The 144,179-nt window shown below is 38.8% G+C and overlaps 3 protein-coding genes across 7 annotated transcripts; 1 reads left to right on the plus strand and 2 right to left on the minus strand.

Annotated features, from left to right (window-relative positions):
• The first annotated feature begins 5,190 nt into the window (after positions 1–5,190).
• Positions 5,191–113,665, plus strand: LOC149843112 (protein PHR1-LIKE 2-like). 3 transcript variants are annotated; one of them, XM_090001694.1, is made up of 7 exons: positions 5,191–5,319; positions 5,430–5,626; positions 110,596–110,672; positions 111,889–111,943; positions 112,629–112,692; positions 112,776–112,845; positions 112,940–113,665. In XM_090001694.1, the coding sequence occupies exons 2-7, from the start codon at positions 5,434–5,436 to the stop codon at positions 113,372–113,374; spliced, it is 894 nt and encodes a 297-aa protein (XP_089857820.1). In that variant the 5' UTR covers positions 5,191–5,319; positions 5,430–5,433; the 3' UTR covers positions 113,375–113,665. The 3 variants fall into 3 exon arrangements, with proteins under 3 accessions (XP_089857820.1, XP_089857819.1, XP_089857821.1); XM_090001695.1 differs by lacking the exon at positions 5,191–5,319 and having other exon boundaries at positions 5,346–5,626; positions 112,940–113,089; positions 113,221–113,369; XM_090001693.1 differs by having other exon boundaries at positions 5,319–5,626.
• A 4,267-nt stretch (positions 113,666–117,932) lies between these two features.
• Positions 117,933–126,628, minus strand: LOC149843113 (receptor like protein kinase S.2-like). Of its 3 annotated transcripts, none has more exons than XM_090001697.1 (3): positions 124,092–126,628; positions 119,690–119,780; positions 117,933–118,013 (listed from the first exon to the last, which is right to left on the minus strand). In XM_090001697.1, exons 1-2 carry the CDS (start codon positions 126,589–126,591, stop codon positions 119,710–119,712), a joined length of 2,571 nt encoding a protein of 856 aa, XP_089857823.1. In that variant the 5' UTR covers positions 126,592–126,628; the 3' UTR covers positions 117,933–118,013; positions 119,690–119,709. The 3 variants fall into 3 exon arrangements, with proteins under 3 accessions (XP_089857823.1, XP_089857824.1, XP_089857822.1); XM_090001698.1 differs by having other exon boundaries at positions 117,935–117,983; XM_090001696.1 differs by lacking the exon at positions 117,933–118,013 and having other exon boundaries at positions 119,600–119,780.
• An 8,210-nt stretch (positions 126,629–134,838) lies between these two features.
• On the minus strand, positions 134,839–143,583 carry LOC149843114 (ubiquitin-conjugating enzyme E2 8-like). The gene is made up of 5 exons (XM_090001699.1): positions 143,537–143,583; positions 141,226–141,248; positions 135,245–135,372; positions 135,062–135,166; positions 134,839–134,997 (listed from the first exon to the last, which is right to left on the minus strand). Exons 1-5 carry the CDS (start codon positions 143,581–143,583, stop codon positions 134,839–134,841), a joined length of 462 nt encoding a protein of 153 aa, XP_089857825.1.
• Between the last annotated feature and the right edge of the window lie 596 nt (positions 143,584–144,179).

Consider the following 144,179-nt stretch of genomic DNA (forward strand, 5'->3'; position numbering starts at 1 on the left):
ATTAAAGACGTGAATGTGACTGGAGCATTTGTCAACCTGAATGTCATTACTAAGAATTTGTAAGCACCATAGTGAGTGACACAAGTTGTCTTCGACTCATCACCTTCAGTAATTTTCACTTGTCAGTAACCCGATCATAAATCTAACTTGGAAAAGATACGGGCACTGCCTAGTTGATCAAACAAGTCCGCTATCAATGACAATGAGTACTTGTTTTTCACCGTGACTTTGTTCAAAGCGCGATAATCCACACATAACCGATTGGAGTTGTTATGTTTTATCTGAAAAAGGATCAGGGTACCAAATAGAGCTTTCGATGGACGAACAATGCATGCATCCAATATCTCATCTAGCTGCCTGCGCAGCTCCTTCAGCTCAGCTGGCCTCATACGGTATGAAACCATTGGAGGAGGCTTCGTTCCTGGGGTCAACTCAATCTTGTGGTCGACCTCACGTCTTAACAGAAGACGTTTTGGCAATTCCTGAGGCATCACCCCCGAAATTCCTCTAATAGTAGGGCTAGGGTCAGCGACACTACTGCTTCTACCTTCTCTTCTTCTGCGCGCACTGCAACTAAGAATGTCCGCTCCTCATGTTTGACACCCTTCTTCAGTTGCATTATCGATAGCACTAAAGACTTGCCTTCCTGCGCAAGGCACTACACTGTGTGGGACAGGTCTGGCCCCATGATCGTCAATGTGTTAAACTTTGGCAACATCATAACATTCTGGCTTCACAGAAACTCCATACCCAAAATCACCTTGAAATCGTCCAGGGGCACCACAGAGAAGTTGGCTTTACCGACCCAACTCTCCACTTGAATAGCCACGTCTCTTGCTTCACCAAGGATGAGCTTGGCCTCAAAGTTTACTGTTTTGATGATCCTCTGCTTTGGCCCAGGCTTCAAGCCCAACCGCTCTGCCTCTTCCCGCGAGACAAAGTTGTGTATGGCCCCTGAGTCTATCATTGCTGAAGTAGACTTTCTATTCATAATGACTTCCAAGTACATAAGTTTCGTACTGACCTGCATGTTCTTAGCCGCGCAACTTCTAGCTGTGTTAATCGATCGCATGACCTCCATCCTTGGTTGCATCGTCTCAGTGTTACTACATGCAGTATCACTGCATTCTTTCTGTGCAGTGTTGGCTTGCATCGTCCTTCACGAGGCGCTTTGGGCACTGTCTGGCAATGTGCCTATCGCCATAGAACCAGCATGTCACAATCGTACCATTGTTGCTATTGTTATGCTTTGTATAGTTTTGTTTCTTTTTGGATTGATGGCGTGTCGACGCCTCAACTTTATCATCGTGCCACTCATCCTTCTTGCCTCTGTGGTCAGGCTTCTTCCTGACTTTGGTGGATGGAGTGAAAGGCTTGCACTGAGTGTCAACTAAGCACTCGGTCGCCACATATGCATCTTCCAAAATACGAGGGTTGCCCATTTCACTTCATACTGTGCCCATGGCTGAAGTCTCATAATGAACCAGTTGAGCATGTCGTCTTCTAGCATGTTAGGTATCTTCAACATAAGCTTTTGAAACGTTCTGATATAGTCTTGCAACGAACCAAAGTGTTTGAGCTCACGAACCATCCGGTACGCCTGTCTCTGCGCATTTCTTGGTATGAAATAGTTACACAACTCCATTTTGAAGTCATCAAAGGTGTTTATCACGCATTGACCCCTCGCCATGTCGCTGCGCTTCCACCTCCACCAAGCGATGACATCTCCATCAAGTAAGGCTGCTGCAATCTTAATCCTCAGATCCTCAATAATCACATTATGGATATCCAAGTATTCTTCTACTTGGAACAAACAGTTCTCAATGGCCTTGCTATCATGAGAACCATTGAATTTTGTGGGTCTTGGTACATCAATCCTTGATGGCCTCTTACAATTTCCGCCATTTAGGGTCACAGTCTGCTGCAACGTACGGTTCTTCAACTGAAGCTCCCATACTTCAGTCTGCAAGTTGGCCACTGTAGTCTTCAATGAAGTGACCTGCCCCATTAGTAAGTTTACCTGCTCTTACAAGCTTGCCACCACATCATTCAGTCCACTGAATGATTCACATGCGCGTGAAATTGCTTCCTCGTGTAAAGTCACATCTTCCACCAGTTTGTTAACAGTTGCAACCAACACTTCTTGGCCTCGAGGTGAACCCATCTCCTCAGCTTCGGCAACTGCATTGCCTTTGGTGTTGCGCAAGTTTTGATAAGGCGCCATGATGTTTTGCTCACAAATTGCAGCCTGTCAGCGTATCTGTCGACATCGACTCCGAAGTCCCTTCTCCAGCACGAGAACGAGATCTGATACCACTTATCATGGGCCTATTTTCTTCAATGGGCCAATGCAGCACAACGGTCCCTCCTTACCGTCGCAAGCCTACTTGTCAGCTCGCTTCCCGATCGTGGAAGCTTGTAATTAGAGTGCAAGAGAGCAAGAGAGAATAGAGGAAGAAAAATTGCAATCACAAGAAGCAATCAGAACAAGGGTGAACAAAAGAAAGCTCAACGCATTTACTTCATTCACAATTTTGCCTGCAGGCTATTACAGTTCAAGTATACAGGCTGCCCCTTCGGGGTATTGATTCACCTGAATTGGGTAGCTTACATCAGACTCAACAAAAGCAAAACAGACTTTAAGCGCAACTGTACAATGTAAGTCGCAAGGGAACAATGAGAATTATGTAGTTGATAAATCCCCTTACCATTACCCTTTTCATTTCTTCCCAAACACTACCACCCAATCAAACCCTTAGATATAATCATCCAACCCTATAAGAGAGAGAAGGGTGTAGCTGCTTATACCGATCAATGATTATAACAATAATAATGGGCTTTTGGAGTGTTTTTTTTTGTTTTTTTATTTTTTAAATTTGATCATCCCGGTGTTTTATATGCTTGATTTTATAGGAATTGACTCTTGGAACATCTGATTTTGATAAGTGAGTAGGTTTTTATAAGATTTAAAAATCTACAAACCAAATTTTTCACAAAAAAAACAATGCAAGTATCGTTTCCTAGCAAATAGAATATGCCGAACACATTTGCAAGGTCAGATTAGCAAAAATTACCTCAAAAAAAAGTGTTGGATTGTTGTAGGCACTTAACTTTTGATTATATATATATATATATATACACACACAGTATCACCAAGGCCATGGTGGGCTCCACACTGAAGAGACCCTAAAACATGAAAGATTGAGAAAGAAGGCAACAAGCATCCAACGCCATGGTGCCAGGATCAGGTGACATTGAGTGTGCCTCTGCGCCTGGCTGCCTTCCATCTGCTTTTGGGCTCACGGACTGTTAAGTCAAAGATGGAGGGCAGTCAGGTTCAAAGGCACATTCAAAGTGTGCCATTATGGCAGTTGATCCTGGTTGAACGCCATGCGAGAAAGGAAGGAAGGGTAGCCTCCCACCACAGTCCGCATGACCCCCTAACCTTTGTTTTGTCTTCCTCCTTTTTTGTCCCTTATATCATTTTTTTGTTGATATTACCCCCCAACCATCTCTTGCCTTTAGGGGTATCCACGGACCAGGTTTACCTGGACCCGAACAAACCAAACCTTATAGGGTCTGGGTATGGTGATAAATAAGAAGATCCAATTAAGACACGGGCCTGGACTCAAAGGTCAGATTAATACATGAACCCAGATTTAGTTTGTGAAATTTTATACCAGACCCGAGTTTTGATTAAGACCCACTATTTTTCAATGTAAAAATGATAAAAAAATATGGTTTTACCCCGTATGGTCCGAGTTTGGTTCATGTAGTTCTCATTGGGTCCAAGTATGATTTTTCTTATAGTGTACCCAATTAATTCGGGTCCGAACCCGATACCATACCCTAAATCTGGTCCAAGTCAGATTCCACCTGGATCCAAATCAAACCCCACCAGTTGACACCCCTACTTGGCGTGTGGCCCTTCCTTCCACCCTACCCTAAAATTTTGCAGTGTGATGAATGAATTAAGGCCACCATCCTTTACTATAAGGAGGGAATTTTTAAAATGTTACTTGATTTTTTGGCATAGTTAAGTAATACATGTTAACGTTTGAAATTTTCAAAAATCACGGAAGTGTTGTTGATGAAGATAAAAAAATACACTAATTAGAATTAACTACAGTTTACTACTAACCAAATTTAGTTTTAGTACGAAGACCTTACTTTTTTAAGTTGCAACAAATAGAATATGGTTTTGGTCGTATATGCCAACCTAGTTTGTGAGGTTCATGAATTAGGTGGACATTAATTTGGTATCTCCCTCCCTGAATTATTGTTTTAGTTATGCCATTAAAAAAATTATTGAGCTATTTTTTGTTTATCCTTAAGATGCATTCAATCTTTATAATATCATTATCTCATGCTACAAAAAACTGGTTCTATAAAAAAGAGAGACCAAACTAGGAACAAGAGAAAAAAAATACTCTAATACAAATTTTAAAGTCATTTGATTTTTTCCCCTCCTACCATCATCAACCTTTGAGGCCCTCTACCTACTGGAGAGTAAACCCAGCTTTGACCGGCACATGACACCTTCTTGAGTTTCAATAAACATGACGTCCTGCCAACTTGGTGACACTCACAAGTTGCCCACACTAGATTAGAGGAGCCCTTGTGGGCAGTCAAATTTGAAAATTAACACAAGTATAGTGTCAATTTCTACTGGTTACCACCAGGTGTTTGGCTTGTCTGGCAGGAGTAGTTAGTGCACGTCACCTTGTGTTTAAATGTTGCAAGTTTGAATCCCAATGATACGGTTGTATAACTGGTAGGATCTGCCTAACCCCAGCTTTCTGGGTTGAAAAAAAAAACTTCTACTGGTTCTAAAAGGGGGGCTCCAGTTGTCTGGCAGTAGCAGTTAGTGCACTTATTGTGTTGAAACGTTGCAAGTTCGAACCAATGGTAGCGTTGTATAACTGGTAGGGGTCTGCCTAACCCCCCCCCAGCTTTCTCTGTCGAAAAACTTCTACTGGTTCTCGATTAACCATAACAAAATTTAGACGAATTTTTTTAATTTGTTTAAGACATTAATCAGTTTTTAGATTATTGTAAATATCAAGTGCCAAGTGCCAAGTGCCAAGTGCCAAGTGCCAAGTTGAAAATCACCCTGTAATAACAAAAAAAAAGAGAGCAGGGGAGGGGGCCTGGCTTGTCCGTACCCCTTCAAGGGGCCTCCCTTCTCAGAGCGCTCCCTCTGCATTCCCCAGAAGAAGCGCAAGATCCAAATGCGGCTCTTGCCATGGATTCAGAAGGCTTTGGTTGATTAGGGTTTCCAGAAGAGAGGTTTTCTAGAGAGAAAGAGGGATAGGGAAGGTGCGGGAGGGGTGGGTCATCGATTTTTTGATCTGGGTCTCTTGTTTTGCGATTTATTTTGTGGGTGTTCGGTTTTTCGCTGAGATTGTGATGCTCCGGGAGGTTTCCAGGAAAATGTACCAGGCGATTCATCACTCTTTGGAGAAGGGAGTTGGGTACGAGGACTTGCAGAGACCACTAGAGGGCACCAATCTTCCCGGCGACGCCTGCCTGGTGCTCACCACGGATCCGAAGCCGCGGCTGAGATGGACCGCTGAGCTCCACGAGCGGTTCGTAGATGCGGTGACGCAACTTGGCGGCCCCGATAGTGAGTATCTGATCCCACCATTGTTTTACCCTTCTATGGTTTTCGGAAGCATGCGCCTTTCTTCCCTTTTTATCTGGATTCGGCTGCATAGTTTCTTTCGGTAGTTGTATGGATTTGCAGCCTCGATGTCATTGGGATTTTGTATTGCTTTCCACATGAGTTTGTTTTGGGTGAGTGATCTTGTTTCTTGATATTGACTTCTCAGAAAGATGCCTGTGGGATGTTGTGCTATTTTTCTTCTCCCATGCTGTAGATTTTTATCTCTAATTTCCTGTTTCTGTAGATTGGGATTGCTTAAGTTTTGCGTGGTTGACATTTTCTCATAATCTTATAGCATTAAACACATAATTGAATATGGTTCTTACCTAAGAAGCTGTTTCTAATTTTCTTATTATTGCGTTTCACTATGCGTCGGGAACCATGCCCCTTATATGTAAAAGTACAGTTTAGGGAGTTTCATGAGTTTCTTGGGAGGCAAGTGAGCTGAAGTGATATTTTGGCCCATTAATTTTTTTCTTCTTCTCGCTAGTTGTGAAATGCTGTTCTACATCTCTAAGTGTCTGGGTGCATTGCTTGGTACAAAGGTCCTTGTATTATGTTATTCTTCTTGTTTGTGAAGCATCAACGTATCGTTCATGGTCTGAGTTAGAGCTTTTAGTGTCTCCTGACATTGAACATAAATTTTGCTTCATCAACTGGTACATCCTTGCTAACTTTTCTTCTTAATTTAGGCTCTGTTGGGAACTGGTAACTAGGATGTGAGTTTATGCATTTGGTAAAAAAATGGTCAAACTACCTCTGTGGTGGATGTTTGGGAACTGGTAACTGGGATGGGAGTTTATGCGTTTTAAAAAGGAAGTGAGACCATCTCCCCTTTGTAGTGACACTAGAGATTCAATTTGGTAACTATCACCTTCTAGAGGTGGTAGCTGCCAAATTCAGTATTTGGCAGATACTACCTTTTCAATTTCCTAAATTCCCTCCAGCTACTAGTTCCCAAACAGAGCCTTATTTTCTCTGGATGTGCAAATGGTCTAGCTCAAGGTTAATCACTGGTCTATGGCTGTTAACATGCTCCATGACATACAAGACAAGGCTTCCTTTCTGGCCTTTGTGTTCTAGTTGTATTATCTGGGTCTCATAAAATTTTTCCTCTTCTTAGTTTTGCTGCTTAAGGTTCCACTACCTGAATTAATTTTATCATTTTTCACCATGGTAATTATTAAATGTCTCATTTGGTATCTTTATCTTTCATCAGTCCTGTTGTTATCATTACCATAGTTATTGGTGAAGTTGCACATATAAACACATGTGCGGAGGTTTTAGAAATGCGCCGACACTTTAGTTCTTCACTAGTGTTGTCACTTTCTTTTCCTTATATTTGGTAACCAAGCTAGGGGATAACCTCCTTGTTGGGATCAAATATGAGACATCTGACCTGAATAGGGCTCTCTTAATCATACACCTAACACATCCTGGTGAAGATTGCTGCCACTTAAATATTCTCATAAATAAAATAATAAATTTGACATGTGAAGGTGGAAGGAGGCTCCTATGTAATAGGCGCAGCATGTCAAATAATTCTTATATTTGGTGCATACTTTTGTTGAATATGTTGCTTTGAAGAAGCAATTAATAGTAATTGGATAAGTGTTAAAATAATGATTATTTACAAAGAGTTTTTTCAAGGAAAGGCATATGGATGTGTCTAACTGATGAAAAGGAAAACACACACACAAAAGGAACACATATAAACAAACATATACAAAAGATGATAAGAAACTAGTGATAAAAAATTACAAGCAGTACCAATGGAAAATATAGTTAAAGCATTTGCCAAGTTGAAAAATTGTTTACATTTATATAAATAATGTCTGACATTTTTTTCTCTTTGAAATGAATGGATGTGTATTGAATTCTTGAAGCAATGATGACTAAAAAAGAGATGCATGGAAGATAAACGAGAGGGAAAGATGAGTGCATAAATTTACATAACATAGATAAATGATTAAAGAAAGGAAAAGGAAGAATCACAGTCTTGATTATGATGAAATAATTATACAACAGAGTTTTCACCAAAAAATGCACAACAATAAACAATAAAAAAAGAAATGCAAATAAATAAGCAAAGAAACATAATTGAAAAGATATTACCTAATATGTTAATATTTCTAAACTCTAGCTCTAAACTACTATTTCCAATATTTATATTCTAAAGACTACTTCCAATATTTATCTAAGTAAACATTTCATTCTTGGTTCTGTCCATTGCTTCTTCATATTCTCAAGAACTTTCCCCAATGTTTGAATCTGGTGGTGAATGTATATTTTCTGGTAATGATGGCTTATCTTCCTTAAACATTTCTTATTCAAGATTTTGTTATAATTTCTGGTAATGATTGTGCTTTTCCCAAGGTTGCCAGACTAGGAAGTGAAAGCGAAAAACGATACGGGATACATAAGCAAGAAACAAGACATTTTAAAATTTATAGGAAGCGAGATGTGAAGAATCAATTTAAAAGCGAAACATGAATAAACAAGGAAGCAACATGGGAATTGAATAGGAATCAAACGGGAAGCAAATAAAAACTAAAATAAAAATGAATGTTCTTATATTTCATGATTTTTTAGTGTAAAAATTAATTTTTTGTTAAAATCTAACAATGATGGTTACCAATTTAGAGAAAGCACATGGGAAGTGAGTGAAAGCACGAGAGGAAGGACATGAAAACCATGAAAAAAACATGAGAGAAGCTTGTAGGAAAGCATGGACGAAGTGTGTGAGAAGCATATGAGAAATGTGGAAGAATCGAGATTCTCATAAAGTTTCAGAAGCGAAGAGTATCACTTTTCTGAAGCGAGTTTCTAAGAAGCGCGCTTTCCACGTACCTAAGAAGCTTTCGTTAACTCTGGTTTTTCTTATATTCATTTCTTGTTGTCATATGGATACTCTATTTTAGTCTTAGTATCATTTCCTCTCATATACTAGTCATTTTGGAAACTTCATAAAAATTGTCGGATCCCTGTATCTGCAACCATATCCATGTGATATAAATTTCTTGCAAATAGCTATCATTCTTTTTATACTTTGGAAAATGCCTGTTCTCAGTGTGGATGACTTGGTTGTTTTTTTTCTCATGTCATGGTTTTGTTTGACACCCTTACTGGGACCTGGTTCAGTTGGTCTAAGGTTCATGTGTTTAACAAATGGAACTTGTGACTTTGCAAAAAGAAAAAGATTTCAAAAAACAAAAAAGCTAATGAGAATCAAAACTACTCGTCCATATTGCCTTTCAAATTTTGTTTTCATTTTAGCTTTGTCTCAACATGCATGGGATGGGTTTTCGCAAGTCATGAGCACACTTGTGGAAAGTGTTATTTTTCGTTGGCTGCTTTGAAGAGGAGCAGCCATTTGAAAAATAGGACTAAGTTTTTCCTTCTTGAAAAATATAAGTAGGATTAAGTTAGTGTGATATAAACTGTGTGATGCTAATATGCCATTTTCAGTAATATCTATGACCAAAGTTAAAGAGCTTTTGTTTCAACAGCTTTTGGATCTAATGTTGTCTTGTTAAATTAGAACTCTGCCAGGGATATGATTAGATTTTAAACACCTACTAGGAATCCTGGGGTCCCACGTTTTTTTACAAGATATGGGAATTTGTTTTACCATCTTTATGAAATTTGTCTCGAGAGTTGTGTGCTGCACAAAAAAAACAACTTTGGTAGAGCCTGTCAAAGTTGAAATTTGATCCTGTTGCAGTTGTCTGGTAGTTTTGAAAATGAATACCAATTTGCTGTGGAATATGTTTAAGTTGTTAAAGAAGCTGATAAATGTCATCTAAGAAAAGAGAGGTGTAACGACCCCAACTCATACCTATGAAAGAGTGACAAATATTTTTTTAAAAATAAATGCGAAAACAATCCCAGAGACCCGGGGCCTTTAGTTAAACACAACCACCACCACAAGAGATCTTATACTCATCTTTCATACCAAACCAAATCAAACCAAACTTTATTTATTCAAATGTCAAGAGTTTGAGACATAAGTAGATGAACGTAAAGAAAGCAAAAAGAAAGAGCCATGCCGTTCCAAGAATATGTTCTGTAGTCGTGTAGTCCTCTCGTGACTCTTCTCAAAAGCAAGTCCTCTCCCCTAGGCATCTGAGGCTGCGAAAAACACAAGTAGGTAGGGGTGGCAATCGGGTCGGGTTGGCGGGTTGGTGGGTCGGGTTGGCGTGTCAGCATACCTCAACTCGAACCCGACCCGTTTATTAAACGGGTCAGCTGTGGCAAACACGAACCCGACCCGTTTAATAAACGGGTAACCCGACACGACCCGCCAACCCATTTAATAAATGGGTTGGGTCGGGTAAACGGGTTTTCAGGTTCGCGGGTCAGGTTGGCGGGTCGGGTTGGCGGATCGGGTTGGCAGGTAGGCAGGTTGGCGGGTTGACGGGTCGGGTTGGCGGGTTGACGGGTCGGGCAGACAGGTTGGCGGGTCGGGTTGGCGGGTTGACGGGTTGGGCAGACGGGTTGACCCACCCGCCTAACCCGTTTATTAAACGGGTCAGTCGGGTTGGCATACCCCCAACCCGAACCCGACCAGTTTAATAAACGGGTTACACGGGTCGACCCGTTTATTAAACGGGTTGGCTTAAGCCCAACCCGAACCCGCCTAAGAGGCGGGTTGGCGGGTCGTGTCAGAAATTACCACCCCTACAAGTAGGGTGTCAGAATCCAAAGAATCTTGCGTACGAATCTCTCTAATGAATCAAACAAGTGAAAAGAACATAAATAAGATTCATGCAATATTTTAGAGGGACACAATTATAACAACTTTATAATTCAATTAATCATTCATACCATAGAGAATAATTATTAAGCATAAGAGAACATTTAATAAATAACAGACATCACAATTTAAGCATTCAAGACATTTAACATGCATTAAGGAACATCATGCATTCACCAATATATCACAATTAAGGAAACAAGTAAATATGCATGATCTAATGCATAGCAGAAATATGCATGATTCAGTGCAATGCATGAATAAATTATTATCTTTTATCAGAGTTTTCTTTTTTATATGCATGTTCCTATTAAATGCACACAATTTAAGTTCTTTTTTTTTTTAATTACCATTGCCCGCGGATACTCAAAACGGGTAAGAATTTTCGAGGTCAAGTAGGGTTCTTAGGGTAACTTAGCACACAAGTTGTATTTTATTACTGAGTTTCAAACTTAGCCCTCGACCGATATCAGGAATCAATACCATTCATCGGAACATTGAAAATCAACAACCAATGTCGGGACACTATAGAAATCAACAACTATAATGCCACTTTTCTTGGTCTACCAAAACAACAACCGTGTCTACACAACCCTCCCAAACAAAGTGACAGATTCTTCCTAAAACTGTAGCTAGGAGAAGAACCTCAATATTGGGTTCAGGGGCAACAACAATGCATACGGAGTTTTAGTATCCTCACGGTTCTCCAAAACCGCAATATCCAAGATTCCCACACTAAAGAAGGGACATCAAGAAAACGTAGATTACATTGTTTTTTAAATTCTTTTTATCTTGTTATTAATTCATTTTTTTTAATTTGCAATTCGACATGCAAAATTAATAACATAAGCTTGCAAATCAACATGCAAAGCTTTTCATGGGACCACAGCCCGTGGCAACATAAAACAATGAAATAAAACAATAATATGACATTGGATTTTTGCAATGCATAGAACAACTAAAACAAAGAGCAATACATGCTCATGGCTCACACAATCCATGATGATTCATTTGATCATCAATGCATTCATATGCAAAAATCATGAATAACATGTCCTTATGCATTCCTTTTCATGCTTCTCAATGCACATTCATTTACGATAATTTACAGATGTGTATGAATAACATACTTATACATGTGCATGACTTCACACTTCATTTTAATTTCACGTTATCATTCAATACACATGTTCATGTTACATACATGCTTTCATGCAATTACACATCTTAATCAGCATCAGAACATTCAAGTGAAGGTGCACTTGCCAAGACATCAAATTAGTGTACCCATATGCATAGGATGCAACGTTGCAGCTATTACTTTGATTTCAACTTAATGGGTTAAATGCAGCAAAACGAAACACATCATGCTCTTGCACACATAGGGCTGAATATGAAGTAAGTAAAGAAATCTGAAAATTACAAGAAGAGCTGAACCTTACACATGCTAATTAAATCTTTATTTATATGTACATTGAGTATTCAGTCATGTTTAAATTGTGTTCCCAACACATATTCAGAATACACCCTTACTAAAATAGTTAAGACACACCACACACAAATAAAACCTCTTTTTTTTTTTTTGAACACGTGACCCAGCCGACCCAGTCGACTGGGTCTAGCACACAACCAGACCCACCCAGCCGAAACAGTCGGCTGGGCCCAAACATTCCACAAATTTTTTTTTTTAAACTTCTTCCCCTTTTTTTTTCAAACATGCCCAGCCGATTACTCAGCTGGGCTCGGCTGCCCACAAGGCTCGGCCTGTCAGGCCAGCCGAACTGGGTTCGACTGGTTTGACAGCCAGCCCCAAAAAAATACATATATATATATATATATATATATATTTAAAATTGTCCCAGGCCGAGTGGCTGGTCTGGCAGTGACTGCTAGGACTGTCAGCCGACAGGCTGGCCTGGCAGGGTCGAGTCCTGCCCCAACCGAGCCCAGCTCGGTTGGGCTGCCAGGCCGCCGCTGCAACACATATACATAATTGTTTTTTGATGTTGTCGACGGCAAGCCCACGAAAACACATTAAAAAGAAACTTCCGAACATCGGGCATGCTTAATGCATGAAAAGAAAACCCAGGTATACCTGTACACAAAACTTTTTGCATAAGGTATACATGCATAAATCAAGTATACTCAAATTCATAAAGTACACCACCTGGTTCTGCAATAAATATCATTTATTATCATACACAAACATGCATCACGTTGTTGCTTGGTTATGTTCAGATTTCACATGCACTAACAGTCCATAACATGGGTCTTTTATAAAAATCGGCAATACTAGAGTGCACACACATAATCCACTATATTTTTCATGGATTAAAATTCTGTTTACCATAAAAATTACTTTCACAAGTATGTTATTCCATAATAACTTCCAAGAAGACGAAGATACATGGATTCCATCCATGGATCTTAGAGTAAACGTTTAGATTTACTCATTCACATGGTTTTACACTAAAATACCGCATGAAAATCGAATCCATATTCCTTTTCTTACTCAAATCAAAAGAGAAACCTGTACCATACGTTTAGATTGAAAAGAAACGTGGATTTGATGGCTGGATAAGATTGAATCTCCTTCTTCTTCCTCTCTTTTCCCTCTTTCTCTCTCTTCCTCTCTTTCCCCTTTTTCTTTTCTTCTCTCTCTCTCTCCTTTTTTTGGGGCTATTTATAGCCAATAGGGGGGGGGGGCGGGGGTGATGCCCCCCTCTTCAGTTCATCTAGAAGGGCTAGAGAGAGAGAACTCTCATAAAAATAAAACTCCTTTATATGAGTTTTCCAAAATTTTCAAAACTCTTCAAGTTTGACTTTTCAAAATTTTGTTTAAAAATGAACTCTAAATCTCTCAACCTTCCTAGATGTTTCTAGAGATGGTTAAGGGCCCTTTCAAGAGTCCTAGACAAACATAAAAATCCAAATTCGGAATTACATTAAATTAATTAATTACATTAAATTAATTATTTAATATTAAATTACAAATAAATTTCTGGAAGCTTCCAAAAACTACCAAATTTATGTGGGAGACTTCTTAACATAAATAAACTCCAATTTAAAGGTTTTTGATGAATTTAAAGTTAGAAAAATCATTGGGCATGGATTTGGATTTGGATTCGGATCCGGATTCAAGATCCAAATCCATCTCCGAAATCCAAAAGGGCTTTGATCTGGATCAAATCCAGATTAATATGGATCTTGGATAGAGTCCAAATCCATATTAATTTGGATCAAATCCATCAGATTCAGTTCGATCCAACTCTAGATCTGAACCGACCAACTGCTAAATTTTTGAAAAAATGTAATTTTCGGCCCAACCAGAGTTACCAGAAGCTTCTTAGATAGGTGGGAAGCTCGCTTCCCAAAAACTCGCTTCGAAAGCGCGATACTCCTTGCTTTCGAAACTTGATGAGAACCTCGATTCCCCCACGCTTCTCCTATGCTTTCCACACACTTCATTTACTCATCTTATATGTTCTCTTACTCAACTTTTTATGTTTTTTGTGTTTTCTCTCACTCTTCTCACTTACTTCCATGTGCTTTCTCTAAATTGGTAATCATCATTTTTAGATTTTGTTAAAAATTTAATTATTACACTAAAAAATCATGAAATTTAATATTAGTCACTTTTATTTTAGTTTTTATTTGTGTTTCATTATGATTCACATTCAATTATTATATTTCTTTTTTTATTCCTCGCTTCCCGCTTCCTATATAGGATTCATGTGGAAGACCCAGAATGATTTTCTTTTTTGGTTCATATCGCCGACCCCAATTGTTTTGGGATGAAGGCGTAGTTGTTGTTGTTGTTCCCGCTTCCTATATATTTTAAAATGCATCGCTTCTCGCTTCCGCTTCCTCTATCGTTTCCCACTTTCGCTTCCTAGTCTGACAACCTTGGGCCCAACAGTAGCCCGAATCCAGAAAAATAAAATATCGTTGCGCTCAGAATTCCGAGACGCATCCAACGACATATTACACGAATATCAAATTTCAAATTTTGCCCGACAATAACTTGAATTTCGCTCAAATTTTACTTGAATTTAAAGGTCAAAAATAAAACTTTTTCTCACGTTTTAAGTGGCTCGTTTAGACCTAGTTGATGAGACCTGGCCAAGCCCAGACTCAAAAGCATCAATAAAAAATTGAGGCTCAAATGATTTTTCTCCTAGACTTAGCCAATTTTTCGAGAATCTCAAATTTAACTAAGTGTGAACATACATGACATTACACCTCGATGGGTAATGAAAGTTTAACAAAATTTAGTTTGTTTTTTGGCACATGCTTGGAGTTGGCAAAGCGGGAAAAAGCCTTGGTGTGTTCGGCAATTATATCAGCTTTCTTGGTCTATACTCTCAGTTATAAATCTCAGGAGTCATAGTCTTCCCCTGCTCCAACCACACCCACTTGAATTGTTTATCTTGGCATCCCCCCCCCGACTCTCTGTGTATCATATATCCTTTTACTTCCTCTTTGGTTTGCAAATTGTAAGACAATGTTATAATGTTTGGAACACAAAAACTAGTACTAAAAAAGGCAAGGTGACAACTATAAGGAATGTTGTACATATCGTATCATTACCTATATCCGTCCGGTCAAAAATAAGATATGTATTGTTGTAATGAAGTATGCAAAAATACAAAAACAAGAGCCTCTAAGGGCTTACAAGGTCATAAACACAAGGTGCACATACACAAGTCCATTATGGGACAATACAAAAGTCAACAATGGCTATAACAAAATATAAAAAAATATAACTTTATTGATCAAATGTTTAAGCAAACACATTAAAGAATTGAAGCAGGTTATATGTTCCCCCCCAAAACACGCAGGTGCGTGTTCTCGGGTCTGAATGAGCACCACGTATGTAAGCACGAGTGGCTCGTTTCCCTGTGTGTGTCAGCATCACTTAGCATCGGAGTCCGGTGTGTTTGCAAAGACTTAAGTACCCTTTTCTGCCATTAGCGCCATAAAATGATGTTTTGAGTAAAGGACAAAAATGTCCTCCCGCCAAAAAGAGTTAAAATCATCATCGTTTTCTCCGTAAGGAGTAAACTCCTCTCCTTTAACAGGAGCTTCTCGCAATATGTCACCCTAAACGTTTCAGATCACCTTTTGACGACACACCATCTGTTGTAACAAGAGCTCCCTTTGACGATGCAGCCTTTGTCGTCGTCTGCTGCCGCGGGAGCACCCTTCGCCGTCGTCTATTGCCGCTCGAGCACCCCTTTGTCGTCGTCTGCTGTCGCCGGAGCACCTTTTTTTATCGTCTACTGCCGTCAGAGTGTAGTCGGAGCACCGTTGCCACCATCGGCTGCATCTACCTTCTAGGTGTTTCTGCTCCTCTGTCGGATTAGCAAAACTTGTGCCCTTTTAGTGAGTTTGTGTAAAACCCACATTTAAAAAAAAATGTATTGGACTCGGGCCAGGTCGGGTCCGGACCCGACCCGGGCCCCTCTTCTTTAGGGTTTTAATAACCCGACTCAGGAAGAGGATTTTAAATCCTCTTCCCGAGCGCCGCAACCCCCCACCCCACCCCCACCTGTGATTTCAGGGAGATAAGGGGAAACCCATCGGGGTTTCCCCATTCATCGCCCCCCCCTGGGCCTTTAAAAGCTCTGCAGGAGGGCAAGGGGAGGCACACAGTTTTCGCCCCCATCGCGCCGACCTTCCCCTTCCCTGCGCTCGCCACCAACACCGTTGCTGCGACCCACACCGACGCCGGGCACCACCTCCCAGGTACGTCGTTCTCCTACCTCTCCTCCTCCCTCTTCTCCTCCTCACCCCCCTCTCTGTCACCTCGCCAGGAGGCCGACAGGCGGCGCACGACCCCTGCTGCGCCCTCTCGCCTCTCATGTGCTCATCGGAGGCCCGACAGGTGGCCTACGAGGCCCCTGTCGCCCCTCTTCCCTCTGGGGGTGCGCCAGAGTGCCGACAGGGGACCAATGACCCCTGCGACACCCCCTCACCCCTGTGGGTGATTGGGAAACCGACGGGAGGTCGGTTGCCCCCTGTCACCCTCGTCCCGAGCTCTCTCTCTCTCTGGCAGGGGTTAGCCCCCCCTGCCGCCTCTCGATCTCTGGTAGGCAGGGGCAATGCCCCTGCCGTTTCCTGTTTCCCGACAGGCAGGGGCTCGCCCCCGCTGCCTCTAGGGTTTTGGCACGCAGGGGGTAATGCCCCTGCCGCCTTCCTATCTCGGCTGGCAGGGGCGATGCCCCTGTCGCCCTTTTGTTTTGCTGGGCTGGCAGGGGTTCGCCCCCTGCCGCCTCTTGGCTTCTGGGAGGGCAGGGGATATCCCCCTGCTGCCCCTTGATTCTCGGCATGCGGGGGGCTTGTCCCCCTATCACCCCCGTCCCGATCTCCCCCTCCCCATTGGGGTCGTTGGAGAGCCGGCAGGGGGGCCAGTCACCCCCTGCGGCTCCGTGAATTTGTCAGGCAGGGGTCGAGGCCCCTGCCATTTGTTGGTTCTTCAGGCAGGGGCCGAGGCCCCTGCCGTCCCTTGATTCGTCAGGCAGGGTCTGGGCCCCCTGCCATTCTCTATTTTTGTCAGGCAGGGGCCTGGCCCCTGCCATTCATTTTTATGCCAGGCAGGGGCCGAGGCCCCTGCCATTCCCTGTTCATCAGGCAAGGGGGCAGAGGCCCCTGCCGTTATCTGTTCTGCGAGGTAGGGGCCGATGCCCCTGCCCTTCATTATTCTGTATGGCAGGGGCCGAGACCCTTGCCATTCTGAGCTGGCACGCAGGGACCAGGGTCCCTGCCACTTGTTACCTTCGTGAGGCAGGGACCGAGGCCCCTGTCGGTTGTTTTGTCAGGTAGGGGCCGAGGCCCCTGCCATGAGTGACCTTGTTTGGCAAGGGCAGAGGCCCTGCCCTTCGCTTCCTTGTCAGGCAGGGGCCGAGGCCCCTGCCATTCGCTATTTTGGTAGGCAGGGGCCGAAGCCCCTGCTATTTATTGTTCAGTCGGAAGGGGCCGAGGTCCCCTGCGGCCTTGTTGTTTTCGGCAGTGGCTCGTCCCTGTCGCCTAATCCTACCCATGCCCTCGTCGCACCATTAATTAGATTAGCTTAATTAAATGTTTCACACTCTTGCAAATTTACGCAACGGGTCCCGTTCGCGCTCCGCGGCCCGACCCTCGTATCATCTACACTCGTAGACACACAACTGCACGACATCCCGAGGTAGGGGAAAGTCGCACGAGGATTTTGGATGAATAAAATAAAATAAGACTCCTGAGATAAAATAATTATTTTACATACTTGCTTATCTGAAGAAGTATTTAATTTATAAATTGCTAGTCAGTGTTTTACTTGTTATGATTCTTTTGAAACTACATGCTTAGAGTAAACTCTATGGGTAGACTTATTCTAGAGAGAATCGAGTAGTTTAATTGGTATACCTGCTTACCTGTAGGATTACTTAACTTGTGATTGTCTGTTCTGTATGCTTATTCTTTTGAAATTGCATACGTAATGTAAACTTTGTGAATAAACTCATTTCTGGAGAGAAACCCACTGCAATTGCTATTGTAACCGAACCTTAAGGCATGTATGGTATAAATTTGACGAGAGGTCATGGACTACCTTGAAGTGGGAAATCAACACTTTATTGATATAGATGAGATAATGTCGGTCTCCACAGGCCAATTGCTCAAAGAGCAATACATGTCATGTATGAACCAAAAGAATTATAAAACATTATATTGTTACCCTCTCATCGTAGTCATACTTCTAGGAAGGTACGATCGTACTTTTGGACAAGTACGTCCCATGTGTGTTACGATGGTTGGATGAGGAGGTTGTAGCAACCTCAATGCGTGCATTTAGCACAATGCTGAGATCGCATAAATGGTGACAACTTGCCTTCACAGGCAAGATGCTTGAGTGGGTCTAATATACCAGAGCATGTAGGATGGGGCGGCGGTTAAGAAACCCCCGTCGTACCCATTCGACCTTCACAGTTCATCAAGGGAGATGATGGATGGTACAAAAACTCCGATGGACAGGTTGTTAACAACCACCCCACGGGCAAAAGACCCGGCTTCCCCAATCATCAGAGTTCGGGGAATTGGGATTACCATAAATTATCTTAGGTGGAAACTCCCAGGTACTTCTGTAGAAGTTGGATGCATCCATGGGCCACGAATGCCTTTGGGGATTTACTCTCTTGGTCACTGACCGTCGTCCCCTTAGGAGCGGACTCAATCAACCATCCGGGTTAATGAAAACACCTGACATAATAAACCCCCGGATCGGTCTCGGCTGTTTCTATGTTTCGCGTCTGTGCGTACCCACAGGCCAGTTAATATCAGAACTTAAAGAATATCCTTTTGAATAGTTGTAGATGATTGAGATTTACACTGCTTGAAATGCTTCAAACAATAACTCTTTGCACATATTACACTTGTTAGAATAAATTACAATTGTATTGATTGTGTTAATATAATAACTGCTTATCTCATTAATGTCCTGCTTTATTTTCATTCTACTTATCTATTCGTGCACCTACTGGTTTGTTATGAAACTGGCCCATTTTATGGGCAGGTGATGAGTAGGACTTCTCAAGCGGTCGATGGCGTGGTGCAACATGGCTCAAGATTTTATCTTTTTTCTGCTGACGGCTTGGCTCTGAGTCTTTTTGAGTTTTTCTTTAGATTATTGAACTTTGGGAAAATACTCATTTTGTAATAAACTGCAGATTTTTAATCTATTGCCTTATTTCCTCAATTCCTTTATGTTGTTGTTCATGTGAATGATGGTTTTTCAGCTAACGTACCCAGGATTGTTGACTTGTGCTCCTTCTAAATGTCTTCCGCTGTCGTTTTTAGAAGTTAAAACTTTAAATCTTTGAAAGGTTTTTCGATAATGTTTTCGAAATCACAAGTCAAAATTTTGGGGAGTTACAACTTGGTATCAGAGCCAGATCAGAAAGAGGTGAATCTTGACTATTGAGCATTCCATCACACTGTAAGTAAGTCTTTGATATTTTATAGCATGTTTAGACTAAATTATATTCTTGCTTCTATTCGTAGTACCGTTCGATAGATGGATCCGTTTGTGGTTCTAGTGGTAGTCACGGTAGGGGCACGCGTAGGGTGCATGACCGTTCCGTAAGGGAGTGCGGCGGACATGGGATGTTCAGGGCTAGTTACGGGGCTAACCGCCCTCCTCTACCCATTTTTACGGATGAGCAAGGCTTCCCACTACCGATCGCCTACCAAATACCCTTGGCATCAACGTGGGCTGAGGTGTATGCTCGAGAAGGTGGTTTCGCGCCTTCACACGTTCGGGTGCACCATCAGACACCACAAGAGTCATCAGGAGATTTTGTTCCCCCTGAGTTAGCAGAGGAGTGTGTTTTTTGTGGAGAATTAGTGCACATCATGGATGCCTGCCTCCGTAAGGCCGAGCACGATGACTGGATCACAATTTCGACTGCAGGCGAGCAACCACCACCTCTAGCTGACTTAGTGGGCGGTGTATCACCCACATACACGCCTGCAACTGATTCGTCAAGTTATAGTCTTGGCTCACCGGAATATACTCCGGAGACGCCCCTCTACGAGCAAGAGACCTCCTACGGGGAGCCACTTCCCTTCACCCCTAAGCGCAGATTCAGGCGTACAGGCAATAGAAGGGAATATCTTAGGAAGTATTCTAGTCGACCCTAAGGGGAGGTAGCACCTACCAAGTTTTGTTGGAGTCTGTGAACTCATTTATCATTACAGAATATAACTTTTGTTTATGTACCAGCGCGGCTGGATTCAAAATAAATGACTTTCGTAATAAAATTCTATATTTTTGCCTTTGCTCCTATACTTATGTCTTCCCGTGCTTCTTTAGTATTTTTGACTCTTAACCTTGGTTGCTTTTTAAGGATGACGGAAAACTCAAGCAACAACATGACTGATGAGTTGCGTGAGCAGAGGGGATTCATGATGGATACCCTCAACTCCTTGGCAGAGGCGATTCGTAGCCAGGGTCGCCCCAAGCAGGATCAGGGTTCTCTTGTGGGGAACACACCAACCGCCACGTATGAATTTTTTTTGAAGATTGACCCTCCTACCTTCTCTGGCAAGGTTGACCTTGACTTGGCGGAGAGTTGGGTCAAAGAGGTGGAATGGGTGTTCCAAGTGTTGTCCGTTCCTGACGATAAGAAGACGATGTTCGGGTCCTTTCGATTGAAGGACGACGCTCGCGAGTGGTGGGACACTACCCGTGAGGTGCAGTTCCCAGGCGCAGAGGTGATTCCTTGGGAGGCCTTCCGGAGGACTTTTCACGGAAACTATTTCCCTCCTCATACGAGGGAAAAGAAGAAGGTGAAATTTCTGGAGCTATGCCAAGGCAACTTAAGTTTGAATGAGTATATCGCCAAATTTCAACGATTGGAGCGCTACTGTCCTCACCTATTCGAGGATGATCATGAGCGGACTGGGAAGTTCATTCACGGACTGAAGGAAGGACTCAAGCATAGGGTTCTCACCAGCATGCCCACGACTTTTTCTGCGGCGGTAGCAGCAGCCACCCTACTGAATGAGGATTGTGAGCGTTCAAAAAGTGTGTAAGCCAAAAAGTCACCCGCGTCAGGGGGTGATCAGAAGAAGACTTATTCCGGCGGCCCAGGGCAGCGACCACCATTACTAGTGAAGACTGAGGGAGGGAAGAAACAGTTCCCTCTGGCAAAGCGCCAACGACAGCAAGGCCATCCATCGCCCAGACAGCCGTCTGGAGATAACTGCCCCAAGTGCAAGAAGCCTCACGTAGGACAATCTTGTCCGCGGGACACTGGCGGATGCCTTTACTGTGGCAAGATGGGCCATTTCATATGCGTCTGCCGAAAGAAAGCAGCTGATGACCTCAAGCGAACCGACAACACATCTCAGCCTCCTCGACCACCTCATTAGTAGCAACAACGAGCACAACCAAACAGTGTCAGGGAGCCGGGTCAAGTTTATGCAGCCACAGTCGAACAATTGACAAAAGGGGATCTCGTTCAAGGTACCATTCTTGTTGCTGGTCAAGCAGCGTTTACACTCTTTGATTGTGGTGCTACACACTCGTTTGTTTCAGAAAAATTCGTAAAAAAATTGCATATAACTGTAAAACCACTTGACAATGCTTTAGACGTGTATAACCCCGTTGGAAAGAACACAGTTTGTACCACTTACCTGAATTGGACGTAGTTGTGGCAGAGCGACACTTGCCTGCTTGTGCTATCTTGCTTGAGATGACAGAATTTGACATCATCCTAGGCATGGATTGATTGCACAAGTATCATGCCAAAATATTTTGCCGTGATGGCAATATCGTTTTATCACCTCCAGGCTCTCCGAGAGTAGAATTCAGAATTCCCAGACCTGTACGAGCAAGCTGGATGATCTCGGCGCTTAAGGCGCAGAACTTCTTGCGGAAGGGATGCGCTGCCTTTTTGGTTAGTGTTATCCAATCATATCCAATGCCTATTCCCATCGGTGGGCTGGAAGTTGCTCGCGATTATCCCGACGTTTTTTCCTAAAGAGCTGTCGGGACTTCCACCATCTCGTGAGGTAGAATTCAATATTGAATTGCTACCAGGTACGACACCAATCTCTAAAGCACCTCACAGAATGACGCCAACTGAGCTTGAGGAGCTGAAGAAGCAGTTGCAGGAGTTGTTGGATCAGGGATTCATTCGCCCAAGCGTATCTCCTTGGGGAGCTCCTGTGCTTTTTGTGAAAAAGAAAGACGGGACCTTGCGTCTGTGCATCGACTATCGAATGCTCAACCAGGCCATGATGAAAAACAAGTACCCATTGCCGCGTATCGAAGACTTGTTCGATCAGTTATAGAAGGCTAAGGTTTTCTCGAAAATCGATCTTAGGTCTGGATACCATCAACTCAGATTTAGGAATGATATTTCTAAGACGGCTTTTCTGACGAGATACGGACATTACGAGTTCACAGTCATGCCGTTCGGACTGACAAATGCCCCAGCAGCTTTCATGGACTTAATGAATAGGGTGTTTAAGCCATTTTTGGACACCTTCGTGATCGTGTTCATTGACGACATCTTGGTGTACTCAGAAAGTCGAGAGCAACATCGGGAACACCTAACCATTGTGTTGGAGACCCTGCGAAAGAAACATTTGTATGCCAAGTTCTCTAAATGTGAATTGTGGCTCGAAGAAGTTATGTTTCTGGGACACATTATTTCTAAGGAAGGAGTGTCCGTGGACCCTGCAAAGGTTGAGGCTGTACTCGGTTGGCAGCAACCAAAGAACGCACGTGATATCAGGAGTTTTCTTGGACTAGCGGGTTACTACAGAAGATTCATTCAGGATTTTTCAAAAATTGCGTTACTGCTGAATAAAGAGGCTAAATTCTTATGGGACGAGAAGTGCGAGGCGAGTTTTCAGTTATTGAAGGAGCGACTTACCAGTGCTTCTATTTTGACCTTACCTTCTGGTAAAGGCGGATTCGTGATTTATACTGATGCCTCTGGGTCAGGCCTAGGGGCTGTGCTAATGCAGAATGAGAAAGTGATCGCTTACGCCTCTCGGCAACTTAAAATTCACGAGAAGAACTACCCAACTCATGATTTAGAGTTAGCTGCGGTGGTGTTCGCACTGAAGATATGGCAACACTACTTGTATGAGGAGCAGTTTGAAGCATTCACCGATCATAAAAGCCTTAAGTATCTATTCTCGCAAAAAGAATTCAACATGAGGCAGTGGCGTTGGCTAGAATTCCTCAAGGATTACGACTTCACCCTCTCCTACCACCCAGGAAAGGCGAACGTCGTGGCTGACGCCCTCAGCCGCAAAGCACCAGAAGTTTCAATTAATGCCTTATTTGCTGGATGGAGGTTGGTCGAAGACCTAGCCTCTTGGGAACCTTTCGCAATCACTCACGGTTCAATCGGTTTATCCCACTTTGTTGCTCAACCTGAGCTACTAGTGAGGATCATCAATGGGCAGAAAACGGATGCACGCTACGAGAAGTTGAAGGCTCAAGCGATACTAGCAGATACACCTTTTCGTCTGAAGGAGGATGAAAATATATGGTTAAAGGAGCGCCTTTGGGTTCCTGATGACCCGGTTTTACGAGATAAAATTCTTGCAGAAGCCCACAAGTCTAGATACACCATTCACCCTGGCGGCACAAAGATGTTCCAGGACCTACAACGCAGTTATTGGTGAAACGGTATGAAGCGAGACGTGACTGAGTATGTCTCAAAGTGTTTGACGTGTCAGCAGATCAAGATCGAGCACCAGAGACCCGGTGGGGTCATGCAGCAGATAGAGATCCCTCTATGGAAGTGGGAAGATGTTACTATGGACTTCATAGTCGGCCTACTGAGGACGCGGAGGAATCATGACGCGATTTGGGTGATCGTCGATAGACTTACCAAGTCTGCTTACTTCCTACCCATCCGTCTCAACCAATCGTTGGATAGTCTCGCAGATCTCTATGTTAGAGAGATTGTGAGACTGCACGGTGTTCCGGTCTCGATTATCTCCGATCGTGATCCTAGATTCACTTCAAGGTTTTGGGGACAACTTCAACTGGCTTTGGGCACAAAGTTGAAGTTCAGTACCGCATTTCACCCTCAGACTGACGAGCAGTCAGAACGTACGATTCAGACCTTGGAAGACATGCTTCAAGCTTGTATGATGGACTAGAAGGGAGAGTGGGATTCTCACATCAGTCTGGCGGAATTCGCGTATAACAATAGTTACCATGCGAGCATCGGGATGACCTCATACGAAGCTTTGTATGGGAGTCCGTGCCGATCCCCTGTCTACTTGGACGAGGTTGGCGAACGAAGATTGGAGGCACCTATAGTTTTACAACACTATACTCAACAAGTGCAAATGATTCGAGAACGACTCCATACCGCTCAGAGTCGGCAGAAAAGCTATGCAGTTAGACGCCGACGAGAGCTTACCTTCGATATTGGCGAGATGGTTTTTGTTAAGGTATCTCCGACGAAGAACGTATTTCGGTTCGGAAAGAAAGGAAAGCTAAGTCCTAGATACGTCAGACCGTTTGAAATCCTGGAGCGGATTGGAGAAGCAGCTTATCGCGTGGCGTTACCTCCTCACTACGCCCAGATCCATAAAGTTTTTCACGTATCCATGTTGAGGAAGTACGTTCACGATCCATCGCACATCATTCATTATGATGATGTGGACATTAAAGGGGACTTGACATTCGAAGAAAGACCAGTGGAGATCGTCGACCGTCGTGACCAAGTGCTAAAATCGAAGATCATTTCCTTTGTAAAGGTTCGGTGGCAACATCATGGAATTGACGAATGTACTTGAGAACCTGAGAACGATATCAGGGAAAAATATCCTGACCTGTATTTTGATTCTTGAAGGCAATAAATATTTCGCGGACGAAATTCTTTTAAGAGGGGTAGGATGTAAAAACCCACATTTAAAAAAAAAATGTATTGGACCCGGGCCGGGTCGGGTCCGGACCCGACCCGGGTCCCTCTTCTTTAGGGTTTTAATAACCCGACTCAGGAAGAGGATTTTAAATCCACTTCTCGAGCCGCCGCAACCCCCCCCCCCTCCACCTGCGATTTCGGGGAGATAAGGGGAAACCCATCAGGGTTTCCCCATTCATCGCCCCCCCCCCTTGGGGCCTTTAAAAGCTCTGCAGGAGGGTAAGGGGAGGCACACAACTTTTGCCCCATCGCGCCGACCTTCCCCTTCCCTGCGCTCGCCACCAGCACCGTCGCTGCGACCCACGCCGACGCCGGGCACCGCCTCCCAGGTACGTCGTTCTCCTACCTCTCCTCTTCCCTCTTCTCCTCCTCACCCCCCCTCTCTGTCACCTCGCCGGGAGGCCGACAGGCGGCGCACGACCCCTGCCGCGCCCTCCCGCCTCTCCTGTGCTCATCGGAGGCCCGACAGGTGGCCTACGAGGCCCCTGTCGTCCAATCTTCTCTCTGGGGGTGCGCCAGAGTGCCGGCAGGGGACCAATGGCCCCTGCGACACCCCCTCACCCCTGTGGGTGATAGGGAAATCGACGGGAGGTCGGTTGCCCCCTGTCACCCTCGTCCCGAGCTCTCTCTCTCTCTGGCAGGGGTTAGCCCCCCCTGCCGCCTCTCGATCTCTGGTAGGCAGGGGCAATGCCCCTACCGTTTCCTGTTTCCCGGCAGGAAAGGGCTCGCCCCCGCTGCCTCTAGGGTTTTGGCACGCAGGGGTAGTGCCCCTGCCGCCTTCCTATCTTGGCTGGTAGGGGCAATGCCCCTGTCGCCCTTTTGTTTTGCTGGGCTGGCAGGGGCTCGCCCCCTGCCGCCTCTAGGCTTCTGGGAGGGCAGGGGATATCCCCCTGCTGCCCCTTGATTCTCGGCACGCGGGGGGCTTGTCCCCTTGTCACCCCCGTCCCGATCTCCCCCTCCCCATTGGGGTCGTTGGAGATCCGGCAGGGGGGCCAGTCACCTTTGCGGCTCAGTGAATTTGTCAGGCACGGGTCGAGGCCCCTGCCATTTGTTGGTTCTTCAGGCAGGGACCGAGGCCCCTGCCGTCCCTTGATTCGTCAGGCAGGGGCTGGGGTCCCTGCCATTCTCTCTTTTTGTCAAGCAGGGGCCAAGGCCCCTACCATTCATTTTTGTGCCAGGCAGGGGCCGAGGCCCCTGCCATTCCCTGTTCATCAGGCAAGGGGGCAGAGGCCCCTGCCGTTCTCTGTTCTGCGAGGTAGGGGCCGATGCCCCTGCCCTTCATTATTTTGTCTGGTAGGGGCCGAGACCCCTGCCATTCTGAGCTGGCACGCAGGGACCAGGGTCCCTGCCACTTGTTACCTTCGTGATGCAGGGGCCGAGGCCCCTGTCGGCCGTTTTGTCAGGTAGGGGCCGAGGCCCCTGCCATGAGTGACCTTGTTTGGCAAGGGCAGAGGCACTGCCCTTCGCTTCCTTGTCAGGCAGGGGCCGAGGCCCTTGCCATTCGCTATTTTGGTAGGCAGGGGCCGAAGCCCCTGCTATTTATTGTTCAGTCGGAAGGGGCCGAGGTCCCCTGCGGCCTTGTTGTTTTCGGCAGTGGCTCGTCCCTGTCGCCTAATCCTACCCATGCCCTCGTCGCACCATTAATTAGATTAGCTGAATTAAATGTTTCACACTCTTGCAGATTTACGCAACGGGTCCTGTTCGCGCTCCGCGGCCCGACCCTCGTATCATCTACACTCGTAGACGCACACAACTGCACGACATCCCGAGGTAGGGGAAAGTCGCACGAGGATTTTGGATGAATAAAATAAAATAAGACTCCTGAGATAGAATAGTTATTTTACATACTTGCTTATCTAAAGAAGTATTTAATTTATGAATTGCTAGTCAGTGTTTTACTCGTTATGATTCTTTTGAAACTACATGCTTAGAGTAAACTCTGTGGGTAAACTCATTCTATAGAGAATTGAGTAGTTTAATTGGTATACCTGCTTACCTGTAGGATTACTTAACTTGTGATTGTCTGTTCTGTATGCTTATTCTTTTGAAATTGCATACGTAATGTAAACTTTGTGAATAAACTCATTTTTGGAGAGAAACCCACTGCAATTGCTATTGTAACCGAATCTTAAGGCAGGTATGGTATAAATTTGATGAGAGGTCATAGAGTACCTTGAAGTGGGAAATCAACACTTTATTGATATAGAGGAGATATTGTCGGTCTCCACAGGCCAATTGCTCAAAGAGCAGTACATGTCATGTATGAACCAAAAGAATTCTAAAACATTATATTGTTACCCTCTCATCGTAGTCGTACCTCTAGGAAGGTATGATCGTACTTTTGGACAAGCACGTCCCATGTGTGTTACGATGGTTGGATGAGGAGGTTGTAGCAACCTCAATGCGTGCATTTAGCACAATTCTGAGATCACATAAATGGTGACAACTTGCCTTCACAGGCAAGATGCTCGAGTGGGTCTAATAGACCAGAGCATGTAGGATGGGGCGACGGTTAAGAAACCCCCGTCGTACCCATTCGACCTTCACGGTTTATCAAGGGAGATGATGTATGGTACAAAAACTCCGATGGACAGGTTGTTAACTGAAAGAATGAAACCCTAATCTACGATGAGAGAAGAGAAGAGAGGGAGAGAGAAATTTCCAGCTGAAAGGAGGGTTCAGTCCATCGTGACTGCCCTCTCATTCTATTTAACATAAAGTGTAAACATTAGGGTACGAAAATACCCTTTTACAAAATAATAATTTACAATACATGAACTGGATCTGGACTTGATCCATTATACAAATGGATCGGGTCAGACATACAATGAAGATAATAATGTCTTCTTTTCAGCCTCCCTCAAGTTGTGCATGGTGTTGGACCATGAACAACTTGTTCTTCAAAAACCAAAATCTATCCTTTGTTAACCCTTTAGTGAGGATATCAGCAACTTGTTCTTTTGTTGACACATACATGGGCTCAATCTCTTTGTCTTCAACCTTTTTCCTGATAAAATGTTGATCTATTTCAATGTGCTTTGCTCGACTATGGTGAATGGGATTGAATGACATGTTGATGGCACTTTGATTGTCACATAGCAACAGTGATCGAACAATCGGCTCTCCCATTTCAGTCAGAAGATGTCTTATCCATGTACCCTCGGCCGTGGCAGTGGCCATTGATCTGTATTCGGCCTCAGTGCTCGATCTAGCAATCGCCTTTTGTTTTCTACTGCTCCAGGATACCAAGTTTGGCCCAATGAAGCTGCAATAACCATATACTGATCGTCGTTCGTCTGGATCCCCCGCCCAATCAGCATCAGCATAAGTAATAATCTCATGGCCCCCACCTGGATCTAATTCTTCCTTGCCTTTGTATACCAGCCCATCACCCACTGTACCCTTTAGGTAGCGAAGTATACGTTTGACTGCCTCCATATGTGACACACGAGGTTCATGCATAAACTGGGATACCTGATTAACCGAATATACTATGTCAGGTCTAGTAAAAGTCAGGTATTGCAACATGCCAACTAAACTGCGATACTTAGTGGGATCTCCATATATATCCCCTTCTTGCGAACTCAATTTCTGATGAATGACACTTGGAGTTGTTAACGGCTTACAATCTGTCATGCCTGCTCTGCCGAGAATGTCCAGCGTATATTTGTGTTGAGTAAGGGTAAGTGTATCATTCTTGTTATCAACTTCTACCCCAAGAAAATATCGCAGCTCTCCCAAATCTTTCATCTTAAATCTCTGATTTAATAACTTCTTCACCTGCTCAATGTGGCTTTTACAATTCCCTGTGATGATGATATCATCTACATATATCAACAGAAGAGTAGTAACTCCTTGTTCATTGTGAATGAATAATGAGTGATCCAGAAGAGACCTAGAAAAGCCATGCCGTTGTATTTCTAGAGAAAAACTGTCGAACCAGGAACGAGAAGCTTGTTTCAAACCATAGAGTGCTCTCTTTAATTTGCATACATATTTTTTGGCGTCTCGTTCTGCATATCCAGTGGGTTGTTCCATGTAGACCTCTTCTTTTAAATCTCCGTGCAGAAAATCATTTTTTACATCCAGCTGACTCAATGTCCATCCATGTTTAATGGCTAGACTCAACACAATACGAATAGTCCCCATCTTGACAACAGGACTAAAAGTTTCATCAAAGTCTTGGCCTTCCTCTTGTGTGAATCCCTTGGCTACCAGTCGAGCCTTGTACCTTTCGATGCTCCCATCTGGTTTATATTTTATCTTGTACACCCATTTTGACCCAACTACATTTCTGTTCAGTGGTCTAGGCACAATCTCCCATGTGCCACATTCATGTAAGGCCTCCATTTCTTCATTCATTGCTTCTACCCATCTTCTAGAGCTCGCAGCTTGATAGAACATAAGAGGCTCATCCTATTTACTTATGGATGTCAAGAATAACTGAAAATCCATTGAAAAATTTTTATAACTTACCCACCTGTCAAGTGGATGTCGAATCCGTGAAGATCTTCTGATATCCGTGTTCGAACAAGAAGTGAATGAGGGCTCTTTCTCTCGCCGAGTGTACACAATTCCCTTATACCTTGTTGGCTCCAAGTCATATGTGACAGTTTCCTCCGTTTGAGTCTCATTGGCTGAATCCTCATGTGGCTCATTCTGACTGCAATTTTCTGGACATTCTACTGTACCATTGGAGAAGAGTTCTGAATTTAACCATGGGTAGTATACCTCAATGCTGGAGCTTGAGTTATCAGTATCCACCATAGTTGAATTATTATCCTGATCAGCAAAGTGCATTTCATCGAAAATAACATTCCTTGATATTTTGACACGCTTACTCAGGGGATCATAACACCTGTGCCCTTTGTAATCTTCGGCATATCCTATAAACCTGCATTTCAAAGCTTTATCTTGGAACTTGTGCCTGAGTGAGCTATCAATGTGCACATAACAAACAGACCCAAACACACGTAATTCATGATAATTAGGTTGTATGCCAAAAAGAGAGAAGTATGGTGACTTATTTTCTAAGATATTCATGGGCAAGCGATTTATCACATGAACTGTGGAGTGGAAGGCCTCAGTCCATAATGATGTAGGGAGATTGCTCCCGTGCATCATGCTCATTGCAGTCTCAACAATATGTCGATGCTTCCTCTCAGCAATCCCATTTTGTTGAGGTGTATGAGGGCAAGACACTCTTCTCTTTATCCCATTATGTTGAAGAAAATTAACAAAGTCACTCGAGGAGAATTCACCTCCTCCATCACACTGGAAATTAAGAATGTTGGTAGAGAAATGATTTTGAACGAAAGAGTGGAATTTCTGGAACAATCCAAAAACTTCTGATTTGTGCTTCATAAAGAATATCCAAGTATAACGTGAATAACTATCAACGAAAATAAGATAGTATTTACTGCCAGAAAAAGAAGTAATTGGAGCAGGACCCCAGACATCTGAACAAATGACCTCAAATGGCCTTGAAGCTTTTTTATTAATGGAAGCAAATGGTAAGACATGACTCTTACATAGATGACAGCTAGAACATTTTGTATCAACGACTTCTGAACTCAGACTGGACTTAGGAATAAGATTATTCATGACAAGTTTTTCAATAAAATGGCGACCACAATGGCCAAGACGACTATGCCAAAGTCTTGGCTTATTACTTTCAGAAACATTAAATAAAAAATCAGAATCAAAGACTTGGTGAGGCTTCAAGGATGAATAGTTGGGATGAATGAAGGAAGGATCTTCTTGGAAGATGTACATGTTGCCCCATCGTTTTCCTTCAGCGAATGTCCTCCTCGTGCGAAGATCCTTGACATAAACAGAAGAGGGAGTAAATTCAACTGAAGCATTTGCATCATCAACAAGCTTTGAGACAGAAACAATGTTCTTTTGAATATTAGGAGCATGGATGACACTTGGAAGTTTAAGAGAGGACTTTGACATGTGTATAATGGCATTTCCAGTATGTGAGATGGCATGATGTGATCCATCTCCTGTGACAATGCTATTCTTTCCAACATAAGGTGTAAGAGTCAAGAGTTTACCTACATCACCTGTAACATGAGTAGCTGCTCCAGAGTCGACATACCAAGTTCCTTTGTCATTTTGTTTCATATTCAATCCTGCCAAGGCTGCCAACAACAACTCTTTTACTTCTCCATCCTTTCTAGCCTCTGCTTGTGGAGCTTTCCCTTTGTTTTGAGGATTAAACCAACAGTTCGCTTTAATGTGCCCTTGTTGCATAGGAAACAAGTGGGAATGGGTCTTTGTCCCTGAACATTGGGTGTTGGAAGTATGCCACGACCTCCATAGTTATTTCTCCCTTGTCCTCCTTTTCCTCGAAAAGAACTTCCTCTACCTCGACCATAACTCATTCCCATAGCCAGCACATCTTGTGTTCCGGAATTCCCATGAAAGGCTTCAGAGGAACCTTTCAGATTCATTTCATATTGCAACAGTTTTACACGAAGATCTTCAAACTTTGGAAGTTCTGGTAAGCATAGTAAGGTTGTCGTCATAACATGATAATCTGGCCCCAATCCACTCAAGGTTTGTTGTACTTTATCTTTTTCACTGACAAGACACCCAATAACCGCCAACTGATCTGTGATGCCTTTCATTTTATTCAGGTATTCCATAATAGATATGGAATCTTTCTTCAGCATTTGAAATTCTCGCTTAAGAAACATAATTCTTGCCTCAGAAATTTGTGAATATGTTTGAACTAACATATCCCACAATTCCTTTGCCGAACAATCATCAGGAAGAGCAATAAGGACCTCCTGTGAAAGAGTTGAAGTGATATATGCCACTAGCGATTGATCTCTCTTCATCCAAACAACATATTCTGGATTCCTGTGAAGAACAACAGATTGTTCGCCTTTATCGTCCACTTTTTCTTGCGAGAGAAATTCTGGAGGCGGTGGGACCGATCCATCCAGATGACCAGAAAGGTCCTGACTTTTTATAAACGGAATAATCTGTCTTTTCCAGGTCAAGAAATTACAGTTATTCAATTTTTCAGAGACTAGTTGACCAAGAAAGCTTGAGGACAGGCATGATTGCCCGTGAGTAAATTCCATTTGATGAATATGCTTGAACTGACACTTAGGTACGAAGAACAAAGAACTCGGCTAACAGAAAAAGACAGATAAGATATGACAGATGGCTAACAATGATTAGCAGTGATTAGCAGGAAAAACAGCAGAAAGGAAAAGGAAATCACAGATCAAGAGATTAACAATGGTTAGCAGGGATTAAACCACAGATCAAGAGATTAAATGTAGGAAAAACAGCAGGAAAACAGCAGGGATTAAACCTGATGAACCTGATTTCACAAAGAAGCAATCACGGCTGAAAAGAAAACACAGATTGATGCTGTAACACACGGCTGAAAGAAATCACAGATTTTCTTCACAAAGATTTTCTTCACACAGATTCACGCTAGGTATTTGAGGGCCACAATGCCACACAGATTCACAGAGATTTACCACACAGATTCAAATCACGGCACACAGATTCACGCTGGGATTCACAGCTGATAAGTTCACTCTGCTGACGCTGGTGGATTCACGCTGGGATTTGCTCACGCAAACTCAGCCTGGGTTTTCTTCACGCAAACGCAGATTCACGCAGATGGACTTTCTTCACGCAGGCTGGGCTTTCTTTCTTCACGCAGGCTGAAATCACGCTGATTCACGACCAGACATTCTTCACTGGGTATTTACGCTGGGTATTCACACCCAGATTCACGCAGATGGCTGATGCAGATCCACGTTGATGCAGATCCACGCTGATGCACACGCTGTGCTTTCTTCACGCAGATCCACGCCTTGCTTTCTTCATGTAGATTCACGCAGATCCACGCCCTGCTCTGATACCATGAAAGAATGAAACCCTAATCTACGATGAGAGAAGAGAAGAGAGGGAGAGAGAAATTTCCAGCTGAAAGGAGGGTTCAGTCCATCGTGACTGCCCTCTCATTCTATTTAACATAAAGTGTAAACATTAGGGTACGAAAATACCCTTTTACAAAATAATAATTTACAATACATGAACTGGATCTGGACCTGATCCATTATACAAATGGATTGGGTCAGACATTCAATGAAGATAATAATGTCTTCTTTTCATTAACAACCACCCCACGGGCAAAAGACTCGGCTTCCCCAGTCATCGGAGTTAGGGGAATTGGGATTACCATAAATTATCTTAGGTGGTAACTCCCAGGTACTTCTGCAGAAGTTGGATGCATCCATAGGCCACGAATGCCTTTGGGGATTTACTCTCTTGGTCACTGACCTAATAAACCCCCGGATCGGTCTCAGTCAGCCATCCGGGTTAATGAAAACACCTGACATAATAAACCCCCGGATCGGTCTCGGCTGTTTCTATGTTTCACGTCTATGCGTACCCCACAGGCTAGTTAATATCAGAACTTAAAGAATATCTTCATGAATAGTTGTAGATGATTGAGATTTACACTGCTTGAAATGCTTCAAACAATAACTCTTTGCACATATTACACTTGTTAGAATAAATTACAATTGTATTGATTGTGTTAATATAATAACTGCTTATCTCATTAATGTCCTGCTTTATTTTCATTCTAATTATTTATTCGTGCACCTACTGGTTTGTTATGAAACTGACCCATTTTATGGGCAGGTGATGAGTAGGACTTCTCAAGTGACCGATGGCGTGGTGCAATATGGCTCAAGATTTTATCTTCTTTCTGCTGGCGGCTTGGCTCTGAGTCTTTTTGAGTTTTTCTTTAGATTATTGAACTTTGGGAAAATAATAATTTTGTAATAAACTGCAGATTTTTAATCTATTGCCTTATTTTCTCAATTCCTTTAAGTTGTTGTTCATGTGAATGATGGTTTTTCAGCTAACGTACCCAGGATTGTTGACTTGTGCTCCTTCTAAATGTCTTTCGCTGTCGTTTTTAGAAGTTAAAACTTTAAATCTTTGAAAGGTTTTTCGATAATGTTTTCGAAATCACAAGTCGAAATTTTGGGGCATTACAGTTTGTCTAAGGATTCGTTATGTAAACAAATCGATTTGTAAATTTGAATGGTAAATCTTACAAGTGGCTGTACTATTCATGCTAAATAACACCTATTTTCATATTGAAACAAATCGATTTGTACCTATCCACATTCTGGGCGTCGAAAAACAGTTAGCACGATTGGTTCTTACGAAGTCCAAACATTACAACGATATGTACTTATGAAGGTTAAATTTCTATAACGATTTGTAAGTTTGAATTTTGATATTGATTTATACATTTAATGCAACAGTGATTTGTTCGATGCAACAACGATTTATACGTTTGAAGTAGTAGCGATTTACGATTTATTTTAACATTAACAACTTCTGGCGTGTCGACTTTCTTATCGTCAGTAATACCAGACCTGAAAACAATATCAAAAGCAAATTTAGTCTGAGATAATAAATATTTTCTAAGAGAATAAGCAACTTCAATGCCTAAAAAATATCTCAACAAGCCTAAATCAGTCATTTCAAAATGAGATTTAAGAAGTGTTTTGATCGTTTCAAGTCCCTGTTTATCGCTTCCGATGATGATCATATCATCCACGTAGAGAAGAAGCACAATGATCCCTGCATCAGAATTCTTAATAAACAAAGCAGTGTCAATTAAAAAGAATTGAAAACCAATATCAATCATAACACGACTAAACCTATCATACCAAGCTTTCGATGCTTGTTTAAGTCCATAAAGAGCTTTTTCTAAGCGAATGACTTTACCCTTAGGAATACTTTTAGACTAGGAGGGGGTTCCATGTATATTTCTTTAACTAGTTTTCCATTTAAAAAGGCATTTTTGACATCCATTTGAAAAATAGACCATTTTTTGATAGAAGCTAAGGCAATTAAGGTTCAGACAATTGTCATACAAGCCATCAGAGCAAAGGTTTCTTCATAATCAATGCCATATTCTTGGGCATAACCTTTGGCTACTAAACGGGCTTTATATCTTTCAAGAGAACCATCACTCTTGGTTTTAATTTTATAAACTCATCAACATCCTATAGTTTTCTTCCCTAGAGGAAGATCTTGAATAGTCCATGTAGAAGCCTTTTCAAGTGCATCTAATTGAGCTTTCATGGTTTCTATCCATTTGATATCATTTTTTGCTTGAAAATATGTGGATGGTTCTTCATATGAGTGAATTAATGCAATAACTGCCCTATATGTGGGTGGGAAGGACTCGTATGATACAAACTTTCTTGGAGGCCTCGAGACTCAGAATGATTGTCTAGTTGGAATGTTAGAATATTTTTCAAGTGCACATGGAGGATTAGACTCTTATCGCCTGGAATATTGAATACCAACATTATGATTAAGATCAATAATTCTTTGATCATCATCAAAGTTACAATCAAGGTCATATTCATCAGAAGTTGATGTTAGATCTAGCAAAAAGGAGTACTTAGTGACGTCTTTTAATTTTCTAAAATCAAAGAAGCTCTCCTTTTCAAGAAAGGAGACATTTCTAGACACATATAGTCTATTATTTTTGAAGTCAAAACATCTATAACCTTTCTGATTTTCAGCATATCCTAAAAAGGCATAGGGAATCGTACGAGCGGAAAGTTTATCATTTTTGTCAGTAAATATGAAACATTTGCACCCAAATATTCTTAGTCTACAGTAGTCTGGAGAAACGGTCATAAGTTTTTCAATGGGAGTGATATTTTGTAACGAAGAAGATGGCATCCTATTAATGAGATAGGTGACAGTTAAGGCAGCTTCTGCCCAAAAGTCTTTTGGGACTTGATTTGCTATTAATAAAGTCCTAGTGGTTTCTATAATATGGCGATGTTTTCGTTCCGTCAGTTCATTTTGTTGAGGTGTATAAGGACAAGATCTTTGATGTGTGATGCCATGCAATTTAAGATAATTTTGAAAATCTGTGGATAAAAACTCTCCCCCTGAATCTGTGCAAAAAATAGCAATATCATTTTGAAACTTTTTTTAACCATATTATGAAAAATTTGAAAGTATGAAAATACTTCAGACTTATGTTTGAGAAAGTAAATCCACGTATGTCGGGAGAAATCATCGACAAAAATAACATAGTAAGCAAATCCTCCTTTAGAAATTACTGGTGCAGGACCTCAAACATCCAGTGTATTAATTCAAGTGGTCTTGAAGAGAAAAAGGTTCTGTTCTGAAATGGTAATCTTTTCATTTTGCCGAGAATACAATCTTTACAATCAAATGATTCAAAGTTATAAAATTTCCCTAGATTTGGAAAATGTTGGATTTTGGCTACATGTGGATGACCAAGTCTCTTATGCCATAGTTTGAACTCTATTTTCTGAATATTATAACAAAAAACTTTCTTCAGCATTTCCAAAAAATCTATGTAATAGAGTCCTTCTCTATGGCCTTCCCCAATCAGCTTGCCTGACTGGCGATCCTGTACCTAACAACCATCAGAAGAAAATGAAATATTACACCCATAATCAGAAATTTGCAATACAGATAAAAGATTTAAATTTAATTTGGGAACATGTCTAATTTCTGGAATAAAAAATTTCTTTGTTTTATAATTTTTTTCAAAATTTCCTATTCCTTCTATTTCAAGAGAAGTCCCATCAGCAGTAAAGACCTTTGACACACTTTTTTTATTTTTAACACATTTGGATAGACTTTGATTATTTGGGGTCATATGAAAAGATGCACTAGAGTCAAGGAGCCAAGAATTTTTACCTGGATCAGAAAAATATGAGGTTGCTGCGCTGGTTGAAGCATCAAAGAGGAAGAGGCACCTTTGATGAGAGGCTGAAGAATCTCCATTAGTTGGGCCAGGGAAACTGGTGCATCCTGATCTTTAGGCTCTGATCCAGCAATTGCAACTCATTTTTCTCTCAGCTCCTTAAGTTTGGGACATTGTGGTCTGTAGTGTCCCCGTTCATGACAGTGATGACAAATAACTTTCTTCTTATCATAGTCACCATTTTGTCAGTTAGAGTGAGGAGGCCTATATGATCGAACATGATTCCCTGATCTAGACACGGCTAAAACATAATCATCTTTAATTTTTGAAGAACCTTTCCAGAGACGATTTTCTTCCATTGTTAACTCTTCAATAGTTTCAACAATAGAATGATTTTTTCCCCGGTGAAGGAGGGCGATTTAGTGGTTTCAAATTTCGGCCTTAATCCAGTGATAAACTGGTAAAAATGTTCAGCATCGAGTTGTTTCTGACGAAGCTTGATGTCTTCGGCACAATGCCACTTTGGTTCTAAAAGGGAAAGTTCTTCCCAAAGTTCGGACAACCCATTGTAATATTCACGAATAGTTTTGTCTCCTTGTGTCATCATTTGAACTTTTTCTTAGAGGTTGCACACGTGTGCAATATCTTTGAGGGAATACATATTCTTAAGGTATTCCCATGCCTTATCGACATGATCAAATTTGACAAGACTTGAGCATTTTTTAATGTCAACACTATTGATAAGCCATGACATTATCTTCGCATGAGATATTCTCCATTCTTTCCATTTTTTCTCGTATGCGGCAAAAGCCTTGATTTTCTCTTCTTCCGATAGAGGGACCTTTTTATCTCCCTCATTTTTTGTAAGAGATAGCTTATGTTTCGAATCAAAACCATCCACAATCCCCCATAAGCCTTTTCCTCATATTTGGTGCTTCATGATTGAAGCCCATGTTACATAGTTCGTATCGCTTAGTTTCATAGGCATGATGGTGACTTTATCATTGTCATCCATTGATTTCAAGGAGAGAAGGAATAGGGATAGAAGAGAAACAAGAAGAGAAATGAAAAAGAAAGAAGAAAATACAATACAACAAGATGTGAAATCTTCCCCAATGAAGTAATAAAATACTTCTCTTCAAGTGGCGAACATTTTTGCAACCGGGCATGGAAACCAAGGCAGCTTTTCCTCAAGATCTAGTACTTCTGCGGCTCTGATACCATGAAATGAAATAGGGATCTTCGAAACACGAGCTTAGAATCACAAAGGAAAGTGTCAAGAAAGACACTAAAGCATAACCCTTAAAAAGGGTATAACTGGAAATAAAATAAAAATAAAAATAAAAATAAAAATAAAAAGGTATTCTTTATTGATATGAAAAACCAATTAAGAAGTATTGGAATACAATACAAGAGGGGCTGCACCCCTTTATATACACAGCTGAAAGAGGAGGACTCAATAGAGCTATTGAGCCGTTGGACGATGTCCAACAACTCTATTGCTAGTCAAGTCTGGACAAGACTTGACTAACAATTGTCATTCTAGTTCAAACTGAACTAGATGACATAAAGACAAAAAATAAAAATAAAGGAAAAAAAGTTATAGAAAAGAAAAAAATGAAAATATATATATATATATATATATATATATATATATATATATATTTTACATTTTAACATGCCTTTCTCACCACGACACCCTGTGCATTTTTTGCCCAAGAATACCTACTAACACTGAAGCCAAGTTTTAAGGCATAATCATTGTAAAATTTGTATACAGCTTCCTCATTATTAAATTGCACTCTCTCTACGGGAACAGAGTCAAGTGTATTATCATGTAGACTTGAGGTGCCTTCACCTTTGTCAAGTTCACTGTCATGATCGTCTACCTCATTATCGAATTGCATTTTGTTGGATGAAATATTCAAGTCTAGAGTGAATTCAATGCCTGTACCATTCTTATCATGTGCATCATTAGTGCACATATTCATTTCTTCAGATGCGTCGATAGTATGGATGTCCGTTGCTCCATGACTTTCCAATGATTGAGATACATCATCTTCACTGCTACTAGTTGATATGCTCAATATTGTCACAAGCAAAATATCAATTTGTGTTAGCCAGCGCATACGTTTATGATTTATTCAAGATACATATAACAATGGCTAACGATTAGTTAAGCAAGTCAAAGAAACAATTGAATGAATCACAATATCAAAACAACAACATAATAGCTTACAAATTAATAATAACAAACAAAACTATATCTCACAAATCGACACTAGAAAACATATAATATCTTATAAATCGATATACGATAATTCAACATAATATATTACAAATCGGTATATGGCAATTCAACATAATATCTTACAGATCGATATACGACAATTCAGCATAATATATTACAAATCGATATTAACAAACAAAATAATATCTCACAAATCGACACTAGAAAACACATAATATCTTACAAATCGATATATGACAATTCAACATAATATATTACAAATCAATATTAACAAATAAAACAATATCTCACAAATCGACACCAGAAAATACATAATATCTTACAAATCGACACCAGAAAATACATAATATCTTACAAATCGATATACGACAATTCAGCATAATATATTACAAATCGATATTAACAAACAAAAAAATATCTCACAAATCGACACTATAAAACATATAATATCTTATAAATCGATATACGATAATTCAACATAATATATTACAAATCGATATTAACAAACAAAACAATATCTTACAAATCGACACTAGAAAACACATAATAGCTTACAAATCGATATACAACAATTCAGCATAATATATTACAAAACGATATTAACAAACAAAACAATATCTCACAAATTGATATACATGTTACTACAACCGCGATTTGCGTTACATTGCATATACTGAGTGAATGAACGATACCGGATGGGGTAGAGGCCCTTGCTCGCATCTGTAACCAAGCATTCTTGTCAACATATTCCACCGCCTTACAAATATCAAGTTTTTAACCGTCGAAACGATAAAATCTACCTGCAATAACAAAACGCCTTAATGACACTCACGACGACATACGTTCTTCAACAATAGCATGATGACACAGAAAGGTACTCACCACGCTTTAATGACACTTGTTGAAATGTTTATGCGTCATTGCTTTTTTCCATACTGCCCCAAAAAGAGATGACCGACAAATCCCCCTATGATGCCCACCAATGATCAAACCAGTCGTTCGATTTATAGTTATCTCCATGAAGTAGGAACGAACCTGAAAAAGTTTTCTATCTAACACAAGGCAAGAACGAGAAGGTGGCCTTGTGTTGTAACACAAGCTAAAAACAAAGGCGGAACGTGCAAATCTATTTACGAGGAGCGGGAGTACATTTTCGTCCAACGCATATCTATCTTAAGGAAGGACATTTTCGTCAAAAGCATATCTACCTTTTCTATATGTTATTTTATTATAAAGTCATCGTGGGCAACATTGGCATATGAATTATCGCGGGTCCCAAGATATTCCTCCGTACACACCAGAACACGCGAATTTGTGTTCCGAGGAGAACACACAACACCCTCTCTTAAAGAATGAAAGGGGATAAACTGAAAAGAGTCTCACAAATAATCAAGTTTGCAAATATCTTGATAAAACATTCACAACATGGGCTAGAACAAAATATTACTTCAAGTGCTCTACGGCACAAATGTAAACAAAATGCATCAAATGCACTTCTATTTTGTATTGACTTGAGGGTGAAAACCCTCTTTTTATATATATCTTACAATGGGCTGTATTACCCCTATTTATAGCCATCATACAAGGTTGAAGAGCCGTTGGGCTGTTCCCAACGACTCTAATTAGAGCCGTTGGAAACAGCCCAACTACTCTTACTGACTGTGTACAACAATCAACAAGTATCACAGTCAATTAATGACTGTTGTACAGAAAAAGTTGTATAGAAAAGACAAAAAAGACTAACAGTCAGCAGGTACAACAGTCATGTTGTACAGAAAAGACTGTACAAAAAAGAAAAAAGACAAAAAAGTCTAAAAACTATATAAATAAAAAAAATTTACAGAAATAAATAAGAGACATTACAAGAATATACATATATACTTTAAATATATATTTATATACATATGCTTATATGTATACATACTCTTGTATTAAGAAGAATATGTATATGTATACATATATATATTCAAGTATATACATATATATATTATTTTTCTAACAGCCTCCCTCAAACTTATGGTGAAATCACCGAAAGTTTGTCAAGTAAAAAGTTGAATCTTGGTGAGCACAGCGCCTTGGTGAAGAAATCTACAAGTTGGTATTCTGATGTCACATAGGGAAGATCAATAGTTTTCTTTAGATATTCTTTACGAACAAAATGACAATCCATCTCTATATGCTTAGTTCTTGTCACAACATAATCTTGTAGGATTCTGAAGCTGAACTCGCATATCTAAAATTAATTGTTTAAGCCACACGATTTTTATGGTAGTAGTCGTCATTGCTTTATATTCAGCTTCTGTAGATGATAGTGACACCTTTTGTTGTTTCTTGCACCTTCATGAAATCAGAGATTCACCTAAAAACACACAAAAACCAGTTATTGAGTGCCTATTATTTGGATCCCCTCTCCAATTAGCATCAAAGTATGCAATAAGATCTAGGAAGGAAGAAGAAGATAGAAAAACTCCCTTATTTATTGTGCCTATGATATATTTAATAATTCTCATGACTGCACTCATATGATCTGATGTTAGAGCATGTTGAAATTTGCTGGCTATATGTTATTCATGAGCTATGTCCAGTCTTGTAATACTTAGATACATAAGAGATCCCACGAGCTGTCTGAAGGGAGTTAGATTGTCCAAAGAGACTTCATCATCTGCTCGCATCTTTATTCCAACAATCTTTTGAGTGTCAACAATTTTGTCATCTGATAGTCCTGACCTTTCAATAATATCTGAAGCAAACTTTGTTTGTGACAATATGTACCCCCTTTTAGAGTGTGATACTTCTATATCAAGAAAGTATGTTAGGAATCCAAGATCTGTCATTTCAAAAGAATTTTTCAAAAACTGTTTTACTTTTTTGATTCCTTCTTTGTCACTACCTGTAATCAACATATTATCAACATATAAAAGTAAAATTATAATACCTGCAGAAGATTTCTTAATAAACAAGGCTGTATCAATATAGCATGGTTTAAAACCATATTTTGTAATGACATTGTTAAAAGTATCAAACCAAACCTTAGATGCTTTTTTAAGCCCATACAATGCCTTTTTTAATTTAAGCACTTTTCCTAAAGGAATTATTAATCTAGGTGAAATATCCATATATACTTCTTCATTGAGATTCTCATTTAAAAATGCATTTTTAACATCCATTTGAAATATATTTCAATTTTTAATAGCTGAAATAACTACAAGTATTCGAACCGTGGTCATCCTGGTAACAAAAGCAAAAGTTTCTTCGTAATCTACTATGTATTCTTGAGCATCCTTTGACAACTAGCTTGACTTTATGTCTTTCTAAGGATCCATCTATTTTAGTTTTTACTTTAAAAACCCATCTAGAACCTATTATCTTCTTTCCAATGGGTAAAGTTAGAAATTTTCAAGTATTAGCTTTTTTAAGAGCGTCTAATTCTATATGCATGGCTTTTATCCATTCGGGTAAATTTTTTGCTTCATTGTAACATAAGGGTTCAAAATATGAATGAATAACTATAAGACATGCTCTATGTTTTGGAGAAAATGAGTCATAAGACACAAACTTATTTGGAATTCTTGAGGTTCGTTCAGATCTACGAATAGTGTTTTGTTCTAAAAGAATTTCTAATGCTTCATGGTTACTTTGATTTATACCTTCATTGGGTGCATTCTGATTTCTTCTAGTGTATACTATTGGTTCAACTGTTGTTCTATTCTCAATAAGGGGTTCTACATAAATATTTTCATCATTAGACAACAATTTAAACAAAAAAGAATAATCAGAATTTATGTCTTGCGACGTGTTTTCTTCAAATCCACTTTCATTTTCAATAAAATTAACATTTCTTGAGACAAGAAGTTTATCATTTTTAATATCGTAACATTTAAATCCTTTTTGTGTTTCAGAATAACCAATGTACGCACAGGGGATAGCTTTATAAGATAGTTTATCTTCTTTATTATTTAAAATATAACATTTACAACCAAAGATTCTCAGTCTTTGATAGTCAGGTTGATATTTGAATAATTTTTCAAAGGGAATTTCATTTGACAAAGTTTTTGAAGGCATCCTATTTATGAGATATATTGAAGTCAATGCAACTTCAACCCAATGATTTTTAAGAATATTTTTAGCAATAAGAAGAGTTCTTGTAGTTTTCATAATATGTTTGTGTTTTCTTTCTGAAATTCCATTTTGTTGTGGGGTTCTAGGACAAGATCTTTGATGTAAAATTCTTTCATTTTCTAAAAATTGTTTAAATTCATTTGATAAATATTCTCCTCCAGAGTCAGTTTTGAGGATTTTGAGCTTACTTTCAAATTGATTTTTAATCATGTTGTGGAACGTTTTGAAGGTTGCAAATACATTTGATTTAAACTTAAGAAAGTAAATCCAACGATATCTAGTGAAGTCATCGATAACCACAACATAGTAGGAGAATCCTCTTTTAGAGGCAACAGGAGCATGACCCCACACATCTGAATGAACTAATTCAAAAGGCATTGAAGAGTAAAAAGTTCTTTGACCATAAGGCAAAGCTGTCATTTTACCAAGTAAACATTCTTTACATTCAAACTTATCTTTACAAAGATTCTTGGTAACAGGTACAAAATTTGATTTTGTTATATTTGAATGCTCAAGTCTATGATGCCAAGTTCATATATATTTTGTTTGGGCAGTGTTACAAAATGATTTATTTGGAATACAAAGGAAATCTATATAATAGAGGTCTCCTTGCCTAGAACCTTCTCCAATCAATTTTTCAGACTGACGATCCTGCACCCAACATTTACTTGATGAGAAAATGACATCCTATGTCACAGGGATTCGGCTAGCAGGGTGCCGCACCCGCGTCGACGCGACTCGACTCGGGTGCGGCACCGGGTGCGGTCAACCCGACCTTGGGTGCGGTCAACCCGACCTTGGGTGCGGTCAACCCGACCCTGGGTGCGTTGACCGCACCCATGGTCATTTTGGTCCATTTTTTGTTTCTTTAAAAAAAAAAATTTGCCCTATGAATAAATAGGAATAAGAATGGAGTAGGGATTGTTATGAGTCGTGAGTTTATAGATAATGTAGTTGAGGTCCGTAGGAAGGGTGATAGGATTTTACTTATTAAATTAGTATTAGGTATGAATATTATTAATATTATTAGTGTTTATGCACCTCAAGTAGGTTTAGATGATTTCATTAAGCGTCAATTTTGGGAAGATTTAGATGTAGTACAAGGGATATCTTATGGAGAAAGGCTTTTCATCGGCGGTGACCTTAATGGGCATGTAGGGATTAGTAGGGATGGATTTGAGAGTATCCATGGAGGTTATGGTATAGGAGAAAGAAACGAAAGTGGAGAAAGGATTTTAGATTTTGTTTTGTCCTATGATATGATCTTAGCAAACACTTGGTTTAGGAAGAGGGAGTCTCACCTAGTAACATTTAAAAGTGGGGTTAATACGAGTCCGATGGATTTTTTCCTACTTAGAAAGAGAGATAGGGGTTGTTGCATCGATTGTAAGGTTATACCGGGAGAAAGTGTAGCTACACAACATAGAGTCTTAATTTTAGATCTTAGAATTAGACAATACCGCAAAAGGGATAGACATATGATAGATCCTAGAATTAAGTGGTGGGCACTGAAAGAAGCTAAACAAGGAATGTTTGTAGAGCGGGTAGTTAAAGAAGTTGATTGGTGTCTCGAGGAGGATTCAAAATCTATGTGGAATAAAATAGCGGGTGGCATGAGAAAGGTGGCTAAGGAGGTATTGGGTGAGTCTAAAGGCGGTGCACCGCTAGGTAAGAATACATCGTGGTGGAACGAGGATGTCAAATTAGCTATTAAGGTTAAAAGAGAGTGTTATAGAAATCTAAGTAAAAATCGTGATAATGAGAATTTGGAGAAATCTATGATAGCAAAGAAGGAAGCTAAAAAAAGTAGTTCGGAACGCGAGGGATAAGGTATATAAGGAGGTTTATGACAAGTTGGATACCAAAGAGGGTGAGAAGGATATTTATAGGCTTGCAAAGATGAGAGATAGGAAATCGAGGGATCTGGGTATGGTTAGATGTATCAAAGATGAAACGCAAAGGGTTTTAGTCAAAGATGAGGAGATTAATGAGAGATAGAAAGATTATTTTGATAAGCTATTTAATGAAAGTCATGCTCAGGATCTTGGAGACTTTTCAATTCCTTTTCATGAGATGAATCGTGACTTCATGCACAAGATTCAAAAGAAAGAAATTGCATAGGCTTTGAAGAAAATGAAATCAAGAAGGGCAATTGGCCCAGATGGTATACCTATCGAGGCTTGGAAATGCTTGGGAGAGAAAGGTTTAGAATGGTTGACAAATCTTTTTAACAAGATTTGGCGGACAAATAAGATGCCTAATGAGTGGAGGAAGAGTACTTTGGTGCCTCTATATAAGAATAAGGGTGATATACAAGATTGCACAAACTATCGTGGTATAAAACTCATGAGTCATACTATGAAACTTTGGGAGAGGGTGATTGAGTCTAGGTTGAGGAAGATTGTCATGATATCGGAGAATCAATTTGGTTTTATGCCTGGAAGTTCAACTATGAAAGCTATACATCTTCTTAGACAACTTATTGAGAGAAATAGAGAAATGAACAAAGATTTGCATATGGTTTTTATTGATTTGGAGAAGGCTTACGATAGAGTACCTAGGGACGTTCTCTGGTGGACAATGATGAAGAAAGGTGTTTCTCTCAAGTACATTAGTATAATTAAGGATATGTATGAAGGAGTAGTAACCAATGTCCGCACTTGTGGAGGGGTGACAACCAATTTTCTTATAACGGTTGGGTTACATCAAGGATCTGCTTTAAGCCCTTTCCTATTTGCTATAGTGATGAATGAGCTTACGAGATCAATTCAAGAAAATGTGCCGTGGTGTATGTTGTTTGCTGATGATATTGTTTTGATTGATGAGTCTAGAGCTAGGGTTAATGCTAAGTTAGAATTATGGAGACAGACATTGGAAGCAAGAGGTTTTAAGTTGAGTAAGAGTAAGACAGAATACATGGAATGTCGATTTAGTAAGCAACGAAGTAGTGATGGGAGTGTAGTGAAGCTTGGTGAGCACGAAATACCGGTGGATGATTCTTTCAAATATTTGGGATCTATCATTCAAAAGTATGGAGAAATTGATGGAGATGTAAATCATAGGATAAAGGTTGGGTGGATGAAATGGAAGAGTGGAACTGGAGTGTTGTGCGATCGTAGAATGCCATTGCGGTTGAAGGGAAAGTTTTATAGGACGACTATTAGGCCCGCTTTACTATATAGTACGGAATGTTGGGTTGCCAAGAGACATCATATTCAAAAAATGAGTGTAGCTGAGATGCGTATGCTGAGATGGATGTGTGGAAATACAATAAAAGATAAGATTCGGAACGAGGAGATACGTAAGAAGGTAGGCGTTGCACCCATTTAAAATAAGATGAGAGAGAATCGTTTACAGTGGTTTGGACATATTCGACGAAGGCCTAATGATGCTCCAGTTAGAAGGATGGAGAAATGGAAAAATATATTAGTTAAAAGAGGTCGGGGTAGGCCTAGGAAGACATGTATGGAGGTGATAAGAAAGGATATGAATGCTTTGAACCTCACCGAGGACATGGCATTGGATAGAAATGAATGGAGGAGAATGATTCATGTGGAAGACCCATAATGATTTTCTTTGTTGGTTCATATCGCCGACCCCAATTATTTTGGGATGAAGGCGTAGTTGTTGTCGTTGCCCTATGAAATGGGCTGCAGAATTTTAAAAAAAATTCTTGGGGGTGACCATGAGATCAGGGGGCCGTCGGAGGAGGGCGAACTGAAGGTGGGAATCGATGAAGGAAGGGTCGCGGGTGAGGGCGTTCCATTGCTTACAGACGCTGCTCAAACTCATCAGTGATTTGGCGGGCAACCTCCTCAAGATGTCCACGATGATCTCGTGGGGAAGCTCTCTGGTTGGTCTTGCTTCCGATTCCTCGCTGCAGCCCATTGTTCTTAGCGCGCGCGCGCGCGCGAGAGAGAGAGAGAGAGAGAGAGAGAGAGAGAGAGAGAGAGAGAGAGAGAGAGAGAGAGAGAGAGAGAGAGAGAGATTTCCTGTTTTCGACCGTATTGACATGTTTAAAACGGGAAAATATCGAAAATATTTTTTTCGTGAGATTTTATAGAGTTTTATTATTCTTGCATTTTTTTCGGGAAAATTTTGGCTAACATTAATTAAGTCAAATTTTAAAATATAAAAGGAGAAATTGAAAAAAATAAGTAAATACCATTAAAGGTTTTAGTTCAAAACTCTAATTAAAATTAATTAAGTTCCACTTTCTAAAGCTTCATTTTCGGAACACTTTTTCCTAAAGCAGCAAACCAATCATCCTAAAGTAACAATTAATTCGCCTAGAAAGATGCGTGATATTTAATGGATCTTTACTAATTAATTTTTATTCCGAAAAACGGTTAGCTGCATGCATTTTTTGCAACGTTTCTCTTTAAAGGGAAATATCGCGATATAATGATATAGACGCTTTTATTACGATATTTCAAAAAATCGTGCCATATGGCCATTTTTAAGTTTCGAACATTTTGTCAAAAGATTCCCATCGATACATGTTTGGAACTTTGGAGTAATGTCCCAATTTTCAGGATTTTAAATTGTTTATTATTAGATAGTGTGAAAATTATCACGATATTGTCGTGAAAATTATCTCTCGTTTTTAGGAGTGTCAACCATTTGGAACCTGGTTCGGACCCAGGTCGGTCCAAACCCATACCTGACTTTGAGGTACTAATACTGGGTCCGAACAGGTTTGTTACAAGTTAAACCATGCATGTGTCTTATAAGAATTATGTGAACCAGACTCGGTCTATACTCGATAAAATAATATTTTTTAATCTTTTTTGCATTGAAAAAACCACGGGTTTTAATTGGAGCTCGAGTCAGACTTGCGTTTGGTAAGAAATGTTGCAAACCATACCTGGTGTCATATACTAATCGGACTCTTTGGTCTGGCCCAGATTTTAGTTGGACCTCTTTCTTTATTACCAAACCCAAACCCCATGGGGTCTTTTACGGGCTGGGTCCGGGTCAAACTCAATCCATTGACAGCCCTAACAGTTTTAGACGGACAAAATGACCTAATATTTTACATAATACTTTTCAATTATGATTTTACCATTAGGGGTGTCAACGGGTCGGGTTTGGTTCGAACCTTGGTTGTACTAGACTTGGAATTGTTTTTTGGGTATGGTATCGGGTCCAGACCCGAGTCTAATCAGATCCATTATAAGAAAAATCATACTTGGACCCGATAAGAACTACATGAATCAGAACCGGACTATATACCCAGTAAAACCATATTTTTTATAATTTTTAGATTGAAAAATTGTGGGTCCTAATTAGAACTCGGGTCTGGTATAAAATTTCACAAACTATACATGGGACAATGTATTAATCGGGCCTTCGGGTCCGAACCCGGGTCTTAATTTGATCTTATTATTTATCACCATACCTGGACCCGCGCCGGGGAGAACCTCGGACCCCCCTTATATATATATTTTACATTTTTGCCCCTGCCGCACCCCCGCACCCGGGTTTTTCGAAGTGCCGAATCCCCGCACTCGCACCCACACTCACACCCACACCCACACCCACACCCATGTGACATAGATGACATCACATCCATGATCCGATATTTGAAAAACTGAAATTAGGTTAAGATGAAGTTTTAGTACATGTCTTATTTTTGGGATATAAAATTTGTTATGTTTTGAAGTCATTTTTAAAAATTTCAACACCCTATATTTCCAAGGCAGTGCCATCGGCAGTGGAAACAAATGATGCATTTGAATTAGGTTGACATTCGGATAATATAGTCTTATGTGGGGTCATATGAAAAGAAACACCTTAATTAAGAAGCCAAGATCACATACTAGGAGTAGAAAATGATGCAATGACCGCTCCTGAGGTAGATCCTTTAAGCAGTGGTTGCAATGCCTCCGTCAGTTGAAATAATGATTTGGTGAGGTCTTTGAGATTCAGAGTATCCTCATCTTGTTTTGATGGTGCAACAACAACACGTTTTTCTTTAGCCTATATTTGTATCTAGGACATTGAGGCCTAATATGACCAGGTTTATTACAGTTATGACAAATGATTTTTGATTCTCCTCTATTCTTAACAAAATGAGGAGATTTATATGGCTGGATATAATGTTCTGGTTTTGATGTGGCAAGTGCGCAATCCTCTTCTTGACCATTGCTAGAAGTAGCGAGCACACTAACATTTTTACTCATGTTTAGCCTAGCTTCTTCTCCACTAAGTTTAGTGAGAATCTTATGAATAGGAGGAGGCAAGGATGATAGCAAAGATGCCTTTGTTTGTTCAAACTCGGGTCTCAAACCATAAAAAAAAAGCGAAGTGTCTATCTTCTTCAACTTGAACTCTTCACATTTCTATACAGTTTTCTTACCATTTGGGTTCAAATTGGGCAAGTTGGGTCCAAATGAAGATAACTCCATAAAGTAATCTCTTCATTTTTATCACCTTGTTTAATATTTCTAACTTTTTCTTAGAGATAATATTTATGAGCCATATCTTTTTCGGTAAACATACCTCTAAGATATTCCCATGCTTCATTTGCCTTTTTGTAATATAAAAAGTTTGAGGTAATTTTTGTCTCAACTCCACTTAGCATCCATGAAAGAATCTTGGCTTTTTTCATTTCCCATTCATCCAACTTTTTGTAGTATTCTTCCATGGCTTTGTTCCTTTCTTCAAGGCTAGTCTCAACACCATTTTCACCTAAAGTAATTTCGGGAGTAGATTCAAGAATAGTACCTCAAACCTTGTCCCTTTATAAAAGTCTCCAAATGTCCCGCCCAAATGTTGTAGTTGCTTCCTTCAAGTTTGAATGTCGGAATAAAGTTGGAGTTGCTTGTATTGTGTGAGAAGAATTCACCCATAATGAATAAAGTGAGAACAACGAACCATCACTACGAAAGAGAGCAAGCATGCTTTACGAGGCAACCCACCAAATACACGGTTGATCATACACCAAGCTCTGATACCATGAAAAGAGTCTCACAAATAATCAAGTTTACGAATAACTTGATAAAACAAACATTCACAACATGACAAAATATCACTTCAAGTGCTCTACTGCACAAATGTAAACAAAATGCATCAAATGCACTTCTATTTTGTATTGACTTGAGGGTGAAAACCCTCTTTTTATATATATCTTACAATGGGCTGTATTGCCCTTATTTATAGCCATCATACAAGGTTGAAGAGTCGTTGGGCTGTTTCCAACGACTCTAATTAGAGCCGTTGGAAATAGCCCAACGACTCTTACTGACTGTGTACAACAGTTTAATGACTGTTGTACAGAAATGACTGTACATAAAAGACAAAAAAGACTAACAGTCAGCAAGTCAGCAGGTACAACAGTCAATTAATGATTGTTGTACAAAAGAGACTGTACAGAAAAGACTAAAAACTATAAAAATAAAAAAATTACAGAAATAAATAAGACAGATTACAAGAATATACATATATACTTTAAATATATATTTATATACATATGCTTATACATATGCATACTCTTATATTAAGAAGAGTATGTATATATATATATATTCAAGTATATACGTATATGTATTATTTTTCTAACACAAACACCGCTATATATACACACATACAAGAGAGAGAGGCCTTTGGGGAGCTCTCAATAGAGTCATTGGGAGCTCCCAATGGTCGTATTTATAACCGTGGAGCCCCCCAACGACTTTATGGTCAAATGACCATAAATCATATGCTCTATTTAATAAAAACAAAAAGATTAAAAATATGAAAATAAAAATAAAAAAATTTGTTCCTAATGAACAATGCCTATTACAAGTGAAAAAAACCAAACTACCCCTGACTATCAAAAAAATACTATATATATATGCTATTTAACACACCCAAACTTATGGTATAAACACCAAAAGTTTGTTGAGAAGAAACAAAAAAAGATGAACAACAAGAGCCTTGATAAAAAATCTGCAAGCTAAAATTCTGATGTGACATACGACAACTCAATAGTTTCTATCAAGAATTCATCATAGACATAATGATAGTCCATCTCAATGTGTTTGATGCGCTCATGGAAGATGTGGTTGTTGGCAATGAAAATTGCACTTTTATTATCGCAACACATCGTTGAAGGTTTGAAGATGACAACCCCTATATCTCTGAGAAGATTTTTTAACCATACAAGCTCCATGGTTGTCGTGGTCATAGCTCTATACTCAACTTCAGTAGATGACAACAAAACCTTCTGTTGCTTATTGCATCTTCACGTAGTCAACAAATCTTCTAGAAATACAAAAAAAATAGTAGTTGAGATTCTATTATTGAGATTTCCTCTCCAATCTGCATCAATATAAGCAACTAAATCTAAAGATGAAGATGATAAAAAAAACTCTTTAGTTATGGTATTCTTAAGATATTTGACAATCCTTAATATAACACTCATGCGTACGGTGGTTGAAGCGTGCTAAAATTGACTAGCAGAATGAACTGCATGAACTCTATCTGGTCTGGTGATAGACAAGTAAGTGAGTGAAACAATCAACTGTGTATAAGGTGTAGGATCTTTAAGAAGTGTCTCATTTTCAAGTATTAATTTATCATTCACCACTTCAGGAGTCTCCACTTTTGTATCATCTGAATTACCAGATTTAACACAAATGTCTATAACAAGCTTCATTTAAGAAATAATGTACCCTATGGGAGAGTAAGCAACTTCAATACCTAAAAATATCTTAATAAACTAAATCTGACATATCAAAATTTTCTTTTAAAACATTTTTAATATCATTAACCCGATGTTTGTCATTCTATGTTATACTCATGTCATCTATGTATAGTAGAAGAATAACAATAACGGTGCCTGTACTTTTGACAAAAAGAGCAATGTGAGTATAACAAGAACAAAAACCCAAATGAGTCATAACATTACTAAATTTATCATACCTGGCCTTGGGAGCCTGTTTAAGACTATACAAGGTCTGTCTAAGTTTAAGAGTTTTTCCTTTTTCAATATTAAATCCCGGCAGAGGATCCATATAAACTTTTTCATTTAATTTTTCATTGAGAAATATATTTTTTAATCTAATTGATATATAGACCATTTTTTAGTAGAGACAACCGCTATAAAGGTCCTAACACTAGTCATCCTAGATACAAGTGCAAAGTTACTTAGTACTCCATATTCTTAGGAATAACCTTTGGCTACTAACCTCGCCTTCTATCTCTTTAGAGTTCCGCCACTCTTTGTTTTAACCTTGAATACCCATCTACAACCTATGATTTTTTCCCTAAAGACAAAGTAATTATTTTTCATATATTGGCTTTCTGAAGGGCATCTAATTCTACTTTCATAGCCTCAATCTAATGATTTTTTTTTTAGCTTCATTGTAATGAGATGCTTTATGATAAAAATATAGTGTTATTAAGCAAACTCTATAGTTTGAGGTTAAGGAGTCATAAGACACCAACCTATTTGGTGGAATGGAATCACGACTAGATCTTCTAAGACTGGATTCTTCTATAGGGGAATCATGATCAATTTTTAAGTTACTATCTAAGGTCTCTTCTTCGGGAGAAGAGTATTTTTCTAAGACAGTTTGAGGATTTCTTTGCTTACGCTGGGTATAAACACTTATTATCTTTAGTAAGTCTTATATCTTTTATATAACTATCTTTAGTAGAATTATCAAAAGGTTCTACACTTTCATCATTAGGATGATCATCACTAACAACTTCATTATTCAAAGATTCATCACAATTAGAATCATCATTTCTTGGAGAGAGATCAAATAAAAATGTATAGTTTACTTTCGCTTTTCTATTGCCTTTATCAAAACCATTTTCATTTTGTAAGAAAGTCACATCTTTAGGGACATAAAGTTTGTTATTTTTGAAATCATAATATCTATCTTTTTTGATTTTCTGTATATCCAATGAAAATACATTGAATGACTTTTGAAGATAATTTATCTCTTTTATGTAGGAGTACAAAACATTTACAACAAAAAATTTGTAATATTTTGAAGTTGTGTGTCATCCTAAACAATTTTTCACAAGGAGAAATATTTTGTAAAGATGATGATGGCATACAATTTATTAAATAAGTTGAAGTTAGAACGACTTTGGCCCAAAATGATTTTGGAATATCTTTAGAAATGAGAAGGGTCTTAGCGGTTTCTATAATATGCCTATGCTTCTTTCCGTTAGCCCATTTTGTTGACGTGTTTTAGGACAAGATCTTTGATGGAAAATTCCATTTTGTTTTAAATAATTTTGAAATTCATTGGATAAATATTCTTTAAACAAATATTGTTTTGAAATTAATTTTTGACTATCATGTAACATTCTTTAAAGAAAGAAAATACATCTGATTTTAAATTGAGAAGGTAGACCCAATATACATATCTAGTAAAATCATCAATAAATGTAACATAATATGAATAACCTCCTTTCGATATGATCAGAGAAGGACCCCAAACATCTAAATGCACTAATTTAAAGGGTCTTTTAGAAATGAAAGTTTTATTTAAAAATGAAATATATTTCATTTTGCAAAGTATACAATCTTTGCATGCATCTTTTTCATTACAAAATTTTTCCTTAAAGGGGAAAAGATGCAACTTAGAATAACTTGGATGTCCAAGTCTTTTATGCTAAGTTTCAATATCATTATCTTGGGCATAATTACAAAAAGGGTTTGAAGGAAGAGATAAAAAATCCATGAAACAGAGATCTGCCTCTCCTATGGCCTTGCCCATTCTGTTTCTCGGACCAGAAATCCTGCACAAAGCAACCTTTAGATGAAAAGGAGATTTCACATCCATGGTCGGAAATATTTAAATTTAACTTAGGAATAACTTTAATTTTTAGAACAAAAAATTTGAGAGTTTTTAGAATCTAAATTTGTAATACTTTTAATTTTTAAAGATGTTTCATTGTTTGTAGAAACATAAGATAAATTTGGGTTATTGCATATATCAGACAAAGCATTCTCATGTGGGGTGAGGTCATATGAAATGAAGCTCTCGAGTCAAGAATCCACGAGCACTCACTACGATTAGAAGATGAAGTAATGACAACACCCGATGCAAAAGATGAAGATTTGACTATTTTTTGTAGTGCCACGGTTAGTTGACAATGAATGTCTTTTAGTTCACCTCCACATTTGCCTTTTTCCTCTTTTGGTGTGGATTCTTCTATGGAAGCCACCTTGTTTCTAAGCTTTGGACAAACCGGTCTAATATGACCCGGCTCATAACAAAAATAACAAACAACTCTTTTTTATCCTCCATAGTTGTTCCATGAGTAATTTTGCCTCTCAAATTGTAGAGGTTTATATGCTCTTGCATTGTTGTCGGGCCTAGTAACACTTCATTTTCTTTTTTAGCCATGCCAAAATGAGTTTCTTCTTGGCATACTTTGGCAACTACATTTTCTAAAGGAAGTGAACATGTTCTATGAAGGAGAGAAGATCTTACTTGTTCAAACTCCGGACATAATCCATATAAAAATTAAAAAAATTGCTCTCTTTTCATTTGTTCCTGCCTAAGTTTTACATCTTCGGTGGCCTCACTTAGGCTCAAAAAGTGCCAATTCATCCCATAAGGGGTTTAGGCACTAAAAAAATCACTAACATTCATGTCCCCTTGCTTGGTTGTTCTAATATTTTCTTGCTAGCAGTGTTATAAAAAACGCGCCTTGAGGCGCAACCCTCTGTGCCTCAAGGCGCAAATTTTTTTTTTTTACAACAAGATTTCTGAGACAATCAGTAAGATTTTTGTAGGTTAATCTCATATATTTTTTCAGTTATTTCAGTTATGTAATCAGTTTCTTAGTATATTATTATATTTTAACTTTTGTTGGTTAATCTCGTATATTTTCAATTATTTCAGTCATGTAATTAGTTTCTTAATATATTTTAACTTGTGTTGGTTAATCTCATATATTTTCCAGTTATGTAATCAATTTTTTAGTTACTTTTATATGTTAATCTCATATTTTTTAGAATAATCTCATATATTTTAACTTTTGTAGGTTAATCTCATATATTTTTCAGTTATGTAATCAGTTTCTTAGTATATTTTAACTTTTATTGGTTAATCTCATATATTTTCTAGTTATGTAATCAGTTTTTAGTTATTTTTATATGTTAATCTCATATTTTTTAGAATAATCTCATATATTTTAACTTTTGTAGGTTAATCTCATATATTTTCCAGTTATTTCATTTATATAATCAGTTTCTTAGTATATTTTAACTTTTGTTGGTTAATCTCATATATTTTTCAGTTATGTAATCGGTTTCTTAGTATATTTTATCTTTTGTTGGTTAATCTCATATATTTTCCAGTTATGTAATCATTTTTTAGTTACTTTTATATGTTAATCTCATATTTTTTAGAATAATCTTATATATTTTAACTTTTGTAAGTTAATCTCATATATTTTCCAGTTATTTCAGTTATGTAATCAGTTTCTTAGTATATTTTAACTTTTTTTGGTTAATCTCATATATTTTCCAGTTATATAATCAGTTTTTAGTTACTTTTATATGTTAATCTCATATTTTTTAGTACTTATTTGAGATTTTCTATTTCTTATTAGTTGTTATTTCATCAATAAGGTATTTCTTTATTTATTTGTATTTTTAGATATTTTTTATAATTTTTTTAAAGTTTTCAAAAAAAAATTCTGAGACTTACGCTTTACGCCTTGAGGCTTACGCCTCGCCTCGGTTTTTGGTGGAGCGCCTCGCTACGCCTCAACGCTTTTCACAACACTGCTTGCAAGTAATATTGTTTTGCAAGATCTTTTTTATTGTATATGCCTTTCATGAACAACCAAGTTTCGTTTGCCTTTCTAAATTTGACAACATTAGCACAAATTTTTATTTCAACGTTATTCATCAACCATGCAAGAATCTTAGCATGGTTACTCTCCCAATCTTCTACTTTTGATTGATGATCTTCGATATCCTTAGATCGAGCATCTCCTTTCAGAGTCTTTTCTTGATCTCCTTCTAGTTTGCCAAGCTTGAGTTGAGGCTCGAGAATAATGCCCAACACATATCCCCAAAGCTTCTTTCCCTTGTGATTGTTCTCCATAGCAGAGACCCACATCATGTAGTTAGTGCCATTGAGTTTGAAAGAGATTAATTTTATGCTTTATTTTGAATAAGAGAGGGAGAAAGAGAGAATGAAAGAATATGTCTACTTACAAACACCACAAACACTTTTGGATGCTTTTTCACGAACACGAACACCTTATGGTTGAAATGAGATGATGATCTTCCAAACACGAGTTGAGATTCGAAATGATGTCTTAACAAGACATTTAAGCATAACCCTTAAGAAGGGTATAAAGGGAACAAACAAAAAAAATATTCTTTTATTGAACAAAGAGAATGCAATGCTTAAGAGGCATTTTACAATGTAATATAAGAGGGGCTAAACCCCTATATATACACAGTATGAGAGAGGGAGTATGAGAGAGGGAGAGTATGAGAGGCTCAATAGAGTCGTTGGACTCATTCCAACGGCTCTAAATAGAGTTGTTGGACTGGAGTCCAAAAACTCTATTGCTAGTCAAGTCTTAACTAAGACTTGACTAGTTATGTCATTCTAGTTCAAATTGAACTAGATGACAAAAAACAAAAAAAAACAAAAAAAAACAAAAAAATAAAAATACAGAAAAAGAAAAGAAAAAATATTATATATATATATATAATAATAATATTATATATATATATATATATATATATTTTTACAAATTTACATTTTAACACTTTCCTTCAAACTTTCGGTACAATAAGCGAAAGTTTGTCTAAGAGAAAGTGAAATCGGGGAGCAGCGAGAGGCTTTGTAAAGAAGTCTGCTAACTGATATTCTGAAGTAACATATGGCAGATGAATTGTCGCATATAGATATTCCTCTATGACGTAGTGACAAAATACATTTCGATGTGTTTGGTGCGTTCGTGGAATGTTCTGTTACTTGCAATGTAAATCGCACTTTTGTTGTCACAATACATCCGTGAGGCTTTTGTTGCTTCAGCTCCTATGTCAGCAAACAGTCGTCAGAGCCAAACTACTTACATGGTCGTGGTTGCCATGACTTTGTATTCAGCTTCGGTGGATGATAGAAATACCTTCTGTTGTTTTTTACACCTCCACGAGTGTCTGTTATTGAGATCACCTCCCCAATCAGCATCAGTATATGCAAGTAAATCAAGAGAGGAGGAAGAAGACAAAAAAGGTCATCGTGAAAGGGAGGACTTGATGTATTTGATAATACGCATTCTGCTCCCATATGAACAGAAGTAGGAGCATGTTGAAACTGGCTTGCTGTGTTAACAACATGTGCTATATCTAGTCTGGTAATGGATAAATAGGAAAGTGCCTCGACAAGCTGTCTGTAAGGAGTAGGATCAACAAGAAGTTCTCCATCATCAATCTTCATTTTAACATTAACAACTTCTGGAGTGTCTACTTTCTTACCATCAGTAATACCAGACCTGAAAACAATGTCAAAAGCAAATTTAGTCTGAGATAATAAATATCCTCTAGACGACTAAGCAATTTCAATGCCTAAAAAATATCTCAATAAGCCTAAATCAGTCATTTCAAAATGAGATTTAAGAAGTGTTTTAATCATTTTAACTCCCTGTTTATTGCTTCCAGTGATGATCATATCATCCACATAAAGAAGAAGCACAATGTTTCCTGCATCAAAATTCTTAACAAACAAAGCAATGTCAGTTAAAAAGAATTGAAAATCAATATCAATCATAACACGACTAAACCTATCATACCAAGCTTTCGGTGCTTGTTTTAGTCCATAAATAGCTTTTTCTAAGCGAAGGGCTTTACCCTTAGGAATACTTAGACCAGGAGGGGGTTCTATGTATACTTCTTCAACTAGCTTTCCATTTAAGAAAGCATTTTTGACATCCATTTGAAAAATGAACCATTTCTTGATAGAGGCTAAGGCAATTAAGGTTCTGACAGTTGTCATACGAGCCACAAGAGCAAAGGTTTCTTCATAATCAATGCCGCCATATTCTTGGGCATAACCTTTGGCTACTAATCGGGCTTTATATCTTTCAAGAGTGCCATCACTCTTGGTTTTAATTTTATAAACCCATCAACATCCTATAGTTTTCTTCCCTGGAGGAAGATCTTGAACAGTCCATGTAGAAGCCTTTTTTAGTGCATCTAATTCAGCTTTCATGGCTTCTATCCATTTGACATCATTTTTTGCTTGGAGATATGTAGATGGTTCTTTATATGAGTGAATTAATGCAATGACCGCCCTATATGTAGGAGAGAAGGACTCGTATGACACAAACTTTCCTGGAGGCCTCGAGACTCTGGATGACCGTCTAGTTAGAATGTCAAAATATTTTTCAGGTGCACATGGAGGATTAGACCCTTGTCTCCTGGAATATTGGATACTAGTGTCTCTATGAACTTCTTCATTGTCAACATTATGATCAAGATCAATAATTCCTTGATCCTTATCAAAGTTATAATCAAGATCATATTCATCAGATGTTGATGTTAGATCTAGCAAAAAGGAGTACTTAGTGACGTCTTTTAATTTTCTAAAATCAAAGAAGCTCTCCTTTTCAAGAAATGAGACATTTCTAGACACATATAGTCTATTATTTTTTAAGTCAAAACATCTATAACCTTTCTGATTTTCAGTATATCCTAAAAAGGCATAGGGAATCGCACGAGGGGAAAGTTTATCATTTTTGTCAGTAAATATGAAACATTTGCACCCAAATATTCTTAGTCTACAGTAGTCTCGAGAAACGGTCATAAGTTTTTCAATGGGAGTGATATTTTGTAACGAAGAAGATGGCGACAAGATCTTTGATGTGTGATGCCATGTGACCTAAGATAATTTTTAAAATTTGTGGATAAAAACTCTTCCCCTGAATCGGAGCGAAAAATGGTAATATCATTTTGAAACTTGTTTTTAACCATTTTATGAAATGTTTGAAAGTATGAAAATACTTCAGACTTATGTTTAAGAAAGTAAATCCATGTATGTCGAGAAAAATCATTAACAAAAATAACATAGTAAGCAAATCCTCCTTTAGAAATTACTGGTGCAGGACCCCAAACATCCGAGTGTTTCAAGTGGTCTTGAAGTAAAAAATGTTCTCTTCTGAAATGCTAATCTTTTTATTTTGCCAAGAATACAATCTTTACAGTCAAATGATTCAAAGTTACAAAATTTTCCTAGATTTGGAAAAAGTTGGATTTTAGCTATATGTGGATGACCAAGTCTCTTATGCCACAGTTCCAACTCATTTTTCTGAATATTATAGCAAAAAACATTCTTCGGCATTTCCAAAAAATCCATATAATAGAGTCCTCCTTCTCTATGGCCTTTCCCAATCAGCTTGCCTGACTAGCGATCCTGTATCCAACAACCATGAGAAGAAAAGAAAATATTACACCCTTAGTCAGAAATTTAAGATACAGATAAAAGATTTAAATTCAATTTGGGAACATATTTAATTTCTGAAATAGAAAATTTCTTTGTTTTATAGATTGTTTCAAAATTTCCTATTCCTTCTATTTCAAGAGAAGTCCCATCGGCTGTAAAGGCCTTTGACACACTTGTTTTGTTTTTAACACATTCGGATAGACTTTGATTATTTGAAGTCATACGAAAAGATGCACCAGAGTCAAGGAGCCAAGAAATTTTACTTGGATCGGAAAAACATGAGGCTGCTGCGCCGGTTGAAGCTTCAGATGAAGAAGAGGCACTTTTGATGAGAGGCTGAAGAATCTCCATTAGTTGGGCCATGGAAACTGGTGCATCTTGATCTTTGAGCTTCGATCCAGCAATTGCAACTCTTTTCTCTCTCATCTCCTTAAGTTTGGGACATTGTGGTCTGTAGTGTTCCGGTTCATGACAATGATGACAAATAACTTTCTTCTTGTCATAGTCACCATTTTGACGATTGAAGTGAGGAGGTCTATAAGATCGAACATGATTCCCTGGTCTAGACACAGCTAGAACATAATCATCTTCAGTTTTAGAAGAACCTCTCCAGAGATGATTTTCTTCCATTGCTAATTTTTCAATAGTTTTAACAATAGAAGGATTTTTTTCCCGTGAAGGAGGGCCAATTTAGTGGTTTCAAATTCTGCCCTCAAACCAGTTATAAACTAGTCAAAATGTTCAACATCGAGTTGTTTCTGACGAAGCTCGATGTCTTTGGCACAATGCCACTTAGGTTCTAAGAGGGAAAATTCTTCCCAAAGTTCGGACAAACCATTGTAATATTCACGAATAGTTTTGTCTCATTGGGTCATCATTCAAACCTTTTCTTGGAGATTGCACACGTGTGCAATATCTTTAAGGGAATACATATTCTCAAGGTATTCTCATACCTTATCGGCATGATCAAACTTGGCAAGACTTGAGCATTTTTTAATGTCAACGCTATTAATAAGCCATGACATTATCTTCGCATGAGATATTCTCCACTCTTTCCATTTTGCTCGTAAGAGGCTAGAGTCTTGATTTTCTCTTCTTCCGACAGAGGAACCTCTTTATCTCCCTCCTTTTTAGTAAGTGATAGCTTAGGTTCCGAATCAGAACCATCCACAATCCCCCATAGGCCTTTTCCCCATATATGGTGCTTCATGATTGAAGCCCATGTTACATAGTTTGTATCGCTCAATTTCATAGGCATGATGATGATTTTATCATTGTCATCCATCGATTACAAGGAGAGAGAAAAAATAGGGATAAAAGAGAAACAAGAAGAGAAGTGAGAAAAAGAAAGAGATACAATACAACAAGACGTGAAATCTTTCCCAACGAAGTGATAAAACACTTCTTCTTCAAGTGGCGAACACTTTTGCAAGCAGGCACAAAAATCGAGGCAGCAAGATGTAGAATCTTTCTCAACGAAGTGATAAAACACTTCTTCTTCAAGTGACAAACACTTTTGCAAGCGGGCACGAAAACTGAGGCAACAAGATGTAGAATCTTTCCCAACGAAGTGATAAAACACTTCTTCTTCAAGTGATGAACACTTTTGCAAGTGGGCACGAAAATCGAGACAACTTTTCTCCAAGGACTAATACTTCCGCGGCTCTGATACCATGAAATGAGATGATGATCTTCCAAACACGAGCTGAGATTCAAAATGATGTCTTAACAAGACATTTAAGCATAACCCTTAAGAAGGGTATAAAGGGAACAAAAGGAAAAAAAATTCTTTTATTGAACAAAGAGAATGCAATGCTTAAGAAGCATTTTACAATGTAATACAAGAGGGGCTGAACCCCGGATATATACACAGTATGAGAGAGGGAGAGTATGAGAGACTCAATAGAGTGGTTGGACTCATTCCAACGGCTCTAAATAGAGCTGTTGGACTGGAGTCCAACAACTCTATTGCTAGTCAAGTCTTAACTAAGACTTGACTAGTTATGTCATTCTAGTTCAAATTGAACTAGATGACGAAAAACAAAAAAAAAACAGAAAAATAAAAATACAGAAAAAGAAAAGAAAAAATATTATTTATATATATATAATATTATATATATATATAATATTATATATATATATATATATGTTTATAAATTTACATTTTAACAATGGTCACTCTTCATAAGACCAAGAACACGCAAGCTCTGATACCATGTAATGTGTGAAAAATCCTTGCAAACAATCAAGTTTTCAAATAACTTGATACTTCAAATACTCAAGACATAAAATAGCATTCAAATGCTTTACACCATAAAAGAAAAGAAGTGCAACAAATGCACGTGTTTATAAACTTAAGGAGATAAAACTCCTCACTGTGTTACTGTATTACAATGGGCTCATACAACCCTTATTTATAAAGCTTATCAACTCTAATTAGAGCCGTTGGGAATCAACCCAACGACTCTTATTTTTTACTGTGTACAACAGTCAGTGGCAATAGTACATAAAAAATAAAAATAAAAAATTACAAAAATAAGAAAAATTTTAAAAAGGAAGAATTACAATCATATTTAAAAACATGAATATGCATAAAATATAAAAATGACTAAAATACCCCTACAACTAATACAAGAAAGAAATATATATATATTATATATATAAGTAGATGGATACATGTATATATATATATATATATGAAATATATATGTATATGTATCTTCTTTTATACATATAAAACATAAATAGAAAATACATTGTCTTATGAATTACAATTTAACACCCCCTTCAAACTTAGGGCATACTGACCAAAAGTGTGCCAAGAAGGAAGTTGAATCGCGGAGAGCACAATGATTTGGTGAAGAAATCTCCCAGCTGATATTCTGAAGTTACATATGGAAGATCTATGACTCCTTTCAGATATGCTTCTCGGACATAGTGGCAGTCCATCTCGATGTGTTTGGTCCGCTCATGAAATGTGTGGTTTTTGACAATATAAATTGCACTCTTGTTATCAGAACATAGTTTGATGAACCCTTCTACATTAATTCCCATATCTTCTAGTAGCTGATGAATCCATACAATCTCCATGGTAGTAGTTGCTATGGCTCGGTATTCAACTTCGGTAGAGGATAACAATACCTTTTGTTGTTTCTTACATTTTCATGAGATTAGTGCGTCTCCTAAAAACACACAAAAGCCACTGGTGGAGTGACGATTATTTAGATCACCTACCGAATCAGAGTCAATATAAGCTATTAAATTTAATTCAGAGGAAGATGATAAAAATACTCCCTTATTCAACGATCCCTTTATGTATCTGATGATCCGCAAAATTGCACTCATATGAACGGATGTTGGTGCATGTTGAAATTGCTTAGCAGTATGAATTGTATGTGAAATATCTGGTCTAGTAATACTTAGATACATCAAGGAGCCTACAAGCTGTCTTTAGGGAGTGGGGTCTTTGAGAAGAATTCCATCATCAATTTTCATTTTGGTTCCTACTATAGCAGGAGTTTCACAAATTTTATCATCTATAATACCTGACCTATTAAGAATCTCAGAAGGAAGTTTAGTTTGAGATAAAAAATAACCTCTATGTGAATATGCAACTTCAATTCCTAGAAAGTAGGTCAGAAATCCTAAGTCAGACATTTCAAATTTATCTTTTAAAATAAATTTTATGCTCTTAATTCCTTTAGAATCGCTTCCAGTTATTAACGTATCATCGATATATAGAAGCAATATTACTATTCCTGCGTTGGATTTTCTGACAAATAAAGCGGTGTCAGTAAAACATGAAGAGCAACCATTTTTCAACATTACATAGTTAAATCTGTTATACCAAGTCTTGGGGGCTTGTTTTAGTCCATAAAGTGCTTTATGGAGACTAAGTATTTTTCCTTTAGGAGTCTCCATTCCTGGAGGAGCATCCATATACATTCTTACACAAAAAACTAAACTACTCTTTATTGCCTTGAAAAGTAAAAAGATTAATTAACTAAATAAACAAGAGAGTGCTGCCCCTGCAGAGGGCTTAAACAAATAAATAAATGGTTTTATTACAAACCCCAAATTGAATTGAATTAAATTAAATAAAACCTTAAGCTAAAAAGAAAAGAAAAGGTCTTTAGTGCTTGAGTCTTTTGTCCCTTTGATCTTCTTCTAGGCACTTTTGCATGGTTTGATTAAGGGCTCTGTGAGGGCTCGAAAAGGGGCTCACCATCCATCTAAACGCTTTACTGCAAAACAAAAATCACAAAACACTGCAGAACGAATAGAACTAAACAAAAATCTAATAACTCATGAACTAAAAATCCGCAAAACAAGATTTAAACTAACTAGAAACAAACTAAGAACATGTAACTAACTAATAACAACTAAAGTGCTAAAGACAAAATAGCAAAACAACCTAACTAACTGCAGATCAAGAACTAACTAATCTTGAAATAACAAAACAAACTGACTATATTACCCCAAGAAAATTGTGAACTTAATTAATTAACTAACTTATTGAAATATAATTGAATATGAAATAAATGAAACCAAATTTTACTTCTAAAATTTCAGCAACCGTGATATCGAAACTACTTTAAGTAACGATTAATTTAACTTTAACTAATTAAGAACTACTCTAAAATGAATGCTAAATAACTAAATCATGAAATCACATTGATTAAAAGAAAAAAAACTAAACAAAAGACATGGAATAAATAAATTTGATCTAATGTATTGGACTAACTTAACAAGCAACAGATGCAAGAAAGAAGAGAAAGACTCACTAAGAATTAAACGTGAGCTATACTATATCGAATTCCCAACTAACTAACTAATCATCAAGAGAATAAAACGCAAAACATGATCGGCTTCACAATGACCTAATAAATAAACAAACTATAATGCAAGAAATAGACAATGTGGAAAACACCTAGGTTGCAAGTTCTTAAAAGATTTATGCCTGGAAAATATTGACAGATATGATCAATGCACGATAAAAGTTTGCAAATCACGCTGGGCTCATGCGGCTGATCTATTCGGATTGGATGGTCGGGTCTGATCCAAAATTTGGATTGAGATACTCGGCTGGCACATGTTGTCAGTCAAGTTGGCTGACCGAACTGGATGGTTGATCAGGCCTGAGCAGTCACCATGACCAGCCGACGATCCGACTTGCGTTAGAGCTTGTCACGCGGGCTGGCTCGAGAGCAGCACTAGAATCCGACCAGATCTGTCACTCACGACAGATCTGGTCCAGATTCAGTGAGAAGGTGTTGCAGTCGAATAAAAAAAAAGTAACGTGATGATCAAATAATAAAAAAAATAAGCCGATCATGCAAGCCTAAACCACGATCTATGTTAGTTTGCATGCAACGACTCGACATAAACTAAACTATACTACATGATATACGTAAATATTTTTTTTCTTTTTTTATTTTTCAGATGCTAAATCTAAAACTAATCCAACTAAATATGCGTATAATGCAATGATCAAATTAAATACTATGCAATGCTATGCAAAACTAAACTATTTTGAAACGAAGGAGAAGAAGCAAACCGGACGATCCACTTTCGACGGATGGTTTGAGAAGAAAGTGTTTTTTTCCTATTTTGAAAACACCCCCCCCCTTGCTCCCTCTCTCTCCTTTGCTCTCTCTCTCTCTCTGCCGATTTCTTCCTCTCCCTCTTCTCCTCCTTCTTGCTTCTAACCCTTCTCATCGTCGGCAATATCCAGATTTTTACTTGTTACATGTTTAGATTTTTGACATGACAAATACGCAGATTTATGTGAAAGAATGAAACCCTAATCTACAGTGAGAGAAGAGAAGAGAGGGAGAGAAATTCCAGATGAAAGGAGGGTTCAGTTCATCGTGACTGCCCTCTCATTCTATTTAACATAAAGTGTAAACATTAGGGTACGAAAATAACCTTTTACAAAATGATAATTTACAATACATGAACTGGGTCTGGACCCAATCCATTATACAAATGGATCGGGTCAGACATACAATACAATGAAGATAATAATGTCTTCTTTTCAGCCTCCCTCAAGTTGTGCATGGTGTTGGACCATGAACAACTTGTTCTTCAAAAACCAAAATCTATCCTTTGTTAACCCTTTAGTGAGGATATTAGCAACTTGTTCTTTTGTTGACACATACATGGGCTCAATCTCTTTGTCTTCAACCTTTTTCCTAATAAAATGTTGAACTATTTCAATGTGCTTTGCTCGACTATGGTGAATGGGATTGAATGACATGTTGATGGCACTTTGATTGTCACACAGCAACAGTGATCGAGCAATCGGCTCTCCCATTTCAGTCAGAAGATGTCTTATCCATGTACCCTCGGCCGTGGCAGTGGCCATCGATCTGTATTCGGCCTCAGTGCTCGATCTAGCAACCGCCTTTTGTTTTCTACTGCTCCAGGATACCAAGTTTGGTCCAATGAAGCTGCAATAACCGGATACTGATCGTCGTTCGTCTGGATCCCCCGCCCAATCAACATCAACATAAGTAATAATCTCATGGCCCCCACCTGGATCTAATTCTTCCTTGCCTTTGTATACCAGCCCATCACCCACTGTACCCTTTAGGTAGCGAAGTATACGTTTGACTGCCTCCATATGTGACACACGAGGTTCATGCATAAACTGGGATACCTGATTAACCGAATATACTATGCCAGGTCTAGTAAAAGTCAGGTATTGCAACATGCCAACTAAACTGCGATACTTAGTGGGATCTCCATATATATCCCCTTCTTGCGAACTCAATTTCTGATGAATGACACTTGGAGTTGTTAACGGCTTACAATCTGTCATGCCTGCTCTGCCGAGAATGTCCAGCGTATATTTGTGTTGGGTAAGGGTAAGTGTATCATTCTTGTTATCAACTTCTACCCCAAGAAAATATCGCAGCTCTCCCAAATCTTTCATCTTAAATCTCTGATTTAATAACTTCTTCACCTGCTCAATGTGGCTTTTACAATTCCCTGTGATGATGATATCATCTACATATATCAACAGAAGAGTAGTAACTCCTTGTTCATTGTGAATGAATAATGAGTAATCCAGAAGAGACCTAGTAAAGCCATGCCGTTGTATTTCTAGAGAAAAACTGTCGAACCAGGAACGAGAAGCTTGTTTCAAACCATAGAGTGCTCTCTTTAATTTGCATACATATTTTTTTGCGTCTCGTTCTGCATACCCAGTGGGTTGTTCCATGTAGACCTCTTCTTTTAAATCCCCGTGCAGAAAAGCATTTTTTACATCCAGCTGACTCAATGTCCATCCATGTTTAATGGCTAGACTCAACACAATACGAATAGTCCCCATCTTAACAACAGGACTAAAAGTTTCATCAAAGTCTTGGCCTTCCTCTTGTGTGAATCCCTTGGCTACAAGTCGAGCCTTGTACCTTTCGATGCTCCCATCTGGTTTATATTTTATCTTGTACACCCATTTTGACCCAACGACATTTCTGTTCAGTGGTCTAGGCACAATCTCCCATGTACCACATTCATGTAAGACCTCCATTTCTTCATTCATTGCTTCTACCCATCTTCTAGAGCTCGCAACTTGATAGAACATAAGAGGCTCATCCTCTTTACTTATGGATGTCAAGAATAACTGAAAATCCATTGAAAATTTTTTATAACTTACCCACCTGTCAAGCGGATGTCGAATCCGTGAAGATCTTCTGATATCTCCAGATGGATCCGTGTTCGTACAAGGAATGAATGAGGGCTCTTTCTCTCGCCGAGTGTACACAATTCCCTTATACCTTGTTGGCTCCAAGTCATATGTGACAGTTTCCTTCGTTTGAGTCTCATTGGCTGAATCCTCATGTGGCTCATTTTGACTGCAATTTTCTGGACAGTCTATTGTACCGTTTGAGAAGAGTTCTGAATTTAACCATGGGTAGTATACCTCAATGCTGGAGCTTGAGTTATCAGTATCTACCATAGTTGAATTAGTATCCTGATCGGCAAAGTTCATTTCATCGAAAATAACATTCCTTGATATTTTGACACGCTTACTCAGGGGATCATAGCACCTGTACCCTTTGTAATCTTCTGCATATCCTATAAACCTGCATTTCAAAGCCTTATCTTGGAACTTGTGCCTTAGAGAGCTATCAATGTGCACATAACAAACAGACCCAAACACACGTAATTCATGATAATCAGGTTGTATGCCAAAAAGCGAGAAGTATGGTGACTTATTCTCTAAGATTTTCATGGGCAAGCGATTTATCACAAGAACTGTGGAGTGGAAAGCCTCAGTCCATAATGATAATGGGAGATTGCTCCCGTGCATCATGCTCATCGCAGTCTCAACAATATGTCGATGCTTCCTCTCAGCAATCCCATTTTGTTGAGGTGTATGAGGGCAAGACACTCTTCTCTTTATCCCATTATGTTGAAGAAAATTAACAAAATCACTCGAGGAGAATTTACCTCCTCCATCACACTGGAAATTAAGAATGTTGATAGAGAAATGATTTTGAACAAAAGAGTGAAATTTCTGGAACAATCCAAAAACTTCTGATTTGTGCTTCATAAAGAATATCCAAGTGTAACGTGAGTAACTATCAATGAAAATAAGATAGTATTTACTGCCAGAAAAAGAAGTAATTGGAGCAGGACCTCAGACATCTGAACAAATGACCTCAAATGGCCTTGAAGCTCTTTTATTAATGGAAGCAAAAGGTAAAACATGACTCTTACATAGATGACAACTAGAACATTTTGTATCAACGACTTCTGAACTCAGATTGGACTTAGGAATAAGATTATTCATGACAAGTTTTTCAATGAAATGACGACCACAATGGCCAAGACGACTATGTTAAATTATGTAATCAAACTTGTAATTTCGTATATATATTTTATATATATAAGGTAATACATATACATATATATAATATATGTATATGTATTTACCAATTATATATATAAAATATATATAGTCATAGTAAGGGTAGTTTAGGAATTTTACACATATTCTTTTTTCAAGAATATGTTTTTTGTATTTTCTTTTTTCTTTTTCTTTTTGTATCTTTGTTTTTTTGCATTTAATGCATTGTACATGCATTGGGAGGGGCCCAACCCACTAGTCGTTGGACCCCTCCAACGGTCACAAATGTGACCGTTGGAGGGGCTCCAACGACTATGTGGAGCCCCTCCCAAGGCCTCCTCCAAGCCCTATTTATATGGGCAGCTCCTCTTGTATTTTCTCAAGGGATTTGGGATTATAGCCCAACCTCTTTAGTGTTTATGAAACTTATGGGTGCAAGTGCACATTTGTGATTCGGTGTGTTGTGTTTGTTGTGCACAAGTGTTCTTGGGTGTGTATGTTCACACATTTATTCTTAAGGTTGTTGTGTTATCGACTAAAGTATCTTGTTGAAGATACTTTTACATGGTATCAGAGCCGTGTTGAAGAAGAAGAATTGCGACTCGCCTTCTTTTGCATTCCTCGGGAAGCGTGCCTTCAAGTTTTTTTGAAATCAAAGAGGATCATCTTCTTCGAGCAATATTTTAGGAGCTCCTTTTGTCAAGAAAGACGCAAAAAGTAATTAAGGTACATACTATCTCTTGCATTCTTTCCTCTCTAATGGGCGAAAAAGACTCCCATTTCTCTCTTGGGTTTAAGCTTAATGGCTCAAACTATCATGTTTGGGCCGGTAATATGGAAGCCCATATTAAAGGAAAGGGGCTTTGGGGTTACGTTTATGGATCCATACCGGAACCGGAACCCAAAATTACCATTGTTGAAGGAGGTGATATTAAGATTCTTGAAGGGGATGAAAGACAAAAGGCCCTTGAAGAGTATTCTAAGAAACATGATGATTGGGAAATGAAGAACTTCAAGATATTATCTTGGATTTTCTCATCCGTTGAGACCAAGATAAATGCCAACATCATCAAATTTAAAAGGGCTTCCGAAGCTTGGGTATATCTTGAGAAAATGTACACCTCAAGAGATCTATCCCACAAGTACTTTCTTCAAAAGAGGGCTTTGACTCTCCAACAAAATGACATGACCATTCGGGAGTACTTTGCCGAATTATCCTCTATTTGGGACGAGCTCGCAATTCTTGAACCTAAATGGAGTGGTGAGGCTATCGAATTAAGGCACAAACAACTTGAAGAAGACCGGTTCTTTAATTTTTTAAATGGCCTTAGACCCGAATTTGAACAAGTTCGGTCCTCTCTTCTCTCCGCCTTCACACCCCCCTCACTCGAAGATGTTATCACCAAGCTAAGTGGTGAAGAAACCCGTATGGGGATTGGCAAAAATAACCCTAGCATTCTTGTTACTTCTTTTACTCAAGAAGATGGTGAAATGGCTAATGCCGTGTCAAGACCGGGAAATAACATGAGGACCTATAGACCTCCTCATTTCAAGAATCAAGGTCAAGGAGGAAATGATCGGTATGGCAAAAGAGACTATAGCAAAGTAACTTGCTATCATTGTAAAGAACCCGGACATATCAAACCCTTGTGTCCTAAATGGAAGAAATTGATTGCAACGGCTATGGCATCTCAAGTTGAAGAACGACCCTCTTTATCAAGTGAGTCTCTTTCTCTTCAACAAATCGTGGAAGCCCTACAACCTCTTCTCAAGGGAGGAACTTCCGGAGCCGCTATGTCATCCTCTTCCCCCGGTAAGACATCTTGGCTTTTAGATTCCGGGGCATCCTTTCACATGACCCCTAGTTATTGCACTCTTTCAAATTTTTCTAAAAGTGCTTTTCCATCCTTTGTATCAACCGCGGACGGTACATCTCTTGAGATTAAAGGAATAGGTAATTTTGAAAAACAAGACTTCTTTGTTCCAAAAATTCGTTTTATCCCAAACCTTAACCTAAATCTTCTTTCCGTTTCCCAACTCTCGGACCATGGTTGCGATATAAAATTTTCTTCTAATAAATGTTGGATACAGGATCGCCAGTCCGGGAGATTGATTGGGGAAGGCTCTAGAAGAGGAGACCTCTACTACGTAGATTTTCTTCAAGTTCCCAAGAGTCAATTTTGCAACGTCGTCCAAAACAAAGACATTCATGTATGGCATAAGAGATTGGGTCATCCCAATATTGTTAAAATCTCGTACTTGCCTTTTGTTAAACATCTTTGTAAAAGTGACTTTTTGTGTAATGAATGCATTCTTGGGAAAATGAAATGTTTGCCCTTTCCTCAAAGATCCATGTTTACGACAAAACCATTTGAAATTGTCCATTCCGATGTATGGGGACCGGCTCCGGTAATGTCTAAAGGAGGTTTTTCATATTATGTAATCTTTGTGGATGACTATACTAGGTTTTGTTGGATCTATTTCCTTAAACATAAACATGAAGTTTTTTCAACCTTTAAAAATTTTCACATGATGATTTCAAATCAATTCAATGGATCTTTAAAAATTTTTAGGTCTGACTCTGGAGGAGAATACCTCTCAAATGAATTTAAGGGTTATCTTGAAAATTTTGGAATTCTTCACCAAAAATCCTGTCCAAAAACCCCTCAACAAAATGGGTTAGCCGAACGAAAACACAGACACATCATTGAAACAACTAGGACTTTGCTCATTTCTCAAAACATTCCAAAAAATCTTTGGGCTGAGGCATCTCTTACCTCTGTCTATCTCATAAACCGACTTCCATCGAAAATTTTAAACAAAATTTCTCCCTTTGAAAAACTGTATGATAAGGAACCTGATTATAGTAGGTTAAGGGTCTTTGGGTGTAAGTGTTTTGTTCTTACTGATAAGAATGACAAACTTTCTCCAAAGGCCATTCCTTGTGCCTTTCTTGGCTATTCTGAAACCCAAAAGGGGTTTCGTTGTTATGATATCAAAAGTGATAAGTTGTATGTTTCCAGGAACGTGAGTTTTTTGGAAAATGTTAGTGGATTTGAAAGTTGTGACCCCCATAATGAAAATATGGATTACTCCTTTTTATTTAATTTACTGAATAAGGATGATGATTCTAGTGATAATGAGTCAGATCAAGGTAACCCAAATGAACTGGAAACCGAGGAAAACATCTCCTTGTCTCCTTCGTCACATCAACCTATTGAATTACCTAGAGACCCTATCACCTACTCTCATAGAGATCAAAACAACTTTAGGAGTGCTCTTGACAGATATAATGATGCCAGTTCCAGTGCCTCTCAGAATGAAGTGATCCCTCGTAGAACTGAGAGAAGTAGAAGGCCTCCTTCTAGGTTCATTTCCTATGACTCTTTCTCACCAAGATATAGAGCCTGCCTTAGTGCCATCCACTCTTATATAGAACCTAGAAATTTTGAAGAAGCACGTAAATGCCCTGAATGGATTAATGCCATGGACAATGAACTTGAGGCTCTGAGAAGAGCCAAAACCTGGGAATTCCAAAATCTTCCTAAAGGCAAGAAAAAACAATAGGGTGCAGATGGGTTTTCAAAGTAAAAACTAAAAGTGATGGATCCCTTGAAAGGTATAAAGCTCGCTTGGTTGCAAAAGGATATAGTCAAGAATATGGTATTGACTATGAAGAAACTTTTGCTCCTGTAGCTCGTATGGTCACTGTTCGATGTCTTATAACTGTTGCCTCTATCAACAAATGGAACATCTATCAAATGGATGTGAAAAATGCCTTTTTAAATGGCGATTTAAGCGAAGAAGTCTACATGGATGCTCCTCCTGGAATGGAGACTCCTAAGGGAAAGGTGCTTCGTCTTCAGAAAGCACTCTATGGCCTAAAACAAGCTCCCAAGGCTTGGTATGATAGATTTAACTCTGTTATGATTGAGAATGGTTTTTCCTCTTGTTTTACTGACACTGCTCTATTTGTTAGAAAATCCAATGCAGGGATTGTTATTTTACTTCTGTATGTTGATGACATGCTCATCACTGGGAGTGATTCTAACGGGGTTAAAAGTATAAAATCTATCTTAAAAGATAAATTTGAAATGTCTGACTTGGGTTTTTTAACTTATTTTTTGGGAATTGAAGTGGCATACTCTCTTCGAGGATATTTCTTATCTCAAACTAAGTTTGCTTCTGAGATCATTGACAGGTCAGGTATTACAGATGAGAAGCTGTGTGAAACTCCTGCGGTAGTAGGAGCAAAGATGAAAATTGATGATGGAGTTCCCCTATTGGATCCTACACCTTATAGACAGCTTGTAGGGTCCCTGATGTATCTGAGTATTACCAGACCAGATATATCCCATGCAGTCCATACTGCAAGTCAATTTCAGCATGCGCCTACATCCGTTCACATGAGTGCCATCTTACGGGTCGTAAGATACATAAGGGGTACTCTAAATAAGGGAGTTTTTCTGTCCTCTTCCTCTGATTTAAAATTGATTGCTTATACTGACTCAGATTGGGGAGGTGACCCAAATAACCGTCACTCCACCACTGGTTTTTGTGTGTTCTTAGGAGACTCACTAATTTCGTGGAGATGCAAGAAGCAACAAAAGGTGTCGCTCTCCTCAACTGAAGCTGAATATCGTGCCATGGCCACTACTACCATGGAGATTGTTTGGATTCACCAACTGCTAGAAGACATGGGGATCAAAATTGAAGGACCCACCAAGCTATGCTGCGACAACAAAAGTGCAATTTACATTGCAAAGAACCACACCTTTCATGAGCGGACAAAACACATCGAAATGGACTGTCACTATGTTCGTGAAGCATATCTCCGAGGAGTTATCAACCTTCCTTATGTCACGTCCGAATATCAGTTGGCCGATTTCTTTACTAAAGCCCTGTGCGCTCCGCGGTTCAACTTCCTTCTTGGCAAACTATCGGTCATCTTGCCCTAAGTTTGAGGGGGGGTGTTAAATTATGTAATCAAACTTGTAATTTCGTATATATATTTTATATATATAAGGTAATACATATACATATATATAATATATGTATATGTATTTACCAATTATATATATAAAATATATATAGTCATAGTAAGGGTAGTTTAGGAATTTTACACATATTCTTTTTTCAAGAATATGTTTTTTGTATTTTCTTTTTTCGTTTTCTTTTTGTATCTTTGTTTTTTTGCATTTAATGCATTGTACATGCATTGGGAGGGGCCCAACCCACTAGTCGTTGGACCCCTCCAACGGTCACAAATGTGACCGTTGGAGGTTCTCCAACGACTATGTGGAGCCCCTCCCAAGGCCTCCTCCAAGCCCTATTTATATGGGCAGCTCCTCTTGTATTTTCTCAAGGGATTTGGGATTATAGCCCAACCTCTTTAGTGTTTATGAAACTTATGGGTGCAAGTGCACATTTGTGATTCGGTGTGTTGTGTTTGTTGTGCACAAGTGTTCTTGGGTGTGTATGTTCACACATTTATTCTTAAGGTTGTTGTGTTATCGACTAAAGTATCTTGTTGAAGATACTTTTACAGACTATGCCAAAGTCTTGGCTTATTACTTTCAGAAACATTAAATATAAAATCAGAATCAAAGACTTGACGTTGGTGAGGCTTCAAGGATGAATAGTTGGAATGAATGAAGGAAGGATCTTCTTGGAAGATGTACATGTTGCCCCATCGTTGTCCTTCAGCGAATATCCTCCTCGTGCGAAGATCCTTGACATAAACAGAAGAGGGAGTAAATTCGACTGAAGCATTAGCATCATCAACATGTTTTGAGACAGAAACAATGTTCTTTTGAATATTAGGAGCATGGATGACACTTGGAAGTTTAAGAGAGGATTTTGACATGTGTATAATGGCATTTCCAGTGTGTGAGATGGCATGATGAGATCCATCTCCTGTGACTATGCTATTCTTTCCAACATAAGGTGTAAGAGTCAAGAGTTTACCTACATCACCTGTAACATGAGTAGCTGCTCCAGAGTCGACATACCAAGTTCCTTTGTCATTTTGTTTCATATTCAATCCTGCCAAGGCTGCCAACAACAACTCTTTTACTTCTCCATCCTTTCTAGCCTCTGCTTGTGGAGCTTTCCCTTTGTTTTGAGGATTAAACCAACAGTTCGCTTTAATGTGCCCTTTCTTGTTGCATAGGAAACAGGTGAGAATGGGTCGTTGTCCCTGGACATTGGGTGTTGAAAGAATGCCACGACCTCCATAGTTATTTCTCCCTTGGCCTCCTTTTCCTCGAAAGGAACTTCCTCTACCTCGACCATAACTCATTCCCATAGCCAGCACATCTTGTGTCCCGGAATTCCCATGGGAGGTTTCAGAGGAACCTTTCAGATTCATCTCATATTGCAATAATTTTGCACGAAGATCTTCAAACTTTGGAAGTTCTGGTAGACATAGTAAGGTTGTCGTCATAACATGATAGTCTGGCCCCAATCCACTCAAGGTTTGTTGTACTTTATCTTTTTCACTGACAAGACACCCAACAACCGCCAACTGATCTGTGATGCCTTTCATTTTATTCAGGTATTCCATAATAGACATGGAATCTTTCTTCAGCATTTGAAATTCTTGCTTAAGAAACATGATTCTTGCCTCAGAAATTTGTGAATATGTTTGAACTAACATATCCCACAGTTCCTTTGCCGAACAATCATCAGGAAGAGCAATAAGGACCTCCTGTGAAAGAGTTGAAGTGATGTATGCCACTAGCGATTGATCTCTCTTCATCCAAGCAACATATTCTGGATTCTTGTGAAGAACAACAGATTGTTCTCCTTTATCGTCCGCCTTTTCTTGCGAAAGAAATTCTGGAGGCGATGGGACTGATCCATCCAAGTGACCAGAGAGGTCCTGACTCTTTATAAACGGAATAATCTGTCTTTTCCAGGTTAAGAAATTGCAGTTATTCAATTTTTCAGAAACTAGTTGACCAAGAAAACTTGAGGACAGACATGATTGCCCGTGAGTGAATTCCATTTGATGAATATAATTGAACTGACACTTAGGTAAAACAAAGAACTCGGCTAACTTCTTCAGATTAGGAAAGACAGATGGCTGCTAGCAGACAGTTCTCTTTAGATTCAACAAAAGATGCAAAGTAGAAGAAGGAAAATTACAGATTGACAGGGATTAGCAGGTAGCAGAAAAACATATATTCAATGCAGGGAAAATCAGTAAGAAAAACAGCAGGAGGAAATCACAGATCAAGAGAGGTAGATTGGCAATGATTAGCAGAAATTAACTCTAGGAAAAACAACAAGAGAACAGCAGAAATTAACCACAGATAGAGAGATGATCGAATTTTCACAAAGGAAAGGGATTAACCACGGATAGAGAGATGATCGAATTTTCACAAAGGAAAGGGGGAACCTGATTTTATTAGACACAGATTTTGTTGACAGAAACACACAGATGAAAGTTCCAGAATCACGCTGGGTATTCACGCTGATTCACGCTGATTGGTGACAAAAGCTGGTATTCACGCTGGGTATTCACACCCAGATTCACGCAGATAGCTATGCAGATCCACGCTGATGCAGATCCACGCTGAAATCACGCTGATTCACGACCAGACATTCTTCACTGGGTATTCACGCTGGGTATTCACACCCAGATTCACGCAGAGAGCTGATGCAGATCCACGCTGATGTAGAGGAGAGACAGATAGCTGATGCAACTTCCAGAATCACGCTGATTCACGACCAGACGTTCTCCACTGGGTATTCACGCTGGGTATTCACACCCAGATTCACGCAGATGCACGCTGTGCTTTCTTCACGCAGATTCACGCAGATCCACGCCTTGCTTTCTTCATGCAGATCCATGCCCTGCTCTGATACCATGAAAGAATGAAACCCTAATCTACAGTGAGAGAAGAGAAGAGAGGGAGAGAGAAATTCCAGATGAAAGGAGGGTTAAGTTCATCGTGACTGCCCTCTCATTCTATTTAACATAAAGTGTAAACATTAGGGTACGAAAATACCCTTTTACAAAATGATAATTTACAATACATGAACTGGATCTGGACCCGATCCATTATACAAATGGATCGGGTCAGACATACAATGAAGATAATAATGTCTTCTTTTCATTATGCACGTTGAATGTGCAACTTTTTGCATGTTGAAAATTCAGATTTGTGTGTCACCCATGTCCATATTATGTATGCTTACATGTGAGTGGACTCTCATGTATACTTTTATGTGACTAATATGCATGTCTTGATGTAAACCGTTAGGCATGCATCTATGTAACAATGAGACAAAAAATATTATGTATGTTGCCATGATTGGACTGAACATGTGTGCGTTTTTATTGCTATCACATGAGCTATTTTCCATGCTAAATATTTCTGATCATGACTATTCGTGGGCTGTTTTGAGTGGTACATCGCTGCATCCTCTTGTGCATCATTATTTGCTGCCCAACACTAGTTGGCCGCTTGTCTATACATGAGAAACATGTTGCCAATAGTGTCTTGGTGTTGGCCCGTGTGCGGGCAGCATGACTTTGAGCTCGGTGGGTATGTGTTATATCCCTAGCTTGCCTGAAATGACAAAAAGAGTTGTTGTTTTCACATTGCTCATGAAAATTAATATTTTGTTTACATAAATATGCATATGGTGAACACGTGAATTCTGAAATTTCATTGTTGTTGTACTAACATGATTACGTGCACGGTTGCATATTTTGCATAAGATGAATCATAAGAATAAAGATGTATATTGCAAGCATGTGTTCATATGCGTATGCAAATTGTTTATTCATGTACATTCGTATTGTGTGTGACTGAATGTGCGTTTGTGGACATGTTTGGATAATGGTGTAATCACATGTTCACTGTGGTTTTTACATTAGATGCATCAATGGTCAAAAGTGGATCACTGTAGGCCGTGTGGGCCTTGAGCAGGTGTTGCTCCATGTTTAGTTTTGTGATGCATCGCAAAAATAAACTTAATGGTTATTGAATTAATTACATTGTTTCTTGTGCCACGGGCTATGGTCCCATGATGAGTTTCACATATTGATTTCCGAAACGTATGCTGTTGGTTTTGCATGTTGATTTGCAAAATAAAGAAATTGAAATAATAAAAAGATAAAAGAATAGAACAGTGTAATTCACACTTTCTGGATGTCCCTTCTTTAGTATGAGAATCTTGGACTTGCGGTTTTGGGGAACCGTGAGGATACTAAAACTATGTGTGCGTTGTTGTGCCCTTGAACCTAACTAGGTGGTTCACCTTTCGACCACAGTTTTAAATAGATTTTGTCACTTTGCTTAGAGGTGGTGTGTAGACACCGTTGTTGTTTTTGGTATACCAAGAAAATGACATTAGTAGATGTTGATTTTCATAATGTCTCGACATTAGATGTTGATTTCTAATGTTTCGATGGATGATGTTGATTCTTGATATCGGTCGAGGGTTGCGTGTGAAACCCAGTAATAAAATACAAATTATGTGTTAAGCTACAACTGGGGACCTAACTTGACCTCGAAAATTTTTACCTGTTTTGAGTATCCGCTGACAACAATAATAAAAAGAGGAACTAAAGTTTGTATGCATTTACTTGTTCCCTTATGCTAAATTAATGATTGCATGATATTTGTTTCCTACTGCATGATAAATGTTCTTTATTGTTTAATAATTATTCCTTCTTGCTTAACAATTATTCTCTAATGCATGAATGGTTAATTGAATTATGAATTTGTTGTAGTTGCATGAATCTTATTTATGTTTTTTTTACTTATTTGATTTATTAGAGGGACTCGTACATAGGATCTTTGATTCTGACACCCTTTTGTGTTTTTCATAGTCCCTAAGGCCCAGTGAGGAGACCTGCGATTGTGAGGAGCTACGAGATCTACATGATGTCTTCTTTTAAATCGTTGTAATTTTGAAAAGATTTTTATATGTAAAACATGTGAAAACCAAACATCAAATAATAAAAACCGGTTCTCACTAGTGGATGAGACCGGGTCGAACTCAGGGAACAAGAATATTTCGTATTCAACTACACAAATCTAAACTAATCTTTATTGCCGTACTAATAAAATGTAAAATGTTCAAGAAAGGTAAAAACAACTAACTATTACAACAAATGAATACCTTTCGCAGAGGGCGTAAAGTGCAATATTTACAAACCCAATTAAATTCCTAATTCTAAACTGAGAAGTAAAAAGAAGCTCTACTCTTCGTACTTCGTGTCACGTATGCGCTTCAACTCCACTCATGTGCTTTCCTGCACAAGTCAAATGAACACGAGCAGTACCAGAGATAGACGTAAAACTATACTAAAAAAAATTACTAATTAAATGCTAGAAATATGAAAGAAATCAGAAAAGACATCTAAATGACTAATTACAATTGAAAACTAATTCTAATTAAATCTAATAACAACTAACTAATTAGAAAACAATTAGCTAACAATTACTTAACTAATAACTAATGCTTACTTAACAAAAGCAATAAAATGAACTGAATTTACACTCAATAGGAAATCAAAAGAAACTGAAATAGGAAAGACAGGAAAATTAAAATTTCAGAAATAGTAGTTAAAAGAATTAAAAGAAAACAGGAAAAATGAGTGAATTGTAAAACAGGAAATCGTGTAAAAACCAAACTTAAAAAGAACTAGAATGTAAGAAAGCAAAACATGAAATCAAGATATGATAAAAACAACTGGAAACTGGAAATTAAAACAAAAGTTACATTGAGTAAATACAAGAAAATAAAAAATGAAATCAGGTGCTCATCCTTGAAATGAAATCACAATCTGCTGTAAAATAAACTTCAGGTGCCGTGAGTAACTCGGGTGAGACTGCCAGATAAGGCGAATCACATTCTTCCAGTAGATTGATTCACGACAACAAGATGCCGATGAAGATGAATTTCCATTTGCTGATTAATCCAGATATTTAAGATGCCTTCCAGTGGATGCATACTCAAATCCGACAGAAACAAATATAGATGATTCCAGAACAGTAGATCGAGTATGTTATGCCGATGAACAAAGAATGCCGGTAAACAGTAAAATTCTGGCAGCTATAATGCAAATCCGGCAGCTCAGGAAATGCAGATTCACAATCCGATGAGTTCAATCATGCACAAATATTCAGATGTAATGAAATTCATGAATGAAGCTAGATCAAGATAGAATTTCACACATGGATGAAAACCGAATCTGGACTAATCTTACTTTGAAACTAAAAAAAAAACAGAAATTGAAATTAACAATGAACCAAAAATCCTTATGGTAAATCGAACAAATCTGAAAAAAAAAAAACTATAGGTAGAAATCAGGAAAAAGTTGCAGAGATTACACATTTTTTTTTTCGTTTTTCTGAAATAAGCACATCACTGATTGAAGAGACAACGAAGAAAAAGAATGAAGAAGTTGAAAAAGAAGAAGAAGAAGAAGAAGAAGAAGAAGAAGAAGAAGAAGATGATGATGAAGATCAGAAGACTTACCGTGAACAGAGGGGTTAGAAAAGAGTGGCGGCCTCCACCACCACGTTGTCGCCGGATTGAGGGTCCACCACCACCGCCGGATGGATATTGAACAGAGAAAGAGGGAGAAGGGGAAGAAGGAGGTAAGAAACCACCGACGATGGTGGAGGATGGTGAGAAGAGAGCGAAGAGAGGGAAAGAGGGGAAAGGAGCAAGGCTTCAGCGTAAATGGAGAGAGACCCCTTGATTTTTTCGTTTTTGGGTTTTTAAGAACCCCAAACCGGCTTGAACCGGTTTGTAACAGATTTTTTTTCAGTTTTCAAAATCACAAACCATGTAAACCGGTTTTTTTAGAAAATTTTCAAAAGTTAAAAACTTTGAAAACAAAACTTATTTATTTACAAAGAAACTCATTTAAAAAAAATAAAACTATTCTAACTATTTATATTTAATTTTTTCTTCTTTTCTAAAAAAATAAACAATTAAAATGATTTTATTAACAATATAAAACTATTTTTCTCCATTTTTTATTTTTATTTTTATTGAAAACTAAAACTAAACTACTATGTTAATATCAAACATTAAAATATGTACTAAAATATACAAATAAAGCTACTTTTCATACATTTTCTGTTTTGAAATCATTTTAGCTCATTTAACGAAAACTAGCATAAACTTGGGTTTTTAAAACATTTTTTTCATAAAATCATGCATATTTTAATGTTAATTCACCTTGAAATATATGCATGATCACTACACGATTGCTTGACAGATTTTTTTAGGGACAACGTGACTCCACATTTTGACTTATTTATATTCTTTTGCATATGTCTTCAGACTATATGATTTTAGTTAATGAAGTTGGATTGCTTTCGTTGATGGTAATGTAAGATCCCTTGTGGTTGTGGATGTGTTATAACTATAAAGGTCCGAGTTTCTAAGAATGTTTTCGTATATGTTTTTTTAAATTTTTTTTTTTCACTTTTTAATGGGTATGAGTTGGGGTCGTTACATACAATCATACAAAACATCATAACTAAATAACAATATGAAATTAAAATTGAAATAAACAATAAATTATTTGGACGCATCGTGGCACGATTTCACAATGTTACAGGTCTTCGCATATCATACAATGCATTATCATAAATTTTTATTTCCTTATGAATTTATATTGAACGCCATAATAAGAGTTCAACCTTTCAATGCAATCCAAAAGTCCCTAGTTGACTTTCCTATCCATTTTAAATGTAGGGAAGTATCTAAATGCATGATTTAAATAATATGCTACAACATAAAAATGTTGATGAGATGTTCCATATAGGGATATATAATTTTTTCTTTTCTTTCAAATTATCTCTAATGGCCTCTTTTGCCTTATCCATGACCTCATAAATATATCCCATAGCCGGTCTATATTCACTGTCAACCAATCAAAACACCTTCACCAAAGGTGTAATGATTCTCAACAACTTTACGCATGAATCTCAGAGTTCACTTCTAAATACAATATCTACAATTTCTCTAGACTTTTTTTTTCACGAGAGTATGCATTTCACTCATTTGATGAAAACATTCTTTTCAGTGCAATTCTATTCTTTTCTAGACTTTGCACTGTCAAAAAAATCGTAGTAAATCTAGTAATTGCACTATGAAACAACTCAACACCGCTAGTGTACTTTCTCATCAAGTTTTTAATCCATACATGATTGTAAATAAATTTAGTAACTTCACCACATTCAACTGTCAACTATGTGCTTTATCTCATCCATGTTGTCGATATCCTCAAGCATGAGGTCTATGCAATTCAGTACACAGATTCCAAAAGAATGACCCATAATTTTTTGTGAATTCTTTACTTGCTGCTTTATAATTTGCTGCATTATCAGTAATAAATTAAATAATATTTTGAAGTTGAACCGCTTCTATTACCTGATCAAATACCCTAAGCGATACATTTGCTGTCTTGACGTATCAGACATATCAGTTGTCTTTAAAAACATAGTTCTTTTGGGGCAATAGGCAAGAAATTTTCATCTCATCACAATTTGCGTTCACTTCATTCATATTAGTATTTAAAATTTTTTCTCTCAACGCATGATACAAAGACATTTTATATCCAGGCCCGATATTGGTTGTGACATTTGATGTGGCCTGAAAATGAAAAGAATTTACTGCATTGAATGAAATGCATACATTATAGAATCATCTCTCAACTGCGAAATTCGCCTGCTCGACTAAATGTTGAGTCATGGTAGTATAAATGTCAGGATGTGCCCCAAGGGCAGTCCTAGGATGGAAAAACTCCTAATAGAGCCTCTACCTCTTCATGAAGAACTCCTTCCTACTCCTCTTTATCCTCCTTTTTTTTGTGCCAGCGGCATTACTACTAGCACCAGCCACACCTTTCTCCTTCACTACAGAACTTCCTATTTTTGATGCTACGCTAGGGGCTGTAGGATCAGAAGGAGGGAGCTCATCTTTGTCCTCCTAGGGTTGCACATACCTCATTTTTGCCTCACTCATCTTTTTTTCTTGTTTTTTGTCTCTCAAACTAATAAGTAATTGTTGGCATTGTCATTTTACAACATTCGACAAATTCCTTGACGTGCAGGCCGCAACATTTAAATGTTTTCCGACTAAACGATGCTTCAACCGAGAGATACCACCTGAAATAACAATATGACAATAGTTGCACTCAATTTTCAATCGATTTTTACTAATTACTCGGGTGCCCCATTGCCATGCCGGATCATTTCCCCCAAAAAAAGCTCAATAAAGAGCAAAGAATAAGGTTTTTTCACTCTTAACAAACCACAAAAGCCCTTTTCCTTGCGTACTCGGCCCCCAAATCGCTCTCACGATTCTTAAGGTGTGTGGATACCTCTCTAATGACTTCTATACAAATGAGGGAGTCGGTCCTCAAGAGGTCTTTAAAACCCAAAACTAAAAAATTACGATTCAACCCTTTTTAAAGTGCGCCAAGTATGTATTGTATGATACACTCGTATTATACGATACAATACACTCGCATCATACAATACAACATAGTACATTCGTATCATGTGATATAGAACGATAGGACATGTATCATATATTGATTTTCTGTATAATAACTATACATACAACCTTGGCTGTAAGTGTTATCAGCATTTTAGTTGCTTGTTCCTAAGCTAATTTTCATGTGTATGTTGTGCTTTATACTTGAAGCTTTTAAGGATATGAAGAATTAGGAACAGGGATTGGCTTCAGTGTGGATAAACTGCTCATGAAGCAAGCTAAATTGTACAAAAATATAGAAATGTCAGGACAACTTCCCACAATTGTAGAAAGTGTGTTATAGTAGTTAAGCTATTTGGGGAAGCAAGCTTTGTAGTATTCCTGACCTGTCATTGCTCAAATGGTTTTGTGTCCTAATTGAGTTTGATGGCATCTAGTTGCAATTTAGGCTGATCTTGAACTGATCTTTTTTGCATGTTTTATCTGAAAAAGAAAAAATATAAATGTTATCCTGGTTGGCAGCAAACTTTTAGGACTTTGGTCCAATTGGGCGTCAGTTGAGTACAGGGTTTCCTAAAACCTTGACTGGTGTTCATCAAGCTTGAACCAGCTTAACAGACTGCAGCTTGGCTTCATCAACTTTCCACTAAACTACACTTGGGAGCCATTTGTTCTCCATCTGATAGGCATGTCGTACCTTAACTATTCTAGGAATTTTTGTAGGTACCCATTACCAATATGCTAGTTCCTTTTGAGCACCTTACTATTCCTTTGTTGTTATGTATCAACATATTGTGCCCCATATCCATGGTGAAGTTCATCATGTTTATTTTGAAAGAATTTCACTACAAGAAAATCGGTGATTAGCGACGGAATTATTCCGTCGCTAGTTAGCGACAGATTAACGAGAGAAACACATCCGTTGCTATAATAAATGAAATTTACGAAAATAGCGACAAAATATATCTCGTCGCAAAATCCGTCGCTAATTGGCGACGGATGTTGCGTCGAAACATTTTGTCGTAATGGACACACCATTTAGCGACGTTTTTGTGACGGAAAATTTTCCGTCGCTATTTAGCGACAGAATATATTCCGTTGCTATGTTCGTAAATTTGATTTACGGCGGCTTAGCGACAGAATTAGTCCGTCGCTAAGCCGTCGCTAATTGTCGATAAACCTAATCCCAGACCAAATTTTCCTTTTCTTCTTTCGCTCCCGCCGTTCGCCAGCTCTCGCCGCTCCCGCCGTTCGCCCGCTCCCGCCGCTTCCATCGTTCGTCGTTCGCCGTTTGCCCGAAGACAAGTATTACGGGGATCGCGTTTTCCGGCAGGGGGTTAACCCCCTGCCTTTTCCGGCAAGGGGGTTAACCCCCTGCCTTTCCGACAGAGGGTTAACCCCCTGCCTTTCCTGCAAGGGGTTAACCCCCTGCCGGAACAGGCAGGGGGTTAACCCCCTATGTTTCGGAAGGGGGTCGACCCCCTGCCTGAACGGTAGGGAGTCGACTCCCCTTCCGAAACGCAGGGGGTCAACCCCTTGCGGTTTTCGGCAGGGGGTCGACCCCTTGTGTTCCTGCAGGGGGTCGAACCCCTGTGTTTCGGTAGGTCATTGGGTACTGGGCTTCTTAAGGCCTATGCAAAATGTTTTCATTTGCCTCGTTTTTTTTTGTGGTGACTTCATTTTAAAATATTGTTTTTTGCAAATTTCTCAACGGAACCCGCTTGTGCTCAGCCACCCGTGGTAAGTAAGTGACAAAAACAATGCAAATCGGGTAAATACCCGTGGTGAGTAAGTGATGCAAGCGTATCACATGTTATTTAATTTATTAGATGTAATACTTTATTTTTCACACTCACTTAGTTGTTGATATTTAGGGTTGCTTTGTTGGAGTTCGGAGATCATGCTGAGCATGATTTTAATATATGAATATGAAAGTATTCTTATTTTTGGAGTACGGAGTCCATGTTAGGCATGGTAGTAGTTAGTGGAATATTGAAGTGTGTTTGCTGCAGGTACATGTTTGCCATTTGTTTGATATGAATGATTACGATGTATTGCAATGTTTGATGTAATTGTATTCATGCTTGCATGTAGTTACTTTCAATTTAATTATGGCTTCCATGTGAAATTGTATAATAAAAGCATGCTTCAAATGATTGTATCGTGTCATTAATAGTTTGCACATGAAAATATTAAGTTATCAATGCATGCATCATAATTCTTGTTACTGTATGACATCATATATTGCATGATAAATTTGATATTTTCTTCATCATAACATTCTGATGGTTCTCTTTTAATTGGTTAGGTTATTATTCGTAACATCATAAGAAAATGACTGCAAATCGTGAGTGGATGTACCGTAAGATAGTGGACAATGAGTTATCGCATGAATATATGGATGGTGTTGAAAGTTTTATTGAATTTGCAACGGCAAGTGTCAGTATAGTGGATCCCACAGGTCGGATTAGGTGTTCCTATAAGATTTATAAGAATAATCGATTTGTAGAACCTCATGGCGTTAGACATCACTTATACATGAAGGGTTTTGTGAGTGATTATCAGAACTGAACGTTTTATGGAGAAAAATTTAGAAACAATTTTGATGCACGGGTGAATGTGGTGCACGATAATCCATATATGGATTTGATATTTGATGCTGCAGGAACAAAACTAGGTTCTGCTATGAGTTCTAGTGATGTAAGAACTGTCGTAGATGAAGAATCACCAAACGATGCAGCTAGTAAATTTTATGATTTACTTAGAGATGTTGATGAGCCACTTTGGAAGGGCTGCGAGAGTCACACTATCTTGTCTGCAGTTCTTTAATTAATGAATTTGAAGTCCGAGTATAATTTGAGTCAATCATGTTTTGACCGTTTGTGCATGATTGTGAAGAGTATGTTGTCCAGAGATGAGAAATTGCCACAAAATTTCTATTGTACGAAAGTTATGGTCAACGCTTTAGGTATGAGGTACAAAAAGATTGATGCTTGTCCAAATCATTGCATGTATTTCAAGGAGAAGGAAAACAACCTATCATGCCCGTCATGTGGGCATCTTCGGTTCAAGCCAAAGACAAGAGACAATGGTAGCACGAGATCAAAGGAAGTTTCATACAAGTCACTCTGCTACTTTTCAATCACTCCTAGATTGCAACGATTGTATATGTCTTCAAGGACAACTAAACACATGAGATGACATGCAAATAAAGTTCAACATAATGAAAAAAAGATTACGCATCCTGTTGACGCTGAAGCTTGGAAGCACTTTGATCGTACTCATCAGAACTTCACAATGGAAGTGCGAAATGTTAGACTCGGTTTATGTACAGATGAATTTAATCCATTTGGGGGTAGATCAACTTCATACTCATGCTGGCCAGTATTTGTAACTCCATACAACCTTACACCAAGCTTGTGTATGAAATGTCCAAATCTTTTCTTGTCTTTGTTGATCCCTGGTCTGACCTCACTTGGCCAAAATGTTGATGTATATTTAAGGCCATTGATTGATGAACTAAAAGTACTGTGGGATGACGGTGTTACCACGTATGATGCCCACAAAAAACAAAATTTCAACATGAAGGTCGATGTTCTATGGACAATCAGTGACTTCCCTGCATATGGTATGCTATCTGGTTAGAGCACACACGGGAAGTTGGCATGTCCGTACTGCATGGAGGATTCTAAAGCTTTTAGATTGACGCGTAGAAGGAAGCCTTACTGGTTTGAGTGCCATCATCGATTTCTACCCAGCGACCATTCGTTCCGACGACAAAAGAATGCGTTTAAAGCAAGCACAACTGAAATGGAAAGTCCATCTACAAGATTGTCTGGCATAGAGATTCTAAGAAGATTGCGATACTTTCCAGATGTATTAACAGATGCCCGCAGTCCTACACCCTTCCGTGGATTTGGGAATGATCACAATTGGACGAAGAAATCTATTTTTGGGAGCTACCGTATTGGCCGACCCTATTGATACGACATAATTTGGATGTGATGCATGTGGAGAAAAATGTGTTTGATAATGTGTTCAATACAGTAATGAATGTTAAAGGGAAAACGAAGGATAATCCGAAGGCCCGTATGAATTTAAAAGCAATATGTAAAAGACCAGAATTGGAACTCAAAGAGTATAATGGCAAAGTACTGAAACCAAAGGCAAAGTACGTGCTTGGACCTGATCAAATAAAACATGTATGTCGATGGTTGAGACAATTGATATTTCCGGATGGATATGTCTCTAACATTGCACGGGCTGTGAAGATTCACGATGGACAGTTATATGGGTTGAAGAGCCATGATTGTCATATTTTTATGTAACGATTGATACCCCTAGCATTCCATGATATGTTAGACAAACCTATATGGGGGGTATTGTCTTAGTTGAGTGGATTTTTTAGAACATTGTGCGCATCGGAAGTCATAGTATCTGATGTAAAGAATCTCGACGACTCTGTCATCACCACTGTTTGTCTGCTAGAAAAGATATTTTCGCATTTTTTGATGTTATGGAACATTTGATCATACATTTGCCATATGAACTAAGGGTTGGTGGCCCTGTGCAATATCGATGAATGTACCCATTTGAAAGGTATATGTTTTTTTATATTTGTCTCTTTAATGACAGATATTTAAAATTTGAAATTTATATTTTTGCCATATGCATGTTCGACCTCAAAAAAAAGGTTCGTAATAAAGCAAGAGTAGAAGGCTCTATTTGTGAGGCGTACACTTTAGAAGAGATTTCAAATTTTTCATCTATGTACTTTGAACCTCACATTCCAACACGTTACACATGCCCGCCCCGTAACGATGATGGAGAACAAGTAACTGTAGCTGACAAACTGTCGATATTTCAACCACTTGGGCATGCATTTGGTAGTTGCCGATCAAGGCTCTTGACAGATTGAGAGCAAAACACAGCACACATCTATATTCTTTTTAATTGCTCAACGATCGACCCATACATCAAGTAAGTATATGTAGACGCAACATAATTATAAATCCTTTTATGTTCTATACGTGCATACATGGTTCAGTAATATAAGTATTTGTGGTTTGCAGACGATTTGATCTGGAGTTGCAAAGAGAAGTTTCACATCTCACTGATGCAGAAGTACAAAAAGAACATGAAACTAAGTTTGTGGAGTGGTTCAAACAATTGGTAAAGACGCTAACATAAATTTTGTACTTGTAAACAACACTAAGTTACTTAATTGGTCGTTATCACAATCATTGTTTATGTCTGTGCGTAGGTCCGCCATGGTGATGTTAACGATCAAGGAATATGTGATTTAGAAAATGGTCCGACCAAAGTTGTGCAATGCTACAACGGGTACATCGTAAATGGTTATCGATTCCATACAAAAGATTACAGTATAAACAAATCAACGATGAATAGTGGCGTGTGTGTCAAGGGTAGCAACTACGGTGAAAATAAACATGATTACTACGGTGTTATAAAGGAAATAATGAAATTGACTTACTTAGCCATAAATAACAGGGTAACTTTATTCAAGTGTCATTGGTTTGATCCAACTACAACAAGACTCGACAAAGCTTCAGGCATTGTGGAGGTGAATCATAAATCCAGGTTTGGAACATATGAACCATTCATATTAGCCTCGCAAGCTCAACAAGTTTATTATACTTCATATCCGAGTATAAAAAAGTCAGATAGAAGTGAATGATGGGCAGTTTGCAAGGTGAAGTCCAAACTATACCATGAGTATGATCAGTAACAGGAAGACAAGTTAGCTGAAGACAGTGATTACTATCAATCAGATGATATCTATGACTTCGCTTATGGTCACGATGTTGCGCATGATATGTATGTTATAACCAAGGTTTTAAAACCCGTGACTCAGAACTCGACTCGTTCTTTATTGACTCGTGACTCAGCGGGTCAACTCGGTGACTCGGACCGAGTTTTGTTAACTTTTGATTTTAAAAGAAAAACAATATGTAATTTGTCTGAAAACATGTTTTTGAGTAAACATAGTCTCCAAATGTCTCTAAGAATATAAAAACAACTGCAAAGAGCTATAGAGGTTTGCTTGAATAATTGAATTTGATATCTATACAAGCACTTTGACTAATTCATGACTTGAATTAGAGGATTTGGTCACCATGAGTTCAGTCTGCTACTATCTAAGGTTCCTAAAATGGCCAATCATATATGCTAGCTTGTTTTAAAAGTTTTAATTCCCTCTCTAACAAATCTATAAATGTAAAACAGGGATATATGTGTATATTGAAAGTTTATAGAATGCCCAATATCAACATAAATAAGCAATTTTCTCATGTATAAAACTATGCAGGAAATATATTAATGGCACAACTATAAAAAGACTACTAATATTTGAATATGTACAATGCTTGTTCACATAACAAATGGATGATGAAACCTAAATATGACTTCCCATAGGCATAGTTGACCCGCCATATATAGTGAGAATCATTTCTTTAAAATATTTTGCTAGAATAAGTTGATAACAGTAACACAGGGTGAACAGTAGTTCGAACAACATGGCGATTTTATTCTATGGATTTAAATGTTTTTTTATCTTTAAATGATTTTTATTTTCTTTTTTATACAAAATCTGGGGGTAACCCTTGTTAAAATATATGTACTTATATATTTCGAAACTGTAATTTGAAACTCAAAAAACAAATTTCAAACATCCCAAAACTCGCCTGAGTCAGGCCGAGTCAAGCCGAGTCAGGCCGAGTCAAGCCCGAGTTTTGGCAAACCGAGTTTGCCTTGCCGGGTTGACTCGCTGTAGGGGCGAGCCGAGCCGAGTCAACGAGTTTTAAAACACTGGTTATAACTCCATTGACCGATGAAACATTCATAGAAGAATGTGATCCAAATGATATACCAAGTGGATGGGTAAACAATGAAGAAGAAGAAGAAGAAGAAGAAGAAGAAGAAGAAGAAGAATATGAAAGTCAAATAAGTGACGAGGAAGAATTCTCAAGCTAGTGAGCAAAATCTTGTAATACAAACCTCTATTTGATTGCATTGCAATACTTGATGTGAATGATTTGAATTATTTGAATGTATTGTAATACTTGATGCGAATGAATGAGTTCTATTGCAATACTTGATGTGAATGATTTGAATTATTTGAATATATTGTAATACTTGATACGAATGATTTGAATGCATTGCAATGAATGATGTTAATGATTTGAATTATTTAAATGTATTATAATACTTGATGCGAATGAATGAGTTGTATTGCAATACTTGATGTGAATGATTTGAATGCATTGCAGTACCTGATATGAATGATTTAAATGCATTGCAATACTTGATGTGAATGACTTGAATTATTTGAATGTATTGTAATACTTGATGTGAATGATTTGAATTATTTGAATGTATTGTAATACTTGATGCGAATGATTTGAATGCATTGCAATGCTTGATGTGAATGATTTGAATGCATTGCAGTAGCTGATATGAATGATTTGAATGCATTGCAATACTTGATGTGAATGACTTGAATTATTTGAATGTATTGTAATACTTGATGTGAATGATTTGAATTATTTGAATGTATTGTAATACTTGATGCGAATGATTTGAATGCATTGCAATGCTTGATGTGAATGATTTGAATGCATTGCAGTACCTGATATGAATGATTTGAATGCATTGTAATACTTGATGTGAATGACTTGAATGTATTATAATACTTGATGTAAATGACTTGAATTATTGTAATACTTGATGTGAATGACTTGAATGTATTGTAATACTTGATGCGAATGAATGAGTTGTATTGTACTTGATGTGAATGATTTGAATTATTTGAATGTATTGTAATACTTGTTGCGAATCATTTGAATGTATTGCAATACTTGATGCGAATGATTTGAATGTATTGTAATACTTGATGCGAATTATTTGAATGCATTGTATGACATATGTTATTTGTTAGAATATAGTTCATGGAGGTTATAGTGGTTGCTCATCCAATACTAGTCAGACCCAGCCTTCATCTTCACGGGCTCCTGTGATAGGTATATCATTTAACTAATTGGATGCTTGATTAGTTGAAATGCGCATTCTGAGAATTTCTAACGTATTTTTTTACAAATGATGTTTCGCCTGTACACGACCCACCTACACCAGTTGATCACACAAGTCAGGAGCCAACACAAGAAGCAGGGTCTTCTCAGTCTGACACAAGAAAACTCATTCAGATAGTGTATATCGATAATCGACCGTAAGTATTTCATTTTCAATTATTGCATATCTTATAAATATTTTATATTGATATTTACTGTGTACAAATTCATGTGCAACACAAGGTTTGAGCCATAAGAAGTAGTACGCGAGATTAGGCATTCACTTCTTCAACATCTACCAGGACCAGTCGCTCAATGAAAAGATTATCCAAAAGAGGTGTTAGATAGATTGTGGTCCTCATTCACGGTATACAGTTGTTTCTCATAGTTAATGTGTTTCTTATTTATATTTTTTTAGTCATGTCTACTAACTTTCTGAAAATATTTGTAGGCTTCGAATCGCTTCGCAATTACGGTGGAGGAAAATGATACAAGGAAGGTGTGATAGAAGGTGACTGCCAATCGATTTGCAGACATGCTGCACAATATGAAGACTGCAGCAAAAAAAGCATCTGGCGGAATAGATGATCCACTACAGTGGAAGGGCCATGACCTTATTACTATCAGGAGAGATTATTGGGATGGAATGTGTGATAAGTGGGCGGGAGATGTATTTCGAAATCGCTCTGCGAATGCTGCACAAAATCGAGCGAAAATGCTCGAAGCCCATCTACACACAGGTGAATCTAAGACATTTGGGAGCCAACTGAAGAAAATGGTAACTCATCAATATATAATATTAATTTTATAAGTATTGTTGCAAACTTGTTAACTAAATTTTTTATCATTTAACTTCGCAGGAAGCAGAAAAAGGAGGCATTGTACTATATAAGGATGTGTTTGTTGAAACACATAAACGGAAGAGCACGGGAGACTTTGTATAAGAGAAGGTGAGAACGACAACAGTATGTATTTATTCTATTAATAATCATTGCAATATGCAAGTTATCATAATGTTATCATTAATTATTAATGCATACTTTAAACATTATTTTGTAGGAGGCATATGAGCAACATATGGTAGAGCGATATGGCGATGACGCTACTCAGCATTCATCATTTGATCCTGCAGCATGGGTGACTGCAGCAGGTGAACCCAAAAAGGGTCGTGTGTTCGGGTTTGGGAGTAATATGAACATTTCACCTATTATTGTTTCTTCCAGTTACGGCTCACAGACTTCTTCCGTCGACATAAGCTCCAAGCAGCAACTTATTCTTTCCGGTGAAGATGTACGTCAGATCGTTAAGGACACATTGCGTGACTACTTCCATGAAACCGTCGCCGACGTTCTCCGAGCTGAGTTCAACAGTTTTTTGCTGAACAAGGGAACTTCGATTGCAGGTCCCTCTCAGGTATAATCACATATAGAGTTTTTTTACTGCCTTAGAACACATATCATTAATGATAGAATCACATATAGAGTTTTTTGCCTACCTTAGAGCACATATGAGCATGATAGAATCACATATAAAGTTTTTTTACTGCCTTAGAACACATATGAGCACATATAATGTATAATTTATTTCAATATATTTTGTTTATCAATACTGACTTCTTTTTTTGTGTAGGTTGCTAGCGATAATCAGCGTAGCGGAGCTGAAGGGACAGATCAAGGCAATGAACAAGAAGACGCACAAAATCTTGGCGATGATTAAATTAATGTGTTGAAGAAGTTCTATTTTTTTTTGTTTCGAAATTGTAATTGTTGAATTATAAATAATTAAACTTGTTAATTTTAAAGTGGAACGATTAATTGTTGTAGATTCCTTTTATATGAAATTTTATGTGTACTTTGTTTTTTATTTACAGGAAATATAAATTGTACAGGAAATATAAATTGTAGCGTTTCTCGATATTTAATTTTTAATTTTTTTCCTTGTTAGCGACGGATATATCCGTCGCTATACATATAATTTAGTGACGGCTTAGCGACGGAAGTAAATCCGTCGCCAAGCCGAGGTCGCCGTCTAGTACCGGCGGATTTGCGACGGAATACATCGTTCGTTATTCCGTCGCAATTGGCGACAGATTTATTCTGTCGCCAGTTAGCGTCGAAAAATTCGCGACGTAAGTTGTCCGTCGCCTCTTCGTCGCTAAGCCGGTTAGCGATGGAATGAGGTCATCTCTAATCCACTGCTTTGTTGTGGTGTTTGAGAGATCCGAAGCTCTATCACCCGAAAAGAGAAGAGGACACAAGAGAGAGAAGATGTTGCAGCACAAACCCACGATTCCTCATCATCAGGAATCGACACATAAGCTTTCATTATATGGTGCGTTTAATACAAAGTTTAGGGTACTAAAATACCCTTTTACAACAAAACTAAATTACAAGAGGACCATGAAAATGCGTAAGCCCTGTACATCGGATCCACATCCAGACCCGAGTATAAATATGACTTCTTTTCACCCTCCCTCAAGTTGTATATGGTTTTGAACCATGAACAACTTGCCTTTTAGCATCCAAAATCTATCCTTAGTCAGTCCCTTTATGAACAGATCAACAACTTGATCAGTAGTCCAAACAAATTCAGGTTCAATCTCTTCCACCTTCTGCCTCACAAAGTGTTGATCTATCTCAATGTGTTTGGCACGATTGTGGTAAATAGGATTAAAAGACATATTGATGGCACTTTGATTGTCACATAAGAGAAGGGATTGAGAGACTGATTCTACTACCTCTATCAATAGGTGCCTAATCCATGCAGCCTCAGTAGTGGCGGCTGCCATTGACCTATATTCGGCCTCTGTGCTTGACAATGGTTTTTTGTTTCCTGCTACTCCAAGATACTAGATTCATTCCAATGAAAACACAATAACCTGAGATTGACCTGCGTTCATCTGGATCTCCCGCCCAGTCTGCATCAGTATAAATAATGAGTTCATATGAATTCTACTCATTCATCCTCTTTCTATACAGAAGGCCATCCTCGATAGTTCCCTTCAAATACCGAAGTATTTGTTTAACAACTTCCATATGCCTAACCCATAGCTCATGCATGAACTGAGATACCTGATTAATTGAGTAAACAATATCAGGCCGAGTGAAAGTGAGATATTGCAGCATCCCGACTATGCTGCGATACCTCGTAGGATCCTTATATAAATCTCCATTTTGGGAACTAAGTTTCTGATGAAGAACACTTGGTGTTCCTAAAGGTTTGCACTCTTTCATATCTACCTTGCTGAAAAATCAATGATCTATTTATGCTGGGTGAGAGTCATTCCTTCAGTAGTCCTGTCAACTTCAACTCCAAGAAAATATTGTAGTTTTCTAAGATCCTTTATTTTAAATCTCTAATTCAAGAGCTTCGTGACCTGCTCAATATGATCATTGGAGTTACCTATAATGATAATATCATTTACATATATCAATAACAAAGTAACTACATCTTGACATTTGAATATAAACAGGGAGTGGTCAAGAAGGGATCGACTAAAGCCATATTTTTGCACTTCAAGAGAGAAACTGTCAAACCAAGAACGAGATTTTTGCTTTAACCCATATATAGTTCTTTTTAATCTGCATATGTATTTTTTAGGATTTCCTTCTGCATATCCAGTGGGCTGCTCCATGTACACTTCCTCTTTCAGTTCTTCATATAGAAAGGTGTTTTTGACATCAAGTTGACTAAGTGTCCACTGATGTTCAATAGCTAAGGATAATATGACTCTGATGGTCCCAATTTTCATAACCTGTCCTTGCTCCTGTGTGAAACCCTTTGCAACCAGTTTCACCTTGTATTGTTCAATAGTGCCATCCGGTTTGTACTTTATTTTGTACACTCACTTGAACTCTATTATATTTCTGTCAAGTGGTCTGGGAACAATATCCCAAGTACCACACTCATGAAGAGCCTCCATTTCTTCATTCATCACTTCAATCCACCTTTTGGAATTTGCGGTTTGATAAAAGGTTGTGGGTTGATCTTCCTTGCCCAAGGAGGTTAGAAAGAGTTGAAAGTCCATCAAGAAGTTTTCATAACTGACCCACCTTTCAATCTGATGGCGAGAGCGAGTGGATCTTCTAACATCGAAGGTTGGAGCAGGAATAGAAGGGGAATTCATCTCCTGATTAGAGGGCACCTCCCTTTCTCGTTGAGAATAAACAACACCTTTATACCTTTCAGGTTCCAAGGATGGTTAAAATCTCATTTCGGGTTCCAAGGATGGTTCAGATCTCATACTCGCCTGAGGAGTCAACTCGTTAGCAGGCGTGGTTCCCCCATCCCTTTGAATACAATATGAAGGACAAGCATCATTAGTACTAGAAAAGAGTTCAGAATTTAACCAGGAGTGATAGACCTCAACGTCAGAGTCTAATTCAGAGGAAGTAGTAGATTGGTGATCAAAGTTCAGTTCATCAAAGACAACATTTCTGGATATATTGATGCGCTTACTCACATGATCATAACACCTGTACCCGTCATAATCATCTGCATATCTCATAAATCTGCACTTCAAGGCCTTGTCCTGAAACTTATGTTGCATTAAACTGTCAGTATGGACATAACATATACAACCAAACATGCGCAAATCATGATAATTTGGATGAACTCCATACAGGAAAAAATAAGGAGATTTGTTTTCCAAATTAGTCATGGGTAATTGGTTTATCACATAAATTGCTGAATGAAAAGCTTCTGCCCACAAAGTAATTAGAAGATTACTATCATACATCATACTCATCGCACTCTTGACAATATGGCGATGCTTCCTTTTAGCAATTCCATTTTGTTGAGGTGTACGAGGGCAAGACACCCTTCTACTTATTCCATTATTTTAGAGAAAATTAATAAAGTCATTTGAAGAGAACTTACCCCCCTCTATCACATTGGAAGCAAAGAATATTTTCAGAAAAATGATTCTTGACAAAGGAATGAAAAATTTGAAACAATTCAAAGGTCTCAAACTTGTATTTCATAAAGAAAATCCAGGTGTAACGAGAATAACTGTCAACAAGTATGAGATAATATTTAATTCTAGACACAGAGGCAACTGGAGCAGTTCCCCAAATATCAAAACAAATAATTTCAAAGGGTCTTGAAGCTCTTTTATTAATAGAATGAAAAGGTAGAACATGACTCTTACACAAAAGACAACTAGAACATTTTTTTATCATCGACACTTAATCCTAAACTTGACTTGGGAATGAGACGGTCCGAGATAAGCTTCTCATCGAAACGATTACTGCAATGACCTAGACGACCATGCCAAAGATTTGGATTATTACATTCAGAGACACTAAAGACACTTTTATGAATCACTAAAGAAGACGATGATGAGAGCTTCAAGTTGGGATCAACAGGGCAAACACGAATAGAAGGATTTTCTTGAAAGATGTACATATTGCCCAATCATTTTCCTTCAGCGAACATCTCCCTCGTACGAAGATCCTTCACATAAACAGAAAAGGGAGTAAATTCAATTAAAGCATTAATATCATCAATAAGCTTAGAAACAGGACAATATTTTTCTTGATGTTAGGAGCATAAAGGACATTTGAAAGACTGAGAAAGGACTTTGATATAGGAATAACTGAGTTTCCAATGTGAGAAATAAAGTAGTGAGATCCATCCCCAGTGACAATGCTATTTATGCCAATTTAAGGAACAAAGTTTAGGAGCTTACCAGCATCACCAGTAACATGAGTTGCCCCAGAGTCAACATACCAAGTACCCTAATCATTCTGTTTTAAATTTAATTTTGATAAGGTAGACAATAGCAACTCCTTTACTTGTCCACTGGTTTTTGGACTATCTGTCCCTTTCCTTATCTCTGTCTGCAATGATTTTCCTTTATTTTGAGGGTTGAACCAGCAGTTAGCCTTGATATGCCCCCTTTTATTGCATAGAAAACAAGTGAGAATTGGCCTTTGCCTCTGTGAGTTGGAAGGCATGTTGAGTGTAGGTAATATTCCACGACTTCCTTGCCCATTCCTTGACCTCCCCTTCCTCGAAAATCATAATTTCTTCGTCCTCACCCATATGCAACTCCTATGGCAAGAACATCTTGTGCGCCATCATGTACATGAGGCTCTTCAAAAAATCATTTTAAGGTCATCTCATATTGAAAAAGTTTTGCACGTAGATCTTTAAATGTAGGTAAATAAGGTAAACATAATAAAGAGGTAACAATCATGTGATAATCAGGCCCCAACCCGCTCAAAGTTTGCTGCACCATGTCTTTGTCACTCACTACACAACCCACAATGGCTAGTTGATCGGAAATGGTTTTCATTTTGTTCAAGTACTCCATGATAGTCATGAAGTCCTTTATCAACATTTGAAATTTCCTTTTGAGAAACACGACCCCTGGCCTGAAAACTTGTGAATATGTCTGAACCAATCTATCCCACAGCTGCATAGCCGAACAGTCATATGGAATTGCCACAAGTACCTCTTGTGACAGTGTGTAAGTAATATAAGCACCCGCGCCTGATCCTGTTGTGAGAAATCAGATGTGGGAGTCACCTTACTATCGTAGCAAGAGATAGAGAGAGAGGTAAGAGGGAAGAGAGAAAAAAATGTTGGGCGTAATGTCTTCTCCCCTTTCCATTGATATTTATATGTTGTACGAGTGGTACAATACAGTACAATAGTACAATACAGTACAGTATGCTGTACAACACAGTACAATACAGTACAGTATGCTGTACAATATAGTACAATACAGTACAGTAGTACAATACAGTACAGTATGCTGTACAATACAGTACAGTAGTACAATACAGTACAATATGCTGTACAAGTGGTACAATACAGTACAGAAATATATTCATTTACATATACATATTTAACAGCCTCCCTCAAGTTGAGGATGATCTTCAATCATGCTCAACTTGCCCTTAAGTAACCAAAATTGATGACTAACCAATCCTTTGGTGAAGATGTCTGCTACTTGGTCTTCTGATCTGACATACGAAGCCTCAATTTCTTCTGTTTCAATCTTTTGTCTAACAAAATGCTGATCAATCTCAATGTGCTTCGTGCGACAATGATGAATAGGGTTAAAAGAAATATTAATGGCACTTTGATTATCACATAAAAGCAGAGAGGAAGAGATAGGTTCATTCAACTCTTGAAGAAGATGCCATACCCAAGTGACATCAGCTGTCCCTGCTGCCATTGCCCTGTACTCTGCCTCAGTGCTGGATTTAGCAATGGCCTTTTGTTTCTTACTACTCCAAGTGACAATATTTGGGCCAATAAAAACACAATATCCTGAAACCGACCTACGCTCATCAGGGTCCCCACCCCAATCTGCATCACAATATGTAAGTAAACGGTGTCCTGTAGTGAAGCTTTCATCTTTGTGATAGAGCAATCCATCTCCAATAGTCCCTTTCAGATATCTGAGAATACGCTTAATACATTCCATATGACAATCAGTGGGAGCATGCATAAACTGAGATGCTTGATTTACAGCATAAGCAATGTCAGGTCTTGTAAATGTAAGATATTGCAACATACCAACAATGCGGCGATATAAAGTGGAATCATGATATAATTGGCCTTCTTTTGCACTAAACTTATGATTTAAGACAGATGGGGTGCTGAGAGGTTTACAATTAATCATACCAGTGGTGTGAAGAATGTCAAGAGTATACTTGTGTTGACTTAGAGTGAGTCGATCATCTTGTCTATCGACTTCAACTCCCAAGAAGTATCGCAATGGGCCTAAGTCCTTCATCTTGAATTTGGCCATGAGTAAAGACTTGACCAAGGCAATATGTGCATCATCACTCCCAGTGATAATGATGTCATCAACATATATAAGAACCCAAGTAGTAACATGATCATTCTTATACATAAATAAAGAATGATCAAGTATACTCTTAGAAAAGCCATGCTGCTGAATTTCCATGGAGAAACTCTCAAACCAAGACCGAGATGCCTGTTTTAAACCATAAAGAGACCTTCTCAATTTACAAACCCATGTAGCCGCATCATGTTCACTATATCCAGGAGGTTGCTCCATATACACCTCTTCCTTCAAGTCCCCATGTAGGAACGCATTCTTGACATCCAACTGGCTAAGAGACCAACCATGCTGAAGTGCCAAAGTGAGGATCACACGAATGGTGCCAATTTTGACAACAGGGCTAAAAGTTTCCTCATAATCTTGCCCATATTGTTGTGTGAATCCGCGTGCAACAAGGCGAGCTTTATATCTTTCAATGCTACCATCTGGTTTACGCTTGATCTTGTAAACCCATTTGGAACCAACAACATTTCTATCAACAGGTCGAGGAACAATATCCCATGTATGACATTCATGAAGTGCTGCCATTTCTTCGTTCATAGCTTCAACCCAAGCTCGAGAATGGGCTGCCTGATGGAAAGTAGACGGCTCTTTCTCTTTGGCCACATTGGTTAGAAACAACTGAAAGTCAAGAGAAAAATTGTTGTAACTAACCCAACGATGGATAGGATGCCTTTCACGTGTGGATCGTCGAAGAGGGGGAGCCTCGTGAGATGGAGTTGAAGGGGCTCCTCGACGGGCATAAACCAAACCTGAAAACCGTGAAGGTGCATCCTGGATGATGGAGTTGTCTGCTTCAAACTGAATTGGTTCATCAACAACAGGATCTCTGATAGAGTCATATAGCAAAGTATCACAAAGCCATGGATCATAAGTAGTTTGCTCATATACCTGAGAAGTATCACAAGTGCTGAAATGGTCATCATCAAAAACAACATTTCTAGACACCTTAATCTTACCCAAAATAGGATCATAACATCTATATCCTTTATACCCATCGGCATATCCCAGAAATCTGCACTGAACTGCTCTGTCCTGAAACTTGTTACGTAAAGAATGATCCACATGGACATAACAAATGCATCCGAAAGCATGCAAATCATCATAAGAAGGGTGAGAACCGTGAAGCAAATAATAAGGAGACTGATCTCCTAATAATTCCATAGGCAACCTGTTAATGATATGCACTGCAGTGTGAAAGGCCTCAGTCCAAAGAGAGAAAGAAATATCAATATTGTGCATCATACTTAACGCGGTTTCAACAATATGCCGATGCTTACGTTCTGCTACTCCATTCTGTTGTGGAGTGTAAGGACAAGAGGAGTTACGTGTGATGCCATGGTCCTTTAAATATTCACTAAAATCATGAGATATGTATTCTCCACCACCATCACACTGGAAATAAGTGATATTTGAATTGAAAAGGTTCTGAACAAGAGCATGGAATTGTTTGAAAAGTTTGAACACTTCAGATTTAGATTTCATAAAGTAAATGCAAGTGTAACGAGTGAAAGAGTCGAGAAATAACACATAATAACGAGAGCCAGATAGAGATGAAACAGGAGCTGGGCCCCAAACATCAGAGTGAATAATTTCAAATGACTTGGAAGCTCTTTTATTGATACTTTGAAAGGGAAGTACATGACTCTTGCAGACATTACAACTAGGACACTTATGATCTAATTTGACTTTGGGAATAAAACCCTGAGAAGACAATTTGTCAAGGAACCCTTGACTACAATGACCTAACCGACGATGCCAAGAAACTGGCTTATTACATTGCATAACAGAAGAAGACTGACTCAAATAAGCAGGAAAAGATGGAGACACGGTAGATGACGTCTTCAAAGTCCCGGGGGCTGCTTCGAAGACGTACATGTTTCCGCGTCGTTCACCCTTAGCGAGCATCTTCTTGGTTCGAAGGTCCTTAAGACAAACAGAAGACGGAGTAAATTCCATGGATGAATTTGTTTCATCAACCAATTTAGAAACAGATAAAATGTTTTTCTCAATGGCAGGAGTGAGTAAGACATTTTTCAATGGTAGTGTAGATTGTGACAAAGAGAGAGATGCATTTCCAGTATGAGAAATAGGGTGGTGGGAACCATCTCCCGTGACAATAGTGCCAGTGCCAATATAAGGAACCATGTTGGAAAGTTTACCTGCATCAGAAGTAACATGTGCGGCTGCTCCAGAATCAATATACCAAACTCCATCATCATTCTGACGCAAATTCATGTTGTTAAATGCAGTCATCAGAATTTGTTGCACATCATGTGGCAACCCTGCACTCTGTCCCTGATCAGTACCCTGATGTGCTCGAAAATTTCCCTGCGGCTGCCCCTGAAACTGTCTAACATTCATCTGTCCAGCTCTTGGTCCTGGCCTCCCTGCCTTGTTGCGATTCTGTGGGTTGTGCCAACAATCTGCTTTCACATGGCCACGCTTGTTGCAATGGAAGCAAGTAGGGACACGAGTACCTCTAGTGGCAGGTGGAGCAGTAGGAGTAGGAAGGAGTCCTCCACGGCCCATATGAGCAGCAGGTGGACGAAATGAGGTAGACCCAGATGTAAACATGACAGGATGAGGATCATCAATAAGATGATCTTGAGTCAAACTAACTTCATACTGTAGGAGTTTGGCCTGTAAATCCTCAAAGCATGGAAGTGTAGAGGCAACCTGTAATGCAGTGCAAAACATACGATATTGGGGCCCAAGGCTTCCCAATACCTGCTGAACAACATCTCTGTCAGAAACAGGATATCCAATAGCGGCCAACTGATCAATGATAATTTTGATATCCCCTAGAAATTCAGTAATGGTCTTAGTTCCCTTTCGCATAGATTGGAACTGCCATTTCAGTTGAAGTGCACGTGATTCAGAAACCTGTGAATAAGAGTGAGCAAGATGTCTCCATAGTTCTGCAGCAGTAAAATGGTCAGAGATAGTTTGTAATATACGATCAGATAACGTGGCAGTCAAATAGGCAACCACAGATTGGTCCTTCTGAAACCAAACATCATACGCAGGATTTGGAATAGCAATGCAACTCACCTTCCCATCATTACCAGTTACCTCTTGCGTAATAGTCATAGGTGGGGCGGGTGATCCCCCATCCAGATGCCCGGAAAGACCATGACTTCGGATAAACGGCAGAATTTGGCGTTTCCAAAGTAAGTAGTTATCATGAGTTAATTTGTGAGAAACAAGTTGAGAAAGAAATCCGGGGCTGATTTTAGAATCCATAAGGAAGAAGATCAAAGATGAATCAAACAGCACGACAGAAATTCGTAGGTTGTACGGACAGAACCGTACGAACAGAAATTTTTGAGTTTTGGAAATCACGATTTTTTAGTTAATCGTGCAGAATGTACGATTTATCAACTATATTGCAAGAAATAGATAAGAAATCACAAGAAGTTTGAGAAAAGAGGCACTTTTGAGAAATGAGGGTTCCCAAATTTGGGGAAAACAGAAATTAGGGTTGATAAAATTGGGGATAACAGAATATGTAAGAAGAAAAAGATGCACGATATGAGGAAATGAAGAAACGACGTCGAAATATAGTGATTCAGCGGAGAAACAACAGAGAAAAGATGAAAAAAAAAAACACTTTCCTTGAGAACGCCCAAAAACGCACGTCAAGGTCCTTAGGGGCCTTCCAGATGATCGTGATTACCACGCCCTTGGCTCTGATACCATGTGAGAAATCAGATGTGGGAGTCACCTTACTATCGTAGCAAGAGATAGAGAGAGAGGTAAGAGGGAAGAGAGAAAAAAATGTTGGGCGTAATGTCTTCTCCCCTTTCTATTGATATTTATATGTTGTACGAGTGGTACAATACAGTACAATAGTACAATACAGTACAGTATGTTATACAATACAGTACAATAGTACAATACAGTACAGTATGCTGTACAATACAGTACAATACAGTACAGTATGCTGTACAATACAGTACAGTATGCTGTACAATACAGTACAGTAGTACAATACAGTACAATACAGTACAATATGCTGTACAAGTGGTACAATACAGTACAGAAATATATTCATTTACATATACATATTTAACACCTGTTTCATCCAGGCTACATATTCTGGGTTTCTAACATATAATGTGGTAGATGCTCCTTTAATGTCATTTTTTTCCTGTGATATAAACTCTGGAGGAACTGGAATAGAGTCATCCAGATGTCTAGAAAGATCTTGACTTCTTATGAAAGAAATAATCTCTCTCTTCCAAGTCAAGAAATTAGAATTCAACTTTTCGGACACGAGTTGGCTCAGAAAACTTGAAGAAAAACCAGACTGGAAAGTAAATGAGTCCATGTTCCAAAGAAAGAGGAAGTCGAAATTCAGGAATGAATGAAGGGAAGGAAGAATACATTCAGAACAAATTTTTAAACTCAAGCAAAATCTGCTGCCTTTTTTTTTAATAATCACTGGCAATATTCAACCCAGAGGCAGCAAACCAGATGTTGCTGTATAAATAAATCTGAACAATGGTTAACCAATATTTTGCACGTCACTTGGTGTTAAGACGTTGCGTCTTTGAATCCCGATGAGTATGAAAGAGAACCAAATGGATTAACAGAAAAACTGATGAAGAAAGGGATGAGTTGTCACTATTCCAAGAGAATAAGGATCGCAGAACTAGAGTAGTATTAAAACAATATGAAGAAACCCAAAGGAATAATGAGAATCACGTTTAAGAAAGAAAGACACGATTTCAAGATAGTGACCTTGACAAAAATGATATTGAAAAATAGCCTTACGAAACACAGATCGGAATCAAGAGAAGAAAAGAATGAGAAGTGTTAACGAAATTGACAAGAAGAGAGGAATGAGAAAATAAGAGCATGTATTACCTTAGAAAGAGGCAAAAATATCGATTTTGATGATCATAAAGAAGTCACGATCTCCAAACCCTGGATCTGATGCTCTGATACCATGAAAGATTTTGAGAGATCCAAAGCTCTATCACCCGAAAAGAGAAGAGGATACAAGAGAGAAGATGTTGCAGCACAAACCCACGATTCCTCATCATAAGGAATCGGCACATAAGCTTTCATTATATGGTGCATTTAATACAAAGTTTAGGGTACTAAAATACCCTTTTACAACAAAACTAAATTACAATTGGGTCATTAATGAAAATGCGTCAGCCCTATACATTAATAAAACATGGATTGGATCCAGATCCAGACCCGAGTATAAATATTTCTTTTCATATTTTACCAGCTATCCTTGCATTTCCCCATAGTTTTTGTTTTTTTTAATCAGCAAGCTGGGGGTTTTGTGCCCCCATCTTTCATTGACAAATAAAAGATATTTCATTGAGCATTACATAGTCATGTCACCTTTGTGGAGACCAGCCAGGGGGCTGCCCCCCTATAACCCCCCGCCAGGGGCAGCCCCCCTGGAACCCCGCCGCTGGCCGCGCAGCAGGGGGAACCCCCGGACCCCCCTTTTATATATATATATATATATATATATATATATACGCACCCCCGCACCCGGGTTTTTTGGAAGTGCCGAATCCTCGCACCCGCACCCATGTGACATAGCATGTAACAAGTAAGCTACCTTCAAGCCATATCTGACGTCCCATCACACTATCCAAATATAAAAATTCCCTGCTTCAGGTGGCACCCAGGAAACAAGGGTCAGCCCCCACTTGATTCACATATTAATACCAACGTTTAAAAACTCGCCGAGTCAACTCGTTGACTCGGCTCGGCTCGGCCCTCCAGCGGGTCAACCCGGTAAGGCATACTCGGGTGACCAAGACTCGGGCATGACTCGGCATGACTCGGCCGAGTCACGAGTCACGTAGAACTCGGGCGAGGTCTGTCGTTTTCCTTCTTACAAAACTCGCTGGACGACTCGCGCGACTCAGGACGAGTCATGGGTCAAAAAAAATCGGAGAACTCGAAGGGTTTGTTTTAATGGCAGTTTCGCAATATTAAATATTTTACCCTTTAAATGGTTAACGAAATGTGAAAACCTAAAGGGTTTTCACTGTTCATTGCGTTTAACCCTCGACTGAAGAGGGGAAAAGCCGAGAAGGTGCGGCTGCAGCTCCAGCCATTCGGCGAGAAAAGCGACGCCGGAAAGGAGTTTCCGGCGTGAGCAGTGACGCCGACGTGAGCAGTGACGCCGGCGTGAACAGTGGGATTTTTCTTCGTTTTGTATTTGCATCGCGAACATTAACTCCGGCGTGAACAGTGACGCCAGGTCGCCGACGAAGGCACATCGACGGCGAAGGCACATCGTCGCAGCTCCGACGTGTCTTCTCCAGCAAAAATAGTCCATCGGCGACATTTTTCGACACCACCAGGTATGTTTTTCCGGCAAGATTTTTCGGCGAGTTTTTAAACGTTGGATTCAAGGTGGTCCTTCGGCTGCTACGACATCGCCTGCGAGGCGTACGCCTCCCAGGCGAGGCGTACACCTTAGTATTTGAAGCGTATGCCTCACAGGTGAGGCGTACACCTCACCTCAGTATTTGAAGCGTACGCCTCAACACTTGAAGCGTACGCCTCACAGGCGAGGCGTACGCCTCAGTTCTTGAAGCGTACGCCTCACAGGTACGCCTCACAGGATGTAGTCTGATATACTGACCAAGTTTCACGTCTTTGTAACATGTATTTTCTTATTGAATTGGATTTAGGCCCTTGTTAGTTTGTGATCTTTTGTATGAAATGGTAGTTTGTCAGAATGTGCTAGTTCTTTCATTAACATAGGTTTTGCAATCCTGGAAAGTATATTATGTCACAAAGTAACAAGGGCCTCAACAAGCGTTGCAAGTAACGTACTCTGAATTATGTGACAGCTCAGTCACGTTTTCCACCATATGTTCAATTTTTTGGGGGAAACAACAATGTTCTAGTTTGGTACTAGATGTAGCAACATTCTTCTAGTTCTTACTTAGACACCTGATTCATACCTTAAAATGTTGTGTTACTACTTAGTGCACATCTTTGGGAATTGTTATCCCTGATGACTTCATTTGCATATGCAAGGGTGATAAACAAATTAAATGTTCTAATTTAGAAGTTAGAACACTTTATTTGCATATGCAAGGGTGATAAACAGATTAAATGTCCCATAAAAAAACATTCAAGCCTGATTGGGGTTTAATACTGGGTGACCTGCGAAAAAAGAGTAGAATTTCTCCACACCAAATTCTTATGACTTCAGGAGCTGAATTGTTATCCTTGCACACTGAAATACACATTGAAAACTAGGCACAGACACACAAATACTGCAAGTCAAATTCCTCAGCCTTTAATAAATATATGACAAGTTCACTGGATTTTTGCTTTGAGAACTTCCACATGGTTACCAAGGGTACTTTTTTCCATTTTGAATAGCAGCCTGTCAAATATATAAATATCGTTTTGAACATTTCTATTATCTATGTTTGTACTTTGTATAAGAGATGCAGTTCTATTTTTTCTGCTTGTGTGTATGTCAATGTTGTAGACCTCTTCTTTTTCTGTGGACACTTTTCTTTGAAGGCTTTTGTTTATTTTTTTCACCATCATATTCTGGAGAAATTCAATGTGGCTATTTGGTAGTTTGTGTGCAAATCAATAGCATTGCATATTTCTTGTTCTTATCCTTGATAGATGCAGCCAAGATTGGGTTTGCTTTATTCTCACTATTGAAGATGTAGGCTGCTGAAGTTGTGACATAATATGCCATCATTTCTTTCGCTATTTTAACCAAACAAATTTGACAAAAAAAATTAGCATGGATCCATTATTTATTTTTTTTGGCAACGAAGCATGCACTAATGGTTTTTTTTGTTGTTGATAACTTGATCGTGCTAGTGTTAATAGTAAAAAAAAATGATAACTTGCTTATGCTGATGAGCATATACAGTGTTCAGTTTGTGTGCATTATGTAGTGTACCATGTATAGTTTTAGTTTTATACTTGTATGACACTATGTTTTTAAGTTTTTAAATGTTGTTCCTTGGTGGGTTTGTGCATAATCTACTAACCGTGCGTATGTTTTTAACTTTTCAAATTTAAAAGTTTTAGATTTATCAAATCATCAAAGAAATGTCAGAAGAAGGATCTTCAAGGACTCCAATAGCATTCACTAAAGGAAAGGACCCTGTGTGGGATTTTGGTTTACCACTTGATAAGAAAAAGAAGATGGTACAATGTACTTGGTGTACAAAACAAATGAGTGGTGGCATTAATAGACTTAAGTATCATCTTGCTGGTATTAAAGGAGAGGTGAAACCATGTGACAAAGTCGAAGAATCTGTAAGAAAAAAAAATCGTAAGAATTTGGAGTCATTTAAGGAACACAAAATATATAAGAGAAATATTGTAAATGAGATTGGTTCCTTTGTTGAAGTAAATGATAATGATATGAACTTGTCAGATGAAAGTGATGAGTCTTCTGAGAAAAGATATATAAAGGGAAAAAAATTGATGAACGATGCCCCAAAGCATAATCTTGATGCTTTTGTTAAAGTGAAGGCAGGGTCTCCATCAATGAAACAACTTGGAATAAAAGCAGCTTTGGATAAAAAAGCTAGAGATAGGTTATGTTCAGCTATTGCGAGATTTTTTTATCATTCAGCCATTCCTTTCAACGCAGCCAATTCTCCTTACTTTACGAAGATGATTGAAGTTTGTTCCTCAGTAGGAATGGGATTGAAGCCGCCTTCTTCATCTGAGATTTCTGGAAGATTGTTACAAGAAGAAATTAAAAAAATTGATGATTATTTCAAAGAATACAAGGAGTCTTGGGCTGAAATGGGTTGTTCTATTATGGCTGATGGTTGGAAAGATGCAACACAAAGGACATTGATAAATTTTTTGGTTCATTGTCCAAGGGGCATTTACTTCTTGAAATCAGTTGATGCAACAAGTATCGTGAAGAATCGAGAAAATTTATTAAAATTATTTGATGAAGTGGTGGAAACAGTAGGTGCAGAGAATGTTGTTCAGGTATATTATTCTGTTCTTTTGTAATTTTCTATTAAACATTGATATTTATAATTTGTCTAGTATGTTAATAATGTTTTGAAATTTAAAAATGACAGATAATCACAGATAATGCAGCCAACTATCAAGCAGCTGAAAAGATGTTGGAGGATAGGAGGAAAACCATATTTTGGACTTCTTGTGCAGCTCATTGCATAGATCTCATGCTTGAAGATTTTTCTAAGATAAAAAGCATAGCTGGATGTGTGGAAAAAGGAAAAAGGATCACGAAGTTCATCTACAATCATATTTTTGTTTTGAACCTAATGAGGACTCAATTTTCTAATAAGAAAGAAATTCTAAGACCAGTTACTACAAGATTTGCCACTAATTTTATCATGCTTCAATCTTTGCTAGAACATCGAAGTGGTCTTAGAAAAATGATGGCATCAGATGAATGAAACAATTCAAAATATTCATCATTTGCTGAGGGGAAAGAGATGGAGGATATTATATTGAATAGTAATTTTTGGAGAGTCGTAGAATCAACTGTTAAAACTATAGAACCTCTGGTCAAAGTTTTGAGAATGGTCGATGGTGAAGAAAATCCTACAATGGGTTATCTTTATGAAGCTATGGATAGAGCCAAAGAGGCTATAAAAGAAATTCATGACAATGACGAGAAAAAGTATAAACCTTATTGGAAAATAATTGACAATCGTTGGGAAAATCAACTTCATCACCCTCTTCATGCAGCAACATACTATCTCAATCCCAAATACCACTATAGTTCACAATTTTCTAAGGTATGTATTTGTTTATATCTTTTTATTAATTGTTTTAATTTTTGAATATGAACTTTCTTTTATCAATTACCAATTTAATGTATTTGACTATTTGCACTATTTCATGTAATTCACAAAGCATCCTGAAGTAAGGCGTGGTTTAATTCAATGTATTGAGAAGTTAGAGCCGAATATTTTAGCTAGAGTAAGAGCATGCAAGCAACTTGAGTTATTTGAAGACGCAAGTGCAGATTTTGGTACTTCTATAGCTGTTATGACTAGAGATGAGCATAAGCCAGGTGATTTATCTTTAACATTATTGTTGTGTTGTGCAAAAGAATATTTCTTTAATCAACTTTTCATTTTTGTGTGTTTTGGCTTTATGCAGCAATGTGGTGGAAAATGCATGGAATATGTGCCCCCGATCTTCAAAAAATTGCTATTCGTATACTTAGTCAAACATGTTCTTCATCTGGATGTGAACGAAATTGGAGTAACTTTGATCAAATTCACACTAAGAGAAAAAATAGATTAGCTCAAAAGAAACTTAATGACTTAGTGTTTGTCCATTATAATTTACGTCTGAGAGAAAAGCAATTAAAGAGAACACGTCTTGACCCAATTTCTTTGGACAATATATATTTGCAAACACCAATGGATGAATGGGTCATGCAAGAAGGAGTTTTAGATGGAGATGAGGTAAAATCGTAAAAGTTTGTTGGATATTTTAACTTGATTAAAATTGTTTTAATTTAGTTTTTTGTCTTTCTCTATTGCATGTTAACTCAAATGTGTCATATTTTATTGAATGAAGGATTTCTTAAGAGACTTGGAGATGGAAGTTGAAAACATTGAAGAAGCTAATCTTATTGATGACGAAGGTGGTGATGGAGTTGAAGATGAAGATGCAAGGGAAAATGCAACCACTAGTACTCCAATTCAGCCATTAATTTCTACTTCCAACTCAAGAATTGATTCAAATGAAGTTCCAAATAATAGCACTTCGCCTCTATTTGAGATTTGAGTCATTGACTCTTGACTTGAGAATTGAGATATCATATTTTGTAAAAGTGGATGAATTTTGGATGAATGAAATTTGATTTTGTCATTGTGTTATGATCATTAACTTTATATTTATGAACTTTGTAACTTAACTTTACTTTAGGGCTTATTTCTATTGAAATATTGAATTATTGTTTTGCTTGGTTGTTCGATTTCTTGCTATTAGATGAGTAATTATAAGTTAGATATAGTTTTACTTGATGTTATTTTAATTATTAATCAATTACACTAGTAATTAAGTCATTCTACAAACTTTTATATGTTTAAATGATAATTTATATATTGTTTTTCTTTTAAAATCAAAAGTTAACAAAACCCGGTCCGAGTCACCGAGTTGACCTGCCGAGTCACGAGTCCATAAAGAACGAGTCGAGTTCCGAGTCACGGGTTTTAAAACCATGATTAATACAGCTAATCAATTCTTGTGGCCATTCAACCTTGAGAAAATTTTCTCTCCAGCTTATCCAAACATTCTTCATCTTCTCGATATTCCCAGACATTTTATCATGGGCTATTTTATTTCTGATTTTTCAAATATTCCGGATGACAAGAAAACACCATATGCCAGCATCTCTGAGCCCACGGGAAGTCAAACTTGATGCTTAAATATATCAAGATAGTAATTAGTTTTGTTTACTGAAACTGGATGGACTGAAGTGGCATTAGATTTTCTTAGGTAATATGTGCTTACTGGATGCACCGGTAGATTTATTTGGCCTTCCACTGAACTGTAGCTAGAATCATGCATCCATATTGCTTCCCTGAGAGTAGTTGGGCTGTTTGTTGTTAACATGCAGAATTGCAGATGTTTTTGCTTGACTTTGATTTAGTCTGCTGACATTATGTCACCTCTATCTCTGAAGCAATCCGCCATTTTTGAGTAATGAATTTCTAGTTTTTAGGCATGTGGATCAATGGCTGTTGAGGAAGAGTGACATTCTCCTGTTTATTTATGGTGATGAAATGAAGGAAAGGAGTACATTGTATGAAAAATATCTATTTAATCTTTTCATATTTCTGAGAATAATGCTTCCCTGATTTCATTGTTTTTTGGGTGTTTTGAATTGGTCAAGATCTCCCCCCCCCCTCCTGCTTATGGTGCTTACTGTGTTAATTGTGATTGCAGAAGCCACACCTAAAACCATCATGAGAACAATGGGAGTTAAGGGTCTTACTCTCTATCATTTGAAGAGTCACCTTCAGGTTTCACTGATTTATTCCCTTGAAATTTTCAATCCTTGCTGTTTGATGTTATTCCTCTGCTGGGAAATAGGTCATATAACTGTGACAATCAAGCTGACAGTACTTAGTTTGGAACCAGTGTTTTAAAACTCACCGAGTCAACTCGGCTGACTCGGCTCGGCTCGGCCCTCCAGCGAGTCAACCCGGCAAGGCAAACTCGGTTTGCCAAAACTCGGGCTTGACTCGGCCTGACTCGGGCGAGTTTTGGGATGTTTGAAATTTGTTTTTAGAGTTTCAAATTACAGTTTCGAAATATATAAGTACATATATTTTAACAAGGGTTACCCCCAGATTTTGTATAAAAAAGAAAATAAAAATCATTTAAAGATAAAAAAGCATTTAAATCCATAGAATAAAATCGCCATGTTGTTCGAACTACTGTTCACCCTGTGTTATCAACTTATTCTAGCAAAATATTTTAAAGAAATGATTCTCACTATATATGGAGGGTCAACTGTGCCTATGGGAAGTCATATTTAGGTTTCATCATCCATTTGTTATGTGAACAAGCATTGTACATATTCAAATATTAGTAGTCTTTTTATAGTTGTGCCATTAATATATTTCCTGCATAGTTTTATACATGAGAAAATTGCTTATTTATGTTGATATTGGGCACTGTAAACTTTCAATATGCACATATATCCCTATTTTACATTTATGGATTTGTTAGAGAGGGAATTGAAACTTTTAAAACAAGCTAGCATATATGATTGGCCATTTTAGGAACCTTAGGTAGTAGCAGACTGAACTCATGGTGACCAAATCCTCTAATTCAAGTCATGAATTAGTCAAAGTGCTTGTATAGATATCAAATTCAATTATTCAAGCAAACCTCTATAGCTCTTTGCAGTTGTTTTTATATTCTTAGAGACATTTGGAGACTATGTTTACTCAAAAACATGGTTTCAGACCAATTATATATTGTTTTTCTTTTAAAATCAAAAGTTAACAAAACCCGGTCCGAGTCACCGAGTTGACCCGCCGAGTCGCGAGTCAATAAAGAACGAGTCGAGTTCCGAGTCACGGGTTTTAAACCCTTGTTTGGAACTACTTCATTCATTTATTTATACATTTATGTATTCTGCTCTGCATATACAAATTGCTTTTTGCTTAGACATGCACCGCAATAATGTTTATCAGAAACTGTTTGACAATTTGCCAATTCAATCTGCAGAAATATCGGTTAGGCAAGCAATCATGCAAAGAACTAAGTGACAGCTCAAGGGATGGTCTCTCTCTCTCTCTCATGCATCATGTTATACCATCCGTTTTCCTTTTATTCTTTACTTAAGCTTAAGTTTGAGGTGCATGGGATGACATTGGGACCAATTACAGTTTCTTTTAGCCTATTTGTCCTTTCCCTTATTTTTCAAATATTTGCAGTTTTTCATTGATATGTTCCCCCCAGACTTGGTTTACTTATGTTTTAAACTTCTCTTGTAACAAAAGACTGCCTCATGTAACAGAAAACTTGATCATTCAAATGTTTTTAAAGATGGGAAGTTGTTTGATGGCTACGATGGGTCTGATTACAGACTGATTGAGGTATACTTTGTTTTGGAGCTTGCTAGAGCATATATGCTTGGGCCCACTTGTCTGCGAACAGGAACTCCATCAGAAAATAAATCCAAATCCTTGTCACAGTTTGTTGTCAGACCCAAGTCAAATGAAAAAAAAATGTTTTTTATTTGTTTTCATAAATCTCTTTGCTGCCATATCTAAATGTTTGCCCGCATCCAAGTGTCGTTCCATATCTAGATCCAAATGGATATCTATGATCCAGGCTCAAGTTGTTTTCAGGATTAAAGATTCTTTCCTCATCGGATTGATTCAGGTCTTTGGAATACCCACATGTCATTGTCACCCTAATCCTTAACTGGTGTTGTATGATTTAACTCTACACTGTTATTGCAGCTACTGGACTTTCAGAAAATCAGGGCACTTCTTCATCAAGAATGGTGCGACAAGAAATAAATGAGTAAGATTTAAGATGCCACTTGTCAACTAATAGTGGCAAGCACATATCATATTCAGTTTCAATTAAATTCTGTTCTTGTGCAGTGGTTACCAGGTTACTGAGGCATTGCGAGTTCAAATGGAAGTGCAAAGAAGATTGCATGAGCAGTTGGAGGTTGCTTTTTTTTCTTTCTGGCTGTGCATTCAAAATTTTCTCTTGATTATTTCTTCTCATTTGTGATTGTGTTGATTGCTTTTGCCGCAAGCAGGTTCAGAGACATCTCCAGCTACGGATTGAAGCCCAAGGAAAGTACCTCCAGTCTATACTTGAGAAAGCCTGTAGGGTGCTTGCGAACCAGAATATGGCTTCAACTGGCCTAGAGGCTGCAAGACAAGAACTGTCTGAACTGGCAATCAAGGTATCTAACGATTGCCTTACTGCACCTTGTGACACCACAAATTTGGCCTCACTATCAGAGATGGCAGCAGTTTATCTGGACGAGAAATCTATCAACCGACAAACTCAAATTACTGACTGCTCTGTTGACAGCTGCCTGACATCTAATGATAGCTCTGGGATGGTTTCTACTGTTGGTCTGCAAGCTGGGGTAAAGAAAAGAACAAGGCCTATATACTGCGACAGCGAATCACTGGTCTGGGAGAGCGATGCTCGCCAAGATGTACAGTGGATAGCCAGTATCTGAGCTCCTGATATCAGTGAAAGCGTTGATAGCTTCTTGCTCAAGGTATGGCCTTCCCAGTCTATTGTAACATCAGATATGTATATTTGTTTGAAGCAGATTGTTGTACTCGGATCCTGTCACTTGCAATAGAAGCAGGTTCACCTTGAATTTTTACATTAACTGCTTTTTAGCATTTAATCATTCTCCCCTCTGTAAATTGGAAACAATCTCATTGGTCAAGGGAGATCATGGTATTTTGGTTTTACAGATGTGAGGAGTATATTAAAGCGATGATTCGTAAAACTGCTCTTTGCACATCTACTCTGCTGATGCCGTACCGAATGGAAGTCAAATAGATGTTTAGCGGGCATCAATGAGTCACAGCACATGCATACAGTACACAAAAACACTGGAGGACATGCACACATGCATTGACTTAGCACAGTCTTATGAACATAATTTCCTGTTATCTCTAAGCTCCCACAAAGTTTCAGGCAGTTGTCAAGCCTCACTGAATTGTTTACATGTGTGTTCTCCTGCTTTGAACATCCTGAATGTCGTTCTTGGTTTTCATTTAAGATTCAGATACAGTTTTCCCAAGCTAAGTGATCAGGAAAACCTTCCATCCCATTATAAAGGAATGATATGTAGTGCAGGCAAGAAGCTGTTTGTACCCTCCAGCAGCACCTGGATTCAACTTTGACTGCAAGATCTTGAGGTAGTTAAGTTCAGCTTGTTTACTTGTAAGCATCAGCTCGTTGAGAAGCGCGGATAGTAAAAGCAGTGTGGTGTCAGGCGTAGCATCTCATCTTCTATCTTGAGACCAAATTACAAAAACCATGTTATCAAAAGCAGGACATGGTGAGCAGTTCTATGGCATCCGGTCTTTAATAACACCTCTGTTTCATACTTTGGCATGAACAAGCAAACAAGTGAAAATAGTTGTTTACGAAGGCATGTAAAGATCATAGTAACAAATAAGAGCAGGTTTGGGCAAGACTTCGGAAAAATCTAGAAGATCAATACCAGAGGACTGAATGGAAAGGTCGAGTTATTTATGGGCATGTAAAGATCCGAAAACAAATAAAAGCAGGTTTGGACAAGAAAGTGCAGCTTTGACGCTTTTGAAATGTTGGAGACTCCCAATTCTGTGGCATTAAAAAAGGAATTGGGGTTAACAAAGTAATAAGTGTAGGGATTTCAGACTACTTTCTTTTCATTTTTTTTTGTCACACGAAATCATGGAACCTTTATCCCCTCAAAAAAACAAAGAAATCATGGAACCTTTATCCCCTCAAAAAACAAAGAAAGCATGGAACCTTTATTCTTTCACAAAGTCATGTTGCTAATTTCTAGAACGTTCCACACTCAGAGCTTCAGGAATGAGAAAAGTAATCATCCATTTACTTTTGTGGCCAAAAGGTGGAAAAATAAGGGGCGGCCTATGCATGAGATTTAAGCTGACTTGCTAGATAGTACAAAGGGAGGTGAGGTGGGTGTCGTGCCTTCTCCATTCACCTTGTCTTTAGCGCATTGACTACGCACAGACAACGCTGACATCAAAATGTTGGAACTTCTTGGTGCTCACAGATAAGGGAGTTTGGTTCCGGTTCCAGCAAGGAAATGAACACTTGCATGTGGTGATCCAAGAGTTAAGTTTCTATATTTAGGGGGCTGCATATAAGTAAAATTTCCATCTCTCTCCGGGAGAAACAGCACCGTTGGAAGGAAGTGCAGGGCAACTCATGAACGTCACCAAGTTGACTGGACTTCACAAGTTTGAAACCCATGAGGGTGTCCCTTGCCGAAAGGTTGGAGCTGGGTAAACTTCCTGGTAGACAGGGGAGGGTTTCCCCTTAGCTTGGCCAAAACAAAAGAAAAAGGTAGTCTCATTCTAATGGGAAGAAACACTACTTTTTTTTTTGGGGGGACAGAGAAAGCTGGGGTTAGGAGACTCCTACCAGTTATACAACGATACCATTTGGGGTTCGAACATGTAACGTCTCAACACAAGGTGACGTGCAGTAACTGAAGAGACAACTTGCTTATATGAAATGTTAGGTGGCAGTGCAGAGACCAAAGACATTGGCATGGCACTTTCTCTCGCGACTCAACCAAAACGGCTTGAAGTGGTTTCACACCTAAGGGCTACCTTTCTATCCTTTGCTTGTTGCAATTGTCCTCTCTTTTTCTTGACGGAGGAAACCACACATATAAGACAGTTGAGGATGGGCTTATTTGCCTAGTCACGAGGCCCGATCAAGAGCAATCATATTGCACAAATGCAATGTGGCGCTGCGCCTGATCACCCTCTACCTTCTGTTGTACGGCCTGGGCCGTCAATGAGGCCCAACAGCAGATGGAGGGCATTCAGGTACAGCAGCACATTACATTTGCGCAATGTAATTGCACCTGACGCCAATTCCATCATAGCCCACTTCAAGGGTGTAAAAATTCCTGGGACCTTTGAGCGCAGATCAGGTGACTTGCAAATCACTTTTAGAAAATGATTTGACATCTTCACCGTCCATTGCTTCACCTCATGGTCCTTGTGTACATTGTGGATGGTGAGGGCGTAGCGATTTTGGTGTTTTATTATTATTTTTTAATCTTGATTTATAACCCCAAAAAACTGCACCCAATGCGAAGACCCATGGTTGGCCCACCCGATGACCCATGGTCTAACTCGTGACTTGGCGAGTCAACTAGACCGACTTCAACTTTTTAAAATTTTCATATTTTTAAAAGTAAATTTTTTAAAACATATACAAATTGAAATATCTAAGAAATAACACAGTGTTGTGAGAGGCGTACGCCTCAGTACCTGAAGCGTACGCCTCAGAGGCGAGGCGCACGCTCAAGGTACTGAGGCGTGCTGTGATGCGCAAATTGCCCCTCATCAACCTCCAGAACCCCCACCTTCATCCCCAAGTCTTCCTCCTCCGCCCGATTCGTCGGCTGTGCTAACCCCAAGTGCCGATGGATCCACCGCCACGTGCCGGCCAACTGCTCCTCCGCCGCTCCCTGCCTCCCCTCCCACCGCTTCACTTCCATACCAGTTGTGAGAAGCGTATACGCCTCAAAGGCGAAGCACAGGCTCAACGCCTCGCTTAGCATCACATTTAACAACCTTGAAATAACATAAGAAAAATAAAATACAATTAGAATGTTTAAAAATTTCCATTAGAATGAAAAGTAGACCTGGAGCTAAGCGCCTATCGTCAGCAATCTTTAAAAATATCAATCAAATTTTAAAAACCGACAAAGATTTCTTTAAAACTTCATAGATTAAATTTGTTTGAGTTTTATAACAATCTATTTCATTTTGGCCATTGGCCATTTTACATACTTACTTCAGCATATTTAAAGTTTAAAATAGATATAATAGGCATATAATGGCCTTTTTATGTGCATGGGTTTACTAGTTTGAATAAGGCCTTCTAAAACAGAAAAGTTTTAAATAAAGCATTGTTTAAGAGAATGCTGGTCATTAAATATCCTGATCTTGGGTTTTAAAATATGGTGGCTATTTTTTTCTCAAAAAATACTTTTTTTCCTTTTTTATGCACCTGGCTGCTCAACCCCATAATTACGCTTGCCTTAATAATTTATCCTTTGCCCTGATTACCTCTTCAAAAAGATGACATAGGGAAGTGAAGACAATAAATAGCAACAAACTTTTTTTTTTTTTTGGAAACAGGGTGACAAAAAGCATGAGGGAGCTGAACAATGCTTTTTTCCACTTTTTTTTAAATCAGGCCTTAAAAACAATGCCCAACTCGGCCAGTTCATCATCAACTCTAACTCGGCCGAGTTGAGCGGTTTAGAGCGAGTTAGAGCTGAGTTTCAGCAATAACCAATTTAATCTCAAACTGCAACTCGGTTGGGCGCCAACTCGAACCGAGTCATCAAATCAGTCCCTTTGACTTGGCCAATTTGGCCAATCATGCAAAGACCTGGTCGCACTGACTCAGCCTGTCAAACCTACAGTAGTCATGCCCTCAGCTTAAAACTCCACGGCTAGGACCTCATGGACCCGGGAGCCTATGCTGGGCATCAGCTTGCTTAAAAAGGTGGCGCCCATGAGAATCTAACCTTGACCACTCATATAGCAGCCTCCTTTGGGCTTCTGCTTTTTGTGTTGGCCGTGTACTTTGTAAAGTACTTGGGCCTGATCACTGGATCTTCTCTGTCCCAATGTTCAGATGCATCCACACAATTTCAACTCATGCAAACAAGTGGGCAACAAATAAAGAAACATGAGACAAACATATGACCATAAGGGAGTGCAACAGTCACGTTTCAAGAGAAGTGTCTTTTGAGGTTGAAAGTCATTTCAACAGACACATTTCAAGAGAAGAGTCTCTTGAGGGATGAAGAGATTTGCAAGAGTTGTGTCCCAAAACTTGAACCCTCTTCGTAGTCTATAAAATGCAAGTGAAACAGTATATGGGAATACAACACAATATACACAAAATTCATAGCATTAAGCAAAGAAGAGAGTTGAGAGTTCGGACTCCCTGACAATTTCAAGTGTAACTGTGAAGCCTTCATCACACTGCAAATTCGGATCTGTATGCGCTTCCCAGCATTGGTACCAGAGTGCGAGTTGTGCAGGCTTGACAGGTCCCTGTCGATGAAAGTGTGCACGCCAGTATTTCTGCATCGTCATCGTCAGGAAAAAGGAAAACAAACAATTCAAATAGAAAAATAAGTGATTAAGGTCAGTGAGATTTTTCTGTTTGAGAAAACTCGGCTTATCAGGGTAAATAAAAAAATAATAATTTAGCATCAGACCGACTCTAGCTTGCGTTGAAACCGCGCATGCCCAAATCGGGTTCTAGTGGTTTCCTCTATCCTATAGGGTTACTGCCAAAAAACCCAAAAGAAAAAAAAACTTTCATCGTTGTCAGAAGAACGTCGGTTCGACGCCGGTCACCGTGCAAGTAACATCCACTCCGACACCGGTAGAAAGCCGAGTGCCATGTGCAGTCGCCGGAGGTGGACGTCGTGAGCTGCCGCCTGACCAACGTCTTGGTCAGTCGGCAGAGAAAAAAAAATCAACAGATTACCTCAAGAAGGGGACTGGCCGGATACTGCTTCTTTTTGCCAAAAAAATCGAACGTCGGACCGACTGGCCGACGCTGAAACCGAGCGGCCCGAATCTGTTGGGTTGTTGCTGGAAAACTCAAAACATAGCAAGTGGCTGAAGAATGTCGGGCCAACGTTGGTACGAGTTGATCCGACAAACCATTGCCGAAAAATCGCAGGCGTCGGCAGCAGCTAACGCCCAAACAAAATAGGAACCAGCGGCTCAGCGGAAATAACACCCGACTGCAACCTGTTGTCGGAAAAAGCATCGAGTTGTCGCCCGTTGCCAAAAGAAAAAAAATGAAAAAGAGGAAGAAGAAAGGGTTTGCTTACCGGATTTTCTCTAGAGAGGTTGGAGGAGGTCGTCGAATAAAATGATATTGCTTAGCGCTGCCCAGCGGCAGCTTTCTCAAAACATTTCAAGAGAAAACGAAAAGGGAAAACCAGATTAGAGTTTTTTCTTTTAGTTATAACATATACCCCTTTTACATTTAAAAAAAAGAAGGAAATTTCAGATTAAACCAGAAATTTAATTGCAAATTCTGAAAAAAGGGGTTACTTTTTCTTGAAAAACGGAAAACCCGTTTTTTACTTTTCAGAAATTTCAAAAGAGTGGTTCCTTTCTTTTCTGTTAAAATCAGGAAATCTCTTAATTTCAGAAAGGCATTGATTTTTTCTGAAATTATAGAAAGAGGATCAAACCTTTCACTTTAACTCAAAAAAATTCTATTTTGAGGTTTCTCTTTCCAGTTTTGCTTAAAAAGGCTTCTGCCTTTCTAGAAATTGCAGAAAAGTATCTAAACTTTCTAATTAACTCAGAAACTTGCAGAAACATGTTTTTGTGTTTTTGTTTACACAGAACCCCTCTTAAATACTTTCTGAAAATTGCAGAAAAGTGGTTCTGAGTTTCAGAAAACCACCTGTTACTTATTTTTGTCAAAAAGTGCTTAAATTTAGCAATTTTTGTTAGTTTCTTGCATACTTAAAGATTGTATTGCATGATAAACTAGTTTAGAATGATTAAAACTAGTTATATTTAAAAATATTAGTTGAAATATATTTTATTAATTCTTATATTTGTTCATGGCTGAGTTGTCCAAAATCGAAAAACTCAATAAGACGAATTTTGGAATGTGGAGAAGAAAAATGGAATATCTATTGACATATGACAAGACCTTATACATATTGAACAATGCGAAATCTTCATTAATTGATAAATCAACTGAAGAAGAGAAGAAAGCTTACAACAAATTTATTGAAGATGATCAACTTGCTCGAGCAACTCTTCTAACATTTATGCAAGATGATTTCATTCGAGTCTTTGAAGATTTTGACACTGCAAAGAGAATGATGGAACAAGTCAAGAAAAAGTATGATATCACTTCAGAAACCCATATTCAACTTCTTCTAGAGCAGTACAACTCTTGCAGGATGAAAGAGTCAGATAATGTAGTCGATTATGTGAATCGAATGCTGGTAATGGCTAAGGACTTAGCCATAGTAGAAAATGATATTCCCGAGCGTATGCAAATCTCCACCATATTAAATAGTCTTCTTCCAACATGGAAGATGGTGTCAATTGCCATGAGGTTAAACTAGAAAAGCCTTACTCTAACAGAGCTCCCTTTGCAATTAGCTCTTGAGCAAGAACATATGTCAAAAAGACAAAAAAAGAAGAAGTTATGAATACTAAAAAATCCTTCCCAACAAATTCTCACAAGTTCAAGCCTAAAGGCACGTTCTTCAAAAAATTTAAGAAGAATAAATTCAACAAGAAGCATCCAGTGCAAACCAAGAACTCTAAGACTACAATCAGAGGAGCATGTTTCTCTTGTGAAAAAGTTGGGCATTTCAAGAATAATTGCCCAAATAGAACCAAGAAAGAGACTACATAAAATCAAGTAAATGGAGAACGGGAATTAGTATGCATTGTATTTGAATCATTGATCGCAGATAGTGATCTCTCAGGGTGGTGGATAAATTCAGAGGCGGCGTGACATGTGTCTAAGACAAAGGAAGGACTTGTGGAAATGAAAGAGTTGAAGCCTGGAGATCATAAGGTGTATATAGGAAATAATACCTATAGTGATGTGGTCGGGATAGGGACCTATAGGCTTCAGGTAGAAGGGACCAGTCTCCTACTAACAAATGTACTTTATGTACCGTTCATGAGAAGAAATCTTTTAGCAGTAAGAGATTTTGTTAAAAAGGGCTTCAAAATCCGCTTTCAGTGTGACAAGGTCATTATTGAGAAAAAATAGAAAAGTGAAGCTCAAGGGTCGCTATGATGTTGACCATGGTCTTTTTCATCTTAATGTAACTCCTTCTACAAGTAATGTAATGAATATTTTTAGTTATATTGATTGTGCATTTGATGTAGATGCATATTTATGACATTTAAGGTTAGGGCATGTAAATGTCAATAAAATGAAAAGAATAATTTACATGGGTTTATTACCTTCCCTTAAAAATGTAGAATTTGCAAAATGTGAACAATGCATATAAGGGAAAATGATAAGAAAACCTTTTCCTAAGGGAAGTAGGTAATTTGATTTGTTAGTTCTGGTACACAGATATTTGTAGACCTTTAACCGTAGAAACACATGAAAGAAAATCATATTTCATCACATTTATAGATGATTACTCTAGATATGGATACGTATACCTAATTTCTAAAAAATCAAAAGCTCTAGAAAAGTTTAAGGCATACAAACATGAAGTTGAAGGATTACTAGGAAGAAAAATCCAGGTTATCAGATCTGATAGAGGAGGTGAATATAACTTTGATGAGTTTAAGACCTTCTGCACTGATAATAATATAACTCTTCATACAACGATGCCTTATACGCCACAACATAATGATGTAGCAGAACGAAGGAATAAGACTTTAATGGATATGACAAGATCCATGCTGGCACATGCAAATCTTTCCAAAAAATTATGGAGAGAAACAATTTGCACTGCCATGTATATCCTAAATAAGGTTCTTTCTAAAGTTGTAGAGCTTACTCCCTATGAATTATGGACTGGTAGGAAGCCAGACTTAAGTCATTTATGAAAGTGGGGGTCACCTGCTCATGTGTTAATTCATAGTCAATGAGAAACACGTTAGATAGTAAAATTATCAAATGCATCTTCATGGTATACCCAAAGGGATCAAAGGGATATCGACTATATAATCCTGCAAAATGATTTATAGAGAGTAGAGAGGTAGAATTCTTAGAAACTCAAGAAAGTGTTTTCGATCCTGAAGATGATGATGCCTTTCTGGATATCAAAAATGATCCTGGGATACCCATTCAAGATTTAGAGCATAACGATTCAGTTGTGAATAATAAACAAACTTTACAACCAATAACTGGACAGAAAAGAACAAGAACTCCTTCATCGTATTTGAATGATTATTATACATTCTTGGGTGAAGAATTATGTTATTCTATGAATTTAGATGAAACTCTTGATAACTTGAGTTTTGAAGATGCAATTGCTTCTAATGAGTTTGAACTCTGGAAGGAAGCAATGAAAAATGAGTTGAACTCCATAGAAAAGAATGACGTTTGAGAACTAGCTACATTGCCTAATAGATATAGGGTAATTGGTAGCAAATGGGTTCTCAAGAAAAAACTCAAGGCAAATGGATCTATTGATAGATTCAAAGTCAGATTAGTAGCAAAAGACTATACTCAACGAGAAGAGATTGATTATGAAGAAACTTACTTTCCTGTAGCCAAACTGGAATCTATTCATATTATTTTGGCATTGAAAGCTTATTTTGATCTTGACCTATATCAAATGGATGTGAAAACGACTTTTTTAAATGATGAATTAAATGAAATTATTTTCATTCAACAACCTAAAGGTTTTGAAATTAAATGTCAAGAAGATAAATTATATAAGTTAAATAAATCCTTATATGGACTTAAGCAGTCACCAAGACAGTGGTATTTGACTTTTCATAATGCTATAACCAAATTGGGTTATGAGACAATTAGTATGGATCACTGTATATATGCCAAGAAAAGTGAGAGTAAGTTTACTGTGTTATTCCTCTATATTGATGATATATTAATTGCAGGAAATGATATAGACATGATAAATATGACTAAATCATGATTAAGTTCTCGATTTGAAATGAAGGATATGGGTGAGGCTTCATATATCATTGAAATTAAAATCCACATAGATAGAAAATCAAGATTTCTATGTCTGAGTCAAGAAAAATATTTTGACTACATTTTAAAGAAATTTAGAATGAAAAGTACCAAGGCAAAAGACACTCCTGTAGTAAAAGGCCAAAAGCTAAGTACGAATGACTGTCCAAAGAATGAACAAGAAAGGTTAAATGTTCTCTATGCTCAGGCAATTGGAAGCCTGATGTATGCAATACTTTATACTAGACCTGACTTAAGCTTTGTTGTAAATCTAGTAAGTAGATATCAAAGTAACTCTGAACTCTCTTACTGAGAAGCAGTAAAGAGAATTTTTTGATATCTAAAGAGAACTAAGAAACTTAAGCTATGCTACCAGTCAGATAGTTTAAAGCTTGTATGATACTTAGATGCTGACTTTGCTGGAGATAAGAATGAAGCAAAGTCCACCTCTGGTTATGGTAGGAGGTGGGGGCAATCGCATAGTCTTGCAAAAAACAAGGGTGTGTGGCACAATATACCTAGGAAGCTGAGTATATAACATGTAACATGACGACCACATTTGGTGTGCAGATAAATCATTTCTTAAATGAGTTGAAATTGAATATTCTAAAAGATTCTGTTCAACTATATTGTGACAATAAAATTGTATAAGACTAATACAAACAGAAGTAGATAACTCTAAAAATAAGCATATTGAAATTAAGTATCAATATATTCATGATATGCTTATGAAAAATGAAATAGCAATGAACTATGTTTCTTCAAGTGAGCTCACCAAGACAGTCACTGAGGAGGATGTTTTCATTAGATATGTAAGTCAGATAGGACTCATATATGTTTAAGTGGTAAATGAGTAAAGATTACTCAAAAAGTGTACATGCAAGGTTCCGGTTGAGAACAAGCATATAAACACAAGAAGTCCCTTGTGGCCAAGTGAGAGATGTAAGATCATATGGCCCTAAGTGACTATTGGAGTGGCTATTTCAACAGTCACGTTCCAAGATAAATGTTTTTTGAGGTTGAAAGTCATTTCAAGAGTCTCTTGAAGGATGAAGGGATGTCTCTCAAGGATTGTGTCCCAAAGCTTGAACCCTCTTTCGTAGTCTACAATATAATACACACAAAAATTCATAGCATTAACCAAAGTTGAGAGTTGAGAGTTTAAACTCTATGACGATTTCGAGTGTAACTGCGAAGCCTTCATACCGCTGCAAATTCGGATTTATCCCAACAACAGAAAAAGCCCATACCACTCCAAATCCTCATTTCATTCGGTGCAAAATTAGCACGACTGTACCTCAGAATAAACCAAACTTGCTCCACTGCTTACATCATTTTCAACTTAAAAAAATACCTACAAGCATTTTATATATATATATATATATATATATATATATATATATATATATATATATATATATATATATATATATATATATATATATATATAGAGAGAGAGAGAGAGAGAGAGAGAGAGAGAGAGACTTAATGAATACCCAGAGCCTGTATTCTCTTAACTATAGCCACAGAAGCAGCATTCCTGGCATCCCACACTTGGTTGCTCTCCTCCTTGCACGCCTTCACCAACGAGTTGAGGCACCGATCATTGCCATCCAATATGCTGACAATCTGCCTCATGCTCGGCCTCTCATCAGGGTCGAAGCCAGTACACACCACCCCCAACTTCAACAACCTCAGCACCTCCCTCGCTTCATACCTCCCATCCAGCCTCGGATCCGCGAGGCCGAGCAGCGGGCCCCTGGCCTCCGGCACGTGCATCTTCTTCACCAGCAGCACGTCGGGGCGCCGGAAATCGACCGCCATCCTGCCGCAGGCGATCTCCAGCAGCACCACCCCGAAGCTGTATATGTCGGCTTTTGTGGCAGCACTCCCCGTCGCCATGTACTCGGGCGAGATGTACCCGAAGATCCCCCGGACGGAGTCCGAATTGCCGCCGATCGAGTGGCCGTGCTCGTTGCGGGCGAGGAACTCCGCCAGCGAGAACGCGCCGAGGCGGGGGTTCAGGTCGGAATCGAGGAAGATGGAGGAGGAGGCGATGCTCTTGTGGATGACCTGCTCCTCCCACTCTTCGTGGAGGTACAGAACCGTGGAAGCTAGCGACTTGACGATGATGTATCTCTGGGGCCAGGGGAGGACAAATCTGCCAGGATGGAAGAGGAATTTGATCAGGGAGCGGCCGTGGGAGAGGTAGTCGTAGACGACGAGCATCTCCCCCTGGTCCGTACACCACCCCCGGAGCTGGACTAGGTACCGGTGGCGGAGCCGGCCGATGTTGGTGAGCTCGGCGGCGAACCGGGATCGCAGGGCAGGGCACGTCTTCATCCCCAGCCGCTTGATCAGGACCCTCACGCCGTTGTCGAGCACGCCGTGGTAGGCGGTGCCGAAGTCCAATTCCGCCACCATGTTCGCCTCCGCGAAATCGCCGGTGGCCGCGATCAGCTCCTTGTAGGGTATCTCCCGCGGCGTGTCGACGGCCGGAATCATGCTGGATTGCCAGCCGTTGCCGTCCGAGCTCGCGAGGCTTGCGTCGGAAGCGGTGATGTAGATGCTCGAACCAGAGGACAATGCTGCAGTTGTGGTGATGGTGATGCCGCTGGATGAAGATGAAGATAAAGAGACATAAGGGGGCACCGAATTGAACGAAGGCAACGGCGGCAATTCTCCGGCGGAATCGCCGGAGAGCGCATCAACTACCCATTTCATCGGCGGCCGGGAGCGCGGTTCGTTGAGAGAGCAGAGCAGGCCGAGATGGATCAATCGCTTCGCCTCCGCCTTCGTGTAGGATCCGTCCTTGATCATCCGATCATCGACCGCGTCTAGGAGATTTCCGGCGTCGTGGAGCCGGCGGACCCAATCGAGCAGCATGATCTGGTCGTCGAGGAAGGCGAGGTCGACGGCTCTCCGGGCGGAGACGACCTCCAGCACGACGATCCCGAAGCTGAAGACGTCCGACTTTGCCGTCGCCATGTTCGGCCGCCGAAAGCTCTCCGGTGGGAGGTACCCTATCGTCCCGCCGATCTTGCTGGTGTTGGAGAGGCGGAACTGCCAGTGGGCGGAGGAGGAGGACAACGAGAGCGAGCTGGAGAGCGCCGGCGTCTCGAGCTCGTGCTCGAGCCACCGCGCCAAACCGAAGTCGCCGAGCCGAGCGTTGTAATCGGAGTCGAGCATGACGTTGCTCGTCTTCACGTCCCTGTGTATGATCTGCGTCTCCAGCTGGTCATGGAGGTAGAAGAGCGCCTCCGCCAAGCCGGCGACTATTCGCCGGCGCCGGTACCAGCCGAGCGGCGGCGCCTGGCCGGGGAACAGGAGGCGGTCGAGGCTCCGGTTGGGCATGTAGTCGTAGACGAGGAGGAGCTCGTCGGACTCGACGCACCAGCCGCGGAGGCGCACCAGGTTCCGGTGGCGGAGCTGCGCGACGGCCACCAACTCGGCGGCGAACGTCTTGACGAACCGCTCCCCCTTCTCGGCGACGCACTTCACGGCGACGAGCGTGTCGTCGCTGGGCAGCACCGCCCGGTAGACGCGGCCGAAGCCGCCGCTGCCGAGCAGCTCGTCCTTTCTGAAGCCGCTCGCCCCGACGTAGAGCTCCGCGTAGCTGAAGATCCGCGGGTTGTTCTCCCCGCACGCCTTGCCGGAAAGTACCACCCCGGCCGTGTCGTGAAACTCCTCCTCCTCCACTTGGTCGTCATCCACCTCCGGTTCGTGTTCGTCTCGGAAGCGTCTCGGGTTGGAGCAGGGGGAGTGGTGCCAGAGGGAGGACCAGTTGAGGGCGTAGAAGCGGTGGAGGGAGCGGCGGAGGAGATGGAGGAGGCGACGGTTCAGCGGTTGCCTCTGTAGCGTCGTCTCGGGGGGGGGCTCCTCCTGGACCTGCTTGCCGCCGTATAACCCCGCGAACATCTCGTTCAGGTCGGCGGGAAGGACGAAACAGAGCCTTCGCAGCTTCTTGCCCATTTTTGGAGGACGATGGCTGTCCATGGTCGCTCCTGTCCTACTCCAGTCCTGCCTGATTGACACCCACCGTCCCACTTTTTTAAAGACTGATTTTGAAGGCACATAAATAATAAAAAATGTCAACGAACGTCCCTCGGTGGGGGCTACCACGTCATCAAACTTTTAGGGTCCTGGGCTCACGTTCTGGATGGTCACGGTTGGTTTGCCGTTGACGGTTGAGATTCAATGTCCGTGTTGTTTTGATTGGCTTCTCGGGCCCCACATGGCAGACACGTTGAGTGCGCGCCTCAATCACAGGAGCGAGCGGATATATCCGAAACCGAACCGGCTAATAAAGAACAAGGCTGAGGCTGCCACGTCTGCTTTGGTCTGATGACTTGTATGACACGTGGGCTTGCTTGCTCGGTCGGTAGGAAAACGATTTGTGGGGGTGGTGTATGTTCGCCCCCGATGATTGACTGAATCCCACATCTGTGTTCGGAGGTCTGAATGAGCACCACGTATACAAGCACATGAGGCTCGTATTCTCGTGTATGTTGACATCACTTAGCATTGGAGTTGGTGTGGTTGCAAAGACTTAAGTACCCTTTCTTGCTATTCTTCTCATAAAGTGATGGTTTGAGAAAATAACAAAAATGCCCTTCATTCAAAAAAGAAAAAACAAGTAGTTTAAAAAAGGACAAACATGTCCTCCATTCATAAAGTCAAGGATGATGTTGACTCTTCAAAGTCTACCCAGCAAAACGAACCTTAATCGTTTCGTCGATGGTGATTCGGCGAAACGATGGTGAGCCGGCAATCCGATGGTCATCCGACGAAACAAACTTGAGCCATAAAAAATGTCTGTTTGAACTTTTCATCGTCATCATCTTCTTCTTCCTTCTTCGTAAAACACTGTAAAACCCTCTCTCTCTCTTAAAAGAAGAAATCAAGGGAGACAAAGAGTTCCCCATGGAGAAGACCAAACATCAACTATCTCACTCTCTCTCCCTTCTCTCTCTACTTCTGTGCACATCCAACAAACGATCCAATATTTCTCCATCAAACACCGACTGACCTGCACACTGACTGTAGCATCGTTCAACTTGATGAGTTGTGGAGCCTGATTTAGAGTTTTTGCCCTTACAGGAGGAGCGTTTGGGGGTTCCTCCCAGCGTGGGTAGCATCATTCAACTTGAAGAGTTGTGGAGTGTGATTCAAAGTTTTTACCCATTCATGTTTTAAGGCATTACATCTCATGTTTGAACATCCACGCATGTGCAGTTTGCTTTCATCATGTTCAGTTGCTTTCTAGATTATACTTTGAATTCTAGTGCATTTTAGATCTATCGATTTGTATATAACCAGAGCTCATTTTAATCTGAATTTTTTACTGAAACTTTATGCATATGTCTTCATGCTCTCCACCAAAAATCAGATCATTCTGAGTTTGTTTGATCTACTTTAAAAATCAAGATTCAGAACCTGTTATTTTGCACCGTCAGGATTTTAGTAGAATCAGGACCAACTTGCTGGAGTATTTCTCCCTAACCAGAGATGATCTTTCTGATCCGTAAAAATGGTTGTTTTCTAAATTGAATCTAGTTTGTTCATACCAAATTTCAGCGATTTCTATGGTGTTTTCATACCAGTTTTGGGTCAAAAACCATAACCCTGTCACCCTGTGTCATTTTAACAGCTCAGATTTTGATCCATTTTGTTTGAATTTTATTTCCCTAATGGGAGATCATTTTTCAATTCTGTAAAACGGGTTCTCTTTGTTTATGTGTCTAGTTCATCCCTGTAAATTTTCAGAATTTTTCATGGTCAATTACTATTTTATTTTGATTAAATACCAGAACCTTGTATTCAGATTTTATAAATGTTCTGATTTTGGCCCCCATATCATGACTATTGTAGCACTTCTTCAACAAATCGCTATTTGATTGACAATTTTATTCAGCAAATCGTTGTTATGATTTTTTTGGGTCTCTAATGAGTCTCTACTATGATTTGTAGTATTTTTGGGTCTCCAACGAGCCCCACACGATTTATAGTGTTGTCTGATCTTTTAACTACGATTTATAGTGCTTTCGGGTCTCTAATGAGCCCCACAGCGATTTGTAGTGTTTTTAGGTCTTTTAACTATAATTTATAGTGTTTTTGGGTCTCTAACAAGACCCACAGCGATTTATAGTGTTGTTGGACCTCGCTATAGCGATTTGTAGTGTTTCTCGCTAAACACTACAGCGATTTGTGATACAAATCGCTATTCGAATCAGGACCAACTTGTCAGGGCCATATCTCCTTAACCAGAGATCGGATTTCAAATCCGTAAAAAGTGGTGTCTTAGTTATGAAGTCTAGTTTATTCTTGTAAATTTTCAGTGATTTATATGGTCATTTGATACCTCATTTGTATCTAAAACCAGACCCCTATCAGTCTGCCTTATTTGAGTGACATAGGTTTTTAGTTCATTTTATAAGAGTCATATCTCCCCAACGGAAGATCATTTTTCAAATCTGTAAAACGGGTTTTCTTCCTCTATGTGTCTAATTTATATCTGAAAAGTTTTATAACTTTCTATGCTCATTTGATATTTCAAACCTGTTAAAAACTGAGACATGTTATTATTCCCTTTTAACTGAGTGGATGGAAGTTAATTATAACTTGTTGGAGACATGTCTGAATCAGGATCTATAACTCATTTAGTTGAATGATGCTACCCACGCTGGGAGGAGCCCCCAAACCCTCCTTATGTAAGGGTAAAAACTCTGAATCAGGCTCCACAACAGTCAATGTGCAGGTCAGTCGGTGCTTGATGAAGCAATGTAGGATCTTCTGCTGGATGTGCACAGAAGCAGAAAGAGAAGGGAGAGAGAGAGAGTGAAAGGGTTGATGTTCATGGCCTCCTCCAGGGGAGATTTCTTTCTCGGATAATCCTGCAGTGCAAAGAATGAGTCTTAAATAATCATCTTTGGGGCACTTAAGTATTTACAACCACTTCTTTTCAAGAATCATCATTTTTTTTGCACCAATGGAGGAAAGGGTACTTAAGTCTTTGCAATCGCATCAAACTTCAATGCTAATTAATGCTGACAAACATGGGGATACGAGACGCACATGGTTACATACGTGGTGCTCTTTGGAACCCCCGAACATGAGATGTAGCTAACTCCCTTGTTCGGGGGGGGGACATATAACCTGCTTTGTCTCTCGGCGAAGCAGGTTATATGCCCCCCCCGTAACAGAGGAGTTAGCTACATCCCAAAGAGAACAACGTATGTAAGCATGTGCGTCTTGTATTTCCGTGTTTGTCAGCATTAATTAGCGTTGGAGTTTGATGCGATTGCAAAGACTTAAGTACCCTCTCCTCCATTGGTGCCAAAAAAAATAACGATTCTTGAAAAGGAGTGGTTGTAAAGACTTAAGTGCCCCAAAGATGATTATTTAAGACCCAGTCTCTGCACTGCAGGATTATCCGAGAAAGAAATTTTCCCTAGAGGAGACCATGAACATCAATCCTCTCACTCTCTCTCTCTCTCTTCTATTTATGCTTTTGTGCACATCCAGCATAAGATCTTACATTGCTCCATCAAGCACTGACTGACCTGCACATTGACTGTTATGAAGCCTGATTCAGAGTTTTTACCCTTACAGGAGGAGGGTTTGGGGGCTCATCCCAGCGTGAGTAGCATCATTCAACTAAATGAGTTGTAGATTCTGATTCAGAGTTTTTACCCTTATAGAAGAGGGGTCTGGGGGCTCCTCCCAGCGTGGGTAACATCATTCAACTTGAAGAGTTGTGGAGTCTGATTCAGGGTTTTTACCCTTACAGAAAGAAGGGTCTGAGGGCTCCTTCCAGCGTTGGTAGCATCATTCAACTTGATGAGTTGTGGAGCTTGATTTAGAGTTTTTGCTTTTATAGGAGGAGGGTTTGGGGGCTCCTCCCAACGTGGATAGCATCGTTCAACTTGATTCGTTGTGGAGCCTGATTCAGAGTTTTTGCCGTTACAGGAGAAGGGTTTGGGGGCTCCTCTCAGCGTGGGTAGCATCGTTTAACTTGATTCATTGTAGAGCCTGATTCAGAGTTTTTGTCCTTACAGGAGAAGGGTTTGGTCGCTCCTCTCAGCGTGAGTAGCATCGTTCAACTTGATTTGTTATGAAGTTTGATTCAGAGTTTTTGCCCTTACAGGAGAAGGGTTTGGGGGCTTCTCCCAGCATGGGTAACATCGTTCAACTTGATTCGTTGTGGAGCCTGATTCAGAGTTTTTGCCCTTACAGAAGAAGGATTTGGGGGTTCCTCCCAGCGTGGGTAGCATCGTTCAACTTGATTCGTTGTGGAGCCTGATTCAGAGTTTTTGCTCTTACAGGAGAAGGGTTTGGGGGCTCCTCTCATCGTGGATAGCACCGTTCAACTTGATTCGTTGTGGAGCCTGATTCAGAGTTTTTGCCCTTACAGGAGAAGGGTTTGGGGGCTCCTCCCAGCGTGGGTAGCATCGTTCAACTTGATTCGTTGTGGAGCCTGATTTAGAGTTTTTGCCCTTACAGAAGGGGGGTCCGGGGGCTCCCCCCGGCTCGGGTCCCGGGTGTCGTGGTGAGAAAGACATATGTTTGTTCTAAGCAAGGTTGAAAGAAATCAATGAAAAATCCAACAAGGAGCATGCCAGAATCAAGATGTGGATGTCAAGCGAGATTCAAAAACACTATAAATCGCTATAGCGATTTGCGAAAGACACTACAAATCACTATAGTGAGATCCAAAAACACTATAAATCGCTATAGCGATTTGCGGGAGACACTCCAAATTGCTATAGTGAGATCAAAAAATATTATAAATCGCTATAGCGATTTGCAGAAGACACTAAAAATCGCTATAGTGAGATCCAAAAACACTATAAATCGCTATAGCGATTTGCGGAAGACACTACAAATCACTGTTGAAAAGCCGGATAACACTATAAAAAGTTGTGGGGCTCGTTGGAGACCCAAAAATACTACAAATCGCTGTAATAAAGCCCGATAATACTACAAATCGCTGTTGGAAGACCCCAAAAAAATTTGGTCCGGAGAACGCTGCCCCCGCCAGGGGCGGCCCTCCCTGGACCCCCGCCGCCAGAGGGGAGCCCCCGGACCCCTCCTGTAAGGGCAAAAACTCTAAATCATGCTCCACAACTCATCAAGTTGAATGATGTTACCCACGCTGGAAGCAGCCCCCAAACCCCCTCCTGTAAGGGCAAAAACTATGAATCAAGCTCCACAACTCATCAAGTTGAACGATGCTACAGTCAGTGTACAAGTCAGTCGGTGTTTGATGGAGCAATGTAGGATCGTCTATTAGATGTGCACAGAAGTAGAGTGAGAAGGGAGAGAGAGTGAGAGGGTTGATGTTCATGGCCTTCTCCAAGAAGATTTCTTTGCCTCCCTTGATTTCTTCTCTAGAGAGAAAGGGTTTTACAGTGTTTTATGGAGAAAGAAGAAGAAGACTTTGAAGAGTCAACATCATCCTCGACTTTCTGGATGAAGGACATGTTTGTCCTTTTTTTGAACTGTTTGTTTTTTCTTTTTTGAATGAAGGGCATTTTTGTCATTTTCTCAAACCATCACTTTATGAGAAGAATAACAAGAAAGGGTACTGAAGTCTTTGCAACTACACCAGACTCTAATGCTTAGTGATGTCAACATACACGGGAATACGAGCCCCATGTGCTTGTATACGTGGTGCTCATTCAAAGCCCCGAACACAGACGTGGGATTCAGTGAATCATCGGGGGGGGGGGCATACACCACCCTCCCGTGGCCCCTCTCTCGGGTTTCCCGTGGCTCGACAACGATATCCACCTGGGTTTTGGTTCGTCCGAAACTCTTTGTTTATATAATAAACTATGAGAGCTGGGTCTGAAGGCTAGCAATGTAACATATGTATAATTGGGTTCCATCCAACCTTTGTCTTGCTTGAATGTCACTTGCTAAGCTTAAACATCAAGTTCAGACGACGAGCTTTTTCAGGTACAGAGAGAAAAAAAACTCAAGAATCCTGGGTGGGTGCGATGGTTACAGCTTTCCAACACCACGAGAAACTATCACCCTTTTGGTTTTTACTATGAAAACAGGTTGCTGTCTAAGGATGGAGTCCGGACCTAGTTTGGTTGGCTGTATGTACTCAAGAATTGGGTTCCAAGTGGGGGCTGATAAATGAACCATACAGTGGGCTCGGCACAAGATTCTTCGTGATCAGTTCTTTCAGCTGGTGACTAGAGCCCAAACACAGGGTGGCTCAGTTGGGTGAGGTCGTACAGATAAAAAATAAATATTTATTTAAAATATAATATATAAAGAAAAAATTGCATATATAGAAAAATTAGTAGCTGCTCACGGGTGCTAAATGATACATGCTATTTTTCTGCCCTTTCAGTGTTTTTTTTTTAAGTTCTGCATAAATGTGTTAAACATGGTTGATTTACAATTTATACACACCTGGATCAAGTGTTTTTTATGAAAATATGATATTTAGAGCTTAAAAATTTATTAAAGATTTTGAATCATTGATATTTCCCGGACCCAGCTATAAAATCAAGTAAGTATATCACATCTGTAAAGTCAAAATTTATAAATAAAATGAAAAGATTGAAAAACCTATTTAGCACGCTCATGTGAGCAACTATATATATATATATATATATATATATATATATATATATATATATATATATATATATATATATATATAAAAGGAAAGGAGACTGTTCAATCAAAAGAAGGTCCTAAATTTATAACTAACGGTGTTCTATATCTAATAATTACTTTTTTCATTGATTCAAGTTTATATATTAGATTTTTATCATTCATTTAGGAAGCGACATGTGTTGAATTATGAATTTTAGATGTGTTTTTAAGAGCTAAAAACCAAGGCTCATAATACTTTATATTGTAACGTTTTTAAATGCATTATTACGAGTGTTTCAAAAAATATAAAGCATATTTCTTATTAAATAAATTATAAAGCATAAATATATGAAGTTTGATTGATGAGATGCTCAAGCAATGATTGAGAGCCAGCCAGTCACAATGCTTGTCGATCCATATATAATATGAATTTTGCTTTTACACCAGCACAAGTTCCTCATTCAAGGACAAGCCAAGCTTCAGCTCAGCTCACATAAACATGAACACGAGTCGAGTCAAGAGCATGACTCACTGGTAAGCAATCCAAGCCCATACATGGATGGACGGTGAAGATGTCCAATCACTTTCTTAAAGTGATTTGACAGATCACTTGCTCAGCTCTCCTCCACAATTATGAGTTATGTAATCAAATGAAACCGTGACCCATAAAAAAAACAATCAAGAGAGACAAGGACCCAGCTCGACCCATTAACTTTGAAAAAGTCAACAGTCAAACACACAAACGTCAAGATTTGTCTGGTCCACCTCCAAACTGCTAGCTATATCAGCACCCTCAGCGACTTTGTCGGCACTTGAAACTTCAAACAAAATTTTCAACAAAAAGGAATTCACAGGCAACTACGTCCACATCCTGATTTTTCCCATGTAGATAGGAAAGCAGACACCGTTGAGAATAAAAAAAATTCCCTTATTTTAGTTGAAAATGGGGCCGATGGGGTGCGTCAATCAAATAACTCAGCATTCCTGCCGCGTTAGAGCCGCTCCAGTAAGTGTGACTTCATCTGGAAAAATTAAGAAGGCGAGCAGTTAAACCAAATCCTTGAATTTTTGGCATCTTTCAAACCAGCAGAGATGCTGTAGAGCTTTCCGGATACCAACAAATCTCAAGACCATGCACACCTCTGGTTAGTTGAGCGATATGTTAGGGAGGTAAAATATAATTATAAACCAATCAAAGCCCAAATCAACACAATCAACAGCAGATCCCTACCAATCATCAATAATTGATCTGGTAGGCAACAGTTGCACAGCACAATGGTAAACTATTTATAGAAGCACATCAACCTCAGTCTGCAAGCTAAATCATACAGCTCAATGAAGCATAACCTCATGTATGATTACCTCGAACGAATGGAAATGCAAGATGTAACATAAATCTATATGTATAGAGAAAGGGTATTTATCAGTTCCGTTCCAGGGAATGCATATCTGATCATGTAAACCAATAAACGCAATCAAAACGGTTTAGGAGACGAAGTTCTGATTCCCAGTTCGTAACACCTAAACCAGCTTTCTTTTAGTTATTCGGTCTTAACATCTGAAAGACACCTTTGATGGAGGAAGGGCGATCTCCGTCTCTTTTCGACCTAGAAACGGGCTCACCATCTACCCCATGGCATACTTCTGGGTCCAGTTGCGTGCAGTTGATTCATACTTGGATCTGTCTGTTTTGTACATGTGTTCAATCTCTGGCACTAGCGGGTCATCGGGGTTTGGATCAGTTAGGAGACAGCAGAACCTACGGACTACGGTAAAGAGTGTGGGCTGCTCAAACGAAATTTCATTGGTGCGGAAGGCATCGACAGAAAAAAAGAGAAACATTTGTTACCTTGGATATGGTGAGTGCAGGGCTCCACTGTTCCATGAGGATGTCCAGGCAGATACTCCCGTTGCTGTTGATGTTTGGGTGGAAAGCTTTGGTACGGAATGCGACCTGACCGCTCAATATGCAGTCACTCTATCCTATTAAATGACTGAAATCTAAGGGTAAGGAAAGGTTCTACTCTTTTACCTTTGGTGGCTTGAATGGGTAGTCAGGTGGGAAGTGAATGGTCACAAGAAACACACCACCAGCGTAAGGGCTTTCAGGAGGCCCCATAATGGTAGCTTGCCACTGGAACATGTCCTCTGCTACAGGACCTAAGGCACACAAAGGATAACAATAGTGGGTTTAGCCCTTGTTTGCATCATCCAAGTCTTTGAATCAGGTGGATGTATTCCATGCATGTCCAAAGACAAAGCGTTACTCCACCAAAAACATTCATCATTTTTGCATTTACAAGGCAAAAGCTGAAGGATAAAAACGGAAGGCATGATCACAAAGTGAAGGGAATATTAAAAAGTCGTCTCGTTTCATGCAAACAGAAGCAAAAGCAAATCCTAAATATTATAAAAGCAGAAGCAAGGATAATAGGGGTAAAAAATTAGATGATTTATAACTTTTTCTTAATCGATGTTCTAGCCATGTATTTTGATAATGTCATTATGAATTTGTTTGGTCATTTGTTTATATTTTTTAAAACAAAAAAGTGTTGCATGACGTTTTGTATCTTTTCAAAACTTAAAAATTACCGTTTATAATGGAAACCCCCTTCCTCTCAAATAAAATCTCTTCATTATCACTTTGCTTATCCAAAACATCTCTCTCTCTCTCTCTCTCAATGTAGCATCTTCCCTTCCTTTACAAGTGGTATGCTCATTTTCTTGTCTTTTTTTACCTATTATTTTGGTAACTAAAATGATATTTTTTCTATTTTTTCTCATTAGAAGGACAAGTAAACAAGACAAGACAAATTTTCTACAACGATATTTATTTTCTTTAGTCTTTTTAGTTGCATGTTTTAAATTAAAAATATAGTAAGTCATATAAAAAGGGTATTTTGTATATTTCAAAATTAAAATATAATATACTGTGTTTTAAACACAAACATGTTTGTAAGTCTTTATTTATTTTATTTAAAATAAAAATACAATATAGTGTTATATATATATATATATATATATATATATATATATATATATGAACATGAATCTTCTAGGCCCGGCCATACAGATGGGCCATTTAACTATGCTAGTAGAAGTAAAAGCAACACACAAGGATGCAATAGAAATAAAATAACTTTTTAAAGCCATGGCCTCGGAAATAGAAATCATTATTTTCATGATCAATCTAAGTTGCATCATGTCGCTGAAAAGAAAAAGTACAGAAAAAAAGGAGAGCAGTCTGTAAATGAATAAACAAGATTAAATCAAAGAGAGTTCTTATAAGTGATTGAGCTTGAAAGGATAACTACTTGTGAGAATGCACGAACGTGCATATAACCAGCCTGATCTTTAACGGATCAGTCTCACAGAAATCACAATTACAAGGCCCCATAAATTCTTCCAATGTGAGATGTAGAATATAGAGTTCATAAGACTAGATTTAATAGCTCTCTTATGTAAATGCAATCCTCAGACCTGCAGCATAAGAAATAAGAATATTACGGATGTAATTAACCCACAAGAATATTACGGATGTGCAACTCTTTGCTTTTTTTTTTGGGAAAGGAAAGAAAACTTTCATTAAAGGAAAAATGACAGATGTCACCATAAAAAAACAGCACAAAAGGAAGAGAATACGAGGTCAATATAAGTGTTTTCAGAATACCTAATATGATCAAGGTGCCTATCATGCAAGATATTCAATTTCTTAAACAATCCAGCCAACTCTGTCCTATCCAGCTTATGTCATCCATGGGCCATTTTGCATGTGAGTAGAGCTGCACTTGCATTTGAATTCTGCCATATACTACCAAAATATACTCTTTCTCGGACTTAAATATACACCATGCTCTTGCAACATGTTTATATGCAAACATAAAACTTGGGCAAAGCTATGACTGCATCATCAAGCTGGCAAACATAAAACCATGGTTCAACTCAGCTCTTCACTAGGCTACTCTCTTCCCTTAGTTTCCTCATCAATGTCAAACCCCTTCTCTTTACTAATTTCTATTTTCTAATCAGTGCTGAGATGTTTAACCCCCTCTTTCCTAGGAATGCCTTTATTTGTCATTCTAGCATGTGAACATACAGAGAAAACAGCTAGCAAATAAGCTCAAGATGAAGTCAACAGCTATGCTCTCACCATACTAACAATGTAATGACTATTATTCTTTTATTTTGGATGGAAGTGATCATAATCCTAAACCCAAGTGGCTCCCCTAATTGAACAATATAAAGCCATAGTGTAACCTCACTGGGAGATACCACAACTACGGTTAACCACAGTATTTTCGTGAAATGCTCAGGGCAGACCAGATTGTCATGTGCCAAACCTCAAAGTGGCCATCGGGCTGGGCAAAATGCACAGGGCCCGACAGGCCCGACCTGAGCCCAATTATAATTGGGTTGGGCCGGGCTCAGGCCAGAATATGGGTCGGGCCTGTTCGGCCCTAATTGGGACACACAACTCAAACATTGAATTGGTACATCATGAACTTCTCTAAAACTAATGAGAAAAAAATGATAAAAGAAGAGGAAGACTAATGTATAGAGAAACAAACTGGTATTCTCATGCTCAACTGAAAACCACTGTTCAATTAACACGCTTGGGAACTGCATCCACCATAAGTTTAGAAGCACGCAGAGACCAATCTAAGATGCTCTATTGGCAAATAAACTAGGCACAAGAAAATCATGTTAAGTAAACAAACTAATATCAATGATAACAATCTACTTTTTGCACTATTGACAGCATGATTCAAGATCAGTCAAACCACTAAGTCAAAACAAGGTTCTCACGAGAAGCTTGGCTGCACAGTGAGGCGAGCTTCTTGCAAGAAGCTTGGTTGGCTCATCTAAGCTTGGGCTCACTTTTGTAGCTGAACCGACCATGCTTGAGACTGGTCTTAGGTTCATTTACTTAAATGATATTAGAACAAGATCATTAAAGCTCATTAAGATTGTATAATATAATATAATATAAAAATGTTATATGTGATGTGCGTTCTTTATTTTTTAACATAAACCACTTGCTATGTAAAGGTAGGGAGGGTGGTGTATGTTCGCCCCTGATGATTCACTGAATCCCACATCTGTGTTCGAGGGGTCGAATGAGCACCACATATTTACGCACATGGGGCTCGTATTCCCGTGTATGTTGACATAACTTTGCATCATAGTCGAGTGCTGTTGCAAAGACTTAAGTACCCTTTCTTGCTATTCTTACCCTGAAATGACGGTTTGAGGAAATGACAAAAATATCCTCCATTCAAAAGTTGGGAAACTATGGTTCGAGAAAAGGACAAAAAAGTCATCCATCCAGAAAGTTTGATGTTAACTATTTAAAGTGAAGACGTTCCCTATTCATTAAACTCCTGCGCCATCTGCTGTAACAGTAGCTCCCATTATCAACCCAAACTTTGCCTTCGTCTCCAGTCGAGGTTTTCGCCTTGTTTTTTATCCTGTTTTACAACACATTGTCGCCTTCTCGTGCCTGCCTTGTGTTACAAAACATTCCTGTGTCTTCTCTACATTTTTGCTGTCGTTAGGCATTATGAAAGAAAGCAATGATGCACAAACATTCCAACCAGTGCCATTAAGGCGGCGTCAGTAGCTTTCCATCTCATCATGCTATCGATAAAGAAGGCATGTCGTCTTGTGTGCCATTAAGGCATTGTTTGGTTATTGCAGGTAGATCTTGTTCTTACGATGGTTGAAAACTTATCGATATTTGTAAGACGCTAGGACCTGTTGACAAAAATGCTTGTTTACAAATGCTAGGAAGGGCCTCTACCCCATCAAGTATTCTACATTCACTTATTATATGCATTGTATCTCAAACCGCTGTATTAGTAACATACTCCCGTTTTTGTGAGATACATTTTTGTTAGTTAATATCGATTTGTTTGCTATTATGCTCAATTTCTTCCGTATCGATTTGTAATTTATTGTGCGATATATTTATCGACCTTTTAGATATTATGGTTTTGTATTGTCGAGTTGTAAGTTATTATGCTGAACTGCCGTATCAATTTTCAATATATTATTCGATATGTATATCGATTTGTAAGATATTATATGTTTTATAATATTTATTTCTAAGATATTTGTACACAGACTTTGAAAACATGTGCGTGCAGAAACACATCGTTACACGCATGCGGGGGCGATTTTCGCATTCATATTGCTGCTCTGTCAGCGATTTCTATTGAACTCACTTTACAGCCTCGTGGATATAATGAGAGCGTTATCGTCAACACACATGTACGACATGTGTCTTTTATTGGCATGGTAAGTGACAACTCGATGCTCAGTATAAGCAAATATCAAACCACACTTGCTTTGATACTGCCATTCATTAAATCGTTGCTTTGACTTGCTTAACCTTATTGGTATCCATTGTTATATGCATCTTGATTAAATCGTAGTAAACGTATGCGCTTGCTAACGGAAATTGATATATTGCTTACAAAACATTCCACTGTCTTCTCTTCTTTTTCGTTGTTGTTAGGCATTATGGAAGAAAGCAATGATGCACAAACATTCCAACCAATGCCATTAAGGCGACGCGAGTAGCTTTCCATCTCATCATGCTATCGATGAAGAAGGCATGTCGTCTTGTTTGGCATTAAGGCATTGTTTGGTTATTGCAGGTAGATCTTGTTCTTACGATGGTTGGAAACTTATCGATATTTGTAAGACGCTGGGACCTGATGACCAGAACGCTTGTGTACAAATGCTAGAAAGGGCCTCTACCCCATCAGGTATCCTACATTCACTCATTATATGCATTGTATCTCAAACCCCTGTATTAGTAACATACTTCCGTTTTTGTGAGATATATTTTTGTTAGTTAATATCGATTTGTTTGCTATTTTGCTGCCAACACAAATTGATATATTGTTTAAAACATTGTTGAGCTTATCATCAGGTTGTAATAAAGATGATGTAGCTCAATCAATTGAAATATCTGGAGAATTGAACATCTATACTAATAACGCAACTAAAGAATTGAACATCTGCACTAATGATGCACATGAAAAGAAGGGTGCAAGCATTAGACCCACTCTTGACTTGAATGTTCCAATAAAAGAAATGCAATTCAATAATGAGGTAGATTACCATGATAGTACACATAATAAAAGTGTAGGCACCGAAAATGTACATGAAAGTACACTTGACTTGAATGTTCCAGTGGAAGAAATGCAATTCAATAATGAGGTAGATTTTGATGTCAGTACACATAATAAAAGTGTAGGAACTGAGAATATACATGGAATTACACTTGACTCTGTTCCTGTAGAAGGAATGCAGTTTAATAATGAGGAAGCTGCATATAAATTTTACAATGATTATGCCTTAAAAGTTGGCTTCAGTGTGAGAATGTTTTCTTGGTCAAAAAATGCACAGGGTGTCTTGGTTAGAAAGACATATAATATGTTTGTTCCAAGCAAGGTTGGAAGAAATCAATTGGAAATCCAACAAGGAGCATGCCAGAATCAAGATGTGGATGTCAAGCAAGAATGGTTTTGAGAAGACATCTGAATGAGAAATTTATAGTTCATACTTTAATCAGTGATCATAATCATGATTTATCTGCATTATTTATGACTCCTATGCTAAGGTAACATTGTAAAGTAACTGTAGCGCATGCTACAATGGTTGAAATAGCCGATAGCGCCGACATTGCACCAAGAAAGACATACAATTTGTTTACCTACATAGATGGTGGTTGCGATAATGTGCCATTCACACCTTTGGAGCTAAGAAATCACTTGAGAAGGAAGAGGATATATAATATGAAGAATGGAGAAATATGTTCTTTGGTTGATTACTTACAGAATAAATCAAGCAATGAACATGGTTTCTTTAGTGCAATGCAAGTGTATGAAGATGAATATGTTGTAAATATGTTTTGGGCAGATTCAAAGTCAAGAGTAGATTATGAATGCTTCAATGATGTGCTTGTATTTGATACTACAATAAAGATCAATACTGAACCGTGACCATTTGCGCAGTTTGTCGGAGTGAACCATCATGCACATAGTTGTATATTAGGCGGGGCGTTTTTGTATTACCAGACCAAGGAAAGCTTTGAGTGGTTGTTTAGAGTATTTACACAGGCAATAAACGGGAAGCAACCTAAAGCTGTACTTACAAATGGTGATCACGCAATTGTGGTTGCAGTGCTTCATGTGTGGCCAGATGCACATCATCGCCTATGTTTGTGGCATATCTTTCAAAATGCAGCAAAGAACATAGGACACATATTTAATCAGAAGACAGGGTTTGACAAAAAGTTTACTAGGTGTGTGCTTGAGAGCGTAGACGAGATCACCTTTATGTCTGATTGGGAGAAAATGATTCAGACATACGACCTTGAAGATTGTCTGTGGTTACAAAATTTATATGCAGAAAAAAAGAAGTGGGCATTGGCATATGGAAGATAATACTTTTGTGCTGGTATGATAAGCACACAAAGAGCTAAATCTATGCATGCCACGCTGAAGAAAACCCTGTATTCATGTTTAACAATGTTTCGTTTCATGGAACAATATGAATTATTTGTAGACGGTCTAAGACAGAATGAGCTTGAACAAGACGTGAAATGCTTCAATACACAACCTCTAACTTTTGGCATGAAAATATTGATGTGACCTACAACTCTGTATACACTAACTGTATTTGAATGAATCAAGAAAGAGGTGTTATATGTCATGAATTGCAAAATAGAAGGATTCGTGCAAACCGAGAATATGCACAAATACCATATTTTATGGCAGGGCAAAAAGTATCACGAAAGGCAAGAACCACATGTCACGTACAATGTTAACAACGGAAGAGTTGAATGTTCGTGCAAAATGTATGAATTCAAAGGTATTTTATGCTGTCATGCATTAAAGACACTCAATCAAGAGAATATACAAGAAATACCTGAGTCTTACATAATGCCAAGATGGAAAAGACGTGCAAAGATTGAAACCATTGTTATGGACAATGTGAGTAAATTTGGCGTTGACGAGAAGTGCCACATAGCCTCCCGTTACCAACAACTGTGTAGGTCATTTATGCATGTTGCTGATTTGGCATCGAGAAGCAAAGAAGGCTTTGTATGCGTGAGAAAAGCTTCAATGGAGTTACTTAAAAACGTGGAGTTAATTCACCTTAAGTCTGTTGCAGCGAATGAATACCAGTCGAAGATAATGGGATCAAACAACGTAGGTGAAAATCATGTTTCGCTTAACACTCCTGAGAAGTTGCGCCGAAGCGTAAACATTATCTTCAACAAGTCAGTAGTGAACGTTGTTGATTATGATGGACATATTTATGAAGCGAAGGGTATGAAAAGAAAACCTGCCTCTGATCGCAGTCATCGGAGGGCAAAGGGTGCACTAGAATTGGTTGGTAAGAAAAGGACTAAGAAACAACCAACCTGTGATAAAAAACAACAAAGCCCTTCAAATGAACAGGTATGTAAGACATTATATTGCTTCCTATTACGTGAAGCTTGTCAATATCTAACTCGTGTAATGTCCAACATGCAACAATACCCTATAGAAGTAACACCAAACGTTGAAACCTTCATTCCTCCCGACCAGATTTCCGACAACGATAGCTTCAGTTTTACAAGTCTTTTGATATGTAATCAATGTTGGGAGGAGGTTTGCATTTCTTGTGAAACTTAATGCAGTGCCTTATATTTTCTATTTCATGACAGACTCTGATGCATTCGATAGATAGGTATGGGACACAGGAATCTCGTGTGGGCTATTAATTTAGTTGTCATGCCTCTTTGCATGACCCGATTTCCACATTGTCGAATTTGTTAAGAGTTTATAGTGATTTGTCAGTGACGACTTGCGGTCCGTGGTTGGATTTGCTTAAATCGATAGATAGCGATTTGTGGCTTCTGCAGAAAGTCGATTCATGACATCACTGAATGGCGATTTGTGGTTATCGTTGAATAACGATTTGTGGCATCGCAACATAGTGATTTGCGGGTATTATTGGAATGTCAATCCAAGCGGGGTGAGAAGGGTTGTTCCAATAAGCTTTTTTGGGCCATTGATCAAGGTTGCAATTCATTTTATGATCTAAGTAAGCTTTCACCTGCGTTTTTCAAGTAGGTGGTTGCACAATGTTGGACTTGTGTAATGATAATAAAAAGAAATCATTTTATGATCTGAGTTTTTTGGTTGATTTAAACAATTTCTTTATTTATTGAATTGCAATTTACATCCAATAAATAGAATGTGTCCCAACATAGCTGCCAATCTACTTCCAAGACAGTGTCATGTTCACAAGCTATGAGTGCCCTTCTTTTTCTTTATACTTGTTCTTCTTGACAATTTTTTTATGGTGCATGCTCGCCCCTCACAACTAATAATCGTTTAAGCCCTTATCGACAAGAAAAATCGCTGGGTCTACATGATAAATCGCCTTAAAGTATAAACATCTTGTAAAATAGATTATTATTTTATTTATCGTCATTTGCGCTTTACAAGTCTTTTGGTATGTAATCAATGTTGGGAGGAGGTTTGCATTTCTTGTGAAACTTAATGCAATGTCTTATATTTTCTATTTCAATGTTGGGAGGAGGTTTGGGCTTTACAAGTATTCCGATTTACACAATGATTAAAGCGCAAATGACGATAAATAAAGAAGGGCACTCATAACTTGTAAACATGACACTATCTTGGAAGTAGATTGACAGCTATGTTGGGACACATTCTATTTATTGGATGTAAATCGCAATTCAATAAATAAAGAAATTGTTTAAATCAACCAAAAAACTCAGATCATAAAATGATTTCTTTTTATTATCATTACACAAGTCCAACATTGTTCAACCACCTACCTGAAAAACGCAGGTGAAAGCTTACTCAGATCATAAAATGAATCGCAACCTTGATCAATTGCCCAAAAAAGCTTACTGGAACAACCCTTCTCACCCCACTTGG

The sequence above is a fragment of the Nuphar pumila genome, chromosome 3, assembly GCF_984573655.1.
Source record: "Nuphar pumila chromosome 3, dmNupPumi1.hap1.1, whole genome shotgun sequence".
NCBI classification, from domain to species: domain Eukaryota; kingdom Viridiplantae; phylum Streptophyta; class Magnoliopsida; order Nymphaeales; family Nymphaeaceae; genus Nuphar; species Nuphar pumila.

Excerpts from the sequence above, each read along its gene's own strand:
- LOC149843114 (XM_090001699.1), bottom strand. The coding sequence starts at position 143,583 with ATGCACCATAAAAAAATTGTCAAGAAGAACAAGTATAAAGAAAAAGA. Across the intron at positions 135,373-141,225 it reads TCCGACAAACTGCGCAAATG|GTCCTGTAGCAGAGGACATG; the intron begins GTCACGGTTCAG and ends TGTGTGCCTTAG. Across the intron at positions 135,167-135,244 it reads ACCCATTCAAGCCACCAAAG|GTCGCATTCCGTACCAAAGC; the intron begins GTAAAAGAGTAG and ends TTGAGCGGTCAG.
- LOC149843113 (XM_090001697.1), bottom strand. The coding sequence starts at position 126,591 with ATGGACAGCCATCGTCCTCCAAAAATGGGCAAGAAGCTGCGAAGGCTC. Across the intron at positions 119,781-124,091 it reads TAAGAGAATACAGGCTCTGG|TGTCAAAATCTTCAAAGACT; the intron begins GTATTCATTAAG and ends TTCTCTTTGCAG.
- LOC149843112 (XM_090001693.1), top strand. The coding sequence starts at position 5,410 with ATGCTCCGGGAGGTTTCCAGGAAAATGTACCAGGCGATTCATCACTCT. Across the intron at positions 110,673-111,888 it reads ATTTGAAGAGTCACCTTCAG|AAATATCGGTTAGGCAAGCA; the intron begins GTTTCACTGATT and ends TTCAATCTGCAG. Across the intron at positions 112,693-112,775 it reads GTGCGACAAGAAATAAATGA|TGGTTACCAGGTTACTGAGG; the intron begins GTAAGATTTAAG and ends GTTCTTGTGCAG.